This window comes from Catharus ustulatus, chromosome 29 (assembly GCF_009819885.2).
Source record: "Catharus ustulatus isolate bCatUst1 chromosome 29, bCatUst1.pri.v2, whole genome shotgun sequence".
NCBI classification, from domain to species: Eukaryota; Metazoa; Chordata; class Aves; order Passeriformes; family Turdidae; genus Catharus; species Catharus ustulatus.
Window position 1 is genome coordinate 1386809 of NC_046249.1, and position 115466 is coordinate 1502274.

The following is a 115466-nucleotide window of genomic DNA, read 5'->3' on the forward strand; positions in this document are numbered from 1 at the left end:
TAGGAGATTTATGAGCAGTGGGAATAGGCTCCTTTGCAGAAGGTTGGAAGCTGTGCTGCTGAAAGGAGAGCGGAAAAAAGGGGAGACAACACATGAGGAATGGATTTGGTTTGAGCACAAGACAGGTTCCCTGCCAGCCCCACACCTGGGGCATCCACCAGGAACCAGCAGAGGTTGTCACAACATTCAGCACAGCTCCCTGAGTGCCACCAGCCTGAATCTCTCTCCCCATGGCAGCTGCTGCTCCACAGCCTCGTTTTTTGGTTAATTCCAGGCGTGGTAGCCAGACCCTGGGGTTTGACACATCCGACTTTTGTGTGGGAGCCTGTGGAAGGGGCAGGTTCGTTAATACGTGTTTAACTTGGACCTTGAAGGAGCTGAACTTTTCCTGACTTAGCTCTCCCTGTATCTATATCCCACTTTCCTGTAATCAGCCTTTCCCTTTTTCCTGCCTTGGCCTTTCCCAGTGAGTTCGTGGGTATTGGTTTTCTCTGGAGCTGCTGGAGGATGTGGGAGTGACAGCTCGGCCTTCCAAGCTCTGTATTCACCCCACATTTATCCAGCTCCTCGTTCCCCTGGCTCTTCTTCCAACCTCAGCATGACCTGAAGGGGTGGAAAAAACCAAGAGATAAGAGCCAGCACCTCTCCAAACCTAGCAGAGAGTCATGGAATGGTTTGGGTTGGAAGAGAGCTCAAAGCTCACCCATTCCCAGCCCTGAATGGCCAAGGACATCTTCCACTAGAGCAGGCTGCTCCAAGCCCTGTCCAGCCTGGGAAAGGCTTTGTTGGGAAGCTCATCCAAGGCTCAGCCTCGTAAAGCTGCCGAGCCAGAGCCCTGAGCAGGGATTAGATGCTAAAGCCTGACCTCAGCCGGGTGCAGCCAGCCCAAAGCGCTCTGACTTCGGGCTCATTGCCCCACAAAAACAGCAGTGAAATCACTTCATTCATCCCCAGAGCCTCGTTTCCTCCCTTCCTTCCTTCCCCCGGCCAAGCTGAAGCTTAAAATAGTATTTTGCATTCCTCATGCTTCACTCCAGAACTAATTAACACCCAATCAGCCCAAAGCTGTTCCCAGAGCAGCCTGGCCCCATGGTGAAACCTGCCCATCCTTGGCAGCAGCAGCACCCAGCAGGCTCCCAGCTCCTCCCAAATTTTTCTGATGGAGCACCTGGAAAGAACTGAGCTAAAAAAGGAAAATTCAAGCTCTACGTGCACTTTTACCTCCACCCTACGTGCACAAACAACTCTGTAGTGTCCATAAATGATATCAACACTGTGGTAATCCCCCAACACCATGAGCAGCCACCCTTCCAGAGGTTCCAGCAGCTCCTAAATTAGGATAAAACCCATAAATTAAGCTGTTTCCTCGTGGGTACCTCCACAGAGCAGGGCTGACCCCATGCCCAGCCTCATGGATGTTTTAACCCAGCTAAAAAAGCTCCTTGGATTCAGCGCAGGGCGTGGGATGGGAAAGATGGAGCCCAAGCTTCACTTGGATTTCACAGCCTTTTTTTCACCCTCTCAGCACCCCAAGCCAAGCATGAGTCAAGCGGGGCTGTGGAGATGATGGGGCTGGAAAGGAAACGTCATCCAGGAGGGCTCCAAATACGTCACCCACGAGACATCAGCCCCCTCACCACGGAATTATTGCTGCTCTACACGTCAGGCTCGGGATCACGGAGGGGCTGGGGACCGGGACGGGGTGTAAAGGCTGGCACAAGCACAGGGAACTCGTGGCAGCCACAGGGGAGGGAGGAAAGGTCAAACACACCACGCTTGACGTGTTTATTTGGTTTTCAGCCCAAATTTCCACCCACGGATCAAAGGCGAGGGCAGCCTGAACACTCCAGGCAGCTCATGGGCAAGAGCTGGTTCATCCCTTCAGTCCCTGCATTTATTGCTTAAAAACAACCCTAAAATTACCAAAAAACCCCACGTAACAAGTATGCCGTGTCTCTGTAGAGCTCCATCCTCTCAACTGATAGATGTCAGGAGGCAGGGGGGGTAGACATCCCCAAAAACAGGGAACTGTCGGAGTTAAGACAAAGTGGCACTTTGTGTGTCTGGCTGACAAGATGCTGTTCAGTTCTAAGTGGAACTCAGTGATTACAGGAATTCTCCTCTGTCCTTCCAGCCATGCCCACCCTCAGGGCCAGGCCTGGTGCAGCCGCCGTGACCCCCTCACACCCAGGTGTCCCCAAAGGGAAGCCTGAAGGAGCTGCCACAAGGGACGACATCTCTCCCCGCTACAAGGGCAGCACAATTGGCTTCTCTCCCTGCTTGGGCAAGCCTGACACCCATGAGGGGCTGTGGGCAGCCCCACAATCGGCCTCAGGGAGTGTGCGGGCCTGCACACAACACTGCCCACCCGGCCGCGGCTGCCGCCGTTCTGAGGGGCCGCGTCCCCGCCGGGCCTTTTTATACCGCCCGCCGCGCGCGCGCCCGGTCACGTGCCCACGCAACGCCGCTGACGTCATCGCCGCGCGCGGCAGCATGGCGGCGCCCGGCGTGGCGCCGGTTCGAGCCCGGTGAGTGCGGGAGCGGCGCCTCGGTGCTGCCCGGCCCCTCCTGAACCCCCCCCAGAACGGGCTCGGTCCCTTCATAACCTTCTCTGGTGTGTGCCCGGGCCCTTCATAACCCCCCTCGGTATATTAACGACCTCCCCCAGTACCTGCCTGATTCCTCCATGACCCCACTGGAACCTGCTGGGTCCCTTCATAAACCCCCCCAGTACATTAACGACCCCTCCATAACCCTCCCGGTACATTAACGATCCCTCCATGACCCTCCAGTACTTGCCAGGTCCCTTCATAAACCCCCCCAGTACCTTAACGACCCCTCCATAACCCCCCCAGTACCTGCCCGATCCCTCTATACCTCCCCCGTGCATTCCCCATCTCTCCACATCCTCCCCCCAGTACATTCCCAACTCTTCCATGACCCCCCCAGTACATTCCTGATCCCTCCATAACCCCCCAGTACCTGCCTGATCCCTCTATACCTCCCCCAGTACCCGCCCGATCCCTCTATACCTCCCCGTGCATTCCCCATCTCTCCACATCCTCCCCCCAGTGCATTCCCAACTCCTCCATGACCCCCCCAGTACATTCCTGATCCCTCCATGACCCCCCCAGTACATCCCTGACCTCCCCATTCCCCTCCAATCCATGCCCTGCCCCCCATAACCCCCCTCAACCCCCTTTTTCCACTGACACCCCCTTTCCCCGCAGCTTCCTCACCTCCAAGGAGCAGTTCCACGCCTACCTGCGGGCAGGGGGCGAGGAGGAGGAGGAGGAGGAAAAGGAGGAGAAGGAGGAAGAGGAGCAGGTCAGCAGTGCCCAGAGTGAACCCCCAGCCAAGAGGGTGAAGACAGAGCTCAGCCAGGATGGGGAAAGCCAAGGGAATGCTGGAGAGGAGGAGAAGGAGCGGCCGGAGAAGAAGAGAGCCCGAGGGCAGAACAAGAGCCGCCCGTGCATGAAACCAAACAGCTACGAGCAGAGCAGGCTGTGCCCCTCGGTGACACAGGTGTGACACTGGGCCCTGCTCTGGATGGGTTAGGTGGCATTTTGGGGAGGAATTTATCCCTGGGAGGGTGGGCAGGCCTTGGCACAGGGTGCCCAGAGCAGCTGTGGCTGCCCCTGGATCCCTGGAAGTGTCCAAGGCCAGGCTTGGAGCACCTTGGGACAGTGCAAGGTGTCACTGCAGGTGGGACTGGATGGGATTTATGGTGGTTTCTGACCCAAATCAGTTTGGAATTCCATAGAAATGTTAGGTCAAAGTTCTCCTTTTTTGGACCCAGATTTCCCTTTTGCATCCCAAATTCTCCCTTTTAATTCCCAAATTCTCTCTTCCAGGTCCCAAAATCCCTATCTGGGCACCCAAATTTCACATTTTACCCCCAAATTCTCCTTTTTGATCCTAAAGTCTCCCTTCCTGGACCCAAATTCTCCTTTTTTGGATCCAGATTTCCCTTTTGCATCCCAAATTCTCCCTTTTTATTCCCAAATTCTCTCTTCCAGGACCCAAAATCCCTATCTGGACACCCAAATTTCACATTTTAACCCCAAATTCTCCTTTTTGATCCTAAAGTCTCCCTTCCTGGACCCAAATTCTCCTTTTTTGGACCCAAATTTCCCTTTTGCATCCCAAATTCTCCCTTTTTATTCCCAAATTCTCTCTTCCAGGACCCAAAATCCCTACCTGGTCACCCAAATTTCACATTTTAGCCCCAAATTCTCCTTTTTGATCCTAAAGCCTCCCTTCCAGGACCCAAATTCTCCTTTTTTGGACCCAAATTTCCCTTTTGGATCCCAAATTCTCCCTTTTTATTCCCAAATTCTCTCTTCCAGGTCCCAAAATTCCTATCTGGGCACCCAAATTTCACATTTTACCCCCAAATTCTCCTTTTTGATCCTAAAGTCTCCCTTCCAGGACCCAAATTCTCCTTTTTTAGTCCCAAATTTCTCTTTAAAAACCAGCTGGGAGACAGCTGAATGCCACAAGTGAAGCCTCCCCTTCCCTTCAGCATATCCATCCCTCTCACATCACATCCCCAGCAGCATTCCCACCCTTCCCTGGGGATCTCAGGGGCTGTGCTGCTCCATCCCCAGCTCCCCCTGCTCCGTGTTGTGTTGTCCCCAGGGCTGTGGCGGGCGGTGCCACTTCGGGCCGCGCTGTCGCTTCCTCCACGACGTGTCCCAGTACCTGGCGGCCAAACCAGCGGACCTGGGCCAGCGCTGCGTCCTCTTCGACACCTTTGGCCGCTGTCCCTACGGTGTCACCTGTCGTTTTGGCCAGTGCCACCTCGGTGATGGCCACCAGAACCTGGTGAACGCCGCCCTGGCTCAGCAGTGGGAAGGGAAGCTGCTGGTGAGGAACAGCCTCTCCAAGGAGCTCCAGCAGCAGCTGCGCAAGAGGAAGTTCAGCTTCCACAAGGCGGAGGAGTTTCTGCGTGGGCTGCGTGCTGGGAAGGGAGGCAAAGCCACGGGGGGCTCCACGGAGGTGTCCAACTGCACTGCACCCCAGGAGGGCCTGGGGGAACTGCAGGAGCAGGGAGAAGATCACAAACCTGAGGCTCTGTCAAATTCTCGAGGGGATGAGGGTGATCCCAAACCTGAAACCCTGAAGAGCTCCCGAGGGGATGAAGGTGATCCCAAACCTGATGCCCTGCAGAGCTCTCAGGGGGCTCAGAATGATCCCAAACCTGATGCCCTGCAGAGCTCCCAAAGGGCTGAGGGTGATCCCAAAACTGAAGCCCTACAGAGCTCTCATGATCCCAAATCTGATGCCCTGCAGGGCTCCCAAGGAGCTGAGGATGATCCCAAAACTGAGGCCCTGCAGAGCTCACAAGGAGCTGAGGGTGATCCCAAATCTGAAGCCCTGCAGAATTCCCAAAGGGCTCAGGATGATCCCAAACCTGAAGCCCTGCAGAGCTCCCAAAGGGCTCAAAATGATCCCAAACCTGAAGCCCTGCAGAATTCCCAAAGGGCTCAGAATGATCCCAAACCTGAGGCCCTGCAGAGCTCCCAAAGGGCTCAGAATGATCCCAAACCTGAAGCCCTACAGAGCTCCCAAGGGGCTGCGGGTGATCCCAAAACTGAAGCCCTACAGAGCTCTCATGATCCCAAATCTGATGCCCTGCAGAGCTCTAAGGGGGCTGAGGGTGATCCCAAATCTGATGCCCTGCAGAGCTCCCAAAGAGCTCAGAATGATCCCAAACCTGAAGCCCTGCAGAGCTCTCAGGGGGCTGAGGGTGCTCCCTCCATCCCAACCCTGGGCCCGCTGACAGATGAAGACATCACGAAGCTGCGGCCGTGTGAGAAGAAGAAGGTGAGAGTCCCTTGTGTCCTGATCCCATGGTGGAGATTTTGCATGGAAAGATGGAAGAGAAACTCCTTGGAGAGCCTTTAGCTGGGGGAGGGAGGCAGAGCATTGCTTACACATGGCAGGAATTCCTCCCTGTGAGGGTGGGGAGGGGCTGGGGTGGAATTCCCAGAAAAGCTGAGGCTGCCTCATGCCTGGAAGTGTCCAAGGCCAGGCTGGACAAGGCTTGGAGCACCGTGGGAGGTGTCACTGCCCATGCAGGACATGGAATTGGGTCTTTAAGGTCCTTTCCAATCCAAACCATTCTGTGATTCCATAAAACCCTTTGCAGCTCTGCTAACCTGAGCCTCCACCCCTGTTTTCCAGCTGGAAATCCAAGGCAAGCTCTACCTGGCTCCTCTGACCACGGTAGGTGGATCACTCTGTCCTGGTGCCAGAGTTTGCTGTGGACACAGCTGGAACAGGGCAGTGCTGACAGTCCCTGTCCCTGCTGTGCCTGGCAGTGTGGAAACCTCCCTTTCCGAAGGATCTGCAAACGTTTTGGAGCAGATGTGACCTGTGGGGAGATGGCTGTGTGCACCAACCTGCTGCAGGGCCAGTCCTCCGAGTGGGCTCTGCTCAAACGCCACCACACCGAGGACATCTTCGGGGTGCAGGTGAGTGTTATCACCCCAAAAAAAAAATCCCTTCCCAGGGGAAAAGCTGCCTCTGGAGCTCAGGGAAGCTGCTTCCCTTTGGCAGCTGGAGGGAGCCTTCCCAGACACCATGACCAAGTGTGCAGAGCTCCTGAACAGGACAATCAACGTGGATTTTGTTGACATCAACGTTGGGTGTCCCATTGACCTGGTCTACAAGAAGGTGAGAAGTTCTGTGATGTGTTTTCCTTCCATGAATCCTTGTTTTCTCCCTCATCCCCTGCTGCCTGATTGCTCTTTCTGATCAGAGCTCCCAGTCTGACCCAGAGCTCCCAGTTCATTTATGGGCAGTAGATCTCAATGAGAAGGGGAATTTGGGAAGGAAAAGCACTCTGCAGTTTTTTTTTGGTTGAAGCATCCACTTTGTCCTAACTTTGAGATGCTCCAAGCTTAACTTGAGCAGCTCCAAGGACTGTCCAGTGTGAGGAAAGTCCTGAGTGTGCTGTGTTGTGTCCCTCAGGGAGGAGGCTGTGCTCTCATGACTCGCTCCAACAAATTCGAGCAGATCGTCCGCGGGATGAACTCGGTGAGTGGGAGCGCCTGGAGCTGAGCTGATGGAGCCCAGCCCTGCCTGGCCTCACCTTTCCCTCCTGTGCAGGTGCTGGATGTCCCACTGACGGTGAAGATCCGCACTGGGGTGCAGGAGAAGGTGAACGTGGCTCACAAAATCATCCCCAGGATCCGGGAGTGGGGAGCGTCCATGGTCACGGTACGGGGACACACAGGTGGGGTTGGTGGCTGGGGAGTTCTGCTGGAGATCAGCTGGGGGTGACCTTCCCCTGCCTTTTAGTGTCCTCTGCTAAAATAAACTCATAAAAGAGGAAAATTTGGGTGTTTTCCTACCTGCTTCTGAGCCTTGGGTCCATCATCATGAATCCCAGAGTGGTTTGGGAAGGGACCTTAAAGCTGATCCCATCCCACCCTGCCATGGCAGAGACATTTTCCACTATCCCAGGGTGCTCCAAGCCCTGTCTAGCCTGGCCTTGGACCCTTCCAGGGATGGGGGAGCCACAGATTGTTCCTGCAATGCTCTGGAGCAGGAGTTTCCCCCAGTGAGGAGTGGGGAATGTGGGATCAGCTCTTTGTGTGGGGATCAATTCTGGCCCACAGTGCATTCCCTGGGGATACCCAAACAAATTCCCAAACATCCCAGCTCTGCTCAGCCCTTCCCAACCTGCTGTCAGCACCCCTGGCTGTAAATCCAGAGCTAAATCCAGAGGTGGATCCCAAGGGATCCCTCACCCAGCTCTATCAGCACCCCTGGCTGTAAATCCAGAGCTAAATCCAGAGGTGGATCCCAAGGGATCCCTCACCCAGCTCTATCAGCACCCCTGGCTGTAAATCCAGAGCTAAATCCAGAGGTGGATCCCAAGGGATCCCTCACCCAGCTCTATCAGCACGCCTGGCTGTAAATCCAGAGGTGGATCCCAAAGAATCCCTCACCCAGCTCTATCAGCACCCCTGGCTGTAAATCCAGAGCTAAATCCAGAGGTGGATCCCAAGGGATCCCTCACCCCTGGCTGTAAATCCAGAGGTAGATCCCAAGGGATCCCTCACCCAGCTCTGTCAGCACCTCTGGCTGTAAATCCAGAGGTGGATCCCAAGGAATCCCTCACCCAGCTCTGTCAGCACCCCTGGCTGTAAATCCAGAGGTGGATCCCAGGGAATCCCTCACCCAGCTCTGTCAGCACCCCTGGCTGTAAACCCAGAGCTAAATCCAGAGGTGGATCCCAAGGGATCCCTCACCCAGCTCTGTCAGCACCCCTGGCTGTAAATCCAGACTGTAAATCCAGAGGTGGATCCCAAGGGATCCCTCACCCAGCTCTATCAGCACCCCTGGCTGTAAATCCAGAGCTAAATCCAGAGCTAAATCCAGAGGTGCATCCCAAGGGATCCCTCACCCAGCTCTGTCAGCACCCCTGGCTGTAAATCCAGAGCTAAATCCAGAGGTGGATCCCAAGGGATCCCTCACCCAGCTCTGTCAGCACCCCTGACTATAAATCCAGAGGTGGATCCCAAGGGATCCCTCACCCAGCTCTCTCAGCACCCCTGGCTGTAAATCCAGAGCTAAATCCAGAGCTGGATCCCAAGGAATCCCTCACCCAGCTCTGTCAGCACCCCTGGCTGTAAATCCAGAGCTAAATCCAGAGGTGGATCCCAAGGAATCCCTCACCCAGCTCTATCACCACCCGTAGATCCCAAAACCGATCCCGAGCGTGATCCCAAGGCCACTCCCAAGGCTCCTGTCCCCATCCTGCTGTCCCTGCCCCCTGTCCCTCCCTGCCTGCCCAACGAGGGGGCCCTGGGTGTCTCCACAGCTGCACGGGAGGTCCCGGGAGCAGAGGTACACGCGGAGTGCAGACTGGGATTACATCGCCGAGTGCGCGCGCCTCGCCAGCCCCATGCCTCTCTTCGGTACGTGGCGCTTCTTTGGAGCTCCTTTCATTCCAAATTCCTTCAAAAATTAGGGGGAAAAATGTTCCCAAGGGTGCTTAGCATGGGGAAAAGGTTGGAGCATCCCTGGTGCTGCTGATGTGTTGATGGGACACAAATCACTCGGGGTTTAAAGGGGTTTTCTTGCCCCCTGTGGCACAAAATCCTCAAAATTTCAGGGAAACGAGCTGGGAGTGAAGGAGAAGAGAGGAGAAGGCTCCTTTTTTTCCTTGTAAGGGAACATCCATCAGTAACATCCCTGGGAATCCAAACCAGGAGCCTCTTTGGACCATCTGGCTCTTGGACATTGTGTCCATTTTGAATTTTATCCCATGCCTGGATTAGCTCACTTTGACTTGTCCTCACGGATCACTTTGACCTCTGGCTTCTCCCTCCTTTCTGGGCAGGAAACGGGGATATTTTGTCCTATGAAGATGCAAATCGAGCCATGCAGATGGGAGTTTCTGGAATCATGATTGCAAGGCAAGTGTCTGTGTTTCTCTTCACTCCTGAGCTCTGGTGGTTCAAGAGGAAAAAAAAAAAAAGGGATTTTAAAAATCCCTAAACAAACCCAAAGCGTGGAATTTCCTCTCAGTGAAACCACTCTGGAAATTGGTAAAATCAATTTGTATCAGTTGGAATGGAAGAGGAGATTTAAAGCAGAATTGGCTGGGAAATCAGTGCTGGAAAAGTCTCAAATCTTCAGGAGCATCAGTGATGGGAATAACAATCCTTTTTCTTTTTTTGTCTGCAGAGGGGCACTCATCAAACCCTGGCTTTTCACGGAAATCAAGGAGCAGAGACACTGGGATATCTCCTCCAGTGAGAGATTTGACATCCTCAAGGACTTCACCAACTATGGCCTCGAGCATTGGGGCTCAGACACTCAGGGAGTGGAGAAAACCAGGAAATTCCTGCTGGAATGGCTCTCCTTCCTGTGCAGGTAATGCTGCCCAGCCAGGAGGATCTCTCAGCAATAATTAATGAATCCCTGGTGCTCGCTGCTGTTGCATTTCATTTTATTCCAGGTACATCCCAGTTGGATTGTTGGAACATCTACCTCAGAAAATCAACGAGCGGCCGCCCTATTACCTGGGCAGGGACTACCTGGAGACCCTCATGGCCAGCCAGAACGTGGATGATTGGATCAAAATAAGGTAATGAAGCATCAAATTCCATTTAAATTTAAAAAGGGACATGGCAGAGCCACAGGCTCTCTCTTCCCTGGCAGTGTCCAAGGCCAGGCTGGATGGGGGTGGTGGGAGGTGTCCCACAGGGACTGGATGAGCTTTAAGGTCTCTGAGTTAATTCTATAATTAATTCTTTCTCCCAGTGAGCTGCTTCTGGGCCCTGTCCCGCCCAGCTTCACCTTCCTGCCAAAGCACAAGGCCAATTCCTACAGATAGGGCTGGCCAGGCCCTGTCCTGCAGTGTCGGGAGTCGTTTGGATGGGCTGGGGCAGGAGCAGGGCTGTGCTGCTAGCTGCAATAAAGCTGATGTTTTTTAGAAGTTGGTGAGGTTTTTTTTGCTTTTTCGTGCCCCACGTCAATCCTGGCACTCATCAGGGAGGGGGTCTTTGCCTCCAGTTCACAGCCAGAGCTGTCCCAGCTGTCCCATAGGCTGAGAAAGTTCCCACCGGGATGTCCTTGGCAGTGACCAACTGCCCCACATGTCCCCCACAACCAAGGTGACACGGAGTTGATGTTCATGCTCCAAAGAGAAGCTTCTCAAAGAATTCTGAAGGCTCTGGGGACAGCCTGGAGGGTCTCAGCAATGTCCCTGCCACCAGCAGAGTGGGGAGAGCAGTGACCCCAGCGCTGCTGACATCCATCACGGCCATCCCCACAGGGATATCCCAGGCAACAACAACTCCCCAAAACCGAGGTGTCAGGGACAGGGCAGGGCTGGGGGACCGCGGGGATCCCCTGGACCGTCCCCATCTCGCCCCACCACGAGCCCCTGGACGACTTAGTGCCTCGGTAGGGGTCATGGCGGCCTCCTATGCCTCGGTAGCTGTCATGGCGGCCTGCGATGCCTCGGTAGCTGTCATGGAGGCCTCCTATGCCTCGGTAGCTGTCATGGAGGCCTCCTATGCCTCGGTAGCTGTCATGGCGGCCCGCGATGCCTCGGTAGCTGTCATGGCGGCCCGCGGTGCCTCGGTAGCTGTCATGGAGGCCTCCTATGCCTCGGTAGCTGTCATGGCGGGGCAGGAAGCGGAAGTCGCTGCTGTCACGTGGCACTCGCCCAGTTCCGCTTGCGGGTGGCGGTAACGCCCGGTAGTGGCGGGGGGGGCACGGGGAGAACTGGGGGGGACTGGGAGGAACTGGAGGCACCGGGAGCCGGGGTGGTGTCCGGGCAGGGGCTCTGGGGACCCAGCGGGGTAAGTGGAGGGGTACAGAGACAGCGGGGGACACCCAGTGGGTCCATATGGGGGGCACTGGGAGGCACTGGGAGCACTGGGGGGCACTGGGGACACTGGGGCGGTGGCAGAGGGGTCGAGGAGGGGCTGTGGGTGCACAACAGGAGCAATGGGGGGACTGGGAATGGGTAATTGGACAGCTGAGTGAATAACGGGAGAGATAACTGGAGGGCACAGGGGAACTGGGAGCGCACCCAGGCGCTAACTGGGAGGACTGGGCGGCGCGGGGCTGTGCCCGCAGGATGCTGATGCGCTCCTGGAAGTCGCTGTTCACGGGGCGGCTGCTGCTGCTGACCAACACGCTGAGCTGCGGGGGGCTGCAGGCGGCCGGGGATGTCCTGCAGCAGCAATGGCACCGCCGCAAGCACCCCGAGAGCCAGCTCCAACTGGGACGCACTGGTGAGCACTGGGATGGGCTCCTCACATCCCATCCCGCAGGGCAACGGGGAGCTGGAGACCTTCCCACCATCCCAGGCTGCTCCAAGCTCCAGTGTCCAGCCTGGCCTTGGGCATTCTAGGGAGTCTGTGGGAACTTCATCCCTTCCCAAAATCCCACCCAGATTCCCCCTTTTTTCAGTTTAAATCCATTCTCTGTGTCCTGGATTTCCCATCCTTTATCCCAAATGCTTTCCAGCTCTCCTGGAGCCTGGAAACAGCTCCAAGCTTTTTTTGGAGCTTCCCTTCTTCAGCCTGGCCTTGGACATTCCAGGGATCCAGGGGCAGCCACAGCTGCTTTGGGAATTCCAGCCCAACCAGGAATTCCTTCCCAATATCCCACCCAAATTCCCATTTTCTAGTTTGAAAACATTCCCTTGTACTGGAATTCCCATTCCAAATCAATCCCCTGTCCCTCCATCCCTCATCCCAAATCCTCTCCAGCTCTCCTGGAACCCTTTGAGACTCTGGAAACAGCTCCAAGGTTTCTCTGGAGCTTCCCTTCTCAAAGCCTGGACAGTTCCATGGATCCAGGGGCTGCTCTGGGATTTCCATCCCTGCCCTCTGTTGTTTCCAGGCAGGATGTTTGTGGTGGGCTGCAGCCTGGGGCCGTTGATGCATTACTGGTACCTGTGGCTGGACTCAGCCCTGCCTGCCCGGGGCGTGCGGAGCCTCAGGACGGTCCTGAAGAAAGTGCTGATTGACCAGGTGGTGGCATCACCCAGCATGGGAGCCTGGTTCTTCCTGGGTACGTGGGGTCCAGCCCCTGCTCCTGCACACACACCCCAAAATCCCACCCTGGGAATCCCTGGGAGCTCCTGGAGCTCTGGCAGCTCTGGGGCTGTGCCCATTGCCTGGGGGAGTTCAGTGCCAGCACCCTCTGGGGGGAGAGCCTTACCCTGATCTCCATCCCAAATCCCTGAAACTTCCCCTCAAATCCATCCCAAACCCCTGAATGTTACTCTGATCTCCGTCCCAAACCCCTGAACCTTTCCTTGAAATCCATCCCAAATCTTCTGAACCTTTCCTTGAAATCCATCCCAAACCCCTGAATCTTTCCCTCAAATCCATCCCAAATCTTCTGAACCTCTCCCTCAAATCCACCCCAAACCCCCTGAATCTTTCCTTGAAATCCGTCCCAAACCCCTGAACTTTTCCCTGATCTTTATCCCAAACCCCTGAACCTTTCCCTTAAATCCATCCCCAATCCCTGAACCTTTCCTTTCTCCATCCCAAATTCCTGAACCTTTCCCTGATCTCCATCCCAAACCCCTGAACCTTTCCCTTAAATCCATCCCAAATTCCTGAACCTTTCCCTGATCTCCATCCCAAACCCTGAACCTTTCCTTTCTCCATCCCAAATTCCTGAATCGTTCCTTCAAATCCATCCCAAACCCCCTGAACCTTTCCCTGATCTCCATCCCAAACCCCTGAACCTTTCCCTCAAATTCATCCCAAATCTTCTGAACCTTTTCCTCAAATCCATCCCAAAACCCCTGAACCTTTATTTGATCTCTATCCCAAATTCCTGAACCTTTCCTTTCTCCATCCCAAACCCCTGAACCTTTCCCTCAAATCCATCCAAACCCCCTGAATCTTTCCTTGAAATCCATCCCAAATTCCTGAACCTTTCCCTGATCTCTATCCCAAAACCCCCTGAACCTTTTCCTCAAATCCATCCCAAAACCCTGAACCTTTCCCTTAAACCCATCCCAAAACCCCTGAACCTTTATTTGATCTCTATCCCAAACCCCTGAACCTTTCCCTTAAATCCATCCCAAACCCCTGAACCTTTCCCTGATCTCCATCCCAAACCCCTGAACCTTTCCCTGATCTCCATCCCAAAACCCTCTGAACCTTTTCCTCAAATCCATCCCAAATTCCTGAAAACCTTTTCTTCAAATCCATCTCAAACCTCTGAACCTTTCCTTGATCTCCATCCCAAATCTTCTGAAACTTTTCCTCAAATCCATCCCAAGCCCCCTGAATCTTTCCTTGAAATCCATCCCAAATCCCTGAACCTTACCCCAATCTCCATCCCAAACCCCAAACCTTTCCCTGATCTCCATCCCAACCCCTGAACCTTTCCCTGATCTCCATCCCAAAACCCCCTGAACCTTTCCTTGATCTCCATCCCAAAACCCTCTGAACCTTTTCCTCAAATCCATCCCAAAACCCTGAACCTTTCCTTGATCTCCATCCCAAATTCCTGAAAACCTTTCCTTCAAATCCATCTCAAACCCCTGAACCTTTCCCTCAAATTCATCCCAAATCTTCTGAACCTTTCTCTCAAATCCATCCCAAAACCCTGAACCTTTATTTGATCTCTATCCCAAATTCCTGAACCTTTCCTTTCTCCATCCCAAATTCCTGAACCTTTCCCTGATCTCCATCCCGAATTCCTGAACCTTTCCTTGAAATCCATCCCAAACCCCTGAACCTTTCCCTGATCTCCATCCCAAATCCCTGAAAACCTTTCCTTCAAATTCATCCCAAATCCCTGAACCTTTCCCTGATCTCCATCCCCAACCCTTGACCCATCTCCAGCCGTTCCCTCAGGCCCCAGACAGATCAGTGCCTTCCCTTCCCTTTCACTTTTCCTTTCCATATCCTGGAACTCCCCCTGGGAGGGGTTTGGGGCATTTCCCAGCAATTCCCACCCCAATTCCCAGCAATTCCCACCCCAATTCTGACCCCGCCTGTCCCCACAGGCAGCGGCACCTTGGAGGGCCAATCCCTCCAGCAGAGCTGGGACGAGCTGAAGCAGAAATTTTGGGAATTCTACAAGGTACCCCCCACCCCAGGCTGTCCTGTTTGCCCTGCTGGGATGCACAGGGAATCTCCCAGCTGCTCCCTGCTCCTTTCCAGGCTGACTGGTGCGTGTGGCCGGCGGCGCAGATCCTGAATTTCCTCTTTGTGCCGCCCACGTACCGCGTGGTTTATGTCAACGTGGTGACTCTGGGCTGGGACACGTACCTGTCCTACCTCAAACACCGGGTGAGCCCCGCCCCTCAGCCCCTCCCAGCCTTGGGAATGCCCAGCTCATCCCAATATTCCTGTTTTTTTTTCATTTTTTAATTCCAGAATCCAGCACGCAGCGCCGGGGCGTAGAGAGGGGACGAGGCTGTTCCAGAGGCTCCTGCCTGCACCAAATGGGATTTCTGGGCATTGTGGATCACCTCAGAATGGAGGGACAGAGCCACCCCTCCACATGCCTGCTGCTGATTAATTTATCTGCTAATTACAGCCATGGGTTGGGGTTGTAACAATCTCTTGTGCAGGATAAGATTTAAAGTGATTTCTTCTGGGATTTGCCCTGGAGTCAGGGTGAGGAGAAGCTGCTGCAGCCCCTGGGGAAGATCCTGGCTGGATTTGTTCCCTCTCCAGAGCAAAGCAAGCCCTTGCTGCTCCTTCCAGCCACTAAGGGAAGGAATTCATCCCTGCAGCATCATCTGGGGCTGCCTCTGCCTCCCAGAAGGATCCAAAGCACCCTGGGGTGCTGGAAGGCGTCCCTGCCCAGGCAGGGGTGGGCAGGGAAGGGATTTCAGGTCATCCCAACCCAAACCCACTCTGTGATTCACTCCCTGCAGCTCCTCTCTCCTTCCCCTGCTGCTTTTTCTCTTCCAGCTCAAGGATAAATTCACTGCACTCCCCCCCCTCTGCCTCAGCTCCCTGCTCTGGGCGGGGGCTGCAGCCACCTGGATCCTCTATAAATAGGGATGTGATTGCACCCAGCAGCTCTGCAGGCTTGGGAGGGGGAGGGAGCCAAATTTTGGCAGAGTTTTGGCCATCACATCCCTCTGCTCCCAGCTCTGGGCAAGCTGGATGCTCCCTGCACGACCCAAGAACTGAATTATTTCCATTTTCAATGAAATGGGATTATTTTTAATTTTTTCTGATTTTTAAAGCTGTGCCTTAATGCCTTGTCCCTGCTCCTCCCCCAACAGCAGCAGGAGCCATCTGGGGGGATGATAATTTAAAAAAAAAATCAGAATTATTTTGCTCCTCTCTGTCAACTCAGGGACCCCGAGGAACTTCTGATCAGCATTGATTTATTTCTTCACAACATTTCTTTTAATACAGTGATTTTTAGGAAATTGTACTCTTTTTGACACTTTTGACATTTGTACAGTACAGTGTAACTCTTCCATAAGTAAACTTCACAAAAAAGAGGGAGGGAGGGAAAAGGGGAGGGAAGGAGATGGAATCACAGGGAGGGGAAGGAAATAGAGGGAAATCTGTAAAATAAAGACACAGCGCTCCAGGAAAAAAATAAATAAAGGGCAGCTCTGTCATGGCTACGGGAATATTCACTTATTCACAGTCTCCACAGAAGCACAGAACTACAGGAACACGAGATCCCAACTCCCTGGAGCAAACCAGCCCCAATATCCCAGCCCAGCTCACCCCCCAGGGCAGATTCACTCCAGTTGGCTCAGCCTCGTTGATGGATTGAATTAATTTTTTTTTTTCTTTTTAAATCTTATTTAAATAACAAGATTTTGTTGTTGTTTGGTTGGGGAGGGAGGGATTTTTTTTTTTTAAAGTGATATTCACAAGCAAGGTTACCACACTGAGAGAGAGAAAAAAAAAAGGAAAAAAAAATCAGAATATATATATATATATATATATAAATGCACCACCACGGCCACAGCACAGCAGGTCACGCGCACAGCGTCACTTCCTACGCCTATTTACAAGGAATTTCTGTATGTACAAGGAGGAAGACGGCGGGAGCATAAATTAGCATCTATTTATACAAATAAACAAGAGTCAGGAAATATCCATCCAGCTGGAGGGGCAGGAAAGGTGGGCACAGAGAGCCCCCCTCCACCAGGGGGGATTGGAGAGGGGGTCCTGGCACAGCATCCACACGATGGGAGGGGGTCCAAGGTTGGGGGGTACCAGGATAGGGGGTGCCAGAGCAGGAAAAAGAGGAGGGGGTGTCAGGATAGGGGGTACCAGGACAGGGGGTTCCAGAGTAGGAAAAAGAGGAGGGGGTGCCAGGATAAGGGGTCCCAGAGCAGGAAAAAAGGACAGGGGGTCCCAGAGCAGGGGGGTCTTCAGGGTAGAGGGTTCCAGAGCAGGGAGGGGCCCAGAGCAGGAAAAAGAGGAGGGGGTGTCAGGATAGGGGGTCCCAGAGCAGGTAAAAAGGACAGAGGGTGCCAGAGTAGGGGGGACTCCCAGGGCAGGGGGTTCCAGAGTACGAAAAAGAGGAGGGGGTGTCAGGATAAGGGGTCCCAGAGCAGGAAAAAGGGCAGTGGGTACCAGGATAGGGGGGATCCCCAGGACAGGGGGTTCCAGAGCAGGGAGGGGCCCAGGGCAGGGGGTGCTGGGATAAGGGGTCCCAGAGCAGGGGGGGTCTCCAGAGTAGGGGGTCCCAGAGCAGGAAAAAGGGCAGGGGGTACCAGGATGGGGGTCCCAGAGCAGGAAAAAAGGACAGAGGGTCCCAGAGCATGGGGGGTCTCCAGGGTAGGGGGTCCCAGAGTAGGAAAAAGAGGAGAGGGTGCCAAGATATGGGGTCCCAGAGCAGGAAAAAAGGGCAGAGGGTCTCAGAGTAGGGGGGATCCCCAGGACAGGGGGTCCCAGAGCAGGGGGATCCCCAGGACAGGGGGAGCCCAGGGCAGGGGGTCCCAGGATGGGGGTTCCAGAATAGGAAAAAGAGGAGGGAGTGCCAGGATAAGGGGTCCCAGAGCAGGAAAAAAGGACAGAGGGTCCCAGAATAGGGGGGTCTCCAGGGCAGGGGGTTTAAGAGCAGGAAAAAAGACATGGGGTACCAAGGCAGGGGGTTCCAGAGTAGGAAAAAGGGTAGGGGGTGCCAGGATAGGGGGTCTCAGAGCATGGGGGGGGGTCTCCAGGGCAGGGGGTCCCAGAGCAGGAAAAAGGGAAGGGGGTGCTGGGATAAGGGGTCCCAGAGCAGGGGGGTCTCCAGGGCAGGGGGTCCCAGAGTAGGAAAAAAAGACAGGGGGTTCCAGAGTAGGAGGGATCCCCAGGACAGGAGGCCCCAGAGCAGGAAAAAAGGACAGAGGGTCCCAGAATAGGGGGGACTCCCAGGGCAGGGGGTCCCAGAGCAGGAAAAAAGGACAGGGGGTGCCAGAGCACGGAGGGTCTCCAGGACAGGGAGTCCCAGAGTAGGAGAAAGAGGAGGGGGTGCCAGGGGGGTCTCCAGGGCAGGGGGTTTAAGAGCAGGAAAAAAGACACAGGGTACCAGGATGGGGGTTCCAGAGTAGGAGAATGGGCAGGAGGTGCCAGGATAAGGGGTCCCAGAGCAGGAAAAAAGGACAGGGGGTCCCAGAGTAAGGGGGTCTCCAGGGCAGGGGGTTCCAGAATAGGAAAAAAGACACAGGGTACCAGGATGGGGGTCTCAGAGTAGGAAAAAGGGCAGAGGGTGCCAGAGCAGGGGGGTCTCCAGGTGACAGGACAGGGGGTACCAGGACTGGGAGAGTCTCCAGGGCAGGAGGTACCAGGACAGGGGGGTCTCCAGGACAGGGGATACCAGGACAGAGGGGCTCTCCAGGTGCCAGGACAGGGGGTACCAGGACTGGGAGGGTCTCCAGGGCAGGAGGTACCAGGACAGGGGGGTCTCCAGGACGGGGTACAAGGACAGGGGGCTCTCCAGCTGCCAGGACAGGGGGAATCACCAGGGGAGATGAGGCTGGGGGTGATGGTTTCTTGACAGTGATTAAAAGCAGAATGAGGGGGGGGGTGGGGGGATTTTTCTACCAGCCCAGGCTTAAAAATAAATTAAGGGGTGGGGGGGGGCATAGCCTAATGAATTGGGAGTGGGGGGCTCCTAGAGGGGCTGCAGCCCTTTCGGAGGTATCAGCAGCAAAAGCCCCCAAGAGGAGGAGCTCGGGGGGGGGTTGGGGTGCACTGACCGGATTTTGGGGGGGTTTTAGGGGGGGGGCTGGCCCCTAGCAGGCACAGTCCTGGTGAGGGGGAGCCTGCTGGTCCGTGAGCTGGGGGCCCTGCTTGGCCCCGGTGACCGCGGGGTCGGCCGTGTCCAGCGACTCCGACATCTTCTCGCAGATGATGTCCACCAGCCGCTCGAAGGTCTGCTTCACGTTGATGTTGTCCTTGGCGCTGGCCTCGAAAAACTCAAACCCTGAGGTGGTGAGGACAATGTAGAGGAGAGAGGAGGGGACAGAGGGACACAGGGACAAGCACTCACATCAAACTCCGGCCCCACGCAGCTGCTCCTCCTCTCATTCAATATTTAAAGGGTTTCCAGCCCGCCCCCACCACCCACAAAATCCCGTTTTTCCCACCCAAATCCTCCCCCCAGCACCCCTCAGAAAGCTCAAGGTGTGTAATTGTTGTTTTTCTGAAACGACTCCGTGTTTTTTCGCCGGGTGCCAAGTCACCACCGATATCAGAGCGCGGCGATTACGCGGCGGTAATTAATCCCTTAATTAAATTAATTGTGGGCTGGCAGCTGTAGCAGGGGGGTCCCCCCTCCCCAACTCACCCAGGTGCTCGGCGAGCTGGCGCCCCTTCTCCGAGGAGACCACGCGCTCATCCTCCATGTCACACTTGTTCCCCACCAGCAGCACCTGGGCGTTGTCCCAGGAGTAGGTCTTGATCTGGGTGGACCTTGGGGACAGCACAGAGGGGTCAGAGGGGTGGGGAGGGGGCGGCTGGGGGGAGGTTTGGGGTGCCCTGGTGGCGCTCACCAGTCCTGCACGGCGTTGAAGGACTCCTCGTTGGTGATGTCGTACATGAGGATGAAGCCCATGGCCCCGCGGTAGTAGGCGGTGGTGATGGTGCGGTACCGCTCCTGCCCGGCCGTGTCCTGGGCAGGACAGGGGACAGCACGGTGTCACACCCTCCCACCAGGGGACAGCACAGTGTCACCCCCTCCCCAGGGGACAGCACGGTGTCACCTCCTCCCCAGGGGACAGCACAGTGTCACCCCCTCCCCAGGGGACAGCACGGTGTCACCTCCTCCCCAGGGGACAGCACAGTGTCACCACCCCAGGGGACAGCACGGTGTCACCTCCTCCCCAGGGGACAGCACAGTGTCACCACCCCAGGGGACAGTACAGTGTCACCTCCTCAAGGTGCAGGGACAGCACAGTGTCACCTCCCCAGGGTGCAGGGACAGCACAATGTCACCCCCCACAAGGGGTGCAGGGACAGGGGACAGCACAGTGTCACCTCCCCAGGGGACAGCACAGTGTCACCTCCCCCAGGGTGCAGGGACAGGGGACAGCACAGTGTCACCTCCCCAGGGTGCAGGGACAGGGGACAGCACAGTGTCACCCCGCTCAGGGATGCAGGGACACCTCCCAAGGACAGCAGCACGTGGGGACAGTTCCAGCCTCACCCTGGCATCGCCCTGGTGGGGCAGCTCCAAAGCCATAATGGCCCAAAGAAGCATCACCTCAGAGTGACCATCAGCCCAGACTGACCATCACCCCCAGAGTGACAATCACCCTCACAGTGACCATCACCCCCAGAGTGACCATCACCCTCACAGTGACCATCACCCCACAGTGAACATCACCCCCAAAGTGGCCATCAGCCCAGAGTGACCACCACGCCCCAGAGTGACCATCACCCCCAGACCAACAATCCATCACCCCCTCACCATCACCCCACACCCACCATCACCCAACCATCACCCCACAATAACCATCGCCCTAGAGTGACCATCACCCCCAGACCAACAATCCATCATCCCCACACCACCACCTCTCACTGACCATCATCCCAGAGTGACCATCACCCCCAGACCAACAATCCATCACCCTCTCACCATCACCCCACACCCACCATCACCCCACAGTGACCATCACCCCCAGAGCGACCATCACACCCCAGACCAACAATCCATCACCCTCTCACCATCACCCCACAAAAACCATCACCCCACAACCATCGCCCCAGAGTGACCATCACCCCCAGAGTGACCATCACCCCCCAGACCAACAATCCATCACCCTCTCACCATCCATCACCCCTCACTGACCACCACCCCTCACTGACCATCTCCCCACACCAACCCCCACCCCCTCCCCACCACCCCAGCCCACCCCAGCGCTCGGGGCCCCCCGAGGGTCTCCCTCCTCACCCAGATCTGCAGTTTGATGCGTTTGTCGTTCCTGTAGATGGTCTTGACCTTGAAGTCGATGCCGACGGTGCTGACGAAGGCGGGCGTGAAGGAGTCGTCGGCGTACCGGAACAGGAAGGAGGTTTTCCCCACGCTGCTGTTGCCGATGATCAGGATCTTGAACATGTAATCGAAGTTCTGGTCCGAGGATTCCTTCTGCCCATAGCGGGAGTCGGTAGCGGACGCCATCTGCAAGGTGGGGACAGGCCGTGACGGGGCCGGCAGCGCTTTGGAGCCGTTTCCCAGCACGGATCAGGAATGTTTTGGTTCAGGTGTGGCCATCACTGGGTCACTCAGCTCGGAGAAGTCACCTCCTGTCACCCCCAAGAGCGGGGACCCCGCGGTGTGGCCACACCGAATGTGGGGCACGTGGCCCTCAGGGTTTGGTGCGACCCCAGAGATTTGCTGTGGATTCCAGGGCTGGCCGTGGCTCCCAGGAATTGCCACAGCTGCCAGGAACTGCCACAGCTGCCAGGAACTGCCACAGCTGCCAGGATCTGCCGTGGCTCCCAGGATCTGCCAGGATCTGCCGTGGTGGCGTCGGGGCGCCGCAGCCTCTCCTGCATCTTCCCGGTGACAAAATGGCACCGGTGGCGATGGCCCTGCACAGCGCGGCCAGCGCGGTGCCACCGAGCTGGGGGGTGGCACAGGGCACCGTGGGGTGACACAGGGAGACGTGGGGTGTCACAGGGAGCTGTGGGGTGGCACACAGAGCTATGGGGTGGCACAGGGAGCTGTGGGGTGGCACAGGGAGCCATGGGGTGGCACAGGGAGCTGTGGGGTGGCACAGGGAGCTGTGGGGTGGCACAGGGAGCTGTAGAGTGTCACTCAGACCTATGGGGTGTCACAGGGAGCTGTGGGGTGGCACACAGAGCTATGGGGTGGCACAGGGAGCTGTGGGGTGGCACAGGGAGCTGTGGGGTGGCACAGGGAGCTGTAGAGTGTCACTCAGACCTATGGGGTGTCACAGGGAGCTGTGGGGTGGCACACGGAGCTGTGGGGTGACACAGGGAACCGTGGGGTGGCACAGGGAGCTATGGGGAGACACATAGAGCCTGGGGTGGCACTCAGAGCTATAGGGTGTCACAGGGAGCTGTGGGGTGTCACAGGGAGCTGTGGGGTGACACATAGAGCCTGGGGTGGCACACAGAGCTATGGGGTGGCACACAGAGCCACGGGGTGGCACTCAGAGCCTGGGGTGGCACTCAGAGCCGTGGGGTGTCACACAGAGCTATGGGGTGACACAGGGAGCTGTGGGGTGGCACAGGGCCACTGTAGGGTGTCACACAGAGCTATGGGGTGGTACAGGGAGCCATGGGGTGGCACTCAGAGCCAGGGGGTGGCACAGGGAGCCATGAGGTGTCACAGGGAGCTATAGGGTGGCACACAAAGCCATGGGGTGTCGCACAGAGCTATGGAGTGTCACAGGGAGCTGTGGGGTGTCACACAGACCTATGGGGTGGCACTCAGAGCCATGGGGTGACACACAGAGCTATGGGGTGTCACACACAGCCATGGGGAGGGTGATGCCAGGCAGGGGGGGCACAGAGGTGGGCGCTCGCCCAGGCTGGAGGGTGGAGCAGGGGGATGGAGCACAGGGATGCTGGGCAGAGGGGATGCGGGGAGCTCGGGGAGGGGGGTGCAGGGCGCTGCAGGGAGGGGGTGCGGGGTGCTGGGGGGCATTTCGGGGTGCTGATGGAGGGGGGGTTGATGGGGGGGGTGCAGGGGGGTGATGTTTGGGGGGGTGCAGGGTTGAAAGAAAGGGGTTCGGGATGCTGATGGGGGGGCGCAGGGTGCTGATTGCGGGGTGGGGGGTGCAGAGTGCTGCGAGGAGGGGGACAGGGTGGTGATGGGGGGGTCAGGGTGCTGATGGGGGGGTCAGGGTGCTGATTGACAGGTCAGGGTGCTGATTGACAGGTCAGGGTGCTGATCGGGGGTACGCACGGAGCTGATGGGGAGGGGGTCACCCCCTGCTCCTCCCCGCAGGCCCGACCCCACTCGGTCTCCGCCGCACCGAGACCCCCCCCCAGGCCCTGCGCAGCCCCCCCCACGCCGCATCCATCATCATCATCATCATCATCATCATCCCCCCCTCGCCTCCCGCCTCCTCCGCTGCAGCCGCCCCTCCCCTCCCGGTGCCGGGGGGGTTCACAGCGGGGTCTCGGGGGGGGTCCCTGCGGGGGTGTCGCAGTGGGGGGGTCCCGGGGGGGGTCCCGGTGGTGGGGGGGGGGGGGTCTCACCTCTGCCGCGCTCGCGCCGCCGCCTCCTCCCCGCAGCGACTGCAGCAGATGCGGAGCCCGGGTGACGTCGGCAGAGGGGCGGGGCTCGCTATGCAAATGAGCTCCTACGTCACGGGCGCGCCCCTAAAGGCGGCGCTGATTGGCTCGGCGGCGCGCTCTGATGGACAGCGGGCGGACGCGGGGGGAGGAGAGCCCCCCTCCCGGCGCGGTGGTGGGCGCCGCCCCCTCCTCCGGCAACGCGCAGTGGTGCGGTCCGGCCGCGCTCTGCGGGGTGCGGGATGAACCACTCCCTGCGCCAACGGGGGTGCAGGGCGAACCATTCCCGCTCAGAGGGGGGGCGGAATTTGACAGCCTCCCTGTCGCGACATGGCGCGCTATCGCGACGCCTTCACCAGCCCTGCAGTGGCGGGCAGGCTGATCCTACCCGTGACGGGGCGGCTGGCGCTGAGGCGGGGCTGGTGCGCAGGTGGGCGGCCATGTCCTCCCTCGCCCTCAGGCTCCAGCGGGGATTAGGGCCGGCAGCATATGGCGGCCTGAGGGCAGCGGCACCGCCCTGCCCTGCCCTGCCCGTCCTGCCCTGCCCTGCCCCGGGGCCCCGGGAGCCTCCCGGGCCCTGCCCTGTCCTGCCCTGCCCGGGGGGCTCTGTCCCTGTTCGGCTCTTTGCTCCTGCCCAGGCTCATGGCAGAGCCACAGCCCCAGTAGGACCGAGCTGGACACTGAGTGGGCAGTGGGGACAGTGACCACAAACCCCGGTGACAGTGCGGTGGCATGGACAGTCCAGCACAGAATGGATGACCAGGAGGCAGGGATGGACACGGGGTCAGGGATGGACACAGGGCAGGGATGGACACAGGACAGGGATGGACACGGGTCAGGGATGGACACGGGGTCAGGGATGGACACGGGGTCAGGGATGGACACAGGGCAGGAATGGACACAGGACAGGGATGGACATGGGACAGGGACGGACACAGGTCAGGGATGGACAATGGGTCAGGGATGGACATGGGTCGGGGATGGACAGTCATGGGGATGGACACGGGGTCAGAGGTGAATCCAGAATTGGGGACGGATCCAGAATTAGGGATGGATCCAGGCTTAGCGATGGAATCAGCTTTAGGGTGAATCCAGAATTAGGGACGGATCCAGAATTAGGAATGGAATCAGCTACAGGATAGATCCAGAATTAGGGATGGATCCAAGCTTAGCCATGGAACCAGCTGTAGGATGGATACAGAATTAGGCATGGATCCAAGCTTAAGGATGGAACCAGCTTTAGGATGGATCCAGACTCAGAGATGGAACCAGCTTTAGGATGGCTCCAGGATGGTCCTGGCTGCTGTGGGCATTTTCCATCACCTTCCCCAGGCAACAGCCCCACCGCCCTCCTGGTGCTGCAGCCCTCAGCCAGAAACAGGGAAAAAAGGGATTTTTCCCACCAGCTCCTGCCCCTCTCCAGCCTGGCAGAGGATCTGGATTGGAGGAGTTTGAGCGCACAGAGTCTGGAGAGATGGGGACATCCAGCACCCACCAGGGATGGCACAGAGCCACCAGCACCCTGTGCAGGACCCGGCCAAACCCTGGAAAACATCTGGGAAAGAACCATCAGCTCTGCAAGCCCTGCTGCTGCCAGGGGGGCGAGGGCCCCACGTGCCAGGGCAGTGCCACGGGTGGGGACGTGTTTGTGGAGATAAATCACCGTGGGGAGCAATGCGGAAGAGCCGGGAACGGGCTCCGCACCGCGCCAAGCCGGCGATTAAATATTTACCTTAGCAGGTCGTGTTTGCCAGTGATGGATCGGCGTTTCCAGGGAGGAGCTGGCTTTTGTTCCAGCTCAGAGCCAGGCCCTGCCCGGTGCCCGGAGGGAGACGGGGCCACCAACCACGCCGGTCCCTGGGGACATCGGCTGGCGGCTCCCGTGACACAAAGAGGCGCTTGCAAGGGCTCATGTTTAGGGTGGAACAAACCGGGTTTAATCTCTGGAAGGTGAAGGAAGAATCCCAAAGGACCCTGCCCCAGGCAGGACACCGGAGATGGGGGGTGGGGGGATGGTGACAGCACCCGCCAGGGTCCGAAATGTGAAGTACAAATGGTATTTTGGGTGATCACAGAGCAGAAATGCGACTTTCCTCCCCTGAAAAAACGCATCCTTCCGCCCGAAAAAAAGTGTGCGAGCCTCGGAGAGGCTCGTAGTAAAAAGTGAGCTACAAAAGGCTTTAAAAAGTGAACCTTTCCCCAAATAAATAAACCGCTGAGCCGTGCCTGTGCCGTGCGCCGGTGCCTGGGGGTGCCTCGTGCTGGGGGTGTCACCAGCACCCTTTGCCCACCTCATCCCACCGTGGGGCTGCTGTCCTGCGAGGGGACACCCGGAAAGGTGCTGGAACGCTCCTTCCTGCAGCCCTGCGCGGTGCGATGTCCCCAGGGCTGGGCTGGGCCCAGAGCACGCTGTGTCCGAAGGGGACAGGGACCTTTCCCAGCAGCTGGGAGCAGGGACAAGGCCAGCAGCATCCTCGTACCTGTCAGCTCCCAAACGGGGACACAACCTGGGTGCCTCCGAGTCCCTGCAGTGCCAGTGCTGTCCCCAAAACCGCTCAGGGCAGAGCCCCACGTCCCCCAGCAGCGAGGGGACTCGGGGGTCAGTGCTGCTACGTGCCCAGGGACAGGAATGTGACATTGCCCTCTGTGTCCAGGCACAGCCCCTGGCTGCCCTCAGCCCCCGGCACGGAGCACCCGCTGCTGCCACCGTCCTTTGGCAGCGTCCCCTCCAGTGCCCTCCGGTTGTCCACGTCGCTGGGGCGAGGCACGGGCGAGTCCCGGTCCCCGGGGCCGGGGGACAGGCGCTTGGGGTCGGCACACTCCGAGTCATCCGTGCCGGGTGTCTTGGAGCCGCTGTTGTCCTCATCCAGGGGGCTCTCAGCCCCCTCCAGCTCCGTGTCCGACTCACCCTCCTCCTCCTCCTCCAGCGTCAGCTCGAACTGGAACTTGTCGGTGTTGGCGGGGGACACGGCGGGTGCCTGGGGCGGAGGGGAGGGGCTGCGCGGGATCATGCTCTGGTACCACTCCCGGTTGTCCTCCAGCGTGTCCAGCAGCTCCTGAGCATCGGGGTGCACCAGGTCTGCCCACGTCTCCCACAGCGGGTGGGCGATGAAGTCGATGAATCCCACCTGGGGGGGGAGGCAGAGCTGAGCCCCCTGCCCGGCCCTTCATCCCCCCAGCCCTGTCCCCAGGCTGCCACCCCCCACCTGGGATTTCTCCACGGAGGCGGTGTGCTTGTCACACATGGGGCTGATCTCCATGCCCTTCTCCCGCTCCCGGTCCCCTTGGTGGAAGAACTCCACCATGATGCGGTCGGTCCACTGCCGGTACAGCTCCAGCGGCTTCGTGGGGTTGCTGAGGTCAGCACAGTGCACCATGTTCTGCAGCACCTGTGGGCATGGACACCGTGTCCTCTGTCCCCCAGGGCCACCCACGCCGTGCCACAAACTCGCTCGGCTCGCCCCAGTTGGGTTTGGGAGGGTGGTGGCACCAGATGGGACATCCCAGCAGGGCAGAGGCAGGATGGGAAGGATTGCTCAGGTGTGTCCCCACCTGGATCCGATCAGAGTAGTTGTCCAGCAGCAGCACCCCCAGGCTGGTCACCTTCTTGGTCTCCACCATGGTCTTCAGATCCGCCAGCAGGTTCATGTGCTTGGACATGTCCGTGGCCAACACCTGGGCAGGGAGAGGTGGGAAGGGGTCTCAGCCTGATCCCCCAGCCCAGACCCCCCTGGAGTGCTCCAGCCCCCCCGTACCATGTCGATGACCATTTTACGCAGCGTCTGCCTCTGCTTCCTGCTCAGGTTCTGGAAGATGTCGCAGTTCTCCTCCTGCAGGAGCTTGAAGCCCACGGCCAGGTGGTGATTCTCCAGCACCGAGGCGTCGTTGTACATCAGGGCCAGCTCTGAGTCTGTGAGATGCCACTGATCACCCCAGGGTGACTCTTGGGGTCCCCCCAAATATCCCCCAGGTCCTTCCCTGCTCCCCAGCTCACTGGTATTGATGAGGAACTGATTGGAGACCCCGGGATGATCAACATCGTGGATGGCGCTGGCGAAGATGGCAGCCAGGATCTCCAGGTCGGTGAAGACAGCCTGGGAACGGCGGGAAAAGCCGTTGGGGACACGTCACACACACCTGGGTGGCCTCAGGTGAGCGGGAATCACCTCCAGCGCCGGCGTGGAGAGGAGGACGTGCGTGGACTGCGCCACGTCGGCGGCGTGCAGGTTGTTGTGGTAGGCCACGTCGGCGTGGTAGTGATCCTCCAGCGTCAGCATGTACGTGATGAAGGTGTTGACGGGGATGCGGAAAGTCTTCATCAGGTCACGCTCCTGCGGGGAGGCAGGAGGTGGCTCCTGTGTCCCCATCCCAGGACAGGGACAGGGACACCCTGTGGGATGCTCACCTGGAAGATGCTGTACATGATGGCGGTCAGCGGGCGGTTCCCCGAGTACTCGGCGACTTTGAACACGTCCAGCCCCCACTTGTTGGTGTCCTCCAGCTCCTGGGGAGCAGAGGGACAGAGATCCATGGGGGGATGGTGGTGGGGACACCATGGCCGGGTGGGTCACCCCTGCCAGGGCCCACCTTGGCCAGCAGCGCCTCGTGCTCCGTGCGCACCCCGAAGCGCGGGATGCCGGCGGCCGCCAGCCTGGAGCTGTGCTTGAGCTTCCTGACCCCGCTGATCTGGGACATGGGGCGCTTCCTCCTCTCCTTCTCCTTGTCCTTTGTCAGTGCTGAGGGGATCTCCACCTCGTGCTGCTTGTCTGGGGTGACACGGGGAGGCCGTGAGCGGGGCAGGAGCACAAATTTCACTGCCAGCATCCCCCTGCCCCCGGGTCACGCTGAGGACAGGTCACACTGTGATAATTTGGGGGGCTGCAGTGCTTTACCTCCTCCAGGCAGACAAGGATGGCCCCAACAGCCCCAGAGCACCAGTACACACCAGTATGAGCCAGCACTCCCAATGCTGTGACATCTCCAAGCAGCAAATCCCAACTGGGACACCCAGGAAAACCCCCCTGGTCCCCCCATTCCATTCCTCCACAAGAAGCAGGTGGGACCCTCAGCTGGCATCATCTCTCTGGGGACACAAAGCCCACCCTGCTGCCAGCAGGGAGGTGACCCCGGGGTGGGGGTTCCTCACCCAGGAAGGTGCTGGAGATGTACTCGGACACCTGGTTCCCGGAGCGGCTGGTCTCCGAGAGGTGCGACAGCTCCCGGTTCAGCATCCGCTTGAACTGCGGGTGGTTGGCAGGGTCAGCGGTGTGGGGGGCTGCCAGGACATCCTGGGGGGCTCTGGGGTCCCCCACACCCACCAGGGTGACCGTGATAGGGTGCCTTACCTTGTTGGAGGCCATCTCGCTGACCGAGTGCCTGGTCTGCAGCGTCTCCAGCTGGTCCAAGCACCAATCCAGCTCCTCCAGGGTCTCCCTCGACAGCTTCTGGTGGGCATCTTCTGCTGGGGGCACCCGCCAGCTTGGCAAGGGAGCTGCCAGCAGCGCGGCCACCCGGTACCGAGGGTCACAGCACCCCCCGAGAGGGGTGGCGGGGGACACGGGGGGACGCGGGGGTCGGGCATCCCTGGGCAGCGGGGCTCAGCCCCGGCGCGCTGTCCCCATGGCGTGGCAGCCCCGGCACGCGGTGTGCCACGCTGTCCCCGTGGGGTGACAGCCAGCCCCGGGGGCAGCCGGGCTCCCGCGGGGCCCCGCTCACCGCCGGGGTTTTATTAATGGAAGGTTTGACGTCAACCGGAGCTTTTCCACCGCCGCGAAGGGCGGCCAGGCGGGAGGAGCTGCCGAAAACCAGACATGGATCCCGAAGGGCAAAGCCGCAGCTCTGCCTTGGCTTGGTGGGGGGGGTTGCTGCACCCCTCAGGGCACGGCAGGACACACCCTGGGGACACAGGGACAGCCAGCTCGTCCCAAAATCTCCCCACCACCGTCCCCCCAGGCACTCACCGGAGAGGCTGGCCTTGCTCCCCGAGGGCAGGCTGCTGCTCGATCCTCGCCTGTGAAACACGGGGGGCTGAGTAGCTGGGACCCCCGCAGTGATGTCCCCTCCCTTTCCACGGGTTGGGGTCCCCACCCAGGTGACATCCTCGCCCTCCCACCCGCCGCCGACTCACTTGATGGCAGCGCGGTCCTGCAGGTGGGTCAGGTTGCTGCGGACGGTTCGGAGGCTGGCCAGGACCTGGGGGGCGACAGGAGGCTGGGCTGGGACGGACCCCCCCCGGGACACCCACCCCGCTGCTGGCCTCAGGCCGTGTCCCCTCCTGGGCAGGGCACAGCGGTGGCACCTACCTGGGCAAAGGGTGTGACGATCATGTCTTCTCCATGCCTGCGGGAGCACAGGGAGGGTGAGGCTCGGTGAGGGGAGAGGGGTGGCAGGGGATGTGGGTTGGGGGACACTCACAGGTCGCTGGCGATGGAGGAGTTGCGGGACATGGCTTTTGGGGACAGGTCGTAGTCGCTGTCGGAGCGGTAGAGGAAGGACTCGCGGCGCTGGCCGTGTGAGAAGGTGCCCTGCAGGACCAGCCCCGCGCCCGGGCTGGCCTGGGGGTCCAGCACGCCCCGCCCGGGGGGGCCATTCTCCAGGTCAAAGCTGTGAAGGGAGAGGGGACAAGGTTGGCACGGGGCGCACAGCACAGGGACTCGGCCCAGGGGATGCTGCCGCGTTTGTCGGGTTCTCTGTGCCACCATCTCACTGTGCCTTGGTGACCCTGCGGTGACACTGGTGCCCAGTCCTGGCTCCTCCACCTGCTGCTGGAAACGGGCACAGCTCGGTGCACGTGGACCCTCTCAGCTCCCCGCTGGCACAGTGGGGTCTGGGATTTGGGACACAGAGTCCTGTCCCATGTCACCCAAGTGTCACCAGGACCCACTGCCCTGAAGCTCCAAGCTCCAGACACCCCAGGAAGGGCTGGCTCCTGTCACCAGAACCACGGTCCCAAATCCTCCAAAGCCCCAAAGCCTCCATCAGCCCCGTCTCGAGGCGCCGTGTCCCATGGAGGGGACAACATCCCAGCCACGGCACGGAGCCAGGGGACATCGAAGGACAGAAACCGGCGCAGAAGCCAAGCCCTGGCCCCTGGGGACGCGCTGGCGGTAGCCCAGGGGCACCCCAACCGGAGTCACCTGGCAGCCCTGCACATCCAGGGGGGACAGGGGACAGCCGTGGTGACTCTGCAGTGTCCCCAAGCCGGCCGCGGCCGCCTCACCCACCCTGCCGCACTGCCGGCCTCGGGGTCATGGGAAAGGGACACAGCGAGGGCCATCCACCGCCTGTCCCCTCCCGCAGCCGCCACCGCCGTGACGACGGGGACAAGCCACCCCAGAGCGCGGGGGAAAGCACAGATGCCACCGGGGCCACCGTGTCCCCAGCGGGAGCCCAGCACGTACCCGATGCAGGAATGCCTCCGGGACGGGCAGCGGCTGCCCGGCAGCATCGTCCCGCTCCGGCAGCCCCGCTCGCTGTGGCACGGCTGTCCCCGGCAGTGGCAGTGCCAGCCGGCACCGCGTCATGCCATCCCGCAGCCCCTTGTTTTCCTGCCTCGGCTTCCCATCCCCGATGGTACCGGCGACACAAAGCCCCATTGTCCCTCCGACGGCCCCGCGGGGCGATGCCCGCGTCTGTTCCCGGCCCTGTGCCACCACCCCTGACCCCGCTGCCACCGCAGGGGACAGCCCCGGGGGACACGAGCCCCCGCCACGGGGTCGGTGCCCAATTAACCCCCCTCGTTTCGGCGTTGATGACCTCCGAGCGGTGTCCGTGGCGGGGGGGGGCCGGGGGCCGCTATAAATAGATGCTGTCGCCGCTGAGGAGGGATGTGCTGAGCCCCACGGCTCCCCAAATCCAACCCCGCAGAGCTCCGGGTGGGGAGCGCAGGGAGCAGCGGCGGGGGGTGGGTTGGTGACTTCATTTGGAGGGCAAAACCCCTCTCCGTGCCCACCGGGCCACCCCTCCGCGTGTCCCTCCTCCCGGTCATCGCTGCCACGAGCGTGTCCGTGCTCAGCCCCGCTCGTCCGGCGCCTCCCCGTGCCCGGCTCATCCCCTGACCATGCGGGGGGACACCCGCTGTCCCCTCCTCGTCCCCCGCATCCCCGCGGGCGCACAGCCCTGAGGACGTGCCACAACTCTGGGGGGAGCCACTGCCCCCATCCCCGGCAGCACAGCCTGGTGCCACCTCCCCGCGGGGACCCGCCAGCGTCCCCCCCTTACCAGAGGGGATGCGCCACGGTGAAGCGCCGCTGTAGGCGGATGCTCTGGTTCATCAGGAGCTTCCTGAAGAAGACGGGGGAATTTCGGGGGGAACCGCGAGGGGACGTGGCCGGAGAAGCCCCCGGCGAGCGGTGCGTGGTGGGCAGCATGGCCCGGCTCAGGGACCCCCGGGCCGGTGGCGAGGCCCCGCTGGCCCCGGTGCGGAGCAGGAAGCGTGCGGCCGTCCCGGCCCCGGCAGCCCCGCCGGGAAACTTTCCATCCCCCTCCCGCCCTGCGCCTGGGAAATTAAACAACTGTCTGGCTCCGGCAGCCGGCGCAGGGAGCGGGTCCCCCCCCGGTGTGCCTGGCGGCCCGGGCACGTGGCCCCTCGCTGGCCCGGTGCCACCGGCCACCCTGCTGTCCCCGAGGCGGCAGCTGCTCCTCAAAGGGCAGGGGTGCTTTGCCTGGACACACGGAAAAACGGCCCACGAAGCCCCCAGGGATTGAGATGTACGGAGTGGATGTGCCACGGTGACACTGAGGGACACGGCTGAGCACGGAGCATCCTGGACACGCGGTGGGGCTGTGCCATGGTGACAAGGGACACAACCGAGTATGGAGTATCCTAGACACGCGGTGGGACTGTGCCATGGTGACAACAAGGGACACAACTGAGCTTGGAGCATCCTGGACACGCAGTGTGGCTGTGCCATGGTGACACTAGGGGTGACAATTGAGCTTGGAGCATCCTGGACACGCAGTGTGGCTGTGCCACAGTGACACTGGGGGACACAGCTGAGTCTGGAGTACCTCGGACACAAAGTGTTGCTGTGCCACGGTGACAACAAGGGACACAACTGAGTCTGGAGCATCCTGGACACGCAGTGGGGCTGTGCCATGGTGACACCAAGGAACACAGCTGAGTCTGGAGCACCTTGGACACTTGGTGGGACTGTGCCATGGTGACACTGAGGGACACAACTGAGTCTGGAGCACCTTGGACACGCAGTGTGGCTGTGCCACAGTGACACTGAGGGACACAACTGAGTCTGGAGCACCTTGGACACAAAGTGTTGCTGTGCCACGATGCCACAGAGGGACACAATTTAGTCTGGAGTATCCTGGACACGTGGTGGGGCTGTGCCATGGTGACAGCAAGGGACACAGCTGAGTCTGGAGCACCGAGACAGTTGGTGGGGCTGTGCCATGGTGACACTGGGGCACCTGTGAGAGCCAAACCCACCCCACTCCGTGCCCCAACCCCTCCCTGGGGCTGTCCCCTCCTGGAGCCACTCCCGAGCAGAACAGGGAGCAGCAGGGTGAGGTCCAGCTGGTGACAGTGACACTGTGGGGGACCCACTGGCCTGGCCACAGGAGCTGGCACCTGCCCAGTGCCTGATGCAGCAGGATGTGGCTACCTGCTGTTCCTGATGGCCACAAAAATATCCAGCAGCTGGCAGGGAGCCAGGAGGGACAGCAGGGACCCCAAAACCCATCGGATGGGGGTCCTGGAGGGGTCACCTCTGCTTTCAAGGGATTGCAAACACGACAGTGGGGACATCAGGGCAGAGGGATGCTGGCACAGAGGGACATCAGGGGATGTGGGAGAGAGGGAATTGTCCCCCGTGCTGGCTGGCAGCCAGCAGCACCGGGCACCACGGGCTGGGCTGGCCACGGGACAGCCAGTGCTCGTCCCCAGCACAGCCAGTCCTTATCGGAGTGTCACTGTCCCCACGTGTCTGTGCAGGGGTGGAGGACAAGTGACACCAGAGTCATGTCCCTCGGCTGTGCCAGCTCCTTGCTGTCCCCACAAGCCGGGCTGGGAGAGGCACGGGACAGGGGGAAGGGCCCAAAAATAGCCCTGCAGCAGCACAGTTGGGCCCGAGCCACTGCGGGAGGGACCGAGGTCACCTCGGGCAGGGCCAGGCCAGCCCTGCGGTGGCTCTGGCTGGGACACGGCATGGGGACAAGGAGGGGGTGAGGAGGGTGAGGACAGGGATGGGTGGTGGGAAAAAGAGGGGATGGGGGTGACAGGGACGGTGTGGCGGTGGCAGTGGGGGACAGGAGTGTCGGGGGGGTGACAGGGACATCCCGGGGCTGGAACAGAGGGGTTTGTCCCCAACCCACCGGGTGCTCTGCCCCGGTGCCGCTGTCCGGCCGCCGGTGCTGAACCCGGGAGCATCCCCGGCAGCCGTGCCCTGCCCGGTAACCCGTTCCCGGTGCCACCGGGGCATCACCTCCCCGCTCCCCCGTCCTGCCCTTACCGGGGGGGCTCGGACTCATCGCCGCTGCTCGGGCCGCTCTCCTCGATAGTGAACACCACCCGGGCAGCCTCGGGCTCGGGGGCTCGGGCCGCCTCCGCCAACCGGCAGCCCAGCGGCGGCAGCAACGGGGTCCCGGAGAAACGCCGGCGCACGGCGCCCACCGCCGCTCCCGGGCCCGGGCCCGACGGGGCGGCCTCGGCGGGATCGCGGCAGCGCTGCCGGGAAAGGGAACAGCCGTGAGGGGTGAGGGGAGCGGCCCCGGGGGCTCCTGGCTGGTCCCGGTGCGAGGGTCCCGCCCGGGCAGCGCCCCCCGCCCGCCCCCGCCGGTACCGAGCGCCGGTAGCGCGCTGGCGCCCCCTGCCGGACACGGTGCGGCGCTGCAGCCGGGGGGTACCGGGCTGTTACCGGGGGCACGGGGAAAGGCACGGCCGCTGCACCGGGAGCGGCTCCGCCCGCAGCGCACGGAGCCACCGGGACTCCCCCCGTCCTCCTCCTCCTCCTCCTCCCGGCGCCACCGGACAGGAACCCCCTGACTTCCCCCGGGACCCCACCGGAAAAACCCCCGGAGCCGGCGCGCAATTACGCAGAGGTGAATAATAATTAACCGCCCATTAAGGGGATAATTAACTCCCGCTCAGCGCCGCCAGCCCGGTTATTGCTGCCCGGGGGCCCGGCGCTGGGACGTTTATACCGGGGACACCCCTCGCCCCCCGGGACACCCCTCGCCCCCCCCGCGGTAGCCCCCGGTGCCGGTCTCACCTCCGCGCCGAGGAAGGACAGCGCTGTCCGGCTCCGTCTCATCGCCGTCCCTGCGGGGGGAGCTCCGGGAGCCGCGGCCGGGAGGGGCTCGCCGGCGGGGACCCCCCTCCCACGGTTGGGGACACCCCGGGGACACCCCGGGGCCGGGACACGCGGGTTCCCCCCCCCACCCACGGTGAATTTTGGCCACCGGGTCTCAGCCCCTACCTCGGGTTTCGGGGCTCCCCCCGCCCCACTCCTGGTGCTCCCGTGGGTTGGATGGGGACAGGAACGTGAATCTGAGGCCATGGGGGGTGACCCCCGTCCCGCAGCACCCACCGAGCGGCGATCCCACCGGTGTCACGTTCATGCTCCACCGGACACCTGCCACCCACCCTGCCGAGAACCGGGGCGCACCGGGGCGCACGGCTACACCCGCAGAGTCCCCAGCACCGATCCCCCCGGCATTTCCCAGCCCTGGGAGCCGCCTCATCCCAATCCCAGGAACTCCCGATGCCCAGCACGGGGGTCCCCGCCGCCTGTACCCCCCCCGGCCCCGCCCGCAGCCCCTTACCGGTGCCCGGTCCTCGCGGCGAGCGCGGCCTCGGCCGAGTGCAGCGGAGCAGAAGGAAGGCGATGTGCGTGCCTGGCCGCTCGCTCCCTCCCATCCCACCTCGCCGGGGGGGCTGCGCGGCCCCCCCCTACCCCGGGCATCACCGGAGCGCACCCCGCGCCCACCCCGCCGGTCCGGGAACACCCCCGGCGCTCCCAGCCGGAGCCGGGGGACCCCAAAACCGCTGGGGCCTCCCCCGGGAGCGGGGGTTTTCCCCGGGCAGGCTGCAGAGCACATGGCAGACGGGAAACCAGAGGCAGGGCAGCAGTTTCTTTATTCAGTAGTGTGGGGAGCCCGGGGGGCTGCAGCGGGGGGGGCTCAGCTGATGCTGGGGGGGGTCACAGGGGTCCCCTCCATCACTTTGCTCTGGGGAAGAAGAGAAAGAGAGCGGGGTGAGCACTCACACCCTGGTCCTGCTGCCCCCCCTAAACCCCCCCATCAGCACCCCCCCCACGCACCATGGGCACCTCATCCAGGTGCTGGAATCGGGGGGTCCCGTGGCGCCGGGACAGCCGCACCAGCAGCACGGCCACCCCCGCCACCAGCAGGCACACGGCGAGGGAGACGACAATGACCACACCAGGGCTCGGCTCAGTGGGGTGCTGCTCTGTGGGGGTGAGACAGGCACCCTGTTATTCCCCTTGGCACCCCGTTATTCCTCCTGGAACCCCGTTATTCCCCTTGGCACCCTGTTATTCCCCTTGGCACCCTGTTATTCCCCTTGGCACCCTGTTATTTCCCCCCACTGAGATTCATGCCCAGCCTTCAAGCACCACGGAGAAAGGTGGCTCAAGACTGGCTCCAGTCACCCATCTGCTGGCACCCAGCTCCTGTGTTACCTCCACCCGTGGGGGACCAGCCCAGGGCCTTAAACAACCCCCTCAAGGAGGGGAGAGCAGCCAGGGGGGCTCTGGGCTCACCTTGAGACCTGCACCCCTGAGGCCTCCTGTGAGTGCAGCCCCAAGTGGGGGATCTAGGGGGGATCCACACCCAAGTCCCCCATCTGCCCAGTGCCCCCCAGGCTGGCTCTCACCAGAGATACCAGCTGTGCTGCCAGTGGCTGCTGTGGTTCTGGAGTTGGTGGTGACAGTGCCGGTGCTGCTGGGACCTGTTGGTGCTGTGGATCTGGAAACACTCGTGTGGGATGTTGTTGAAGATGGTGCTGAGGTGGTGCTGGGTGGAGATGTTGATCCCAAGGTATTGGATGTAATTGGTGTTGTGGTGGTGTTGGATGGAGATGGAGGTTCTGAAGGTCCCAAGGTATTGGTTGGAGTTAGTGTTGTGGTGGTGTTGGATGAAGATGATGTAGATGTTGGTTCTGAGGTACTGGAATGAGCTGGTGTTGGGGTGGTGCTGGTTGAAGATGATGGAGATGCTGATTTTGAGGTACTGGATGCAGTTGGTGTTGTGGTGGTGCTGGTTGAAGATGGTGGAGACGTTGGTCCCAAGGTACTGGATGCAGTTGGTGTTGTGGTGGTGGATGAAGATGATGCAGATGTTGGTGTTGGTCCTGAGTTACTGGATGTAGCTGATGTTGTGGTGGTGCTGGTTGAAGATGATGGAGATGCTGATTTTGAGGTACTGGATGCAGTTGGTGTTGTGGTGGTGCTGGTTGAAGATGGTGGAGATGCTGATTTTGAGGTACTGGATGCAGTTGGTGTTGCGAGGGTGTTGGATGAAGATGATGGAGCTGTTGGTCCTGAGGCTCTGGATGCAGTTGGTGTTGCGGTGTTGCTGGTTTGAGTCACACTCTGAGTCCCCTCACTGGTGGCTGTGACTGAAGGGAATTGAGATGAGGCTTTCCCTGAGGAGCTCAGAGACACTGTAGTGGGGGGAACAGTGCCACGTCCTGGTTTCGGACCTTGGAAGAGAGAGCTGGTCAGAAAGGACATGGCAGGACCCTGGCAAGGTCCTGGCAGGGCAGCAGCACCTGCCCCACCTCCCAGGGATCATTCCCCAGGTGGTTTTTATCACACAGAAAACTGGGATTTAGCCAGTATCAAACCCCAGAAATCCAGAATCAGAAGAGTTTCCCAAACTGTTCCAGCATGGGCACAGCACTGCTGGGAACAAGCAGAGCAGCGTGGCAGCAGCAGGCAGTGCCACAGCACAGGGGACACGTGCCAACCCAGCCCTTGTGGCACCCACCGGCCACCCTCAGGGCCAGGCGTGGTGGGGACAGTCCCGAGGCCACGTGGAATAAAGCAGGTTTGCCGGGCAGGGCTGGCAGTGCCCCTTATCTGCACAAATTCTGTTTGCACAAGAGGAGGAGCAAGTCCAGGCTGGCCCCAGGAAGACACAGGACAGAAATGCCCCGTGGCAGAGCCAGCACCCAGGGGCACAATGTGGCCGGGGGGGTCCCCACAGCTGCCAGGCTCACCGGGATGGGCTGTCCCCACCCAGCTGCCACCCTTTGCCAGGATGGCGTTGAACCCAAGACCAAGCTACCCAGTGTGCCACGATGGGTGAGCTGAGGCCCCTCGGGGTGCAGGGAGGGTGTGGGGTGCCCAGGCTGGAAACGGGGGGCCCACGGGGTACCCGGGAGCCCTTTGCCCCGGGAGTGCCAAGGCGGTGCCAGGGTACCCGTGCCAGGACCAGCCGGTTTGGCAGCACTGGTGCCACCGTTTGGGAGGGGCAGGGTGCTCCGGTCCAGCCTGGCACTCCCGGGGAGCGGGTGTAGCCCCCCGGTGACCCCCGGAGGGACACGGGACCCCCCCAGTGCCCCACTGGGCCGCCAGTACCGAGTGCCAGGCAACGCGTGGTCACCTCCCCAAACTTCCCCGGTGTCCCGGAGCACCTGAACGTTCCTCCCGATACCCGGAACTGGACGGGGGGAGGCCATAGACCCACCCGCCGGTGGCACCGGGAAGGACCCAGCCCCCCGGTGCTGCAGACCCCAGTGCCCCCGGGACCCCGCGGATCCCCTCCGGTGCCCGGTACCTGTGGCAGCGAGCAGGGCAGCGGCGCAGCAGAGCAGGCGGAGCGCGCCCCGGGCCATCCCGCCCGGTGCCGGTGCCGGTGCTGCCGCCTTTATTTCCCCCGGGGGAGGCGGGGGAGCCCCCGCCCGTGGCGCCGCCTGTCGGTACCGGGCGGCACCGCAGCGTCGGTACCGGGCGGGCACCGGGAGGACCCCCCCCCTCAAAAAAAATTCCCCCAGCTCCGCTCTGTTTCCCCCCGCCCCTCCCACCCCCGGGGCCGTGAGACCCCGCCGGCACCGGGAGCCACCGGCAGCATCCCGGGAGCTCCGGGGACACGTGGGGACAGCGGGAGGCGGGCACAAAGCGATCAGGGAATGCGGGGACATTGAAATGTGTGGACTTGGGGACAAAAGGATCTGTGGAAAGTGGGAACGTCAGGTTATGGGGACTTTGGATCGTGCGAACTTGGGGACAAAGGGACCTGGGGCCACCATGATGCGGGGACAATGGTATCTGGGGACATGAAGATGCGGGGACTTGGGGACACGGGGGATCTGGTGACACACGGACAGTGAGGCCACGGGGCCGGACAGGTGGCTGTCCCGTCCATCTTTGTGGCGGAACGGCACATCCGGGGCGCAGCACGACCGCGCCGGCACGGCGCCGCTTCCGTGCGGCGGGGACGGAGCTTCCTCCGGGAAACCGCAGCCGGCTGGCACCGCGTCCCCGGGGGAGCCACCCACGGCACGGCACGGTGCAGAACGTGGGGTCCCCGGGGAGCCCCTCAGGGAACGGTGCAGAGCGTGGGGTCCCCAGGGATCCACCCACGGAACCGTCCGGTGCAGAACGTGGGGTCCCTCCAGGGCACGGTGCAGAACGTGGGGTGCCCGGGGGGAGGCACCCACGGCCCGGTGCAGAACGTGGGGTGCCCGGGGAGCCCCTCAAGGCACGATGCAGAACGTGGGGTCCCCGGGGATCCACCCACGGAACGGTCCGGTGCAGAGCGTGGGGTCCCTCCAGGGCACGGTGGAGAACGTGGGGTGCCCGGGGGGAGGCACCCACGGCCCGGTACAGAACCTGGGGTCCCCAGAGAGCCCCTCAGGGCCCGGTGCAGATCGTGGGGTCCCCGGGGATCCACCCACGGAACCGTCCGGTGCAGAACATGGGGTCCCTCCAGGGCACGGTGCAGAACGTGGGGTGCCACCCACAGCCCGGTGCCGAACGTGGGGTTCCCGGAGAGCCCCCCCACGGCCCGGTGCAGATCGTGGGGTGCCCGGGGAGCCCCTCAAGGCACGGTGCAGAACGTGGGGTCCCCGGGGATCCACCCACGGCACGGTCCGGTGCAGAGCATGGGGGTCCCGGGGAGCCCCGCATGGCCCGGTGCAGAACGTGGGATCCCCTCCAGGGCACGGTGCAGAGCGTGGGGGTCCCGGGGAGCCCCCCACGGACCCCCACGCTCTCTCGCAGTCGGCTCCCCGCCAGCCCCCGGGCACGGGGCCATCCCGGTGCTGGAGCTGCCACCAGCAGCGTCCCCAAACGCTCCAGGGACACACGGTCGGTCCCTCGGGATGGGGGACACGGAGGAGGAGCCACGGCGATGCCGGGAAGCCCAAGGCTGTTGGTGAAGTGTGGGAGGAGCAGTTGGAGGCCCGGCCTCGCTGGGTGACTCGGGGTGACCCCCGGGGGCCAGGACAGGGGGGTGTTGGTGAAGCCCCCAGCACGGGGAGGGTCTGGCAGGGCAGAGCCACAGCCAGGACCAGCAGCGGGGTCTCCTCGCCCACCTCCTCACACATGGGCACTCCTCAGGCTCAGGGGAGCCCAAATATTCCCCCCAAGAGAGCCCAAATAACCCCACAGCCCCCCCAAACCTTTCACTACCCCTTCCCCACAACATCCTCCACCCTCCCCACCTATCCCTAACTCTCCCCCCCCATAACAACCCCACGGACCCCCTCTCCCTCCCCCCTCCCCAGTGATTCCCACAACCTCTCTGCCAACCCTCCAGCATCCTCACTCCTCTCCCCGATCTCCATCACCCCCTAAAACTCCCCAAAACCCCCCAATCCCCGCTGTCCCCCCCCACCCCAAAATGGCACCCGGCCGCGCCACTTCCTGCCCGCGCCGCCCCTTCCCTTCCCTTCCCGGCCCATCCCGTCCGACCCCGGCGCAGCAAACAGCGAGAGGACAATTCTCCGTGTCGCGGGGTTTTACTGGGACCTGACTGGAATGTGTGGGGCGCGGAGGGGCCCCGGGGGAGGGCGGCCCGGGCCCCCTCTCTCTCAGTCCGTGCGCGGCGGGGAAAGCCCCGGCTGCTCCCTCCCCGCGGTCCGTGCGCGGGGAGCGCTCGGTGCGCACCGTCCGGAGCCGGTCCCGGTTCTCTCCCCTCAGAACCCTCAGTCTGTGTCCGGGGAGATGGAGGAGGGGACGATCATCGCTCTTCTTCCTCCCCTCGGCACGCCTCAATCGGTGCCCAGGGCGGGCAGGGCGCTCCTCCCCGTCCCTACCCGGGACCCCTCGGTCCGTGCCCGGGGCAGAGCGGGCGCTTCCCCCGCTCTCCTCAGTCCGTGCCCGGGATCTCTCGGTCCGTTCCCGGGGCGGGGTGGGGGTTCCCCCCGTTCCCCTCGGTCCATGCCCGGGGCAGAGCGGGCGCTCCCCCCGCGCTTCCCTGGGTCCTTGCCCGGGACCCCTCGGTCCGTGCCCGGGCTCGGGCTCCCCCGGCCCGCCCGGGGTCAGTACGCCGGCACCTGGTGTTGGTGCTGGGGCAGGAGCTGGCAGCCGCTGTTGACGTGGCTGAGCACCTTCTGCTTGAGCTGGGCGACCTGCTCGCGGAGCAGGCTGGCGGTGGAGGCGAGCTCCGTGTTCTGGCTCTTGAGGCTCTTCACCTTCTCCTCCAGCCGGGAGATCCGCTCCAGTTTCCTCTTGCGGCACTTGGAGGCGGCGATGCGGTTCCTCAGCCGCTTCCGTTCCGCCTTGATGCGCTCCTGCGTGTCCATGTCGATGGGGGACAGCGGCGGGCTCTCCCCGAAGCTCGGCACCTCCGGCACGATCTGCGGCTCGTCCTTTAGCGGCGGCGGGGGCGGCGGCGGCAGCCGAGGCGGCGGCGCCGCGAACGGGCCGGGATCGGCGGCGTAGCTGACGGCCGGGTAGGTGCTGAGGTTGGCGTAGACCGGCGGCTCCGGGGCCATCCCGGCGGCGGGCAGCTCGCCCGCGCCGCCGCTTCCTCCCCCGCCGCCGCCGCCCGCGCCGCCGCCGCTCCCCGCCGCGCCGCCGCCCAGCTGGTTCTGCTTGTGCAAGTCCTCCAGCGCCTTCACGAAACCCTCGGCGAACTCCTGCTCCTCGGAGGCGGCCGCTTTAGAGTAGAGGAACTGGCCGCTGGTCGGGGTGGTGGTGACCAGCCCGTTGGACTGGATGATGAGCCGCTCCAGCTCCGGGGACGCCAGCTTGAGCAGCCCCAGATCGGGGGAACCCAACAGCCCCGCCGCCTCGCCGCTGGCCGCGCCGGGGGCTTTCAGCGCCGCCGCCACCTGTTCCGGTAAGGCCATCCCGAGCGCGTCCTTCTTCATCATGCTGCCGCCGGGGAAAGGCAGGAGGAGCCCGCTGCTGCCGGAGGACGGGGCGAAGCCGCTGCCGAGGCCGCTCAACACATCATCATGGTAGAAGGGTGTTTCCATCCTCCTCCCCCGCCCGGCTGCGGGGGAAACGGCGCCGGGGCGGGGGGAGGACCGGGGCGAGCGCGGGGCGGGGAGGGCGGGGGAGGCGCCCGGTGCGCACCGGCCGCGGCCCCGCTCCTGCGCGCGCGCACACGCGTCTGCCGCCGCCGCGCGCCCCGCGCCGCGTTAAATAGGCGGCGCCGTCGCGGTGACCTCACCGCGTCGAGCCCCCATTGGCTGCAGATGACGTCCTCGCGCGCCCTCGTTAGCATACGGGGCGTGGCCGCCGCCCCGCGGAGGCGGTGCCCCGCCCCGTCCCGGCCACGCCCCGTCCCCGTCGCCGCGGCGACCGGCGGGTAAACGGGACAACAGCGCGCGGGGCCCTGGGATGACGTCAGCGCGGGGGAGGGGCGGTCACGTGGCCCCGCGGCGCGCGCCCCGCCGGGGCTGATGGGCACAAAGGGAGGGGCGGGAACCGGGCACGGGACACCGGGAACGGAACCGGGCATGGGAACGGCACGGGGAACCAGGCATGGGGCACCGGCAACCGGGCATGGGGCACCGGGAACCGGGCCCACGGCACCGGGAACCGGGCACGGGAACGGCACCGGGAACCGGGCCCACGGCACCGGGAACCGGGCACGGGAACGGCACCGGGAACCGGGCCCACGGCACCGGGCCCGGGGCACCGTGAACTGGACATGGGAACACCACCGGGAACCGGGCCTGGAAATGGCCCCGGAACCGGGCACAGGGAACCGGGAACTGGGCATGGAAACGGCATCAGAACCGGGCACGGGAACCAGCCATGGGAATGGGAATGGGAACGGGAACGGGAAACGGGCATGGGAATTGGGTACTGAGAATCGGGACTGGGGAACCGGGACCGGGGAATCGGGACCGGGGAACCGGGACCGGGCACAGCTGGCACTGGACTCGGTACCGGCACCGGCACCAGAACTGTCCCTGGTATGGGCAGCACTGGACACTGGTACTCACATGGCCACTGGGCACCCGCACTGGACACTGGCACCCAGCCGGACCAGGGGACGACAAATAAATAAATAAATAAAATAAATAAATAAATAATAAATCACACCGGGCCAGGCACCGCCACCGGGCCTCACGGGGACCTCCGGGGACAGCCAGGCCACCCCCAGCCCGTGTGGGTCAGACCGGGACAGGGCACAGCAGGGTGTGTGCGGTTTATGTGGGTTCTGCTGGGACAGAGCCACCCTCCCCGCTTGTCCCCACACCTCCCGTGTCACCGCCCTGATTGTTGTCACCGGAGTGTCCCGGTGGCACCGGGGGTTTACCCAGGGACCAGGGGAACCCCACGGTTCCCCGGGGGGATGGGGATGGGGTTACCCCATCGCTGCACGGTCACTCCGGGCGGACCCCGGGTCAGCGAGGGGCACCGTGCGCCCGGTGCAGGCGGCACCGGGGAAGGAGTTAACGGCGGTGGCGGTGGCGGTGGCGGTGACAGACGTCACGGCCGGCCAAGCCCGCGGGCGGCTGAGGGGGCGGATCGGCGTCAGCGCTTGACGTCACCGGCGCGGGGGGAGGCAGCACCGGTGGCCGCCGATAACCCCCTCCGCCCCACCGGGCAGGATGCGGCCCCCGCGCCGCCGACACCCGGGGCACACTCGGGACACCGGGGCGGGTGACGCTGAGCCGGTATTAATTGCGGCCAGATGCTTCCCGGCCTGCGCTGAGGAGAGCGATAAATCAGCGCTGGGGGGGAACTCTCCGCTCCCCGGTTCTCCCGGTGCCGGCAGCTCCTGCCCCGGTGTGTCCGTGCGTTCTGCTGGGGACGGCACGGCACGGACCTGGCTTCGGGGGACACGGGTGACAGCCAGGACAGCGCTGCTGGCACTGGGGAAACTGAGGCACGAGGGAACAACTGCGATCTACCCTCCCCCTCCAACAGCTGCTGTTAATTAAAATCCCAAATAAACGCAGTTTATTAAATCTCAGCTAAAGCAGGACGCGGCTCTGTGTCGCCTGCTGTCGCCGGTGTCCCGGGGTTCTGCCGGGGAGCAGCTCCCGGGTGAAGCCGCCGTTCGCGTTTCCGCCCCAAACCCCTCATTTGACGGGCGCGGCCGGACCGGCAGGTTCAGACTTTCCATCCTGACCAAACCCGGCCGGCGAGGGACATGGAGAGGGGTTAAAAACCTCCTCTTCCCCCTGTCCCAAACCTTGGGGACCCCAGGTTGGGGACACACCGCGGGGTGGCCACACCGAAATCGGGGCGAGCAGAAGCGGCGTTGGCTGGCGGAGCTTTCGGAACGAGCCGGCCCGGGGGCGTCCCGGGAAGAGCGGCTGGCTGGTGGCCAGGGATGTGAGCCACGAGCCACGCTCCGGCCACCAGCACCACCCCGCCACCTCGTCCTGCTGTGTCCCCCAACCTGCTGTCAGCCTGTCACCACATCCCGCATGTCCCCAAATCAAGAACCCAATGCCTGCAGCGGGCCAGCAGCTTCATTTTCTTAATGAGCCTTTAATGAGGGGCGTGAATCAGTGGCTCTGGAGGTCCCCGTGCAGGGAGCTGGTGGCAGTGCCACTGTCCCCATGCAGCGCCCAGTGAGTCACAGTGTCCTGCCACCTGCCAGCCGGGCTATATTTACCCCGGAGGATTTGGGATGAGCCCATGGCACTGCCACATCTCGGCGGGGCACGATGAGCCTCGAGCAAAGCCATGGCCACCAGAGCATCCTCGTGGCTCCTGCTGGCCCCACAGTGTCACCAGGACCATTCCCTGTGTGCCACCAGCTCCATAAATCCAGAGGTTTTATGGATCCTGCTTGGCCACGAGCTGAGACAAAGCGCTGGCCACTGAGGGCTGGACACAAGGTGCCCATGGAAAAGGGAACAAGCAGGGTTTGCACCCCAAGATTTGCAAGGCAGGCACTGGGCACGAAGGGGAAGCTGCCTCTTACTCATGGCCACAGGCAGGGAGAGAGGAACCGAGCCGGGAAAACAAGAAGTCACAGCTGCCAGCGCCTGTCCCCAAACCTGCCCCTGTCCCCAAGAAAATCCCAGGGGCCATGGGGGCCTCCAGCAATCAAAAACACGAATTATAAAAAAAAAAAAAAAAAAAAAAAAGGGAAAAAAAACCCAGAAAGAAAGAAAACAGATTTAAAAAGGAAAAAGGAGGAGGAGGAGGGTTTGACGTGTATTTTTAGTTGCTTAGCACAGCCCTGAAATATTTCGGCAGCCACTCCCTCCGCGTCGCTGCTGTGTAACTATTCCTGTGCTGCCTCCTCGGCGAGGCTCAGAAGTTCTGAGTCACCGTGGGGCGGTCACAGAGACACAAACCCGGGGCTGCCACCAGCTCCAGTGCCACCAAAATATCCCAGGAAGGGTTTCCAGGGTGGCCTTTGCTGGGTCTTTCCGTGCGGGACGCGTTGGCCCTGCCAGGCTCTGCACCCACCCACGCCGCCAGCCAGGCTCAGACCTTTTTTTTCCTCCTCTCTGGTTGTTGCTTTAATCTTGCTCCTCCCTGTTTTAATTTTTTTTTTATTATTTTTTTTGCCTTTTTTTTTTTTTTTTCCACGGGGTGCCACCCATTTTTAGGGCAGAAAAACCCAAAGTGACAGCTCTGAGTGCTCTTCCACAGAGCCCCAACTGCCCTTTGGGGAGAGGGACAAAAATATTCCTGCAGAGGTGGAAAAATAAAAAGGGGGAAGCAGGCAGAGAATGCTGCTAAAGCACGGTGTAATTAAACAAATGCACAACTTAATGAGCTCCATCACCTGATCCCAGAGCTTGGCCAGGAGATAAGGAGCACTCAGAGGACTCTACCCTGAGCTGGAGCCAAAGGTCCCATTGTTGCAGGCAGGATTTGTCCTGCCAGAAAAAAAACCTGACATCCCAGCAGGGCTGGAGCTGTTTCCCTTTCCAGCAGGGAAGCCACAGCACAGGGAGCCTGTGTGGCTGCAGGGATCCAGAGGGAGGGAGCAGGTTGGGAAGGGAAAGTCTGACACAGCCTGGGCTTTGTTAAAATGCCACACGAGTTTGCCAGCAGGGAGGACACATCAGCCCATCCCCTGGAATTGGCTCCCTGGGACAAGGCTGGGATGAGCAGGGAGTGCTGGACAAGGAACAGCTCCACGGAGAGAGAACACGTGGCTGGGGCTGGAGAGGGAATGTTCAGGGATTGATTCCTGATTCCATGGCTCAGGGAAGGGATCTGGGGCTGGGAAGGGAATGTTCAGGGATTGATTCCTGACTCCAGGGCTCAGGGAAGGGATCTGGGGCTGGGAAGGGAATGTTCAGGGATTGATTCCTGATTCCAGGGCTCAGGGAAGGGATCTGGGGCTGGGAAGGGAATGTTCAGGGATTTATCCCTGATTCCAGGGCTCAAGGAAGGGATCTGGGGCTGGAAAGGGAATGTTCAGGGATTGATTCCTGATTCCAGGGCTCAGGGAAGGGATCTGGGGCTGGGAAGGGAATGTTCAGGGATTGATTCCTGATTCCAGGGCTCAGGGAAGGGATCTGGGGCTGGGAAGGGAATGTTCAGGGATTGATTCCTGATTCCAGGGCTCAGGGAAGGGATCTGGGGCTGGGAAGGGAATGTTCAGGGATTGATTCCTGATTCCAGGGCTCAGGGAAGGGATCTGGGGCTGGGAAGGGAATGTTCAGGGATTTATCCCTGATTCCAGGGCTCAGGGAAGGGATCTGGGGCTGGGAAGGGAATGTTCAGGGATTTATTCCTGATTCCAGGGCTCAGGGAAGGGATCTGGGGCTGGGAAGGGAATGTTCAGGGATTGATCCCTGATTCCAGGGCTCAGGGAAGGGATCTGGGGCTGGGAAGGGAATGTTCAGGGATTGATTCCTGATTCCAGGGCTCAGGGGAGGGATCTGGGACGGGCAGCATCGCACACACAGAGGCTGGAAGAGGCTGGAGATTTATTCTCACTCACCACTGCGCCCACTGCTACAAACATTAAAAAAATAAGTCTATAAAACCAAGTTCTTCTTTTTTTTCAGTACAGCAGCGATGGCAGAAGCTCCAATGTGAGAACCAGTTGTACAAACCCAAAACCTGCTCAGAACAAGTCAAAATTCCACTTTCCTCCCCAAAATTGAGCTGTTCCATCCATCCAGGGGGGGTTGAGGCACACCCAGAGCTGTTTCTTCCCCCCATGCCCTCAACTGGGAGCAGCCAGGATATTCTGAGGGTGCATTTTGCTCATGGGATGGAAGACTGGAGCAACCTGACCTGGGAATTCCCAGGAGTTTTCTGAACCTGCAGGAGGGACACGTTCACACGCTGGCCTGTGTCCCCAAGGGAAGATAATTGGTGGCTGGGGAAGGAAGTGGCAGGTCCAGCCAGTGAGGTCAATCACCAGGTACTGGAAGAAATTAGGTTGGGAAATATTGTCAGAGTTCAGGGCTCAGTGTCACAGCAGAAAGGAGAGAGTTTTCAAAGCAGGGTGGGAAATAAATCCATGTAAATCAACTCAAGTTGCTTTAAAAAAAAAATAAAAAATTTAAATCCCCCATGAGGAATAAGGGGGCACCAGCCTCATGCAAAAAAAAAAAAAAACCACAGAAAAAAATCCTGTTCCTTTGAAGGAAACTTCTAATCTGAAGTCAAATTAGCAATGAACTAATTGGGAAATGCTCATTTGTCACAAAGCTCTCTTGGGAACAAGCCTTGAAGGCCAATGTTCATCCCCCCTCGAAGCCACTGGAGAATCAGAACTCACTGGCCAGGAGAAAAGCAATAGCTTGAAAATTTGTTGGTTTTTTAAAAAAAACCCAAACCTTTAGGATTATTCATGTACAGACACAACATCCTCAAGTTCAGTGTTTTTAAACCAAAGCACATCTGTTACAAACAAAAGTTTCCCGAGTTTCAAGTATTAAAAAAAACCCAAACAAAAAAAAATCCAAGCAATCCAGAAAGTGTTTGCCTTCATTCTGGTACCTCTGAACAGGAAAAATATTTTAAATTAAACCTGGTGAGCCTGAAAAATTCACTCTCAGAAGAAGGCAGAACCTCAGTCCTTAACCGTGAACAAATTAAAAAAAAAAACATTTCCAATGATTTACTGACTACAAGGAGAGAAAACTCCCCCAGATTAAAGCATGAGGGGCTTCCAAAGGAACATGATTTGGGCTCTGATTCTGATGGAAGAGTGGGAATGGGAACTTTTTTTGGACACGTGGCAACCCTGAGGTGACAAAACCCAAACTGTCCCTGCCTGGGTGCAGACGTTCACTGCTTGGCTGATTGCCTGCCTGGCTTCTTTTCCTGCTGGCCTCTTCCACTGCCTGGAATTCCTCTGCCACGGCCACCAAACACACCTGTGGAGCAGAAAGGAAGAGGTAAAGCATCCCTGGAAGCCAGCAGTGACTTAGAGATTCAGTTTTTCGTGTTCTAGACAAAAATTTGCTTGTTTTTGAGTCTTAGAAGCAGAAATGTGACTTTTGGACTTCTCCTTTTCTAGTCCCCAGACCTTTATTTAGGAGGTGCATAAACTCATCCCCCCTCAGCAGCAAGTCCAGCAGAATCTCCCTGGTGTGAAAATCTCATGATTTGTGTTCAACTGAAGTTTCTTCCAAAAAAAAAAAAGGGAACCAGGGAAGCAAAAAAATTCAAAATCCAGGTTGTAAAAATCTCAGGTGTCCCCTGAGAGCTGTGAGGGCACCCCAAAAACTGGACAGAGCACTCTGGAGAGGGCACTGGGCACAGGACAGCAGGGATTTGGGGGGCTACAGTGAGGTGAGCATCCTCAGACCCAAAACCAGAGGAGCTGCTGTGATTTATCAGCCAGCCCTCAGATTTATCCCCAAAATTCCACCCTAGGGATAAAGGGACGTGGATCCACCCTGCTACACAAAAGGCAGAGCCCAAAAGAAAACTCAATCCAAGCACCTGGCTCCTCTAAAAGGAGGAGACATGCCCAAACCAGAGGCAAAATATAAATTATTCCCAACCCTGCAGTGCTTGGGATGCTCCTCCTGGAGCTAAGGCTGGGGACTTCAGAGTTTGGCAAGCAAGAAGTCAAAGGAGGAGGATTACCAGTGTCAGAAACAATAATCCTTTCAACTGTGAGCACAATTACAGCTTCCCTCCTGCCCCTTGGCCTCCCAACAAAATTGTCCTGCCTTTATTTTTTTTTTTTTTTTTTCCCCTTTCCCTCCTCCCTTCGTGTCTCGGTAATGAGAGCCAAACCTTTGAGCTAATTAGCAAATGCCGAAGCTTCCCTTGAAAATATTCCATCAGCAAATTGAGGCTGCACATGGAAACAGCAGCAGCTCCACCTCAGAGCTCAGCCCTGCTCCCCACAAGGTGGGCATTGCCACAGCAGGGAAAACAATGGGGATTTGGTGTTTATCCCAAAAAAAAAATTTAAAAAAAACCTGCCAAGCGCTCTCTGGACACTGCAAAGGCAAGAAGCACAAAAATAAAGGGAGCCTTGAGATTTGGAAAGGTCACTTCTGCCTGCTGGGAGATTCCAGGAGTGCCTGGAGGGGATTTGGGGAGAAGGAGATGTTGGGAATCATCCAGGATCATCCCACCTGTCCTGCCAGGATTCCTGGCACAAAGTTCCTCTCCAGAGAGGCTTCACACATCCCTGTCCCCATCCCCAGGATTCCTGGCACAAAGTTCCTCTCCAGAGAGGCTTCACACATCCCTGTCCCCATCCCCAGGGCTCCTTCTAAAATTTAAATCAGCATTTTTAAGCTCCCACTGCAGGCAAAGCCCAGGCTGAGAGCACCCCTGGGGTGATGGGGTGACCACAAATCCCAAAAATGTGGCATTAGGGGTGAGCAGGAGAGCAGAGAAACCCTTCCCAGGCCTCCAGCAGGATAATTTGGGGGAAGAAGGAGCAGCATAACCCCCAGCTGAAGTGCCCTGGGATCACCCAGCCCTGTGAAATGGAAGGGTTGTTTTGGTGACCTATTTCTTCTGAAGTGGCCACCTCCCCTTTATCAGAAACATGAATTATTCATGTTTCAGAAAGAACTCAAACCCTCACATAGCTCTGCCTTTTTTTTAAAAATATAAACACATTAACAAATCAGGAAATCCAAAGCCCCATTTTAATGAGGGGAGAAGATGATTTTTTTGATCTATTTTCACAATTTCCACCCAGAACAGCTTTTTGTTTTCCCCCCTGTCCTTTCCAACCTCCAGTTCTGCAGGACCACGCTCCCAAACGAGGCAGGAGGAGCTGAAACAGTCAAGCCCAGACTCTCTCCAGCTCCTGCCCAGCCCCAGGAACGAGGGAGGCCCATCCCTGGCACGAATCCTCCCTGTTCCTTGGCTGCCTCCAGCACTGGCTCGACTGGATCCTGCTCAGGATCAGCCCCAGACACAGCCCAGCCTTTAAAACAGGAGCTGCTCCTTGCACAAGAGGGGAGATTTTAAATGCAGGAGGGGATAAAAAAATAGGATTTTTTTACCTATTCCAGCTGGGGGGGGATAAAAATAGGATTTTTTACCTCTTCCAGCTCCTCCAACCCCACGACCCTTCTGTTGTTTCTGCTGCTGCATCCCACCACGGCCTCTGCCCTTGGACACCACCTCCTCCTTCACCATGTCAATGATTTCGTCGGGGATCCGCAGGTATTTGATGGTGCTGCCGCGGATGTAGCACTCTGGCATCCTCCAGAACTTGTCACCGTCCTGTTGGGGGAGCAACACAAGGAAAATCTGGATTTAAGGTCATTTTTAGGGTCTTTGAGGAGAGGGAGAGAGCTCCAGCTCCATGCTGGGAGGATTAGCTGTAACCAGCTGTGGAAAAGGGGGGGTTAGCTCCCCAAAACACAAACAACTGGAATTTGAATTTGTTCCACAGCTCCCTCAAACACTGGCAGAAAATGTCAGAAGAAGAGGGTGAGGAAATGAGGAAACAAGGCCCTTCTTCCCTTCTCACACAAGAAAGGAATTGAAAGTGGGACAGGAGACACGAGTTAAAACGGTGGTGAACACCCAATTCTGGTAAGAAAAACGCAGATGTGGCTGGGATTCTTCTCCAGCTGGGAGTCACCCCACTTCTCCACTCCTCTGGGGTGTGGAGGGAGCAGTGAGGCAGCTCTGGAGCCAGCTGGCTGTGGGATGTGAGCCTCCAGAGCAGCTGAGGGAAATAAGGAGTTCATATATTATGTATTTATTAAAAATAAATTAAAAAAAAAAATTCAGGTGCCCACTTTTGGAGCAGCCACCTCCCTGCGCTGCTTTCAGGATTTTCCTGGGATACCATGAGCTTCTCTAGGACTCAGCCCAGCAGGGTTTGTGGGAATAAAAACCCAGAGCTGAACAACAACTCCCTGGCCATGATGTAACCGGGAGGAGGGACCGGGACCCGCCTCGTCCCGGCTCCAGCAGGGCCTGGCTGCAGCTGGGATGGCTCCAGCCCAACCATCCTCGTGTGGAAGAGGCGCCTGCTGTGTCCCAGGAGAGGAGGTGAAACCAGCACACCCCGTTCCTGCTCTCCCGGGAGTTATTTGGGGCAGCTCTGCCTGCACGGGCAAGCCCAGGACGAGGCAGAGGAGCAACAATTCCCTTCCAAAAAGACACCCGGCAAACCCCACCCTGCCTTGGATGTGCCTGGCTGCTCCTTGGCTCGGGATGCAGGAAGGGATGGAGCTCCAGACTCTGCTGCTTCCTCGTTCCTCCTCCCCCGGGTAAACAAGCAGCTCCCGGCTCGTTGTCCCGTGCCATCTAGTGGCCACCAGTGCCACCAGATTCCACCTCCACCCCGGATTTGGGGCTTCTCTGCTGGTGGAATTGTGGAATCATGGAGTGGTTCGGGTTGGAAGGGACTAAAAGATTTAAAATTCCACACATTCCAATAGCTCAGGTTGTTCCAAGCTCTGTCCAACCTTGGACACTGCCACAGCTGCTCTGGGAATCTCATCCCAAACCCTCACCACCTTCACAGGGAGGAATTCCCTCCCAAAATTCCCATCTATCCCTGCCCTCTCTGCCATTCCCTGCATCCTGTCACTCCATCCCTTGTCCAAAGTTTCTCTCTGTGGTTTTGTTGGCCCCTTCAGGCACTGGAAGGTCACAGTTAGGTGACCCCAAATGTTCTCCAGGCTGGACAATCCCAATCCTCCCAACTCCATCCCTCTGATGGATTCCATGAATAAAACCTGAGGAATTCCAGGAATAAAACCTGAGCTGCTGCTCTTCCCAGGCAGAGCACTGAGCAAATTTCCAAGGAGAAGGGAATCACCCCCTGTGTCCTGGGCATGGGTAAAGCTTTGCTGTCACCTCCTCTCAGCTCCCCACCTGCTAAATTCAACAGCAGCTCCTTGTCCCACCATGATCCAGCCACAAATTCCAAAATTCCACCCCAAAATTCCTTCCCAAGCCTCACTCAGGGTGTCTCTCCTCTGTCACGCTGATGTGCCCCAGGGACACATGTGCTACAGGGGGTTTGCAGGGAGATTTTTGGAAGAACAAGGATCCCTGCCAGCCTCTCCCATGGAGCTCTGACATTCCAGGGCTGGGAAAGAACAGCAGTTGGATTTCCATCCATCTGTGCTTCCCACAAGGATGAGACCAGACATTTCTGATGGAGGTCAAAGCCCAAAACACAGATCCCAATCTCCTGGAGCAAGGAGCAAAGGTCCCAGACAGCCTCAGTGGGTGAACTCGGGTGTGGAGAGGAGAGACAGGATCCCCAAAAAGATTTTGGTGTTTGAGGCTGCCTGGGACAGACAAAGGCTCTGTTTTTTGGGAAACCTGGATCAGCATCACAGGGAGGCCCAGGGGAATGAGAGAAATTTCTGTGAAATGCAGAAATTCATCTGCACACATACACAAGGCTGCTCCTTCATTATCAATAATTATATGGACATCATTAATAATTAATTCTATTAAATCCACATCTCAGGCAGAGATCACACTTCCATAGGAGCGAGGTGAGCTACAGCAGAGCCAGCCTGGCTGCAGGGACAGAACGAGGGAACATTTGGGGACAGTATTTGGGGTGACAGCGGCCTGTCCAGTCCTGGGTGTCTCCTGTGGACACAATGTGTGGTGACCACTGTCCCATGCCAGGGTGGGTGACCCCTGTCTGGTGTTGGTTTTGGACACTGCCATGGGTGACCCCTGTCCGGTGCCGGTTGTTCCCCGTGGTCACTGCCCTGAATGACCCCTGCCTGGTGCCAGTTGTTGGACACTGCCATGGGTGATCCCTGTGGTCACTGCCCTGAGTGACCCCTGCCCAGTGCCCGTTGTTCCCTGTGGTTACTGCCCTGAGTGACCCCTGCCGGTGCTGGTTGTTGGACACTGCCCTGAGTGACCCCTGCCCGTTGTTCCCTGTGGTCACTGCCATGGGTGACCCCTGCCCGGTGTCGGTTGTTCCCTATGGTCACTGCTCTGAGTGACCCCTGTCCAGTGCCCTGTGGTCACTGCCATGGGTGACCCCTGCCCGGTGCCAGTTGTTCCCTGTGGTCACTGCCCTGAGTGACCCCTGCCCGGTGCCGGTTGCTGGTCACTGCCATGGGTGACCCCTTTCTGTTATTCCCTGTGGTCACTGCCCTGAGCGACCCCTGCCCAGTGCCCATTGTTGGACGCTGCCATGAGTGACCCCTGTCCGTTGTTCCCCGTGGTCACTGCCCTGAACGACCACTGTACGGTGCCCGTTGTTCCCAGTGGTCACTTCCCTGAGTGACCCCTGTCCAGTGCCGGTTGTTGGACACTACCATGGGTGATCCCTGTGGTCACTGCCCTGAGTGACCCCTGCCCGGTACCAGTTGTTGGACACTTCCCTGAGTGAGCCCTGTCCGGTGCCAGTTGTTGGACACTGCCATGGGTGACCCCTGCCCATTGCCCGTTGTTCCCTGTGGTCACCGCCATGGGTGACCCCAGCATGGTGCCGGTTGTTCCCTGTGGTCACTGCCCTGAGTGACCCCTGTCTGGTGCCCGTTGTTGGACACTGCCATGGGTGACCCCTGTGGTCACTGCCATGAGTGACCCCTGCCCGGTGCCGGTTGTTGGACACTGCCATGGGTGACCCCTTTCCATTATTCCCTGTGATCACTGCCTTGAGTGACCCCTGCCCGGTGCCCGTTGTTCCCTGTGGTCACTTCCCTGAGTGACCCCTGCCCAGTGCCAGTTGTTCCCTGTGGTTACTGCCCTGAGTGACCCCTGCCCGGTGCCGGTTGTTGGACACTGCCATGGGTGACCCCTGCCCATTGTTCCCAGTGGTCACTTCCCTGAGTGACCCCTGCCCAGTGCCAGTTGTTCCCTGTGGTCACTGCCCTGAGTGACCCCTGCCCAGTGCCAGTTGTTCCCTATGGTCACTGCCCTGAGTGACCCCTGCCCAGTGCCCATTGTTCCCTGTGGTCACTGCCCTGAGTGACCCCTGCCCAGTGCCAGTTGTTCCCTGTGGTCACTGCCATGGGTGACCCCTGCCCGTTGTTCCCTGTGGTCACTGCCCTGAGTGACCCCTGTCTGGTGCCAGTCATTGGACACTGCCATGAGTGACCCCTGCCTGGTGCCGGTTGTTCCCTGTGGTCACTGCCATGGGTGACCCTTTCCGTTATTCCCTGTGGTCACTGCCATGAGTGACCCCTGCCCGGTGCCAGTTGCTGGACACTGCTCCGAGTGACCCCTGCCCGGTGCCGGTTGTTCCCTATGGTCACTGCCCTGAGTGACCCCTGCCCAGTGCCGGTTGTTGGACACTGCCATGAGTGACCCCTGCCTGGTGCCAGTTGCTGGACACTGCTCCGAGTGACCCCTGCCCGGTGCCGGTTGTTCCCTATGGTCACCGCCATGGGTGACCCCAGCCCGGTGCCAGTTGTTGGACACTGCCATGGGGGACCCCTCTCCGTTATTCCCCGTGGTCACTGCCCTGAGTGACCCCTGCCCGGTTGCTCCCTATGGTCACTGCCATGAGTGACCCCTGTCCAGTGCTGGTTGTTCCCTGTGGTCACTGCTCCGAGTGACCCCTGCCTGGTGCCGGTTTTTGGACACTGCCATGGGTGACCCCTGTCCGGTGCTGGTTGTTGAACGCTGCTGTGAGTGACCCCTGCCCGGTGCCGGTTTTTGGACACTGCCATGGGTGATCCCTGCCCGTTTTTCCCTGTGTCACTGCCATGGGTGACCCCCGTGGTCACTGCCCTGAGTGACCCCTGCCCGTTGCTCCCTATGGTCACTACCCCGAGTGACCCCTGCCCGGTGCCCGGTGCTCCTTACCCGCGATGTGCAGATCACCTCCCGCAGGTTGATGTTCATCCAGTTGTCGCAGCTCACCAGGTGCCCGTTGTACGTCTCGCCGTTCTTCAGCTCCACCAGCTGCGAGACAACAGCGGTCACGGGCGCCGGCCCAGCGCCGCTACCGGGACGTGCCCGGTGCCACCCGCACGGTACCGGTGAGGGGAACGGGACAGGGCCGCACGGTCGGTACTCACCATGGGGTGGTTCTGCGCCGTCTTCAGCAAAGACAGGGGCAGCTGCGAGGGGAAGAGAGGAGAAAGGCCTCAGGCACCGACCGACAACGGGACACCGGGCGGGGCACCGACCCGAGCACCGAGCGGGGCACCGGGCACGCCATCATTGGAGGAGGGGAAGAGATGAGCCAGGCCCTCCGCTCCAGCCTCCTCCCGAGCCCGGTTCCCCGTTCCCCGGCCCCGCCACCGCCGCTCACCATCGTGCCGGACCCGGGAGCCGCCGCCGCGCCGGGCGCTGCCGCTCAAACCGCCCCCGACTCCGCGCGGGGCCAATCAGAGCGCAGCGCGGTCCCGCCGTAGCCAATCAGAGCGCGGCGCGGTCCCGCCGTAGCCAATCAGAGCGCGGATCGCGGCCCGGCCGCGCCGCGCCGCTCGGTCCGCGCTTTTGCGGCGGCACCGCCCGGGACGGGACGCGCCGGGACGGGACGAGATGCGCTCCGGAGCTCCCGGTACCGCGGGCACGCTTCGTGCTCCCCCACAGCCCAGCAGGGAACCCCCAGGAGGCTCAAGGTGAGCGTTTTATTTAACCAACCCCCCCCCCAAATCCCGCGCTGAGGCGGGCGAGCGGGATCCCCTCAGGCTGCGCGGCGCACGGAAACTCCCGGTGATCGGTAAGGGGTGAAAGGCTCCAGGCCGTCCCGCTGCGGGACTTCCGCCGCGGCGGCGGAAGCGGCGGGTCCGGGCGGCGCGGGGCGGGGCGGGCGCTGCGGGGCGGGGCCGCGCTCAGTGCGGGGCGGCGGCGGCGGCGAGACGGGACGGGACGGGACGGACGGGACAGGACGGGACAGGACGGGACAGGACGGGACGGAGGGGACGGAGCCGCGATGGAGAAGCCGCGGCGGGCGGTGGTGGTGACGGGTACGGCGCGGGTTTGGGGGGCGGTGAGGGGGGAAATGGGTGGGGGGCGGTTTGAGGGACCCCTTCTCTGAGGGGAGATTTTGGGGGACCCTTCCCTGAGGGGAGATTTTGGAGGAGGACTCTTTGAGTGACCCTTTTCTGAGGGGATATTGGGGGTGAGGTTTGAGGGACCCTTTCCTTGAGGGTAGATTTTGGGGTGAGGTTTGAGGGACCCCTTCCTTGAGGGGAAATTCGGGATGAGGTTTGAGGGACCCTTCCCTGAGGGTAGATTTTGGGGTGAGGTTTGAGGGACCCTTTCCTGAGGGGAAATTCGGGATGAGGTTTGAGGGACCCCTTCCCTGCAGGGAGATTTCGGGGTGAGGTTTGAAGGAGCCCTGAGGTGAAGGCAAGCTTTGAGGGAAGGGGAAATCTGGGGGTGCAGATGGGGCACCCCTGCTCTGTCGTGGGTTTGGACACCTTTTCCTGATGGAAAAGGGTCAGGGTGGGTGTAAGACCCCTCCTCGAGGGAGCCCCTTCTCTGTGATGAGGAATCTGGGGGAGAGGGGTGATTTTGGGGACTGCTTTCACCACAGGGCTTGGATGGGGAAGTGGGGGATTCCTTCCCTGAGATTTGGGGGGATTAGTGGGGGATTCCTTCCCTAAGATTTGGGGGGATGAGTGGGGGATCCCATCCCTGAGATTTGGGGGATAAGTGGGTGATCCCTTCCCTGAGATTTGGGGGGATTAGTGGGGGATCCCTTCCCTGAGATTTGGGTGGATGAGTGGGTGATCCCTTCCCTGAGATTTGGGGGGATAAGTGGGGAATCCCTTCCCTGAGGAGAGAGGGGGCTCTGCTGTCCCATCAGAGGGAATGGGGAGCAGGGCTGTCCCCTCAGGGGGCTGTTTTGGGGGGCTGTCCCCTGTGTGGGATGATAAATGGGGTGAAAGGCAGAATTTGGGGAATTTTGGGGCTCCATTCTGTGGGTCAGGCATGTCAGAGCTGGGGCCATACAGCAATGAGGAGCTTCCCTATCACTTATCCACCCAGTGTCCCTTTGGATCCCCTTTTTCCATCCATGACCCCATCCCCAAGCTTTGCTGTTGGCTGAAAGAAACCCCCCAAAGCGCAGAAAAACCAATTTGGGGTGCAGGGAGGGGGGGAATTCCCTGCTGACCACCCCACCCTGAAGCACCAAGGTGTGGGAGCTGCTCCCCAGAGCAGCCCCAGGAGCTCCTGGGGGAAGAATGAGCGCAGGCAGCGAGAGGCCCCGGCGTTGTCAGGCTCTTCCCGGGGTACAAAGGCAGCTCGGGGTGATTTGTGGGTGAGACCGTCCTGTGACAAATGGGGAACTCGCCCAAACTATTCAGATATTCCCCCCCTAGCAGCTGAAGTTGAGGCTGTTTGAATAGCAAGGGCTGTAATCACAGGCAAAAGTGCCTTTTCCAGGGAACATTTGTGGGGAGCCAAGGAGCAGGTGGCAAATCCTGCCTTTCCCAACCCCAAATCCAGCGTGGAGCGGCGGTGACTAAACAGAAAACTTGCGTCAGGAAACGTTCTGCTGCTCACAAGGCTCCTCCACGCTCTTTTTTTTCCCTTTTTTTTTTTCTTTTTCGGGGAAGTCTGGTTGCAAAATGCAGCGGTTGCCTTGTCAGCTCTGCCCCTGTTTGATAATGTCACCGATGTCACGCTGAATTCCGTTTAAAACTGGCCATGGTGTCGCGTTCCCCGTGGGTTCTGAGCTCGTGCTGGATCAGGATAAGCGTTATTTGTGCACAATTTCTTTTTTAGAACTCGTTAAGGAGATAATCCCATCACCATCCCTGCAGCTGGTTTACTGCTAATGAGCCTTGGTGGATGGATGTGCCGGAGCTCCGTGGGGTCGGGTGCTGCCCACAAAGTTCCTAATGCTCCCAGGAAGGGATAACAGCAGGGATCTGGGCAGGAGATGAGTCAGAGCAGCCACAACCCCAGCTGTGTTTGTGCCAGTTTGGGATTTGGAGTGAGGGAATCCAGCCCTGTGCTTGGGCACCTGTAGGATTTCAGCCTTGCCGTGGCTGAGCGGTTAAAATATGGATTTCATTTCTTTGATAGGATTATCACGCTTTATTTAGGAATTCAGCTTAGCAGGTCTCAGTGTTTGCTTCCTGAGAGTTGTTAATTCGCCTCCTTCCCCCGTCAGAGTTTGTCTCACACCCCTGCAGCTCTGCTCACACCCCCAACATTTTGGATTTTGTGACAATATTTATTTTGGCCGAGCTGGCAACGCCGGGTTGAGATCCACGGGCGTGGACGAGCCCACGCTTGGGAAATTCCTCCTGTGCAGCATCACCTCAGCCTGGCTGGGGAAGGGCAAATCCAACATTTCCATTAAGGTGTCATCTGATATTTGTGATCCCTTGCAGGATTTATGCCTCCTAATTGCACCAGGCTCGGAGGGGCAACGCTGACATTTTAAATTAAAGCATATCGACGTTACGCCCAGATAAATTGCCCAACCTTTGTGTGCTTGCTCAGGGGAAAGGAAAAAAAAAAAAAAAAAAAAAAAAAAAGATGTTATGGATTACCAGTTAACTCCAAAGTTATTCATTAGGAATTTAGAGGTGCTGAAGGAAGTATTTTTGATAACGCCTTGGTAGCCTTTGCTGTGCTGTGGGTGGGTTGTCAACAGCTCTGTTTATTTCCTTGTGAGGTGGAATTAATGCTAAGGAAGATCTTGGAGGAGACCCTGAGCGGAGAAGGAACATTTGAGGCAGGCTTGTGGAAGCATCTGCTGTGGGCTGAAGCAATCAGGAATAGAAAATCCAATCATGATTCTAATTCCGTGACATCGGGCGAGTTAGCTGGTAATGACAAGTTTTTCTAACCTGGGCAGGAAGGAAAGAAAAAAAAAAACAAATTTATTTTCAAGCAAGTTATTGTTTTCCTTCACTGTATGAACTGTAGCTGAAATATTTTAGTGCAGGTGTCTTGTTTGATGCTCAGGTGTAAAGAAATGAGGATTGAGTGGTAGAAGTGGTTTGAGAACTAAACCAGGAGAACCTAAATCTCTTTTCAACTTCAAGTTGAGTCAAATCTGTGAATTTTTCTTCTCTTGCAGGGTTTGGGCCGTTTGGGGAGCACGCTGTGAACGCCAGCTGGATTGCAGTGCAGGTAAAAACCCTGAATTTTCCTCTTGGGAAGTCAAAACTGAGGACAGATCCCTACAAATTTGGGGTTTCAGCTCTTTTTATCACTTCCAGCTTCTTCCCAGTTTGTTAAGGGAGCTCAGTGCAGATATCCAGATGGTCAGCTGGATAATGTTTGATTCCCTGCTCAGAAAACAATCCCTGAGCTGGTGGAGTTTAATGAGATTGAGTTAATGTAGCTGAGGCAAGTAAGGAATTCCCAGCTTTGGATGATTTTAAATGGGGCAGGGAGCTTGGAAATCTTCCTGTGCCCTGGAGAATTCCAAATAAACAAACCAACTGACCAGCCCAGGGGAATCTGGATGTTTTTCTCTCAGTTCTTGACTTGAAGCTGAGCCAGTTGGTTCACCTTTAAACCAAGCCTTATCTCTGGGAGGAGAATTCCAGCTGGAGGTTTTGTGGAGTTGTTTGAGTGTCAGGAACCTGATTCTCCCCCTGGATCTCCCCTTCTCTGCTTGGCTTGGAAATGCTTTTCCCTGTTCAGACAAATCAAGTTTGTGCCACTTGTAGCTCTGTGTCTTCCTGGGCACATTCCTGAAATCCTGGAATATCCTAGAAGGGAATCATCCAGTCCAGGACACCCCAAAAACCCCACAGGATTCATCTGTGTGAGGCTGACACCCCCCAAATGGGGCAGGGAGAAGGAATTCAGCTCTTTTCCATGCAATTGAGATTTTTTTTTGCTATAAACCCACTTTTTACAAGGATGATGCTGCCACATTTTCTTTTTTTGTCACTCCTGGATGGGGTTTGTGGCAAAGCTGCTGGGAATTCCATGGTACCTTTTAGTACAGTTGCCCAGGGAATTAAATCTATTTTTCTCCCCACCACGTCTCTCTCCCCTTCAGAGCTCTGAGATTAATATCTTCTTTCAAAAGCTTTTAAATTAAATCACAAACTCTAATCAATTACAGCCAACTAATGTCCAGCTGCCTAATGTGTTGGCTGGTAGGAAAAGACAAAACCTTTGCCATTTTTTTGGGAATGAATATATTTAAGTTTGGGTTCAGTTTGGAGGAATATTCAGGGGAAAAAAAATTCCTAAAAAATCAAAAGTGAGGCTCACTGATTCGGTTTGTTCTTGCTGCTGTAGTGTCAGCTGTTGTAAATAGCTGCTTTTATTTTAGAGGAGCCAGACAAAAGGGTGTTTTTGGAGCAGGAGGAGGAGTGGTGGGTGTTGTGCTGTTGCTTAAAAATAAAAAACAAACCTAAGAGAAGCAGCTCGAGGCGCTGGTGGCTGCTCAGCTGTGTGGCTGATGGGTGAAAAAATAATTTTTTAGAGGCTTGGGGGATGTTTGAGTGGGTGAAATTCAGAGTTTTTGGGGTGTTTTGAGTGGATAAAATTCAGATTTTGGGATGTTTGAGTGGATAAAACTCAAGAGTTTGAGGTGTTTTGAGTGGATAAAATTCAGAGTTGGGGATGTTTTGAGTGAAAAAAACACAGAATTGGGATGTTTTGAGTGGATAAAACTCAGAGTTGGGGATGTTTGGGCAAAGCTCAGAGTTTTTGGGATGTTTTGAGTGGATAAAAATCAGAGTTTGGGATGTTTGAGTGGATAAAAATCAGAGTTTGGGGTGTTTGAGTGGATAAAACTCAAGAGTTTGAGGTGTTTTGAGGTGAAGAAGCTCAGAGTTGGGGATGTTTTGAGTGGATAAAATTCAGAATTTGGGATGTTTGAGTGGATAAAAATCAGAGTTTGGGGATGCTTGGAGTGGGTAAAGCTCAGATTTTGGGGACATTTTGTGTGGATAAAAGTCAGATCTTGGGGATGTTTTGAGGGGATAAAACCCAAATTTTGGGGATGTTTGGAATGTATAAAACCTGGATTTTGGGACATTTTCAGTGGATAAAACTCAGATTTTGGGAATGCTTTGAGTGAATTAAACCCAGAATTTGGGGACGTTTTGAGTGAATAAAGCTCAGATTTTGGGGATGTTTTGAGTGGGTCAAGCTCAGAATTTGGGGATGTTTGGAGTCCATAAAACTGAGAATTTGGAGATGTTTGGAGTGACTAAAACCCAGATTTTGGGGACATTTTGCATGGATAAAACTCAGATTTTGGGGACATTTTGAGTGACTAAACCCAGATTTTGGGGACATTTTGCATGGATAATACCCAGATTTTGAGGATGTTTTGAGTGACTAAACCCCAGAATTTGAGGACGTTTTCAGTGACTAAAACCCAGAATTTGAGAATGTTTTTAGTGGATTAAACCCAGAATTTGGAGATGTTTTAAGTGAATAAAACCCAAATTTTGGGGATGCTTTTAGTGACTAAACCCCACATTTTGAGACCATTTCCAATGACTAAACCCCACATTTTGAGACCATTTCCAGTGACTAAACCCCACATTTTGAGGCCATTTCCAATGACTAAACCCCACATTTTGAGGCCGTTTCCAATGACCAAACCCCACATTTTGTTGCTGTTGCAAACCCAACGCTGGAAGCTCCGCGCCCGTCGCCGCCGGATTATCGCGACCGCAAACATCAGCTGGGAGGCAGCGGGGAGGATTTGCCTTCCCTTCCCCTGTCTCAGCCCCCAGAGGCCCAGACAAAAAAAGGAACAGCATGTCTTTGAGGCTGCCCGAGGTGGGCATTGTGCAACTTTCAGACGGGGACTTCACGGAGCGGAGTGGACACAAAGGCGTGTCTGAGTTCCCGAATCCCAGACGGTGTGATCTGCATTTTAATAGAACCAAAAAAAAAAAAAAAAAAAAAAATCAATTAAACAATCTTTGTAAATCCTTCCTAGCTCTAAAGTTCAGCTAGTTCTGGTTTTATTGTGCTGCATCAGGATAAAATTTGCTTTTTTAAATTTTTTTCCGTTTGGTTTCTCCCACAGAGCACGGTGTGAGTTTTTCCTGGGAGTGCAGTGATTTTTCTTGGCTGGTTTTGCAAGCTGACTGATTTTTACACATGGGTACCTTAAATAGTGGCAGCAGCCATCTAAGAATGGTGCTGAAATGAAAAGTTTCAAAATCCCACTCAGAAAAAAGAAAAAAAAAGAGATATTTGGGTTTTTTGCTCATGAGGGAGAGCTTTCCTATAAAATCAGCAGGAAATAAAACTCCTTTCTGCAGCAAAAACACTCTGTGATAATTTGGTTTTTTTTGCTGTTTTGAGTTTTCAGCATTTTAGTGTTTCAGTTCAGGATTTTTTAAATTTTTTTTTTACGGGCGCAACTTTTGCTGAGGAGGGACTTCCAAGGAGAAGTCACTAAAATGAGAGAAGGAATCACTAAAATGAAGGAAAAATCACTAAAATGAGAGAAGAATCACTAAAATGAAAGAAAAAAATCACTAAAATGAGAGAAGAAATCACACAAAAACATTCTGTGTTAATTTTGGTTTGCTGTTTGAGTATTCATCATTTTAGTGTTTCAGTTCAGGATTTTTTTTTAAAAGTTTTGCTTGGGAGGGATTTACAAGAAGAAATCACTAAAATGAGAGAAGAAATCACTAAAATTAAAGAAAAAAATCAATAAAATGAAGGAAGAATCACTAAAATGAGAGAACTCATTAAAATGAAAGAAGAATCATTAAAATGAAAGAAAAAAATCACTAAAATGAGAGAAGAAATCACTAAAATGAGAGAAGAACTCATGAAAATGAGAGTAGGAATCACTAAAATTAAAGAACTCATTGAAATGAAAGAAGAATCATTAAAATGAAAGAAAAAAATCACTAAAATGAGAGAAGAAATCACTAAAATCAAAGAACTCATTAAAATGAAGGCAGAATCATTAAAATGAAAGAAGAATCACTACCATGAAGGAAGAAATCACTAAAATGAGAGAATAAATCAGTAAAACTAAAGAAATCATTAAAATTAAGGAAGAACTCACTAAAATAAAGGAAGGAATCACTAAAATTAAAAAAATCACTAAAATGAAAGAACAAATAATTAAAATGAAAAAAGAAATCACTAAAATGAAAGAACTCACTAAAATGAAAGAAGAATCACTAAAATTAAAAGAAAAAATATCACTAAAATGAAAGAACAAATCATTAAAATGTGAGAAGAAATCACTAAAATGAAAGAAGAACTCACTAAAATGAAAGAAGAATCACTAAAATTAAAAGAAAAAATATCACTAAAATGAAAGAACAAATCATTAAAATGTGAGAAGAAATCACTAAAATGAAAGAAGGACTCATTAAAATGAAGGCAGAATCATTAAAATGAAGGAAGAAATCCCTAAAATAAAGGAAAAAACCATTAAAATGAGAGAAGAAATCACTAAAATTAAAGAAAAAATCATTAAAATAAAGGAAAAAATCACTAAACTGAGCTCTTGTGCCCTCCCTGCCATCCCTAGGTGTGCACACAGGTGTGACCTGTGCACTGTGAAGCTGCTGAGCTCCTTCATCCCCCCCAGAATCCTTCCTGAGGAGGAGGAGGAGGAGAGGGTCAGAGTGCACGGTGACATTAGGAAGGACAATTGCTGTCAGGGTGTCTAGACAGACCTGATAAGGATATTAGAGGCTGACAAAGAGCAGCATTGTGCAGGGGTCAGGGAATCGGTCACACATCTTCTGGGGGCTCTGTTTGTCAGGTGGGCACGCCTGGGGGGGAGAAGTTCTTCAGGGAGAGGTGGGGGGAGGTTACAAACATCTTCATTATGGTTCAAACCAAAGTTTGGGGTTGGTGAAGTTCAGGTTTAAGCAGCTGGAGGAGGGTTTGTTTTATTTTTATTTCTAATCCTTCATCTCCAGGAGCATCACTCCTCATTAGTGTTAACACTCCTAAAAGTGTTTATTCTCTCCCTAAAGAGGCTGGCTGGTGTTTGAACAGCCTCATTTATAAACTCCTGTCCCTGATTGAGGCTGCAGGTAAAGCAGGGCAGGTTTTGGAGGCAGAGCTGTGCAGAGGATGAACCATCCCTTCCATCCATCTCTGGTAATGAATGTCTGAGTGTGCCAGACACTAATCAATACAGCAAGGCTTTAATATCAGCCTTGCCCTGGGAGCCAGAGCTGGTGATTTATCATCATTGCTCATATCTGCTGCTCTGTGCAAGTGTCACTTTGGCCTTTCTGGGTGTTTTAGTTATTCCTAAATCTTGTTACAAGTGTGAAAGGTTTTTTATTTTTTTTTTTCCTCAGTAGAAAACCACTCATACTGATAAAAAACACAGAAAAACGATAGCAAGACACTGCTCATGTTTAAATGGGGGTGGCCTCAAACCTCAACTTGTCTTCTCCTTTCAAGTGGCTTTAATTTTTAATTTTTAACCTGGGGGAATCCGAGGTTGGAGAGTAAAAACAGCTGAGCTGCACTCCTTGGCCTGAAGCTTGCAAGGAGGAAAATAAAACCTGAGAATTGCTTTCCCAGTCCAAACCTGGAACAGAGAGAAATTCAGGAATATTTTGAAATGTCCTTTGATAGTTTGATGGCTTTTACCTGTTCCCACCTCAGATCCATAAGAATGTTTTGGACATTTGGTGACCAGAGGAAAGCTTGGTCCAGGTTAGATGCTGCAGGAATTCCTTAAACATGATGGCCAAATTCTCTTCTCCCACTGGAAAAATGATTCCTGGCTCCAAAGTTTAGATGGATTTGTTTAAGAACCCTTTTTTTCCAGAGGCTTCAGACCATGAATTCTGGAAATTTTGGGGTGCACCCAGAACCTGTGTAGGGGGAATTCCCAATTTTGGGATCAGAGCTTTCCACTCAGAAATACTGTGAAGAAAAAAAAAAAAACAACAACCCTTTCCTCTGATTTTAAAAGTCTTTGCAAGGTATTTAACTGACACTTTGTGTTTTAAAAGGTTGGGAGGAAATTGGCTCTGTTCATTGCCAGGATATTTGGGATGTTTTCATGTTAGAGAGGGAGAAATAATTTACTGAGTGAGTTGAATCACCACTGCTGTGATGAAAAAAAAAAAGTGAAATGACTCTCCAGGCCTGGATGATGGAGAAAATCCTTCCAGCCTCACCTTCCCTGCATTGTCACTCCTTGAAAGAAGTGGGGATTGTGACTCCCTCTATAAATAACAGAGCCAAGATTCCCTGGGAGCGTGGGTGCTGCTGCTAACTGTTGTCAGTTAAATGTTGATTTCTTTGTTACACACACATCAGAGCCAGACAAACGGTTCTGTGGGTGAAACCTTCACACAGGTGGGGAGATGCCTTTGTTGGGTTTGGTTTTGGTTTTGTTTTACAGAGGTTGCTGTAAACTCTCTGCAGGTGCTGTTTATGGGGTTATAAACTGGTATTAGTCCCTCACTCTGCCATGAAACCTTGCAGGAGTAAATCCCCTGCTCACCTCGTGCCTGACCATCTTGGTTTTGCTTTGCTGCTGTTTTTTAGGAGCTGGAGAAGCTGGGGCTGGGGGATGATGTGGATCTGCACGTCTATGAGGTCCCTGTTGAGTACCAGACCGTGCAGAGACTCATCCCTGCCTTGTGGAAGAAGCACAGTCCCCAAGTGAGTGAGTAAAGGGAGGAGAAAAAAACCACCCAGCAGAGGGTTGGGATCTGCAGTGAGCACCATGTGAAGTCTCCTTTTAATGTATTCCTTCATCCTGGCTGGATCTTTGTGGTGAGAACATGTGAGTTTGTAGGATTTTACAAGTGCTGCAGTTCCCAGGAGCAGTGGGTGTGAAGGGGCCACTGCTGAGGGCTGTCTAGACAGCTCGTGGTTTGTCTGTGCCACCTGGGCTCCTGCAGCAGCTCTGGAGGTGCCAAGGCTCCTTTTCACCCTGCTGAAATCACAATTTAGCTCAGAAACCAGAATTGTGCTGTACTGAACCCATGATAAAAATGTTCCTCACAGAGGAATCCCTGCAGCCCTCCTGTGGTTCACAGGGAATCCCTGAGTGGTGTGGGGTGGGGAGGACCCCGAAATCAGAGCACAGAATCACTCAGGGTGGAGAATGGTCAAAGATTATTGAGTCCAGCTTTGGATTGAACACCAGTGTGTGTCACATCCAGAACCCAGATCCCCAGGATTCTGTGATTTTATAAACAGTGACAAGTTGATAACCACAGACTTCCAGTCCCTAAAGAGAGCAGAATTTTGGGACACAAACCCAGAGGATTCTGTGATTTCATAAACACAATGACAAATTGGTGACCACAGGTTTCCAGTCCTTAAAGAGCAGAATTTTGGGACACAGGGAGTGCCACATCCAGAACCCAAACCCACAGGATTCTGTCATTTCATACACACAGGGACAAGTTGATCACCACAGGCTTCCAGTCCCTAAAGTGGCTCCAAGAGAGCAGAATTTTGGGATTTTGGGACAAGAGAAGGGAGTGCCACAACGAGAACCCAAACCCAGAGGATTCTGTGATTTTATAAACACAGTGGCAAGGTGGTCACCACAGGTTTCCAGTCCCTAAAGAGGGCAGAATTTTGGGACACCAAACCAACAAGATTCTGTGATTTTATAATCACAGTGACAAGGTGGTGCTAAGCTGTCACCACAGGCTTCCAGTCCCTGAAGAGAGCAGAATTTTGGGACAAGGGAAGGAAGTGCCACATCCAGAACCCAAACCCAGAGGATTCTGTCATTTCATAAACAAAGTGACAAATTGGCACCACAGGCCTCCAGTCTTTAATGAGAGCAGATACAAGGGAAGGAAGTGCCACATCCAGAGCCCAAACCCCCAGGATTCTGATTTTTATAAACACAATGACAAGTTGGTCACCACAAGCTTCCAGTCCCTAAAGAGATCAGAATTTTGGGACACCAAACCCACAGGGTTCTGTGATTTTATACACACAGTGACAAGGTGGTCCTAGACACCAAACCCAGAGGATTCTGTGATTTTATACACACAGTGACAAGTTGGTCACCACAGGTTTCCAGTCCCTAAAGAGAGCAGATTTTTGGGACACAGGGAGTGCCACATCCAGAACCCAAACCCAGAGGATTCTGTGATATTATAATCACAGTGACAAGGTGTTGCTAAGATGTCATCACAGGTTTCCAGTCCCTAAAGAGAGCTGAATTTTGGGACAGCAAACCCTCAGGATTCTGTGATTCCATAAACACAGTGACAGGTTGGTCACCACAGGTTTCCAGTCCCTGAAGTGGCTCCAAGAGCAGAATTTTGGGATTTTGGGACAAGGGAAGGGAGTGACAGAGCAGCACAGATCCAAGATACCCCAAACTGCCATGACCCCACTCTGTGCATTTCCCACAACCCATCCCTTCTCCCTGGCAGCTGGTGGTTCACGTGGGAGTGTCAGGCATGGCCACCACTGTCACCCTGGAGAAGTGTGGCCACAACGTGGGCTACAAGGGGCTGGACAACTGTCGCTTCTGCCCCGGCTCGCAGTGCTGCGTGGAGGGAGGCCCCGAGTGCATCGACTCCATCATCGACATGGATGCTGTGTGCAGGAGGGTCTCAGCCCTGGGGCTGGATGTCACTGTCACCATCTCCAAGGATGCTGGCAGGTATGGGGGGAGCTCTGGGGGGGTGGGTTCAGGGAGTGCTGCAGGGGTTTGGGTTGGGGGGTGAAGGGTTTTCTGGTTTTGGGTGTTGCCAGGGATTCAGGGGATCTGGGGGAATTCCATCCTGGTTCATCCTCACCCTCCCAACCAGGAATTCCTTCCCAGTATCCCACCTAGATTACCCTTTCTCAGTTTGGAGCCATTCCCTGTGTCCTGTCCCTCCATCCTTTATCCCAAATCCGAAGTGATTTGAGCTAAAATCACAAACTTCACTGTCCCAGCTGGTTCCAGCCTGGCCTTGGGCATTCCAGGGATCCAGGGGCAGCCACAGCTGCTCTGGGAATTCCTTCCCAGTATCCCACCTAGATTGCCCTTTCTCAGTTTGGAGCCATTCCCTGTGTCCTGGAATTCCATCCCTCATCCCAAATCCCTCCCCAGCTCTCCTGGAGCCCCTCAGGCTCTGGAAGTGGCTCCAAGGTTTCCCTGGGGCTTCTCTTTCCTCCCAGGGAACAATTCCCAATTCCCAAATCCCAGCCCCAGTGGCAGTGGGAGCCATTCCCTGTGTCCTGCAATTCCATCCTTTATCCCAAACCCCTCCCCAGCTCTCCTGGAATCCTGGTTAACACCATCCTGTCACCCTGTCCATGGAATCAGAGAATCCCTGAGTGCTTTGGGTTGGAAGGACCTTAAATCCCAATCCCAAATCCCATCCCAAATCCAATCCCAAATCCCATCCCAATCCCAAATCCCATCCCAATCCCATCCCAATCCCATCCTGGGGCTGGGACCTCCCCCTGTCCCAAACCCCATCCAGGCTGTCCTTGGGCACTTCCAGCCTCCCACACCTTTCACTTCTCAGGGCTGCCAAAACCACCTGGTTTCCAGTGGAAAAAAAGCTTTTTCAGGGGGGAAAAAAAAAGAAATATATTCACATTTTTCATCTCAAATTTAATTAAAACCACCCCAGACTCAATTCCTGCCTCACATTCCACATTAACTCCCCTAAATCCCAGTAACCACCACAACACTGAACCTACAACTCATTTTATCTTATTTTTTTTGTTATTAATCTCTGGTTTTGTGTTGCAGGTACCTGTGTGACTTCACCTACTACACCTCCTTGTACCAGAGCCGTGGGAGATCAGCATTTGTCCATGTGCCTCCTCTGGGGAAACCTTACACTGCAGAACAGCTGGGCAGGGCCCTGCAGGCCATCATAGAGGAAATGCTGGATGTTTTGGAGCATTCTGAAGACAAAATCAATTGTCAACATGAACACTGAACTGCCCAGGAGCTCTCCTAGTATTGCACTTCCACAATTTTTTTTTTTTTTTCCCTGCTGATGAAGTATTGAGGGGAAAAAAAAATAACAAAAATCAAAAAAAATGGTTCTGGACACAGAATTGGAGACTTCAAAAAACAAACAAAAAAAAAAGGAAAATTCCACAAAAATTCCACAAATTCTGCTTCTAGAAATTAATTTTTTGTTGTTGTTGAATCTGTGAGTCTCAGCCTGAGCAACAAAGGATTGAAAATCTCTTCTCTACAACACCTGCAGGGAATGGATCCTCATGTGCCAGATCCACCCTGGGACTTTCCTCACCTGGACTCTGCCTTCAGGTGCTGGGACTTGCTCAGCCAATCCTCTCCTGGCTAATTCTTGAGTTGGAAGGTTTGATTTCAGTTGGTTTGGGGTTTGTTTCCCTCCCTTCTCTTGTCTCAAATTCAAGGTGGTGATATGGAGGGACAGCTGGAGTTGGGATGGGGTGGGATTGTCTTGGAGAGCAGAGTTTGGTGGGTGTGAGGAGCCTGAAATTGCTTTGCTGGGATGGAAAATGATTTTAGACACTCACTCCACATCTCCAAACACCCATGGGGTTCCTTTAGGGACCCAAATCCAGCTGAATTTTTTATTATTTTATTTTTAATTTTGCAGCCTGACTCCTAAATCTTTCCAAATCTCTTTTTCCTGCCTCTCTCTCGGGCCACCTCCCTCCCTCCAGTCAACCTCCTGCAGCAAACACCTCTGTCCAAGTGTGTCTAAAACCAATTTTTAGTGGCTGAAGAGCTTTGCTGAGGGCCACTTTCCCCACTGCAGATCTTTATCCTGTGCTCAATGCTGTTTTTGAGGTGAAAGTTGAATAATTTAGAACTCCCTGAGCTGCAAATTTTCCCTCTTGTCCCAGGTTGGGAGAGTGAGATCCCAATTCCACCTTGATTGAGTGGAGGCAAAAAAAAGAAAAAAAAAAAAAAAGAAGGTGGAAAGACGTCCTTGAAAAATCAAATATCAGATTTTTCAACTCAATCCCACTGCCTGCAAACCAGAAATTAAGGAATTTGAATTTAAAATTAAGTGCTTACAGGGAGGATTTGGGGCTTTTCCTTGGTGTCCCCTCCCAATGGGAGGGTGCAGAATTGGTGCTGCTGCTCCTGGGAGCTTTCCCAGAAGTGATTTTGGGGAAGGGCAGGATCTCAGCTGGGGGGTGATGCTGCTCTGGGGTGGAGATTTCGCTGCCAAATTCTGAGATTCCAGCAGCAAACCCCAGCTGAAGGAGCAAACCCCAAACTGGGAGTGAGGCTTCATGGAGAGGCCATTCCAAGGAAGAAGTTGATTGGAATGAATCCTTTTACAAACAGATATAAATATCTATTTAACAGCATTTTAAAGGATTTAAAACCCCATGATTTGAGTTTCTCTGGTGCTGACTCCTCTGCTATTGTAACTCTCAGTGAGAGCTGAGCTTGCCAGGAGAATTCTGGTGTCAGGACAAAACCACTCCTTGGAACCCTTGGGACTCTGCTGAGGGCACCTGAGCAGGAATTTATTTTGGATAAACCCAAGGAAATTCCTTCTCTCCTCTCTATCCAACCCTTCCTGCTCAGAGGAATGAAATATTGTTGAACCTGAGGTAGCACTTGTCAGATTTCCTGATTAGTAATTTATTCTATTTAATATTTTGTTGAAATCTTCGTGCTTTGACACAGCTTTTTTTGTTTGTTTGTTTGTTTGATTTTTTTTTGTGATTAGTTGAGTTCCTTATCCCCCATAGGATTCTTCCTTTGTTGGTGAGAAGTTTTTTATTTTGTTTTTTTTTTTTTTTTCCTGGGTGTTTTGTAGCTGCTAAACTCGGGGAAGAGGAATCTCCCACAGGGTTTGGTGATAAAATAAATCCCAGAAAAGCTGCTTAACCCACCTGGGTGAAATAAAAATGAAAAAAAATCAACAGATGGGTGAGGCCACACCAAAATTCCAGCGTGGAATCTCAGCAGGATCAAGGTGGGACCCACAGAGGGCTCAGAGCAGGAGCTGGGTGAGCTCAGTGAGGAATCAATCAACATCTCCAGGGCAGAGATCCCTGAATCTGCCCCCTCTGGAGGCTCAGAGCTGCCCTGGATGGGGCTGGAAATGCCCCTGGATGGGGCTGGAAATGCCCCTGGATGGAGCTGGAAATGCCCCTGGATGAATTTGGAGGCTCAGGATCCATCAGCAGGGAGCACAGACAGCAGCAGTTCCGTGGGCAGAGCTCTTCCCACACAGATTCCTTCAGCCCAGGGAGTTCTGTCCTAAAAATATCCTAAAAAAAATCTTCATTTTCCTGGCTGCTCTGCTGCTCCAGGGGAAAAATCCAGATCCAATTCTGTGCCTGGTGGAGTGCTTGGCCTTGGGTGTGTCAGCATGAAAAATCCCATTTTTTGGGAATTCTTTGAGCTGTGCTTTCCCTCCCAATCTGTTTTTGGGAAGCTCCACATGATCAGTTCTTTAGAAAACATAATTTATTTTATATTCTTTTTTTTTTTTTTTTTTTTTTGGGGTGGGGGTTTGAGAAATTAGCTTGAGGTTGTGTTTATAAAAGGTGTCTTGGTGGTAGAGAAATTTCTTGTAGAAAAATGGCATTAAACTAATTTTATTTAATATGACCTAAATTAAATACTTTGGGGTTGGGTTTATTTTTTTTTTTTTAAGTTTTTTTAAATTCAATTCACACAGCTTTTCCTACAGATCCCTATTTTCTTTGGGAATAGGACATCAAACTGATGCAGAGCTGATGTTTTGCTAAATCCTATTTGCTTTCCACATCATCAATTAACAAAATTTGCTAATTTGCACTGAGACCTGTCACCAACCCCCAAAACTTTGTGAGAAAAAGTTCAGGTGGAATGTTCATTCTGATGAATGCTAAAAAAAAAAGTGAAAAATGAGAAAAATATTAAAAACCAGGTGAGATTTTAGGGTGCTGTGAGTGCAGAATTGTCTCTGGGGATAAAGGTTTGGGGTGGAAAAAGGGACTGAGGATTTTTTGGTGTGGAAGAGATGATTGGGGAGGTTCTGCTGCCTTGGGTTTGGTGTCTCTGATCTGCCTGGGGAGGGTTTGGGATGCCAATTTAAATTGTCCCAGCCCTAAAGAGCTGCAGAGGATTTTGAGGAGCTCCAGGGACTCCTAAATATCTGAATTTGGTGATGCTGCTGTCAGGGAGGTGAATTCAACTTTTGGGAATCTGCTTTATAACCCCAGAAAAAAAAAAAAAAAGGAATTTTTATTATATTTTTTTTTCCTTTTCTTCAGGAAAATGAATATTCCAATATTGGATTCCTGTGGGATTTGATGATCCTTAGAGATTCCCTCCCATCCTGAGGGGTTCTCTGGGGTTTGGGAAATTTTTTTTTGGGAGAAAACAGAGTTTTGTCAGCTCCTCCAGAGCAGATCACCTTACCTGGAGCATCCCCCAACCTCCCAAAAATTGTGGGACAGGTGGGAAAGGATGGAAAGTTCAGGAAAGAAGGTTTGAGGTGTGGGGTGTGATTGTGACATGGCTTTGAGACATCACCCAAAAAATCACCAAAAAAAACCCTAAAAACTTGCTCTGCTTTGGGATAAATTTGGAATCAACACTGTGTGAATTGTCACCTCCATGTGGAAAATCCCCCAGGATTTTGTGGTTTGTGTCTGAACTCACCCGGGGCCAGGTGTAGATGTAGCATCCAACCCCTCCCTGTGTCCCAGCCTGGCAATATTGAATTTCCCAGCTGGAATTCTGCATTAAAAACCAGGGGATTATTCTGGAATAAAAACCCAGGAGATTCCAGGCCTGCTCAGACAGCACAGCCTCCTGGTGGTGTTGGTTTTGGTAAGGAAAGGTCTAAAAAAATTAAAAATCCACTGCAGGTTCCAATAATCCTGAGCTGGGTTGGAACTGGGTGATCTTAAAGTCTAAAAAATTAAAAATCCACTGAAGATTCTTCTGATGCTCCAAAAATCCTGAGTTGAGTTGGAACTGGGTGATCTTAAAGGTCTAAAAAATTTAAAATTCACTGAAGTTTCTCCTGGTGATCTTAAAGGTCTAAAAAATTAAAAATCCACTGAAATTTCTCCTGGTGATCTTTAAGGTCTAAAAAATTAAAAATCCACTGCAGGTTCTTCTGATGCTCCAATAATCCTGAGCTGAGTTAGAACTGGGTGATCTTTAAAGTTTAAAAAATTAAAAATCCACTGAAATTTCTCCTGGTGATCTTAAAGGTCTAAAAAATTAAAAATCCACTGAAGTTTCTCCTGGTGATCTTTAAGGTCTAAAAAATTAAAATTCCACTGAAATTTCTCCTGATGCACCAATAATCCTGAGCTGGAACTGAGTGATCTTTAAGGTCTAAAAAATTAAAAATCCACTGAATTTTCTCCTGATCCTCCAATAATCCTGAGTGATCTTTAAGGTCCCTTCCAACCCAAACCATCCTGGGCTTCTCTGGCTCTTTTCCCTGGTGGGTGGAATTTTTTTAAGGATATTTTTTTTTTTAAGGAATTGCAGGAAGAGGAACTTCTTCAAACCAAAAATGGGAATTTGGTGAATCCCTGCTCCCCCAGGAGCTGCAGCAGCTATGATGGTCTGGCCATGGGGGTTGTGATTTTTAATTCCTTGTGACTCCTGAATATTTTTAATTTCTGGATTTCTTCACTCCAGCCAAGGCTCAGACACGGAGCTGCTGCAGGAGGGAGTGCTGGTATCCAAAATCTGACTGAAAATCAGAATCTTTAGACAAAAAAAAAAAGATTTTCTTCATTCTGATTTCCAGATGAAAATATCAGCAATGAATTTGTACAGATCCTTTCCCAAAGTAACTTCCTCCCTCTTGTCTCCTTTTACTTTTAATACTTTATCCAATAATATTTTAATGATTTAATTTTATTTTAACTATAGGAATTTCAGAGTTGCAAAGGCTCTTTCTTGGAGTAAAAAAAACAAAACCCTTGTTGATACCATAAATACTCATCTTGATCTAGATGGATTTGTTATTTTTGCACCAGAATCCCTTTTTTTTTTTTTTTTTCAGTATAAAGTGCACTTTTTCATAAAAAAAAAAACTTGTATTCCTGTCTGATGAGTGTCTGATGTGCTGAAAGGAATATTCTGCCAAACTCCAGAGCTGAGGGCGTTGTTAATTCCTCGAGGTATTCATTGAAACTTCTGCTCCATTTTAAACCAAGCAGGGAAGGAAATCCCTCCCCACAAACAGGAATTGAAGATGGGAAACGAAACCATCACTGCCCTTAGAGAAAAACTCAAAAACCTCCCAAAATCCACCTTCAGATTTTCCATTGCACCAGCCTCGAATCACAAATGTTTACCTTGCTGATCAGGGAGTGCCTTGTCCTGTGCTGGGGGTGGCTTTGCTGGAAAAATTTGGATTTGTGGGAATCCCAATTATTATCCACGGGTGCTCCTCAAATTCTGAGTTTTTGCTGTCACACAGGGACCTGCCCAAACCACAATTTTGCTGTTCCGTCCTCACTTCTGCTCGGGCTGCCCCGATTCCGGAGGGATTTGCTGGCTCCTCTGTTTGTCCAGACCCTTTTTTGTGTCCCCTTGTGTCTGTGTGGACATCTCAGGTGTCACCTCGTGCTCGTCAGGACTCTCGGAGCCCCGATCCCGACCCGTCCGTGCGTTCTTGCAGTGCCTTGTAAATCCCAAGGGTCCCAAAGCCCCGCGGGGGCTGCGGGCTCGGGGAGCTCCCGGCTTGTACTGCCAGACTGGACTTTGTAACTGAGGATTAAAACCCCTGGTTCAAAGGAAATAAAGAGTTTAACTCTGATTCTGAGTGTCACCCTTGTTGGTTTGCCATCGTGTCCCCAAGTGTCACATCCACACCTTTATTCCGCTCCAGGGATGGAAAATCTCTGCTGGAAGCTTTAAGGTTTTTCTCTCCCTGCTCCTGCTGTCGCTACTGGTCCAAACTGGGCTGACTGGGAGGGCTGGTGCCAGCAGATGGTGCTCGTTGTGCTCGGTGTCACCCCTGGGGACAGCCGAGGGTGCCACCCCTGCACAGTCCGGGTCGATCCGGGAAATGGGGAGGGTGTGACCCCTCCGCAGACCCGGAGTGATCCGGGACAGCCTCAGGGAGCAGCTCTGGGTAATTCCAGCTTCATCCAGGGCTCCTGCAGGCTACAAACCCTCCTCAGCTCCTGGTCCTGGGGGCTTCTCCTGGTCCCCAATTCCCTGGGGTGACACAGGACAGGGAATGTCACCTGGGAAGGGACAGCAGCGCAGCCCTGAGCTGGGATCCAGGCGGAGCAGGATGGAGTTGGATTCATTACCCGAGGTAATTAAAACCCAGCGAGGTCACACCGTGCTCCATTCCCCTGCTCCGGGTGCTTTTTATCCAGAACAAGGATCAAACTCGCTGTTCCTCTGGAATCTCTGCTTTTTCTCTGTCTTTTTTATGCCCTAATTCTAGGATTTTTTTTTAAATTTATTTCCTGAGCTGCCATGGTGATCCTGCTGAGCTCTCCAGCCTTTTCTTGGAGATGGAGCTTTTATTCCACCCACCAGCACCCAGCACGCTCCAGGCACCGGGAGCTTTGGGATGTCCCTCGCAGGTGAGCCGGGATTCGAGCTCCTCGGAGCCGAGCCCTGATGATTTCACTCCCCTTTCAATTCCCTTTACAAGGTGAGAAGCTTTTCCTGCGGTGTTCCCGGGGTGATGTCATGCCTCGGCTAAGTCATGTGCCCATGAGGTCATTTTACAAACAGAACCCTCCGGAGGGACAGATCCAAGTTTTAAGGTTTTGTCCGTGTTGAGGAAGCCCCTCCTGGATTGGATTCCTTGGTGGAGATGCAGAAATCCATGGAGAAAATCCCTTTGGTGGACTGGCTCCTCAAAGATTTTAATTCCTCCTTCTTCTCCACTGCCATTCTTTCCTCCTCCCCAGCTCCTCCCGCCTTCCAAGCCCTTCCTAAACGAGGTGGGATTTTTGGGCAGCGTCCATCTGGCAGGCTGCTCCCTCTCCCTGTTTTCCCAGCTTGCAAATCAAAGCCAAGGTGCTGCGGGAGGGCTCCCCAGAGCTTCCACCCAAAACCTCGCAGCTGCGGCTCTGGGGCAGGGGAATGGCTGGAATTTCCTGCCCGGGCTGCCTTGGGTGAGGCGTGTGTGGGCATGTCCCAGGGCACGTCCCAGGGCACGTCCCAGGGCACATCCCAGGGCAGGATCCGTGTGTGGGCATGTCCCAGAGCATGTCCCAGGGTAGGATCTGTCCCAGGGCATGTCCCAGGACGGGATCTGTCCCAGGGCACGTCCCAGGGCATGTCCCAGGGCAGGATCCATGTGTGGGCATGTGCCAGGACATGTCCCAGGGCAAGATCTGTCCCAGGGCACATCCCAGAGCAATGTCCCAGGGCAGGACCCATGTGTGGGCATGTCCCAGGGCACATCCCAGGGCATGTCCCAGAGCTGGATCCATATGTGGGCACATCCCAGGGCACATCCCACAGCAAGATCTGTGTGTGGGCATGTCCCAGGGCAGGATCCATCCCAGGGCACATCCCAGGGCATGTCCCAGGGCAGGATCTGTGTGTGGGCACATCTCAGAGCACATCCCAGGGAAGGATCCCTGAGTGAGCACATCCCAGAGCACATCCTGGAGCAGGATCCATGTGTGGGCATGTGCCAGGATAGGATCTGTCCCAGGGCACATCCCAGAGCACATCCCAGGGCAGGATCTGTGTGTGGGCACATCCCAGGCCAGGATCCATACGTGGGCACATCCCAGTGCACATCCCAGAGCAGGATCAGTGTCTGGGCACATCCCAGGGCACATCCCATAGCAGAATCCATATGTGAGGATGTCCCAGTGCACATCCCAGGCCAGGATCCATGTGTGGGCACATCCCAGGGCACATCCCAGGGCACATCCCAGAGCAGGATCCATATGTGGACATGTCCCAGGGCACATCCCAGGGCACGTCCCAGAGCTGGATCCATGTGTGAGCACATCCCAGGCCAGGATCCATAAGTGGGCACGTCCCAGTGCACATCCCAGGGCAGGACCTGTCCCAGGGCACATCCCAGAGCTGGATCCATATGTGGGCACGTCCCAGAGCAGGATCAGTGTCTGGGCACATCCTAGGGCAGGATCCATCCCAGTGCACATCCCAGAGCAGAATCCATATGTTGTGGGCATGTCCCAGGGCAGGACCTGTCCCAGGGCACGTCCCACAGCAAGATCTGTGTGTGGACACATCCCAGGGCATATCCCAGAGCAGGATCCATCCCAGGGCACATCCCAGGCCAGTATCCATATGTGGGGATGTCCCAGGGCACATCCCAGAGCTGGATCCATATGTGGGCACATTCCAGTGCACATCCCAGAGCAGGACCTGTGTGTGGGGATGTCCCAGGGCAGGATCCATCCCAGGGCACATCCCAGGGCAGGATCCATGTGTGGGCACATCCCAGGGCACGTCCCAGAGCTGGATCCACATGTGAGCACATCCCAGGACAGGACCTGTCCCTGGGCACGTCCCACAGCAACATCTTGTGTGTGGGCACATCCCAGGGCACATCCCAAAGAAGGATCTGTCCCAGTGCACATCCCAGGCCAGGTTCCATGTGTGGGCACATCCCAGGGCACATCTCAGAGCAGAATCCATATGTGGGGATGTCCCAGGGCACATCCCAGGGCAGGATCCCTGCGTGGGCACACCCCAGGGCAGGATCCTCCACCTCTCACCCCCTGCAATGGGTACCTGGGGCTGGACACGCTCCCAGCAGATCCCAGAACTCCCCGATGAGCTCCCCATGGCAGGGACGATGCTCTGGCTCAGCAATTCCCCATCCCAAGGCTCCTCACCGTGCCTTCCCCTCCCTGCCGGGATCCAGGAGGTGCAGATGGAAATTCTCCGCTGCGGGATGGGATTTTCTTGGCCAGTTCCCAGCCGGCACCACGGCTCCAGCCTGAGGGCAAATCGGGAAATCTCTCCGCGCTGCTTCTCTGCAGCTGCTCCGCGCTGCTGCCGGGGATGCTCGGTGCGGGAGCGCCGTGCCCTGTGTACACAAACCCTTTCCCGAGTCACGCTCCGGTGACTAATTCCCTCCTGATGGGCACGTGGAGCCTTACCCGTGTCCGGGTTCACAAATAAATACATTTATTTATCCCGGAGGTCAGCCTGACAGCGACTTCCCCGAATTCTCCAGCAGCTTCCATCCTCGTCCTGAGTCCAAAACTGTGTTTTGTGCTTTAAAAATCGTGCAGGCTCTTAAAATGCTGTGGTTTTGAGGAGGTTTTGGGGTTGTCTTTCTCTTGTAGCATCTTTCTTGATAAAAGGGATGCTGTTCTGGGATGTGCACAGGTTGGGTTTGGTTTCCTTGATGTGTTTTTCCCATCGTTTAAAGCATCCACACTTAAAATCCTACAGTTTTCAGGAACTTTCTAGGTTGTCCTTCCTTTTATTGTGTCCTAAGGGTTTCCTTGGTAAGAGATGCTGCTCTGGGATGATCCCAGGTTGGGTTTGGTTCCTTGCATCAATTTTTTTCCCCTGCTCAGTGTTGGAAAGCTTTTTGGATGAAGGATTTAGAGCTGATGTGGCTCCCTTGGAGCCTTGAGCTTCATTCCTGGGCTCAGCACAACCATCCCAAGGGATCCCAGTGCTCCCAAAAGTCTTGGTCTGGAATTACCTCCTGGATCTACACCAAAAATGGAGGCAGAGAGCTGTTCTGGCACTTTGGAAGGGTGGGATTGAACAGGAAGATGCTCCCACCATGGAAAAGCTGCTTTTAAAAACTGCTTCTCAATAACCATCACATCAATCCTTGAGCTTGTTCCCTGAATATCCTGAGCTGGAAGGAACCCACAAAGATCAGCAAGTCCAACCCCATGGTGCTCTCAAAGGGATTCTATTTAATTCTGTAAACTGAAAATCATCCTCAGGGGAGCACAGACCCTCCCTGGAAATCCCTGCCCGGGGAGCCCACCCAGGAGAGATGCTCTTGGGAAGCATCCTGGTGGAAAAACATCTCGGAGAGGAAGGTGATTGTGGCGTGAGTGAGGATTTCCCAAGCCAGATTTCCATTTTTGGTGGTGGGACCAGAGGCATTTCCTGCACTTCCCGGGCTGAGGGGGCTGGGAATCCGAGTTAATCTTTGACCGTGGGTGCAGCCGAGCCAGGAATGTCTTTGTCCAAGTGGAGCAGAAGTCTCATTTTTGGGAGATGCCGTAAAGGGAGAAAAAATGTGATTCCTGCTGTGACAGGGCAAAAACTGCTTTTTGCTTGCCTGACCCATCCTGGTTGTCTTTAATTTAGAAACATCCAAAGGTCAGGGCAGCGTCCACGCCGCCGATTCATCGTGACAGCGCCAGCGCTGGGAAAACATGGAATGAGGCTTCCCAAACATCCCACGCTGGCAGCACAGGGGCAGCTCTGCCTCCCATCCCTCCCTGCCCCTTTCCAGACCTCAAATGAGATGGGATGGAGCAAATCCCACCCGGGGTTCTGCCTCACTGAAGGATTTCTGAATAATTCTTGGAGCTTGGTGTGGTGGCAGCAGCCAGGCTGCTCTTCCCTTCTTATCTTTGGTGGAAAAAACGCCATGGGAAAACATGAATTCCCTTTTTTCCAGGGAATATCCTCCCTGCAGCACCCAACTTGCTCGCCCTGAGTGGTTTTGGGCAGCACTGAGGTCCTGGAGGAAGAACCTGATCCCGTTCTGTCGGTCCCAGGGTGATGCCACCAATTCCCAGGGGTCACTTTTTGAGGAACTTCTGCTCAACAACTGTGAGGAACTGATAACCCTAAAATCTGGAAGGCAGCACTTCCCCTCATGCCACTTGTGATAAGGAACTCTGCAAAAAAACCCCAAAGTTTCTGCCAGCTCGGGCAGCTGCAGGGAATTTCCTGAGTTTTGAGGAATTGAAGCCCTCTGGAGCCCCCTGCTCTGTGTCCTTACCATGCTCCCCACTGACCACCAGCATCTGGAGAAGGGAAAAATATTATTTATTTGGAATCATGGAATGGTTTTGTTGGTCCCTGCCATGGGCAGGGACTCCTTCCCCTGCTCCAGGGTGCTCTGAACCCCATCCAAGCTGGCCTTGGACACTTCCACACCTTTCCAGGCTCAGCAGAGCACGCTCTGAGCTTTTCCTGGACTTCCCTCCTCACCCTCAGCCCATCCCAGCTGCTCCTTCCCTGGGAACAGCAATCCCCCGAGTATCCAAATCCCAGGACAGCTGTGCCCAGATGAGGGACCCACATGGGATGAATTAATTGGAGAGGAACCTTCATCCTGCTGGGAAAAGGCGCTGCATGAACCCGACCTTGCAGCACTGAACGTGTGCAGGGAGGGCTGAGGAAACGTGGGATGCAGAGGCTGCGCAATCCCCGGTTGCAGGCTGGTGAGGACACGCTGGGACATTTCATCATCGCTCACTCAGGATCAAACCTCTGCTCCCAAAATCCCTCTTTTATGGCCGTTGCTGGGCTGTAAATCTCTGACTTCCACTGCTGGCGCCTTTGGGGGAAAACATCCGGCTCCAGCAAACTTTGATGCTCCTGGAATGCGTCACTCCAGGATACAGGGCTCGCACCCACGGGCTGAAAATCCATTGCAAAAGCAGAACTTTGGGATTTCGGGGTTTCTGCCCGGTCTTGCTCAATGTCACCAGAGAGGTCGGGGCCTCTTCCTGCACTCAGGGGTGCCAAGGGCTCCGTTTTACCTCTGGATCAGCACATTTGGCACCCTGGGTGTGGTGGCTGGGCTGGGAGCTGATGTGGGCACGGAGATGTCCGGAGGGAAGGAATGGTGTGATGATTCTCACCCTGGGGTGATGCTCCCTCTCCTTTCTTCCCTGGATTTGAGGGGCTGGGGGGTTGCAATCACCCCAGTGGATAAAATCCCTGGGAGAGGGATCACAGCAGGCTGGGGGCTCTGGGAATTCCCTGTGGGAAGGGGCTCCAGGAGGGGAGTTCACCCCTGCCCAGCTGCTGGAGGGATGGGAAATGTCCTCACATGGTGCCCAAATCCACAGGGGATGAAGCTGGACACAAACTGAGTTTCCCTCTGAGCCACACATGGGATTTCCTTCCAAGGTGGATGCACTGGGGAGGGAAAAGCAGTGAAATGGGGTCTGGGGGCACTCCTGCTCCTCCTCACCCATCCTGCTGCAAGGACGGATCCAGAGCAGGGCAGCAGAGCCAGGGCCGGGACAAACCCTCCACACGTCCCTGATCATCCTGCCAAACTTCTGCGCTTTAGGGTGAAACACTCGGTGTCAGCTTTGCCTCAGGCAACCCCTCGAGAAACTGGGTGAGAAAAGCCGGGACAAGGCTGGAGCCGAGTCCCGAGGAGGAGCAGGGATAAACCAGCCGTAAATCTCGGGATTACTGCACGTTCTTCCCTGGCGGGGACACAGCCGAGCACCCGGCGCTCGCATCTTCAGGACACTCGGGAATGGCCTCGCCTGCCCCGGGGGGACCTCAAGCGACCGGGAGCTCCTCATCCCTCCTCTCACGTTTTATTTTTTAATCCAATCATCCCTGAGGAGAAGCCGGGAGAGGGGCAGTGCTGTGCTGACCCTCGGGGCTCGTTGCCACCCTGGATTTCCTCTGCCCAGCCCCGCTCTGGCACGGTGCTGCCGGGCACACGTGGCTCCGCTGGATCTTTGCCACCCGGCGTGCCCGGCTCCATCCCGGCTGCCTCCGTTTGGGATGACGAAACCCCGGCCACGGTTGCCTCAGAAGGCTCGGGATGAGCGCATCCCTTCGGCCGCACCTGTCCTTGGTGGGACAAGGTCCAGGACAGATCCTTGTCCTGTTCCGGCCACTCGCCCGGCACGAGCTGTCGCCTCCTCCCCGCCCCGTCCCTGCTCCGCTGGGATTTTTGGGCAGGGGAGGATCAGCCCCGTGCGATAAGAGCCACCCGACCCGCGAGGTGACGGGCAGGGGAGCTGGCTGAGGATGCCAGGATGAGAAATCCGTGCTTGGAATGGTGCCCGCAGCGCTCCTGCCTCGCACGCCATCCCCTCTCCATCACCCGGCTGCAGGAGGAGAGGGGGATTCCCCGAGCCGTGCGATCCGCAGGGAAAAAAACACCGGGCAGAAAGGAAATATTTGTGTCTGAAAAGGAGTATTCCATATTTTTTATCTCTTAATCTGCAAACTGATTTATACATCGCACGACACCAGGATGGCAGAGCTCCTGTCGGAAATCCCAGGAGAGGAGAGATTTCCTACTGGGAGTTCTCTCCGGCGTCACCCTCCGGGGAGGGGGGACGGAGGGCGGGCAAAGTTCGGCTTCTATAAAGTCAGGTCTGGTCCTCTTCATTCATTCCTCTGGCAGCACCGCCTTCAGCAGCGCGTCCAGCCTTTGCACGGGAATTGGGAACAAATCGTGCCCTGAAGCCGCCGCTTTCCTGCGGGATGCTGAGGAGAGCGATGCCCGACGTGGGGACCGCCCTCACCTGCCTGCAGCTCCTGCTGCTCCTCTCCGCCGTGGATTCCCGGCCCCACACGTGGGACCAGGAGAGATTCCAGCTAGAAAACATCAAAAAGGGGATCCTGGAGCGGCTGGGAATGCCGGCTCCCCCCGTCATCCGGCGGCAGCTGGACCAGGAGAGCATCCAGAGAGCGCAGCGGATCTACGAGCAGAAAGTGGCGGAGCTGCGGGGGAACCGGAGCCGGGAGGAGGAGGAGGAGGAGGAAGCCGTGTCCAGGACCCGGCGGCTGCACCGCCTGACCCCCACCTGTAAGTGGCCGTGGCTCGGTGTCACCCCCCCGATCCTCACCCCCCCCAGGGGACACACGGGTGTCCCAGCGCGTCCCGAATGTCCCCGCAGCCTGGGGACATGACCGGGCATGCAGCACGGTGGCCGCGCTCATCCTTATCCTGCGCCTTCCTTCGCGCTGGAAGTGAGGGGGAGGCACCGCTGGAGGCGTTTTGTTTAAAATCACAAAAAATTTGGGGGGAGTGGGATGAAATCTTTGATCAGCGGCAGCTCGGGGGGGTCGGAATGGGGCTGGAGAGGAAGGAGGATGGGAGATGCCATCCCTCCATCTCCAGTTTGGGGGTTTATCTGCCTCTGGAGGGGGTTTAGGGAAATAATTCCCCTCCTGCTGCTTGGGCTGGCAGGGAACAGTCGGGATGTGGGTGGGCGTGCTCCGAGGGGTCCTGGGACTCCTTTTCTGGCTCCGGGAAAACTGAGACCCTCCAGACCCACCATGGGGGTCCCTGGGGGTGGTGGCTCTGAGGACGAGCAGAGCAAAGAATTTCCAGCATCCCTCAGGATGAGAGCGATTCCCGGCTTGGCTGCCGGGCGGGAGCTGATCCCAAGCTTGGGCTGATGGAGAATTCCTGATTCTTACATCAGCTGTCCCTTCTGTCCCCACAGTGTCACGCTTGCTGGACATCCCCGAGGGACATCAGGACTCTCAAGGACACCGGGACACCCAAGGACACCGGGAACCCCCCGGTCCCCACCGCTACCACCTCCTGCTGTCCCGCACCGCGGATTTTCACCGCCAGCTCCGGGTGGTGCATGCGGAGCTCAAACTCTTCAAGCACTCGCTGTCCCTGCCCGGCGCCTCGGTGCCACCTCGGGTCACCATCTACACCCTGCAGGGGGCTGAGGGGACCCCCCAGCTCCTGCGGAGCCAAGAGCTGGACCGGGATTCTCAAAGCCTGGACCTGACAGAAGCCGTCCAGCCCTGGGTGGCCGGGCCCGAGGCCACGCTGCGCCTGGAGCTGGACTTCAACACCAACATCTCGGCCGCCCTGGCCACCTCCTGGGGGGAAACGCTGGTGCTGGAGGTGGAAACTCAGGAAAAGCCGGCTCGGGCAGCCAGGAGAGCTCGGGGGCTGGATGAGGAATGCGGGAAGAGCGATGGGAAGTGCTGCCTGAAGTCGCTGAAGGTTTCCTTCGAGGACATCGGCTGGTCGGACTGGGTGATCGCCCCCAGCAGTTACTACATGAGGTTCTGCGAGGGTTCCTGCCCCCACAACTACAAACCGGCCAGCATGCACGCCCAGATCAAATCCCGAGTGCATTCCCTGTCCAAGGCCGCCCCTCCTCCCTGCTGTGTCCCTGCTGACTACGACCCCATGGTGCTGATGCACCTGGACAGCGAGGGCAGGCTGGTGTCCAGCCTCTTCGAGGACATGCTGGTCACCAGCTGCCACTGTGCCTGATGCCAGCTCCAGCCTGGATGTGTCACCATCCAGCTGGGGGCAAAGCCATCCCCACTCCTGGCAACTCCAGAATCTTAAAATCCAGATCCTGTGGCACCAAGTGACTCCATCCCAGCCCTGGATTCACCACTGAGCTCAGCCATGGGGTGTCCACCTTCAGCACCCCAAAATCCAGATGCTGTGGCACCAAATGACTTCATGCCAGACCTGGATTCACCACTGAGCTCAGCCATGGGGCCTCCAGCATCAGCACCCCAAAATCCAGATCCTGTGTCACTGAGTGACTCCATCCCAGCCTGGATTCACCACTGAGCTCAGTCATGGAGTCTCCAGCATCAGCACCCCAAAATCCAGATCCTGTGGCACCAAGGGACTCCATCCCAGTCTGGATTCACCACTGAGCTCAGCCATGGGGTGTTCAGCATCAGCACCCCAAAATCCAGATCCTGTGGCACCAAGGGACTCCATCCCAGCCTGGATTCACCACTGAGCTCAGCCACAGGGTCTCCAGCATCAACACCCCAAAATCCTGTGGCACCAAGGGACTCCATCCCAGCCCTGGATTCATCACTGAGCTCAGCCATGGGGTCTCCACCATCAGCACCCCAAAATTCAGATCCTGTAGCACTGAGTGACTCCATCCCAGCCCTGGATTCACCACTGAGCTCAGCCATGGGGTGTCCACCTTCAGCACCCCAAAATCCAGATCCTGTGGCACCAAGGGATTCCATCCCAGCCTGGATTCACCACTGAGCTCAGCCATGGGGTGTTCAGCATCAACACCCCAAAATCCTGTGGCACCAAGTGACTTCAGACCTGGCTCTGCTGCTCAGTTCAGCCCTGGAATCTCCAGCTCAGCCCCAGCTGTGACCTGTCCCCCACAATAACTTATTCCCCTGTCTCTTCTCTTATTTAAATCCATATTTTAGGATTCTTAGCAGGTGGATCCTTCCCACCCAAGGGACCCCCAAGGGGCCAGGGTGGGTCCGTGCCCAGGTGTCCTTATCCCACTCCAAACTTTCTTCTCTGCTCAGTGATTTATTTATGCAACCCAGTTATTTATTTCTAACTTATTGTATTTTATAGCAAAATATCATTTTTTGGGGAAAAAGAGGGAGGGCTTTTAAAATGTTTTTCTATTTTATATATTTCTATAAAACCAGAATGATGTAATAATGATGAATAAAGTGATTGTAACAGGGATTCTGCTGCTCCTCTCACACATTTTGGGGGTGGTCTCGGACTGGACCCCTGCTCCTGGGACCCTCAGCTGCCCTGGGATGACTCCATGTGGATTTGCTGGTAAATCCTCACAGTTTTCCAGTGCCAGCATGTGAGTAATGCCTGGGCACTGCTCCCAGAGACCTTTGAGTTGTTTGTGTCCTTGGGAAGGGCTCTGGGCACAGCTCTGACCCCTGGAGGGGACATCCAGCTGGGGGGTGACCAATGCCCCAATTCCAGGTGCCCCCAGCCCTGGGACCCCATGGGCACCAAAGGAATGGGGGAACCCCCCCCTCGGAGGTTGGTGGCACACATTGTGTCCCCAAGAGAGTCCCCATGGCTCGATGGGTTGGCTCTGATGGTCACAGCTCCTTTCTGTCCCCTCTTCCAGTGTGATTCCAGTGGGCTTGGTGGGGCTGGGATATGGGATCTCTGCTCTGGGATGGGGGATCTGGGCACTGAGGGATGCAAGCTGTGGGGACAGGGACTGGAGGGACCTGGCTCTTGGTCCCTTAGGACCCCAAAATTGGGGACATGAGCTCTGGGGATTTGTTCCTGAGGGTCCTGGTCCCTTAAGACCCCCTGCTTTGGGGACATGAGCTCTAGAGACTGTCCCTGAGGGTCCCCTGCTTTGGGGACTTGTCCTTGAGGACCTTGGGACCCCTGCCCTGGGGACAAAGGCTTTGGGGACACATCCTTGAGGGTCTCTTGGGGGGATTTTGGGGACACAAGCTCTGGGAGCTCCCGGGACTACCCCAGAGAAAACCCCACAGACCACGAGGTAATTAAAGATAATTAAACCATTTAATGGGACACAGTGAAGCCTCTCAGGGGCTGGGGGGACATCCAGACAAGCCATGGGGTCCCTGTGCCCCCACGGCACCCACCAGCTCGGGCTCTCACCCAGAAGGATTTTGAAAAGGAACTTTTTCTTTGTTCCCCAAAGTGGCGCATTCAGCAGAAAAAGAGAGCGCAGGTGGCACCGGATGTCCCCAACCACCAGCACGAGCACACCCAGCGCTCTCCATCCTCCAAAAGGGGAAGAAGAGAAAGGCAAGGCCGTGATCAGCCCCAGCCCCGGCTCCTCCAGCCGGCCCCAGGGACCCTGCGCGTGTCCCGGCCCCCGGCTCCGGCGGATGCGACACTCGAGGCGTCCCCGCGGTCGGTGGCCGCAGCCCCGGGAGGAAATGTCAGCTCAGCCCTCACCCCCGGGGTGAGAACTGGGGCGAAGGAGGGGACTGGGGCTGTTAAAAACAAAAAAATCCCCTTGCAAAAGGCGTTCCCACAGGATGTGCGTGTGACCGCAGGGCTGTGGGGAATGTCCCTGTCCCCTCTGCGCTGGGGGACAGGCGGGGAAAGGGCATCAGTGGGGGACAGGGAGTGTCCCCCCAGTCCTCCCAGTGTCCCCCCAGCCCCTCACTGGTCAGGAATGATGTAGACATCCTCGGCGAGGCCCACGGTGTTGGCGTAGATGGGCTGGTCCCCGGGATCGGTCGCGCTCTCCAGGAAATAATTCTCATCTGCCAGGACCTGCGGGCTGGGGGACAGGGGGGGCTCAGTGAGGAGGGAATGTCAGGGATGGGATGGGATCAGTGGGATGGGATGGGATCAATGGGATGGGATGGGGTGGGATGGGGTGGGATGGGATGGGATCAGTGGGATGGGATGGGATCAATGGGACGGGATTGATGGGATGGGATGGGATCGATGGGATGGGATGGGATGGGATGGGATGGGATCAATGGGATGGGATCAATGGGATGGGATTGATGGGATGGGATGGAATCAATGGGATGGGATGGGATGGGATGGGATGGGATCAATGGGATGGGATGGGATTGATGGGATGGGATGGAATCAATGGGATGGGATGGGATGGGATGGGATGGGATTGATGGGATGGGATGGGATGGGATGGGATCAATGGGATGGAACGGGATGGGACCAATGGGATGGGATTGATGGGATGGGATGGGATGGGATGGGATTGATGGGATGGGATGGAATCAATGGGATGGGATGGGATCAATGGGATGGGATGGGATCAATGGGATGGAACAGGATGGGATCAATGGGATGGGATGGGATGGGATGGGATGGGATCAATGGGATGGGATGAATGGGATGGGATGTTCAGCACAAGATGAAGCGGGATGAGGCAGGACAACACATGAGGGCACAGCCCAGCAGGGAGGGGATGGAACATCCCCGAAATGCCCATTCCCCGTGCCGCAGCCTCACCTGTAGCGCTGCTCCTGCCACCCCGGTGCCCATCTCTGCGCGGCAGCCGGGGCCGCGCCAGCGCTCACGAAGATGTTCTCGTAGTCGGGGCCATCGGCGACACCGGCGGTGCCGATCCCGGTGCTGTCCCGGCTGATGTAATGGGGCTGCCGGAGGTTCCCAGCGGGATCCTGCTTCCCCCTTCCCCCGGCGGCCACCGCAGCTCCCGCTCTCCTCCGCCGGTACCAAACCCCGGCAGCGCCCACGGCCACCAGCCCGACCCCGGCAGCGGCCCCGGCCAGCCCGGCCACCAAACCCACGGGGGGCCCGCATTCCCGGCCGTGGAATTCCGTGACATTGAAGGAATTCTGCTGGGATGTGAGACACAGACAGCTGATCCCAGCGCGGGTGCAGGGCTCCAGGACGGTGCCCAGCAGGTCACAGCGGCAGGACACGGACAGGGAGCTCAGCGTGGGCTGGAAGGCGGCGGGGGGCACGGCGGGGAGGGGGTTCCCCTCCAGCCGCAGGGTCCGCAGGGCCGTGGCGTTGGTAAAGAATCCTTGGGGCAGCTCCCGCAGCCGGTTCTCCGCCAGGTCCAGCTCCTCCGTGCTGGGGCCCAGGCGGGCCGAGGGGCTCAGGGACTCGATGCCGTTGTGCCTCAGCAGCACCCGGCGCCGCCGGTGGAACGGGCTCCAGTCCAGCTCGGCGCATCCACGGCTCCTGTTGGTCAGGTCCAGCTCCTCGGAAGTGTCCAGCAGCAAGGCCGAGCAGGGGGACACGGTGGACACGGTGGACACGGTGGACATGGGGGTGACGGGGTTCAGCAGCAGCAGCAGCAGCAGGAGTGGGGCCGCAGGGAGCCCCATGGTCACCCCACTGCAGCGAGAAAACGAGAATCAGAACCCCCCCATTCCCACTGGATCCCCCCTCCCAGTGCAAACCAGTGCAGCCCAGTCCAGCCCCCACCCCGCTGCCGCTGTTCCAGGGCTGGGCAGCTCCTGGGGGTCCCAGCGGGGCATTTCCTGCCCCCCTTCCCTCTCGCAGCCCGACTCGCCTGCGCTCCGGCCGCTGCTGCCTGGTGTGGGGAAGAGGAACAGGCGGGTCCGGCTGTCCCGTGTCACCCTGGCAGGGCGTAGCCGGCCCCGGGGGGTGCAGGGGGGCAGCACCCCCAAATCAGCACCCCCTGACCCCTGTCAGACCCATCCCCGGTGCTTTTTTTGGGTGCTGAGCATCCCCCTGGCACTGGCTGAGCGTCCCGGTGACCCCCTGAGGGTGGGGGACACACGAATGGGGACACAGGGACAGCCACACCGTGTGCTCACTGACCCCCCCCGGCAGCACAGGGACTCCCCCGAGTGTCGGTGTCCCCTGGCAGGATGGGTGTCGCCATCCCGGTGTCCCCTCTCCGTGTCTGAAACTCAATGTCCTGCGAGCCCCGAGAGCACCATGCTCGTGTCCACGTCCCCCTGGTGTCCATGTCCGTCCACAATGTCCACCCCCCTGTGTCCCCTCGTGTCCCCCCGTGTCACACCGTGTCCATGTCCGCCCCCTGGTGTCCGAGTCCCTTCGCCACTACCTGCTCCCGTTCCGGTGTCCCCCATCGTGTCCGTGTGTCCCCCCCGTGTCCATGTCCACCTGTCCCACCCGTGTCCCTCCGTGCCCCGTGTCTGTGGTCACCCCCTCGCGTGCCCCTCCGTGTCCATCCTCTCAAACCCGTGTCCCTCCATGTCCATCCTGTCCCCATCCCCTCCTGTCACTGCCCCTTTAAGTCCACCCCATCGCGTCCGTGTCCACCCTGTCACATCCGTGTCCCTCTGTGTCCCCCGTGTCCCCCCGTGTCCCCCCTCCCATATCCACCCCTTCATGGCCGTGTCCATCCCTTCATGGCCGTGCCCACCCTTTCGTGTCCGTGTCCCTCCGTGCCCACCCCCTCGCGTCCGTGTCCACCCTGCCACTTGTCCACCCCGTGTCCGTGTCCACCCCTCGTGTCCCTCCGTGACCACCGTGGCCGTGTCCCCTCGTGTCACTGCCCTTTTAACTCCATGATCCCCCGTGTGTCCCCATCCCTGGACGCCCACCCTCCTCGTGTCCTCGCCCCTCCGTGCCCACCCCCTCGCGTGCGTCCCCCGTGTCCGTGTCCCCTCCTCCCCTCCGTGACCCCGTGTCCCCACATCCCCCTCGGCTTCGCACCCACCCTGTCACATCCTCATCCCTCTGTGCCCCCGTCCTGCCCGTGACCCCCCTCGTAGTGCCCGTGACCCCCCTCGCATCCCCCGTGCCCTCATCCCCCTCCCCACGACCCCCCCTCTCCTTCCCCTCCCTCCCTCCCCATTGCGGTCCCCACCGCCCCCCCCCAACTCCGCCATCGCCCCTTTAAGCGCGGCGCGCTGCGCGGGGGGGGTGGTGGCGGCGCTGCCGGAACAGCCGCGCGGGGGGGGCGCGGCGGTTTCAAGCTCCCCCTCGGGCGCGCGGCCGCAGCCGGCGGGGCCGGGCCGGGCCGGGCCGGGATGGCGGCGGGGGCGGCGGGGGCGGCGGGGGCCGCGCGGGGCCGGGCCCGGGGCCGCTGACAGCCGCCGCCGCGCCATGTACGCCAAGGGCAAGGGCTCCGGCGTGCCCTCGGACGGCCAGGCCCGCGAGAAGTGAGTGCGGCGCCGGGCGGCGGCGGGGGATGGCCGGGGCGCGGAAGTTTTTGCCGGGGCGGGCGCCGGGGGAGCGGGGACGGAACGGGAAGGAAGGTGGCGGGGGGGGGGAGATCGGGAAAAGAGGGGGGAGATCGGGGGGGGGGGGCGGGCGGACCCCCCGGCCCCGCCCCGCCGGGGAGCACCGGCAGCCGCGGGGCAGCGGGAGCTGGCGGGGTCAGCCGGGCACCGGAGCCGGGGTGAGCCCCCCGCTCTGCGGCATCCCCCGGGGCACCGGGAGCCGGGGTGAACCCCCCGATCCGTGGCATCCCCCGCGGCGCCGGGAGTCGGGGTGATCCCCCTGGTCCGTGCTATCCCCCGGGAGCTGCGGGGGCATCGGGAGCCGGATGATTCCCCGCGATCTGTGCCATCCCCCGGGGTACCGGGAACCGGCGTGATCCCCCCCGGTCCGTCAATTCCCGGGGTACCAGGACCTGGGATGATCCCCCTCGGTCCGTGGCATCCCCCAGGGCACCGGGAGCTGCGATGTGCCGGGGTCCGTGGCATCCCCCGGGGGCACCGGGAGCCGCGATCACGCCGGGGCTAACGGGAGCCGGGATGTGCCCCCCGGGTATTGCCACATCTTGGGGCACCGGGAGCTGCGGGAGCACCGCGACCCGGGATGATCCCCCCGGTGTGCGGCATCCCGGGATGCCGGGAGCCGGGATGTCCCTTCCCGACCGTGCCATCCCCCGGGGCACTGAACCCGGGATGATCCCCCCGGTCCGTGCCATCCCCCGGGGCACCGGGAGCCGCGAGCGCACCGTGACTGCCGGGCACCGGGCTGTGCCCCCGGTCCGTGCCATTCCCCGGGGCACCGGGAGCCGGGCTGATCCCCCCGGGCATTGCCATCCCCCGGGGCACCGTGACCCGCGGTGGCACCGGGGCCACCGGGAGCCGGGATGTGCCCGGTCTGCCGCATCCCTCAGGGCACCGGGAGCTCTCCCCGGCCGTGCCATCCCCCGGGGGCAGCGGGGACCGGAATGACACCGGAGCTGTGGATGCTCCGCGGTCCCCAGGAGCGTGACCCGCTGTCCCCGTCCTGCTGTGTCCCGGTGCCCGAGGCCACCGCGGTCCCCCCGGAGCTGGACCCTCCGCAGGTCCCGTTCGTGCTCCCGGGAGGGGATGGAGCACCGCGGGTTGGGTTCCGTGAGTGTCGCCTGCCTGGGGACACCCGTGGTGGCACTCCGCCCCTGGGCCACATCCTGTGTGGGATGTGTCACCTGTCCTGGAGCCACCCCAGCGGTGGGGACCGGTTGCCGTGGAGGGCGTGCGGTGTCACGGGTGGGAGTGACTCGGTGTCACCCGTGGGGTCCCTCGCAGGGAGGTGACATCGAACCCTCTTCATTAATTCTGCACTAATTGAGTGGGGGGGCTCCATCCTGCCTGTTCCCCCGTGTCCCTCAGGGTGCACTGGGTGGGGATGTCACCATGGGGGTGGCAGGTCCCTGACACTGTCCCTGTCCCCATCCTGTCCCCCACCTAGGCTGGCACTTTACGTCTACGAGTACCTGCTGCACGTGGGGGCCCAGAAATCCGCCCAGACCTTCTTGTCGGAGGTAAGGGGGGGTGGGCAGCACCCCCAGACCCCCCCATCCCACCCAGGGGGGTCCTGGAGCCCCATCCCTGGTGGGGGCTGCTGAACCCCCCCGTTCCTCTCCGCAGATCCGATGGGAGAAGAACATCACGCTGGGGGAGCCCCCCGGCTTCCTGCACTCCTGGTGGTGGTGAGTTGGGGTCTGGGGGGGTTGGAAAGGGGGGAACCCCCTCCATTCCTGTGGCAGAGGGGCTGGGAGGGGGTCTAGGAGCTGACCCCCCCCCAATTCTGCCTCCACATCACCTCTTACCCCATCAATCCATCCCTCTGCTTTTCCCATCAGCGATTTGGGGGCTCCCCCCCTTTCCCTCCCATCCCGGCCCCCCCTCCTGGCTCCTCCAGATGGATCCAATTTGGCACCAGGAGCGGAGCTGGGGGGGCTCCCAGCCCTGGGGTTGGACCCCCCCCACACTTTGGGGGGCCCGAGGGGGGTGGGGGGGATGTGGGGGGCACCCCACAGGTGGACATCACTTGTTGGGGGGCTCCGGGGGGGGCAGTGAATGATGAGTTGATAATTTGGGGGGCACACACACACAGAATGGGGGGGGGTTAAACTGGCACCCAGCCAGCACCCCCCAAATTTGGGGTGTGATACCCCCATGAACAGACCCGCACCCAGGGCGGGGGGCGCGGGCAGGGGACCCCATCCCCTCCCCAATCCCTTCCCGGGATGCTGCAGCCTGATGTAAAGTCCCAGGAATTTGGGCTCCGGCCGTAGCGACCGTTTCCAGGGAAAACAGGCGGCAGCTCCGGAGCCGGGAGGCCCCCGCCGAGGGGGGGACACGGCCACAGCCCCCCCGCCCCACGGGTGACACCAGTGTGGGGCTCAGGGGAGGGGGGACAGCGGTGTAAATTGGGGAGGGGGGTGTTCCTCACCTCCTTCCCCCCCTTCCCCGGTTTTTTTCCCAGCGTTTTTTGGGATCTGTACTGCGCTGCTCCGGACCGCCGGGAGACCTGCGAGCATTCCAGCGAGGCCAAAGCCTTCCATGACTACGTGAGTGCTTTAGGGTGGGGGGGTCCGTGTCCCTCTGTCCCCCTCGTGTCCCCTCCCTCTGTCCCTCCATCCCACCCCCCCCAGGTTTCCCACGCTGCCAGCCCCGGATCTGTGGGTGACCTATTTCCAGTTAATCCCTGGGGGCCTGGCTCAGTGCCCCCCCCTCCCCACCCCTGCTGGGGTGTCCTGGTGTGCCCATCCCCCGCTGTCACCCCCCTCTAGGGGACAGGGACCCCCCCATCCCCCCCAGTCCCACACTGTGGGTACAGCAGGGGGTGTCCCCCCCTCCCCGTGCAGTGTCCTGGGGGGGTCATTGCAGGACTGGAGGGGTCAGTGGGGACCCCCCACACTGAGGGGACCCCCCACACTGAGGGGACCCCTCCCCCAGAACAGCTCTGCTCCTTCCCAGGGCCAGCTCTGGAGGTTGAATCGTTGGCACAGAGTCAAGAGCCCCCGGTGCTCCCTGGGCCTGCTCCTGCCAGGGCTGCAGGACTGGGGGGGACGTGGGGAGGGGACACTGCCCTGGGATGGGGAGGGGACACTGCCCTGGGATGGGGAGTGGTCCCTGGAGTGCTGCAGGGTTCTGAGTGCTGTGGGATGTAGGATGATGCAGGATCCAAACCCATGGGATGTAGGGTGATGCAGGATCCATGCCCCACAGGATGCTGTAGGATACTGTGGGATGCTGTGGGGTGCTGTAGGATGCTGTAGGATGCTGTGGGATGCTGTGGGATGATGTAGGATACTCTGGGGTGCTGTAGGATGCTATAGGATGCTGTGGGATGCTGTGGAATGCTGCAGGATGCTGTGGGATGCTGTGGGATGCTATAGGATGCTGTGGGGTGCTGTGGGATTCTCTGGGATGCTGTAGGATACTGTGGGATGCTGTGGGATGCAGGGTCCAGAGCCCCACAGGGTGCAGGATTCTGTGGGACCCACAGTGCTGTGGGGTGTGGGATGCTGTGGAGCCCATGGTGCTCTGAAGATGCAGGACGCCACAGGATGCAGGAGGCTGTGGGATGATGCAGGATGCTCTGGGATGATGCAGGAGGCCGTGGGATGATGCAGGAGGCCGTGGGATGATGCAGGAGGTTGTGGGATGATGCAGGAGATTGTGGGATGATGCAGGAGATTGTGGGAAGTGCAGGATGCTGTGGGATGATGCAGGAATGCTCTGAGATTATGCAGGAGGCCGTGGGATGATGCAGGAATGCTCTGGGATGTGCAGGAGGCTGTGGGAAGTGCAGGAGGCTGTGGGATGATGTAGGTGGCCGTGGGCTGGTGCAGGAATGCTCTGGGCTGATGCAGGAGGCTGTGGGATGATGCAGGAGGCCATGCAGTGATGCAGGATATTTGTGGGAAGTGCAGGATGCTGTGGGATGATGTAGGAGGCTGTGGGATGATGCAGGATGTTTGGGATGTGCAGGATATTTGGGATGATGCAGGATGCTGTGGGATGTGCAGGAGACTGGGATGATACAGGGTGTTTGGGATGATGCAGAATCTTTGGGATGTGCAGGATCTTTGGGATGTGCAGGAGGCTGCAGGCTCCAGCAGTCCCACAGGATCTTTGGGATGCTGTGACGTGCAGGATGCCACGGTGGGATGCAGGAAACCAGGGGCTGCAGGGAGCTGTGAGACCCCCGATGACACAGAGGGGGACACACCGTGGGCTGCAGGATGCCAGGGGATGCAGGACAATCCATAAATTGTGGATTCAGGACCCTGCAGGGCAGGACCCCCCTCACCCCCGTGGGGTCCCGTCGGGTCCCTTGAGGCCACGCTGGCGCCGCGGGGGCTGCAGCAGGACCCCCCCCGAGCACCCCCCAGCCCCCGGCGCTGCGCTGAGCTGATTTCCATGCTGGAATTAATGAGGCTGCCGGTGCGGTGCCGGTGACGCCGGGGACACGGCGCGGGTCAGGCCACGTTGCCATGGCACTGCTGCCTGGCAGAGCTGGGGAGAGCTGGGGGGGAGCCCCACAATCCCCCCCCCCTGCACCCACTGGGGTGCCCCACGCAGCTGTGGCCCCATCCCAGTGCCCAGCTGGGCTGAACTGGGGGGGTCCCAGCATGGAACTGGGGGGTCCCTCATGTTCCTGTGGGTGCTGCTCCACCGGACCCCCCCCTCAAGGCACATCAGGACCCCCCCAGAGCATCCTGGTGACCCCATAAAATTGAGGGGGGGTCCAATGCACAGCAGTATTGTCAGCAGCTGCCCCACAGCGGGGTCTGGGGTCCCCCCTTGGTGTGAGCTGCCCCCCCCCACGTGTCCCCCCCCTCTCCAATTTTCTCCCTCCTGACCTTGAGCCCGCAGGAGGAGCCGCAGCTCCCCAACCTGTTGCCATGGCAACTCTGCTTTGCATCACCGAGGGATGGGGGGGACGGGGGGGGGGTCCCCATTTGGGTCCTGCTTTGGGGGGGCAGTGCTGTCACCCCCGTGGGGCTGCAGCTGGGGGAGCAGCACTGAGAGCTGGGGACAGGAGTGGGGGTTCCCCAAGAGGGGACATGGCCTGTGCCCACCCCTGGGATCCCCCCCAGGATCCCCACGGGGGGGTGACAAACCCCATCTGGCTGTCCCTGGGTGTCACCCGTGTCCCAGCCATGACCCCTGTGACACCACAGGGTGTCACCATCCCCATCCCTGTCCCCAAAGCTCCGGTCCCCCCTCCCCTCCAAGCTCAGTGGGACCCCAATCCCTGCAGGGCTGGGTGAGGGGGCTCAGGGCCCCCCGGCTGGAGGGGGCAGCGCGGGGTCCCCCCCTTCTCCTCCTCCTCCTCCTCCTCCTCCTCCTCCTCTCCTCCAAATTGAAACCAGTTGTGGCGCAGGGGCCGAGCCGGAAAAGCGGCGCATTCCTTCCCTTAACTGCTCCCCTCGGACGGGGCCGGCGGGCGAGCGGGGCCGGGGCCCCCTGCCCGAGCCCCCCCCGGGCCCAGCGGGTCCCCCCACGGCTGTGGGGAGAGGGGAATGTGGGGAGAGGGGAATGTGGGGAGAGGGGAGCCCCGAGCTCGGTGCTGAGGGTGGGGGGACAGAGGGAGGATGGATGGATGGATGGATGGATGGATGGATGGATGGATGGATGGATGGATGGATGGATGGAATCCCCCAGCCCCTCTCTGAGCTGTCTCTCCCCACAGATCTCAGTGCTGGGGGTGTTTTGGGTGATGGATGGATGATGGATGGAGGGATGGATGGATGGATGGATGGATGATAATGGATGGGACCCCCAGCCCCTCTCTGAGCTGTGTCTCCCTGCAGAGCTCGGTGTTGGGGGGAATCTGGAGGGATTCTGGGGGTGTTTGGGGATGGTGAATGGGTGGATGGATGGATGGATGGGACTCTCCAGCCCCTCTCTGAGCTTTGGATGGATGGATGGATGGATGGATGGATGGATGGATGGATGAATGGATGGGACCCCCAACCCCTCTCTCTGAGCTGTGTCTTCCCGCAGAGCTCAGTACTGGGAGGATTTGGGGGGAATGGATGGATGGATGGATGGATGGATGGATGGATGGATGATGGATAGATGGGACCCCCCAGCCCCTCTCTGAGCTGTCTCTCCCCGCAGAGCTCAGTGCTGGGGGGATTTGGGGGGGTCTGAGGGTGATGGATGGATGGATGGATGGATGGATGGATGGATGGATGATGGATAGATGGGACCCCCCAGCCCCTCTCTGAGCTCTCTCTCCCCGCAGAGCGCGGCGGCAGCGCCCAGCCCGGTGATGGGGAACCTGCCCCCCGGGGATGCCATGTCCGGGGGTCCCGTGCCCCCCGCCTTCTTCCAGGTACCGTCCCTGCGTGTCCCTGCCGTGTGCACACACCTGAGCCCCGTGGTTGTGGGGTTTTTTTGGGGGGGGAGCTACACCCCCACCATGGCACAACCTCCCCCCATGTTCCCACAGCCCCCCACCCTCTCCCATGGGTCACAGCCCCACCTGTTGTGTTTCTCCCCTGTGGGTGCCCCCCCATCCACCCCCCACCCCTGGGGTGTCCCACCCCCGACTGACCCCCAACCCCCCCTCTCTTGCAGCCCTTCATGTCCCCCCGCTACCCCGGTGGCCCCCGGCCCCCGCTCCGGATGCCCAACCAGGTGAGGCGGTCGCTGCTGGGATCCCCCTCCCCAAAAAAAGGGGTACAGGACCTCCTCCCCAAAAAAAGGGGTGCAGGACCCCCCTCCCCAGCCCCCTGACCTCCTGTTCCCCCCTCTCTGCAGCCCCCCGTGGGTGTTCCTGGCTCCCAGCCGCTGCTGCCCAACGCCATGGACCCGGCTGCGCGGTCGCAGGGTGAGTCGGGGGTCCCTGTCCCCCCCTCCCCCAGACCCCAGAGGGGGTTTTTGGGGGGGCTGTGGGGGTCTCACAGCTCCCCCTCCCCGATTTGTGCAGGGCATCCTGGGATGGGGGGCCCGATGCAGCGCATGAACCCCCCCCGAGGCATGGCCGGGATGGGGCCGCAGGTACGGGGTGCTGGGGTACTGGGAATACTGGGATACTGGGATAGTGGGGACTGGGATAGTGGGATAGTGGGGACTGGGATAATGGGATACTGGGGACTGGGATAGTGGGGTACTGGGATACTGGGATAGTGGGGACTGGGATACTGGGATAGTGGGGATTGGGATAATGGGGACTGGGGTACTGGGATAGTGGGGACTGGGGTGCTGGCATACTGGGATAGTGGGGATTGGGATACTGGGATAATGGGGTACTGGGATAGTGGGGACTGGGATAGTGGGATGATGGGATAATGGGGTCCTGGGATACTGGAATAATGGGTACTGGGATAGTGGGATAATGGGATACTGGGATAATGGTTTACTGGGATAGTGGGGCCTGGGATACTGGGGTACTGGGATACTGGGGTACTGGGATAGTGGGATAGTGGGGTACTGGGAATACTGGGATACTGCGATAGTGGGGACTGGGATAGTGGGATAATGGGTTCTGAGGTACTGGGATAGTGGGGTACTGGGATAATGGGGTACTGGGATAATGGGTACTGGGATAGTGGGATAATGGGGTACTGGGATAGTGGGGTACTGGGATACTGGGATAGTGGGGACTGGGATACTGGGGTGCTGGGATAGTGGGATACTGGGATAATGGGATATTGGGGTAGTGGGATATTGGGATATTGGGGTACTGAAGTACTGGGATAATGGGTACTGGGATATTGGGGTACTGGAGTACTAGGATACTGGGTACTGGGATACTGGGATAATGGGGTACTGGGATACTGGGGTACTGGGATAGTGGGGATTGGGATACTGGGATAATGGGGAGTAGGGTACTGGGATAGTGGGGTACTGGGATAGTGGGGTACTGGGATACTGGGATAATGGATAGTGGGATATTGGGGACTGGAGTACTGGGATAGTGGGATAATGGGTTACTGGGGTACTGGGGTACTGGGATAATGGCATACTGGGATACTGGGATAATGGGTACTAGGATATTGGGGTACTGGGATAGTGGAATAATAAGATAACGGGGTACTGGGATCATGGGGTGCTGGGATGATGGGGTACTGGGATACTGGGGGACTGGGATAGTGGGGATTGGGATACTGGGATAATGGGGACTAGGGTACTGGGATAGAGGGGTACTGGGATAATGGGGTACTGACATAATGGGTACTGGGATACTGGGATAGTGGGATACTGGGATAATGGGGTAGTAGGGTACTGGGATAATGGGGTAGTGGGGTACTAGGATAATGGGATCATGGGGTACTGGGATACTGGGATAATGGGATACTGGGATACTGGGATAGTGGGATACTGGGATAATGGGATACTGGGGTAATGGGATAATGGGGTACTGGGATACTGAGATAGCAGAATACTGGGGTACTGGGGTACTGAGATACTGGGATACTGGGTATTCGGATAATGAGGTACTGGGGTACTGGGATAATGGCATACTGGGATAGTGGAGTACTGGGATACTGGGGTACAGAGATATGGGGATGAGGACAGGGGTACAGAAATGGGGACAGGGTATGGGGTGGTGACAGGGTGCAGGGTGGGGACAGGGATATGGGGATGGGAACGGGGGTACGGGATGGTGACAGGGGTGGAGGGTGGGGACAGGAGTACAGGGTGGTGACAGTGCCAGGGGTGTCCCAGCCCCGCTGACCCCCCCTCTCCCTGCAGAGCTATGGCAGCGGGATGCGCCCCCCCCCCAGCTCGCTGGCCGGCCCTGGGATGCCCGCCATGAACATGTAAGACCCCCGTGCCCCTCCCCCCCCTCCCCAAAATGATCCCCCCAGGCTGGGGGGACCCTCAGGACCATGGGGACCCCCCCTCACTGTCCCCATTGCCTCCCCAGGGGTCCTGGTGGCCGCGGGCCCTGGCCCAACCCCAACGCCAACTCCGTAAGTTTTGGGATTTGGGGGGTGTGGGAGGGGGGATTCCTTCTGGGGGTGTCCCCACGTGTCCCCCCCGTGCTGACCCCCCCTTTGTCCCCCCCAGATCGCCTACTCCTCCTCATCCCCTGGCAATTACGTGGTGAGTATTGGGGTGCACGATTTGGGTTTGGGGGGGCTGCAGTGACCCTGTGAGCACCCCCCAAACCCAAACTCCCCTTTTTCCTTTTTCCTTTTCCCTTCCAGGGCCCTCCTGGGGGCGGTGGCCCCCCCGGCACCCCCATCCTGCCCAGCCCCGGAGGTGAGTGAGGGGATGGGGTGGGAGTGGGATTTAAGGATGGTGTGAATGGGATTTGGGGAGGTGAGTGGGATTTGGGGTGGTATGAATGGAATTTAGGGGGGTATGAATGGTATTTGGGAGTGTGAATGGGATTTGGGGGTGTGAGTGGGATTTTGGGGGTGTGAGTGGGATTTAAGGATGGTGTGAATGGGGTTTGGGGGGTGTGAGTGGGATTTGAGAGTGTGAGTGGGATTTGAGAGTGTGAGTGGGGTTTGGGGAGCTGTGAGTGGGATTTGGGGTGGTATGAATGGAATTTAGGGGGGTGTGAGTGGGATTTGTAGGTGTGTGAGTGGGATTTTGGGGGTGTGAGTGGGATTTGTGTGGGTGTGAATGGGATTTGGGGGGGGTGTGAGTGGGATTTGGGGTGTGTGAGTGGGATTTTGGGGGTGTGAGTGGGATTTGTGTGGGTGTGAATGGGATTTGGGGGGGGTGTGAGTGGGATTTGTGTGGGTGTGAATGGGATTTGGGGGGGGTGTGAGTGGGATTTGGGGTGTGAGTGGGATTTTTAGGTGTGTGAGTGGGATTTGAGAGTGAGTGGGGTTTGGGGAACTGTGAGTGGGATATGGGGTGGTATGAATGGGATTTAGGAGGTTGTGAATGGGGTTTGGGGGATGTGAATGGGATGTGGGGTGCATGAATGGAATTTGAGGGGTGTGAGTGGGATCTGGGGTGCATGAATAGTACTTGGGGGTGTGAGTGGAATTTGAGGGGTGTCAGTGGGATCTGGGAGTGTGAGTGGGATTTGGGGAGTTGTGAGTGGGATATGGGGTGGTATGAATGGGATGTGGGAGTGTGAATGGGGTTTGGGGGTGTGAGTGAGATTGGGGGGTGTCAGTGGGATCTGGGGGTGTGAATGGGATTTGAGGGGTGTCAGTGAGATCTGGGGGTGCCACACTCACCCCCCCACGTGTTCTGTCCCCCCCAGACTCCACCAACTCCAGTGAGAACATGTACACCATGATGAACCCCATCGGACCCGCAGGGAACCGGCCCAACGTGAGCCAGGGGACTGGGGACAGGGATTGGGAACAGGGACAGGGACAGGGCTGGGGACAGGGATTGGGACAGGGATTGGGGACAGGGGGGATCCCCCCACCATTCCTCACCCCCTCCTTTCCCCTGCAGTTCCCGATGGGGCCCGGACCCGAGGGGCCCATGGGCGGGATGAGCGCGATGGAGCCGCACCACATGAACGGATCCTTAGGTGGGTGACACCCCCTGGGGACAGCAGGGGTCCTCTGTCCCCACCAGCACCCCCAGAATCCCAAATCCTGTGGGATTGGAGCTCCGTCTGCAGCTGGGTGGGGTCGTGCAGCAGGAGGGGGGAGTGGATTGAGGGGACACTCACAGGGATTTGGGGACACACACAGGGATTTGGGGACACGGGGATTTGGGGACACACAGATTGAGGGGACACTCACAGGGATTTGGGGATACTCAGGGATTTGGGGACACACACGCAGATTTGGGGACATGCGGATTTGGGGACACTCACACGGATTTGGGGACACTTAGATTGAGGGGTCACTCACAGGGATTTGGGGACACACAGATTGAGGGGACATTCACAGGGATCTGGGGACACTCACAGGGATTTGGGGACACACAGATTGAGAGGACACACACAGGGATTTTGGGGACACACACACAGGGATTTGGGGACATGCAGGAATCTGGGGACACACGCGGAGATTTGGGGACATACAGAGGTTTTGGGACACACATAATGGTTGGGGGCACGCAGGGATTTGGGGACACAAACAAGGATTTGGGGACATGCAAGGATTTGGGGACACACATGGATTTGGGGACATAGATTGAGATGACACGGTTGGACTGGGGGGACACACCGGGATTCGGGGACACACAGGAATCTGGGGACATGCAGAGATTTGGGGACACACACGGATTTGGGGACACACACACGGATTTGGGGACATGCAGGGATTTGGGGACACACTGAGGGGACACAGATGGACTGGGGGACACCCACAGTTTGGGAAGGACACGTGGATTATAGAGGACACAGTTTAGGGGACACACTTTGGGGGACACACATGGCTTAGGGTCACACAGAGTCTGGGGACACACTGCCGTGGGGGGTCACTAATGCCCCGCTGTCATCCTGGCAGGCTCCGGGGACATGGATGGGCTGCCAAAGGTGAGTGGGAGCCCCCATGTCCTGGGATCCCATTTACTGGACCCCATTTATTGCCCCCCACCATTTACTGGGACCCCATTTATTGGAACCCCATTTATTCCCTCCCCATGTGCTGGGACCCCCCCCATTTATTTAGATTCCATTTATTTGGGTTCCCCCATGTCCTGGGACCCCCTCATCTATTGGAACCCCATTTATTGCCCCCTCCCCATTTACTAGGGCCCCATTTATTCCCTCCCCATGTCCTGGCACCACCCCATTTATTGGGATTTCATTTATTTGGCTTCCTCCATTTACTGAAACCCCTCCATTTATTGGGATCCCATTTATTTGGGTTCCCCCATGTCCTGGGACCACCCTATTTGTTTTGACCCCATTTATTGGGTTTCCCCATTTACTGAAACCCCCCCCATTTATTGGGATCCCATTTATTTGGGTTCCCCCATTTACTGGGACCACCCCATTTATTGGAATTTAATTTATTTGGGCTCTCCCATGTCCTGGGATCCCATTTATTGCCCCCCACCATTTACTAGGACCCCATTTATTCCCTCCCCATGTCCTGGGACCACCCCATTTATTGGGATTTCATTTATTTCGATTCCCCCATTTATTGGAATCCCATTTATTTGGATTCCCCCATTTACTGAAACCCCCCCAATTTATTGGGATCCCATTTATTTGGGTTCCTCCATTTACTGGGACCCCCTCATTTATTTGAACCCCATTTATTGCCCCCCACCATTTACTAGAATCCCATTTATTGGGTTCCCCCATGTCCTGGGACCCCCCCATTTACTGTAACCCCATTTATTCCCCCTCCCACATACTGGGACCACCCCATTTATTGGGATTTCATTTATTTCGATTCCCCCATTTATTGGAATCCCAGTTATTGCCCCCCCACCATTTACTGGGACCCATTTATTTGGGTTCCCCCATTTACTGGAACCCCATTTATTGTCCCCCACCATTTACTAGGACCCCATTTATTCCCTCCCCATATCCTGGGACCACCCCATTTATTGGGATTTCATTTATTTGGGTTCCCCCATGTCCTGGGACCCCCCCATTTGCTGGAACCCCATTTATTGGAACCCCATTTATTCCCTCCCCATGTCCTGGGACCCCCATTTACTGTAACCCCATTTTTTTGGGTTCCCCCATTTACTGCAACCCCATTTACCCCCTCCCATACACCACCACCCCCCCACCCCAACACCCTAAGAACCCCCCATTTCCCCCCCCATTTCCCACCCTCCTAACCCTTTCCTCTCCCCTTTTTTTTCCCCTCCAGAGCTCCCCCAGTAATTTGGGGGCCCTGAGCAACCCCCCCGGGACCCCTCGCGACGACGCCGAGCTGAGCAGCAATTTCCTAAATCCCTTCCAAAGCGACAGCGTAAGGGACCCGGCGGGGACCCCCGCGGACCCCCGGGGGGGCAGGAGGAGAGGGCGGGGGGCCCGGGGGGGCCGGGGACGGGGGGGTTCCGCGACCAAATCCCACTGGCGACCCCCCGAAATCGTGTCACCGTCACCAGCAGCAGCGACAGCGGCGACAGCGCTGGGGTCGCCTTGGCCGAGCTCGGTGTGAGGAGGAGGAGGAGGAGGAAGGAAGGAGGAAGGAGGAGGGCGCTGGGGGGGCTGCGGTGTGTGTGCCCCCCCCCCCACCACCCCAGAATGTCCCCCCACCAACCCGGGCTAACGCTCTGGTGTCTCCGCTCTCTCTATAGTACTCGCCCAGCATGACAATGAGCGTGTGAGCCCCGCGCCGAGGCCGCCGAACAGCCAGACGCCCTCTCACCCACCACCGAAAAAAAAAAAAAAATTACAAAAAAAAAAAAAAAAATTTAATTACACCCAAAAAAACAAAAAAAAATTTCATAATTTTAATGATCAGCCCACCCTCCCCACCCTCGTCTCACCCAAATCCTGCCAAACAAACAAAAAAAATATTCATAATTTTAATGATCAGCCCACCCTCCCCACCCTTGTCTCACCCCACCTTCTCAGCACCCCTGGTTTACCCCTCCTCTTTTTATTCTTTATTTTTAATTTTTTTTTTTTCCGAACGAACACTAAAACGAAAAGCGCGGGTGATTAAAAAAAAAAAAAAAGGAAAAAAAAAAAAAAAAAGAAATAATAATGATGTTTAGAAATAAGTCACGTGACTTATTTGCTGTCCCCCCTCCTCACCTCCTTCTTCCAGAAAAGGGACCCCCCCCAAAATCCCAGCACTGGGACCACCCCCAGTTTTCCAGCACTGGGAGCCTCCTTTTCCAGTCCTTCCCACTCCCCCAAACTGGGAATGCTCTGAGCACTGGGATTGACCCCCCCCAAAAAATGCTGGGACCCCATTTAGTGCCCCCCTCCCCCAGCACTGGGGACCCCCCCTCTGTACTGGGACCCCTCCCCCAGCACTGGGGACCCCCCCTCTGTACTGGGACCCCTCGGGGTCGGTGCTGGGAGGGGGGTCTGGCACTGGGGGGGCATTTTTGGGGTGGCACCAAGCCTGGGGAGGGCGATTTTTTTTGGGGAGGGGTCTCACGGCATTGTGCCCTCCCCTCCCCTCCATAGCAGGTGGTGCCAATCCCTTCCCCCCTCCCCAATTTTGGGGGGCTTCACTGAGCTGTGACCCCCTCCCAGTTCTCCCAGTGCCCCCCCAAAAATCCTGGAAAGGGGAAGGGGGGGCAGAACCAGCACAGCCCCCCCAATGTGGGTGCAGACCCCTCCCCAAAATCCAGGCAGTGCTGGGGGAAGGGGGAAGGAATGGAGGGGGTGGGGGGGCACAAACCCCCCCCCCATTGACCCCCCCCCCACCCCCCCAGTGCTGTTTAGGGCCGGTCCCAGTGCAGAGCAGCCCCCCCCAGCCCCGGGGGGGGTCCCAGCGCCCCCAGCCCCGTCTGTGTGCTCAGCCAGCACTGTGATCCCCGGCCCCCCCCCCCGAGCGCCAGACCGGGGCCCCCCCGACCCCCCCAGGGACCACTTTCATATGAAGGAATTTTTTTTTTTTATTATTTTTTTGGTGTGGTTTTGATTTTTTTTTTTCCCCGTTTTTTTTTTTTTTTTTTTTTTTTGCCGCTTTTTTTCCTCTTTTGTAACAGAAAGGACCTCAAAGCCCCCTCCTCACCCCCCCCTCAAGAGACCCCACCCCCCAAAAATGCCGCTGCACACCCAGACCCCCCCTCCCCTGTACAGCCCCGCACCCCTCGTGTGTCCCCCCCCAATTTGGGGGTCACCCCCCTCCCCAAAATAGGCGTAGTCGTTCTGTGTAGGGACCCCCCCTCATTTCTAAGCCTCTAAATCCCTCCCCCCCATTGCTTATCAAAAAAAAAAAAAAAAGTGGGGGAACACCCTCCGCCCATAAAAAAAAAAGGACAAAAAAAAAAAAAAGAAAAAATACAAAAAGAGAAAAAAAATCAAACAAAACTAAAATGACAAAAAAAAAAAAAACAACCACTCCACGACCCCCCCAACACCCCCCTCCCCCCCGCATCAATAAATGTAATTTGATTTTTTTTCAGAAGGCGGCGATATTTGGGTCTCAGTGGGGGTGGGGGGGACCCCAAAAACAAGTGAGGGGACCCCAAAACCAAGTGAAGAAACTCAGAGAACCAAGAGAAGGAACCCCAGAACCAGGTGAGGTTCCCAGGAACCACCTGAGGGACCTTAAAGACCCCAAAACCAAGTGAGGGGACCCCAAAACCAGGTGAGATTCCCAAGAACCACCTGGGGGACCCCATGAGACCCCAAGAACCAAGAGAAGGGACCCCAAAACCACTTTAGATTCCCAGGAACCACCTGGGGGACCCCAAAGACCCCATGAGACCCCAAAAACCAACAGAAGGGACCCCAAAACCAGATGAAAGAACTCACAGAACTAACTGAGGGGACCCCAAAGACCCCAAGAACCAAGAGAAGAGACCCCAAAACCACTTTAGATACCCAGGAACCACCTGGGGGACCCAAAAGACCCCATGAGACCCCAAGAACCAAGCAAGGGGACCCCAAAACCACTTTAGATATCCAGGAACCACCTGGGTAACCCCAAAGACCCCACAAGATCCCAAGAACCAAGCAAGGGAACCCCAAAACCAAGTGAAGGAACTCACAGAAACAAGAGAAAGAACCCCAAAACCAGGTGAGATTCCCAGGAACCACCTGAGGGACCCCATGAGACCCCAAGAACCAAGAGAAGGGACCCCAAAACCAGGTGAAAGAACTCACAGAACTAAGTGAGGGGACCCCAGAGACCCCAACAACCAAGAGAAGGGACCCCAAAACCACTTTAGATACCCAGAAACCACTTAGGGGACCCCATGAGACCCCAAGAACCCAATGAGGGGACCCCAAAACCAAGTGAAGGAACTCACAGAACCAAGAGAAAGGACCCCAAAACCACTTTAGATTCCCAGAAGCCACCTGGAGGACCCTAAAGACCTCAAGAACCAAGTGAGGGGATCCCAAAACCCAAGTGAAGGAACTCAGAGAACTAAGAGAAGGGACCCCAAAACCACTTTAGATTCCCAGGAGCCACCTGGGCGACCCCAAAAACCAAGAGAAGGGACCCCAAAACCAGGTGAGATTCCCAGGAACCACCTGAGGGACCCCAAAGACCCCATGAGACCTCAAGAACCAAGTGAGGGGACCCCAAAGACCCCAAGAACCAAGTGAGGGGACCCCACAAGACCCCATGAGACCCCAAGAACCAAAAGAAGGGATCCCAAAACCAGGTGAGATTCCCAAGAACCACCTGGGTAACCCCAAAGACCCCACAAGATCCCAAGAACCAAGCAAAGGAACCCCAAAACCAAGTGAGATTCCCCCTGGGGGACCCCATGAGACCCCAAGAACCAAGAGAAGAGACCCCAAAACCACTTTAGATTCCCAAGAACCACCTGGGCGACCCCAAAAACCCCAAGAACCAAGTGAGGGGATCCCAAAACCAAGTGAAGAAACTCACAGAACCAAGAGAAGGGACCCCAAAACCACTTCAGATTCCCAGGAACCACCTGGGGGATCCTAAAGACCCCATGAGACCCCAAGAACCAAGAGAAGGGACCCCAAAACCAAGTGAAGAAACTCACAGAACCAAGAGAAGAGACCCCCAAACCACTTTAGATTCCCAGGAACCACCTGGGGGACCCCAAAGACCCCAAGAACCAAAAGAAGGGACCCCAAAACCAGGTGAGATTCCCAAGAACCACCTGGGGGACCCCATGAGACCCCAAAACCAAGTGAAGAAACTCACAGAACCAAGAGAAGGGACCCCAAAACCACTTCAGATTTCCAGTAACCACCTGGGCAACGCCAAAAATCCCATGAGACCCCAAAAACCAAGAGAAGAGACCCCAAAACCACTTTAGATTCCCAAGAACCACCTGGGGGACTCCAAAGACCCCAAGAACCAAGTGGGGGACCCCAAAGACCCTCTGAGACCCCAAAAACCAAGCCAACCACCCCAAAACCCAATCGAAGAAACCCCAAAAACCAGGGGAAGAAGGGCAGGGGAGGGGATCACGCTGTGCTCCGGGTTTATTGGTGGATACAAAGCTTCACAGTTTCACCCCATCAATAATTGGGGTGGGGGGGAACACCCCCCCCTGCCCCCCACCCCCCTAAAAAGCCGCTCCGGGCTGTCAGTCGGCCCCATCGATGTGCAGGGGGGCTCGGGGGGGCCGGGGGGCACAGGGGTGCCCGTTGAGCTGGGTGGGGGGTGCTGGGCTCTTCTTGGGGAGCAGGGGACAGGCGGCCCCCCCGGGACAGGCGCGTTTGGGGCTCGGCGCCGGCCGCTGCATCTTGTGCTCCAGCAGCATGTGGTTCTGGGGGGGCAGCCCCAGGCAGGCCCTGGGGGCACACACGGGGTCAGGGGGTGGTTTTTGGGGGTCAGGGGGTGGTTTTTTGGTGGGGTCAGGCTCTGAGGGGTCAGATTGGGCACCCCCCAGGGCTGGGGAGGTGGCACTGGGCACTCATGGGATGGGGGACACTGGGGGGAATGGGGTGGGATGAGCTTTGGGAAATGTGGGGGACACTGGAGTTGGGGACCCCAGGTAGTGGGAACCCCAAACTTTGTGACCCTCTGGCACTGGGAACCCCAAGCTTTGGTTACTGGGAGCCACTGGTGCAGGGAACCCCAAGCATTGGTTACTGGGAGCCACTGGGAACCCCAAGCTTTTGTTACTGGGAGCCACTGGGAACCCCAAGCTTTGGTTACTGGGAGCTACTGGTGCTGGGAACCCCAAGCTTTGGTTACTGGGACCCACTGGCACTGGGCACCCCAAGCTTTGGTTACTGGGAGCTACTGGGAACTCCAAGCTTTGGTTACTGGGACCCACTGGTAACCCCAAGCTTTGGTTACTGGGAGCTACTGGGAACCCCAAGCTTTGGTTACTGGGAGCCACTGGGAACCCCAAATTTTGGTTACTGGGAGCCACTGGGAACCCCAAGCTTTGGTTACTGGGAGCCACTGGTGCAGAGCCCCCTCGCACTGGGTACCAGGGTCTGTGTGCTGGGACACCCCAAGATTTGGACCTTGCTCCCCTTGGGCACCCACAACTGGGAAACGGGGACATACTGGAACCCACTGGTGACACTGGGACCCACCCACCAGCACTGGGCACGCCAGGCCTTGACCTCCAGGACCCCCTGGATTTGGACACCCCACGGTGGGCACTGGGACCCCCTGTGACCCTTTGGGTGGTGGCACTTGGTGGCCCTCAGGTACCTCAGGATGTTCTCGATGCAGCTGCGCTGGCGGAAGAGCGCGTTGACCACGGGGGTGCCCTCGGGCACCAGTGGGGCCTTGCAGAGGAAGGAGAGGATGGACAGGACGCTGTGGAAGCCCTGGAACTCTGGGTCAGCCTCGGTGCAGAAGGTGATGCGCTGGCACAGCTCCGTCAGGATGGCCAGGTCCAGGATGATGGGGCTGGCCAGCAGCGAGTCCTGCGGGCGGCGAGGGGGTCAGGAGCCACCCTGGGGACACCCTGGGGACAGCCTGGTGGCCCTGCACTCACCTCGCAGGTGTTGTGGATGACGATGGTGTTGGTGCCGCCCATCATGATCTCGGACGTGTACTCATCCAGCGCCCGCTTGCTGTCCCCCACGTAGGGCACGTATTTGATCACCACCTGCCAAAGCCACATCCCTGTCACCCCCGCTGTCACCTCCACGTGTGTGCCACCCCCTCGGAGCCCCCCAACTCACGCAGTGGTCAGGCTTGTCCTGGGGGCCGTAGAGGACGGGGTTGGCCTGGACCGTGTCGTCCACCACGTTGCTCTTGGAGATCTCCTTGGAGCGGAATTGCTGCGGCGCCGAGAGGTTCTTCCCGTCGTTGTTCCCCAGGTGGTTGTAGCTCACGATGGACTTGGTCTGGGGGAGTGGGGATGAGCAGCTCACCCCCTGTCCCCTGCTTGGGGGGACACCCTTCCCTTGAGCCCCCCACGTACCTTAAGCCCGGCTCCCACCAGGAAATCCACCAGCACCGACTTGAGCTTGGTCTGCCCAGACTTGAAGTCGTCGCCGCCGATGAAGACGCGGCGCTGGGCGGCCAATTCCACCGCCCCCGGCACGAAGGTGTTCTGGGGGGACCCGTTGATGTAGGCACAGCCCTCCAGGATGCTGGCCACGGCGAAGAGCGTGGACGGGGACACCTCCAGGCCTCGCTGCGGGGACACGGGGACAGCTCAGCGCCACCGTGGCCGCGGTGTCACCCTCCCGCCGCCCTCGGCCGCCCCCTGACCTCGATGGCCCTCAGCAGGTTGTCAGCGGTGTCGTTGAGCCCCGGCACGATGTCACAGAATCTCTCCGTGTTGGCCGTCCACAGGACGATGACTTTGTCCACCCCGCTGCTCTCCTTGAAGTCTCGGATGTCCCTGCGGATCTGCTCCACCTGAGAGGGGGAGGCACACGCGTCAGCTCGGTGGCTGTCCCCTCCCTCGTCCCCTCCCTTGTCCCCTCCCCTGCCCTGTCCTGCCAGGACCTGCTCGGCCATGGAGCCGCGCAGGACGTTGTCCGCCCGCTCCTCCTGGTTGGCGGCGATGAATTCGGGGATGTAGATGGAAGGTCGGGGCTTCATCTTCTCCATGTGGGGCCAGAGCTGCTCCTGCAGCGGCCACTCCAGCACCTCCGCCCTCTTCATGGCCTCCGCCAGGTTCAGCGAGGAGATGTCCCAGCCTGGGGGACACGGGGTGACCCAAGAGCTCGGGGCGCCCCCCGCGCTGCCGCGGGGTCCCCCCCGTGTCCCACCTACCATCGAAGACGATGTCGTTGGGGTGCACCATGGGCAGCAGGTCCCGGAAGGGAACGTAGACATCACCCGAGGGGCCGGAGCCCAGGCACACGGTGGAGGCTTGGAGCAGGGAGCCGTAGTAGTTGGCTTTCTGGGATGGGACAGGGGAGGATGAGGAGGGGTCCCAGCACCCCCAAAGTGAAGGGTTGGGGCTGCAGGGCCCCTCTGCAAGGGCAGGGAGGGGATCGGGGTGCAGGGCACCAGTGCAGATGAGCTTGGTGTCCTCATGGATGACCCCAGGTCACAGGACCTCACTTGGGGTCCTTTTGGGGACACCCACCTTGCTGGGGTCACTCTGGGGACACCCCAGGGACATGGCCCTTGCTGGGGTCACTCTGGGGACACCCACCTGGCTGAGGTCACTCTGGGGACATCCACCCCACTGAGGTCACTCTGGGGACACCCACCTTGCTGGGGTCACTCTGGGGACACTCCAGGGACATGGCCCTTGCAGGGGTCACTCTGGGGACACCCACCCCACTGAGGTCACTCTGGGGACACCCTCTCCATTGGGGTCACTATAGGGACACACTTCGTGCAGGGACCCTGCTGGGGACACTGACCTCGCTGGCATCAGACTGGGGACATCCCCCTGGGGTATCTCTGGGGACATCCACCCTGCTGGGGTGACACTGGGGACACCTCTCCCAGCGAGGTCACACTGGGGACACCCACCTCACTGGGATCTCTCTGGGGACACGCATCTTGTAGGGGTCACACTGGGGACACCCACCTTGCTGGGGTGACACTGGGGGGAACCCCCTCCTCACTGAGGTCACACTGGGGACACCCACCTTGCTGGGGTGACACTGGGGACACTTCTCTCACTGGGGTGACACTGGGGACACTTCTCTCACTGAGGTCACACTGGGGACACCCACCTTGCTGGGGACACCTCTCTCACTGAGGTCACACTGGGCACATCCACCTTGCTGGGGTGACACTGGGGATACTTCTCTCCCTGAGGTCACACTGGGGACACCCACCTTGCTGGGGACACCTCTCTCACTGAGGTCACACTGGGGACACCCACCTTGCTGGGGTGACACTGGGGACACCCCTCTCACTGAGGTCACACTGGGGACACCCACCTTGCTGGGGTGACACTGGGGACACTTCTCTCACTGAGGTCACACTGGGGACACCCACCTTGCTGGGGTGACATTGGGGACACTTCTCTCACTGAGGTCACACTGGGGACACCCACCTTGCGGCCAGTCTTGGTCATCCAGGACAGCCCCAGCTTGTTGGCCAGCACGGCCGCTGTCACCGTGGTGCCGTTGTTGCCCCCCCAGCCCACCAGCATCACCCCCAGGCGCGGCACCTGCCGGCCCGTGCGGAAGGTGAAGCGGGTGGAGCACGGCCGCACCTGGGGACAGAGAGAGGGGACAGCTGTGGGGACAGCGGGGACGAGCAGAGCCCCCTCCCCAAGCCCCCCGGGAGCCCCTGCCCACCTTGGTGACGCCGTTCTCCTTGCAGACGTGCACGGTGCTGTACGTGTACTTGGCCTCGATGAAGTCCTTGCTGTAGGTGACGTTGGGGCTCTCCACGAGGAACGGCTCTGCCATTGTTCCTGGAGCTGGAATGGGAGGAAATGGGTGTCAGCGCCGCTGGCCTGGCACGCCGGGCCACCCCCCCGGCCCTCCCCGGGCCCTCCGCCCTGCTGGGACGTGGCTGTGCCGCCCGTGGGGACCTTGGCTGCCTGCCCTCCCCAGCGTGGTGGTGGCACTGGGACGGTCACTGCAGCTCCTTCCCACCCGTGTCGCGGGGCAGGGGAGGGGTTTTTTGGGGGACAAACTCACCCCAGCAGCTCACAGAGGGTCCAGAGAGCTCAGGGCAGGCAGGGACTGTCCCTGGTGTCCCCGCCCCGGGGGTGGCACAGGAAGGCGTGGGGGACGAGGGATGCTCCCAGGGGACCTGGGAACCGTGTCTTCCCTCCAACCAGGTGACATGGGGACAACCCTGCACCCTGGGGTGGCGCACAGGGGACACGGGGACCAGGCTTGTCCTGCTCCTGAGGGTGGCAGAGCGTGCAGGGGACATGGGGACAAGGGCTGTCCCAGCTCCCAGGCATGCAGAGAATTTGGTGACAGGGGCGGTCCCTACACCCTGGGGTGACAGATGGGGCAGGGGACATGGGGAGTAGGGCTGTTCCCACTCTTAGAGTTGTCCCAGGGGACATCGCGACCAAGGCTGTCCAGCTCGCAGGGGTGGCAGGGGGGACACGGGGACAGCGGCTGTCCCAGCACCCCGGGTGGCACAGGGGACGTGGGAACGAGGGCTGTCCCTCTCCAGGGGAAAGGGGATTTGGGGACAGTGGCTGTCCCAGCGCCCCGGGGTGGCACGGAGGGGACACCGGGACGAGAGCTGACCCTGCAGAGGGCACGGGGGGGACACGGACCCGCAAACCCGAACTCTCCGGGGGTCAGCCCGCCCTGCGGGCACTCACCGGGCCGGGCCGCGCCGGGCGCGCAGGAGCCGGAGCCGGTGTCTGTGTCCGTATCGGTGCCGGTGCCCGGTGCCAGTGGTTGTGCCCGGTGCCCGCTGTCCGGTGGCGATCCCCTGTGCTCAGCGTTCAGTGCCCAGTGCCGACAGTCCGGTGCTCAGTGCCCGCTGTCCGGTGCCCGCTGTCGGTGCCCGGTGTTCCGTGCCCGGTGCTCCGTGCCCGGTGTCCGGTGCTGCCCCGCGGGGACGATGCGATCGCGCTGCGGCCGCCGCCGCTCCCGCCGCTTAATCGGCTCCGCGGCCCCGCCCCGGCCCCGCCCCCGCCCGGCCCCGCCCCCCCGCACGTGCCCACCGGCACCGGCAGCCCCGGACCCCCCCGGACCCCCCCGAGCCCCCGACCCCCGGTCCGGGGCACGTGCGGGGCTCCCCGGAGCACGCCGGCCGCTCGGACCGGGGGGGCAGGCGGGAGGTGACGGGCGGGAGGGGGAAGCGGCCGCTGACCCGGGAAGGGGAAGTGTCGCCGGGGCCGGTCCCGGGCCGGGACCGGGGGTCCCGCCGCCGCCTTCCGGCCATTGAGAGCCCCGGGCCGGCGGCTTCCTGCGCCCGGGACCCGCGGGCGCCTTCCCACGGCGCCGCTCCCACGGGGCTGCCAGCCCGGCACCGGCACCGGCACCGGCACCACCCCAGAGCCCCTCTTATCCTGCTGCTGCCCCCGGCGTGGGCACCCCAAAATTCACGGCACCCTGGAGCCGCCCTCACGGACACCCCGAAGGTCACGGCACCCCAGAGCCCCCGGCGTGGGCACCCCAAAATCGCTGGAACCCCCGGAACGGAGCCCCGGCACCCCGGAGTCCACCCCGCCCCGGTGTCCCCTCCGCCCGCAGCGCCCACCCCGGGTCCCCGCGGGCTCTGCCGGGGGGCACCGGCCCCTGTGTGAGGCCGCACCCCCCGCGTGGGCCCGGGGAGCTCGGGGAGTGCCCGGGGCCGGCACAGAAAAGGGGTCGTGGCCGCCCCCCCCGCTGGCGGCCCCCGGGGTCCCGCTGCCTTTCAATGGCCCGCCCCGCTTCAAAGGGGCCCCCGGAGCCGGAGCAACGCCCCGGCCCCTTCCCCACCCTCGCTCCCCGCAGACACGGCGAGGACAGCTCTGCCCTCCTCCGCCACCCACCCCGCTCCTCGGGGCTCGTTGCCATCGCCACCCAGCCTCCGGCACGCAGCGGGACGGGACCCACCGGGACCGACCCCGGAGGGCACCTGCGGCCGGGCGGCCGCGGGGAGAGGCGGCGGTGGAGGGCACGGCGGTGCCGGGGGGCCGCGTCCGGCCCCTTGGCCATGGAGGAACAATGATCCCTTGGTGCCGGGCTGGAGGACAAAACGAGCCCCGCGCTGGAATGCCAGTGCCTCAGCAAATTATTGAAACAAAAATAACATTTCTTTGTACAATAATCCTGGGGCGGGGAGGGTCCGGGCAGCGCTGCCAGGGGCCCAGAACTGGTATTTTTCCACTGCTTTCCTCTTTTTTTTTTTTCCCCCTTATTTTTTTCCTTTTTTTTTTTTCCTCGCCCCCCCCATATAACTCCCACCATTGTTCGTTCCCCCTACTCCCTTCCCACTCCTCCCACGCTCGGCACCGCATGAGCGGGGCTCCCTTGTTCCCGCTCGCCCAACGCGTCCATGGGCCGGGAGCCCGGGCCGGCCGCCCAGTGCCTTCGCTCCCCAGCTGCCGGGGGCTGGCCAGGGGCCAGCGGAGCCACAGCGGAGCCATAGCGACCGGCCCCGCTCCCCCAGCAATGGTGCCCACCCCCCCTTCCAGCGGACCCCCCGCTCCAGCCCCGGATTTGGGGATCCAGGCCACGCAGCCCCCGCTCCGGGGGCTCCCGAATTCGCAGCGCTTCATTCTAAGCAGGTTCAGGGGCTGCTCGGGAGATGCTGCGAGTGCTGGAAGGGCTCGGTTGGGGGGTCCTGGCTCTGTTCTCCCCCTACAATAGGTCGGGGCCGACCCCGCCAGTCCCACATTTGTGCCTTGCGACAGCCTCAGCGTTCCCTTGCCACGTTTTCCTTCCTCCGCAGTTGGGTTTTTTCCCCTCGTGTAACACAATCCCAGGCCCTGGCCCTTCATTATCCCTGCTGGCAGCTCCTCATCCTCCTCCCTCTCCCTGTGCCATCGCCCTCCCGGCGCTGCGTGCCCAAGGTCGGACCCAGCCCGCAAGGGGAGGGGGCTGGGGGTGGTTTTGGGGGTCGTGCCCGGCGCTGGAGGTGCAGCAGCTGCTCTGGGAGAGGGACCAGAACCATCGGACCGTGGCGAGGACAAATTATTCTAATGAGCTTCCTCCTGTAAACGAGCCGCGAGCAGCGAAAGGTACCCAGGGAAAAATCCACAGGGGGAAAAATCCACAGGGGAAAAAACCCATGGGGGAAAAACACCCACAGAGGAAAAAAAAAAAAATAAAAAAACCATGGGGGGAGGAAAACCCCCAGCGCTGCCACCGTGTTTCCAGCATTCCTAAAACCTGGCCAGGCCCTTCCCACGCCAGCGTGACCCCGAATTAGGGGCAGTTTGTGCAAGACGCGGTGCAAAGCGACTTTTCCCAAGCGTGACCTGAGTTATCAGTGAATTATCAGAGCTCCTCCTGAGGCTGCAGCCGGCTCGGGGAGGACACGGAGCGCGGGGATGCTCCCGGACCCGGCTCCCGATAAGGAGGCGGCGGCGGCAGGAGCCCGCCTGGCTCTGGCACAGCGAACTCAGCCAGTAAATTTCCACTGGGGCAGCTCCGAGTTAATGAGCTCAATGCGTGACCCCGGGCAGCGCCGGAGCTGCCAGCGGTTGGGAGGAATTCCCCAGGAAAGCTGGGAGGGGATGGGGACCCTTCCTGTGAAGGGAGCCTGGGGTGCAGAGTTTGGCTCTGAAACCACGTCTGAAATGAAAACTGGAGGATTTGGGGGTTTGCAAAGCCTGGGCTCAGCTCTTGCTCCGTGGCCGAGTCCCACTGGTGTCTCCTCCGGGTGCTGGCGCTGTCGTGGCGGCTGCAAGGACAAGGACACCTTTTAAAAAAATAAACCAAGACTCTGTAAAGCGTTATTATTGTCACCTTCTCCATAGTTTGCTGTTTTGGAAGGATAATCCCGAATTATTCTTCACCCCAGTGAACACGTTATGGACACAGGGAGGGCAGTGCCAGCACCTGTGGCTCCTGCCCCGAGTTTGTCACCCTCTGCCCCAGGAGGGAGCAGCAGGACCATGGAGCCACTCCAAGCCCATCACACTCCTGAGTATTATCCTGGATTTTATTTTGCT

At 58.0% G+C, this 115466-nt stretch overlaps 11 protein-coding genes and 1 long non-coding RNA gene across 18 annotated transcripts; 6 read left to right on the top strand and 6 right to left on the bottom strand.

Moving 5' to 3' along the window:
- The first annotated feature begins 2478 nt into the window (after positions 1-2478).
- Positions 2479-10459, top strand: DUS3L (dihydrouridine synthase 3 like). Of its 3 annotated transcripts, none has more exons than XM_033082502.1 (14): positions 2479-2528; positions 3231-3525; positions 4642-5574; positions 5743-5829; positions 6190-6231; positions 6327-6479; positions 6565-6681; positions 6979-7044; positions 7117-7227; positions 8837-8933; positions 9359-9434; positions 9706-9894; positions 9980-10108; positions 10285-10459. In XM_033082502.1, the coding sequence occupies exons 1-14, from the start codon at positions 2494-2496 to the stop codon at positions 10355-10357; spliced, it is 2403 nt and encodes an 800-aa protein (XP_032938393.1). In that variant the 5' UTR covers positions 2479-2493; the 3' UTR covers positions 10358-10459. The 3 variants fall into 3 exon arrangements, with proteins under 3 accessions (XP_032938393.1, XP_032938395.1, XP_032938394.1); XM_033082504.1 differs by having other exon boundaries at positions 4642-5236; positions 5702-5829; XM_033082503.1 differs by lacking the exon at positions 2479-2528 and adding an exon at positions 2546-2614.
- Positions 10460-11165: 706 nt separating this feature from the next.
- Positions 11166-15092, top strand: MPV17L2 (MPV17 mitochondrial inner membrane protein like 2). 2 transcript variants are annotated; one of them, XM_033082460.1, is made up of 6 exons: positions 11166-11226; positions 11597-11768; positions 12382-12552; positions 14516-14592; positions 14673-14801; positions 14889-15092. In XM_033082460.1, exons 2-6 carry the CDS (start codon positions 11612-11614, stop codon positions 14913-14915), a joined length of 561 nt encoding a protein of 186 aa, XP_032938351.1. In that variant the 5' UTR covers positions 11166-11226; positions 11597-11611; the 3' UTR covers positions 14916-15092. The 2 variants fall into 2 exon arrangements, with proteins under 2 accessions (XP_032938351.1, XP_032938350.1); XM_033082459.1 differs by lacking the exon at positions 11166-11226 and adding an exon at positions 11255-11330.
- A 3600-nt stretch (positions 15093-18692) lies between these two features.
- On the bottom strand, positions 18693-23260 carry RAB3A (RAB3A, member RAS oncogene family). Its single transcript, XM_033082519.1, has 5 exons — positions 23157-23260; positions 20878-21105; positions 19478-19596; positions 19273-19397; positions 18693-18909 (listed from the first exon to the last, which is right to left on the bottom strand). Exons 2-5 carry the CDS (start codon positions 21103-21105, stop codon positions 18719-18721), a joined length of 663 nt encoding a protein of 220 aa, XP_032938410.1. The 5' UTR covers positions 23157-23260; the 3' UTR covers positions 18693-18718.
- A 1846-nt stretch (positions 23261-25106) lies between these two features.
- On the bottom strand, positions 25107-31649 carry PDE4C (phosphodiesterase 4C). 3 transcript variants are annotated; one of them, XM_033082275.1, is made up of 15 exons: positions 31413-31649; positions 29607-29795; positions 29495-29531; positions 29320-29384; positions 29153-29202; positions 28538-28653; positions 28339-28432; positions 27780-27958; positions 27598-27696; positions 27359-27523; positions 27187-27286; positions 26948-27102; positions 26745-26867; positions 26399-26581; positions 25107-26320 (listed from the first exon to the last, which is right to left on the bottom strand). In XM_033082275.1, the coding sequence occupies exons 1-15, from the start codon at positions 31559-31561 to the stop codon at positions 25802-25804; spliced, it is 2223 nt and encodes a 740-aa protein (XP_032938166.1). In that variant the 5' UTR covers positions 31562-31649; the 3' UTR covers positions 25107-25801. The 3 variants fall into 3 exon arrangements, with proteins under 3 accessions (XP_032938166.1, XP_032938167.1, XP_032938168.1); XM_033082276.2 differs by having other exon boundaries at positions 28538-28650; positions 31413-31617; XM_033082277.2 differs by lacking the exon at positions 31413-31649 and adding an exon at positions 30593-30734.
- An 8463-nt stretch (positions 31650-40112) lies between these two features.
- JUND (JunD proto-oncogene, AP-1 transcription factor subunit) lies at positions 40113-41671 on the bottom strand. Its single transcript, XM_033082278.1, has one exon. It carries the CDS (start codon positions 41593-41595, stop codon positions 40654-40656), a length of 942 nt encoding a protein of 313 aa, XP_032938169.1. The 5' UTR covers positions 41596-41671; the 3' UTR covers positions 40113-40653.
- A 4797-nt stretch (positions 41672-46468) lies between these two features.
- LSM4 (LSM4 homolog, U6 small nuclear RNA and mRNA degradation associated) lies at positions 46469-55256 on the bottom strand. Its single transcript, XM_033082480.1, has 5 exons — positions 55197-55256; positions 54961-55002; positions 54746-54844; positions 50035-50218; positions 46469-47889 (listed from the first exon to the last, which is right to left on the bottom strand). Exons 1-5 carry the CDS (start codon positions 55197-55199, stop codon positions 47801-47803), a joined length of 417 nt encoding a protein of 138 aa, XP_032938371.1. The 5' UTR covers positions 55200-55256; the 3' UTR covers positions 46469-47800.
- Positions 55257-55382: 126 nt separating this feature from the next.
- Positions 55383-69783, top strand: PGPEP1 (pyroglutamyl-peptidase I). 2 transcript variants are annotated; one of them, XM_033082325.2, is made up of 5 exons: positions 55383-55509; positions 58935-58987; positions 65339-65455; positions 67201-67433; positions 68520-69783. In XM_033082325.2, the coding sequence occupies exons 4-5, from the start codon at positions 67228-67230 to the stop codon at positions 68710-68712; spliced, it is 399 nt and encodes a 132-aa protein (XP_032938216.1). In that variant the 5' UTR covers positions 55383-55509; positions 58935-58987; positions 65339-65455; positions 67201-67227; the 3' UTR covers positions 68713-69783. The 2 variants fall into 2 exon arrangements, with proteins under 2 accessions (XP_032938216.1, XP_032938215.1); XM_033082324.2 differs by lacking the exon at positions 55383-55509 and adding an exon at positions 55759-55857.
- Positions 69784-71078: 1295 nt separating this feature from the next.
- LOC122149464 lies at positions 71079-74514 on the top strand. The gene is made up of 2 exons (XR_006163126.1): positions 71079-72720; positions 72995-74514. It is a non-coding gene; the product is annotated as an uncharacterized LOC122149464 (long non-coding RNA).
- Positions 74515-81375: 6861 nt separating this feature from the next.
- GDF15 (growth differentiation factor 15) lies at positions 81376-83953 on the top strand. Its single transcript, XM_033082326.2, has 2 exons — positions 81376-82434; positions 83078-83953. Exons 1-2 carry the CDS (start codon positions 82110-82112, stop codon positions 83872-83874), a joined length of 1122 nt encoding a protein of 373 aa, XP_032938217.2. The 5' UTR covers positions 81376-82109; the 3' UTR covers positions 83875-83953.
- Positions 83954-85907: 1954 nt separating this feature from the next.
- On the bottom strand, positions 85908-89389 carry LOC117008404 (leucine-rich repeat-containing protein 25-like). Its single transcript, XM_033082227.1, has 3 exons — positions 88370-89389; positions 87337-88191; positions 85908-86632 (listed from the first exon to the last, which is right to left on the bottom strand). The coding sequence occupies exons 2-3, from the start codon at positions 88179-88181 to the stop codon at positions 86512-86514; spliced, it is 966 nt and encodes a 321-aa protein (XP_032938118.1). The 5' UTR covers positions 88182-88191; positions 88370-89389; the 3' UTR covers positions 85908-86511.
- Positions 89390-89859: 470 nt separating this feature from the next.
- Positions 89860-103520, top strand: SSBP4 (single stranded DNA binding protein 4). Its single transcript, XM_033082533.2, has 17 exons — positions 89860-89954; positions 91480-91552; positions 91659-91720; positions 92500-92584; positions 96277-96366; positions 96612-96671; positions 96795-96864; positions 96964-97034; positions 98733-98800; positions 98908-98953; positions 99051-99086; positions 99191-99245; positions 100210-100280; positions 100410-100488; positions 101417-101445; positions 102743-102844; positions 103176-103520. The coding sequence occupies exons 1-17, from the start codon at positions 89899-89901 to the stop codon at positions 103203-103205; spliced, it is 1083 nt and encodes a 360-aa protein (XP_032938424.1). The 5' UTR covers positions 89860-89898; the 3' UTR covers positions 103206-103520.
- A 3439-nt stretch (positions 103521-106959) lies between these two features.
- Positions 106960-112450, bottom strand: ISYNA1 (inositol-3-phosphate synthase 1). The gene is made up of 11 exons (XM_033081920.2): positions 112179-112450; positions 111184-111308; positions 110937-111098; positions 109691-109820; positions 109421-109614; positions 109181-109330; positions 108888-109103; positions 108646-108810; positions 108456-108569; positions 108167-108384; positions 106960-107289 (listed from the first exon to the last, which is right to left on the bottom strand). The coding sequence occupies exons 2-11, from the start codon at positions 111295-111297 to the stop codon at positions 107082-107084; spliced, it is 1671 nt and encodes a 556-aa protein (XP_032937811.2). The 5' UTR covers positions 111298-111308; positions 112179-112450; the 3' UTR covers positions 106960-107081.
- Positions 112451-115466: the final 3016 nt, after the last annotated feature.

Coding starts and splice junctions, on each gene's coding strand:
- DUS3L (XM_033082502.1), top strand. CDS start 2,494: ATGGCGGCGCCCGGCGTGGCGCCGGTTCGAGCCCG. Junction 5,830..6,189: donor GGCCGTGTGAGAAGAAGAAG/GTGAGAGTCCCT, acceptor CCTGTTTTCCAG/CTGGAAATCCAAGGCAAGCT. Junction 10,109..10,284: donor GATGATTGGATCAAAATAAG/GTAATGAAGCAT, acceptor TCTTTCTCCCAG/TGAGCTGCTTCTGGGCCCTG.
- MPV17L2 (XM_033082460.1), top strand. CDS start 11,612: ATGCTGATGCGCTCCTGGAAGTCGCTGTTCACGGGGCGGCTGCTGCTG. Junction 12,553..14,515: donor GGGAGCCTGGTTCTTCCTGG/GTACGTGGGGTC, acceptor CTGTCCCCACAG/GCAGCGGCACCTTGGAGGGC. Junction 14,802..14,888: donor TGTCCTACCTCAAACACCGG/GTGAGCCCCGCC, acceptor TTTTAATTCCAG/AATCCAGCACGCAGCGCCGG.
- RAB3A (XM_033082519.1), bottom strand. CDS start 21,105: ATGGCGTCCGCTACCGACTCCCGCTATGGGCAGAAGGAATCCTCGGAC. Junction 19,597..20,877: donor GCATCAAACTGCAGATCTGG/GTGAGGAGGGAG, acceptor TGTCCTGCCCAG/GACACGGCCGGGCAGGAGCG. Junction 19,398..19,477: donor TTCAACGCCGTGCAGGACTG/GTGAGCGCCACC, acceptor GCTGTCCCCAAG/GTCCACCCAGATCAAGACCT.
- PDE4C (XM_033082275.1), bottom strand. CDS start 31,561: ATGCTGCCCACCACGCACCGCTCGCCGGGGGCTTCTCCGGCCACGTCC. Junction 29,385..29,494: donor TCGTCACACCCTTTGCCCAG/GTAGGTGCCACC, acceptor GTCGCCCCCCAG/GTCCTGGCCAGCCTCCGAAC. Junction 27,287..27,358: donor TCTCCACGCCGGCGCTGGAG/GTGATTCCCGCT, acceptor CGCCGTTCCCAG/GCTGTCTTCACCGACCTGGA.
- JUND (XM_033082278.1), bottom strand. CDS start 41,595: ATGGAAACACCCTTCTACCATGATGATGTGTTGAGCGGCCTCGGCAGC.
- LSM4 (XM_033082480.1), bottom strand. Junction 54,845..54,960: donor CGGCGCAGAACCACCCCATG/GTGAGTACCGAC, acceptor GTTGTCTCGCAG/CTGGTGGAGCTGAAGAACGG. Junction 50,219..54,745: donor AGGTGATCTGCACATCGCGG/GTAAGGAGCACC, acceptor CTCCCCCAACAG/GACGGTGACAAGTTCTGGAG.
- PGPEP1 (XM_033082324.2), top strand. CDS start 55,824: ATGGAGAAGCCGCGGCGGGCGGTGGTGGTGACGG. Junction 65,456..67,200: donor GGAAGAAGCACAGTCCCCAA/GTGAGTGAGTAA, acceptor TCTCCCTGGCAG/CTGGTGGTTCACGTGGGAGT. Junction 67,434..68,519: donor ATCTCCAAGGATGCTGGCAG/GTATGGGGGGAG, acceptor TTTGTGTTGCAG/GTACCTGTGTGACTTCACCT.
- GDF15 (XM_033082326.2), top strand. CDS start 82,110: ATGCTGAGGAGAGCGATGCCCGACGTGGGGACCGCCCTCACCTGCCTG. Junction 82,435..83,077: donor GCACCGCCTGACCCCCACCT/GTAAGTGGCCGT, acceptor CTGTCCCCACAG/TGTCACGCTTGCTGGACATC.
- LOC117008404 (XM_033082227.1), bottom strand. CDS start 88,181: ATGGGGCTCCCTGCGGCCCCACTCCTGCTGCTGCTGCTGCTGCTGAAC. Junction 86,633..87,336: donor TGGCAGGAGCAGCGCTACAG/GTGAGGCTGCGG, acceptor CCTGTCCCCCAG/CCCGCAGGTCCTGGCAGATG.
- SSBP4 (XM_033082533.2), top strand. CDS start 89,899: ATGTACGCCAAGGGCAAGGGCTCCGGCGTGCCCTCGGACGGCCAGGCC. Junction 91,553..91,658: donor CCCAGACCTTCTTGTCGGAG/GTAAGGGGGGGT, acceptor TCCTCTCCGCAG/ATCCGATGGGAGAAGAACAT. Junction 101,446..102,742: donor ACATGGATGGGCTGCCAAAG/GTGAGTGGGAGC, acceptor TTTCCCCTCCAG/AGCTCCCCCAGTAATTTGGG.
- ISYNA1 (XM_033081920.2), bottom strand. CDS start 111,297: ATGGCAGAGCCGTTCCTCGTGGAGAGCCCCAACGTCACCTACAGCAAG. Junction 109,331..109,420: donor GCGGCTCCATGGCCGAGCAG/GTCCTGGCAGGA, acceptor TCCCCCTCTCAG/GTGGAGCAGATCCGCAGGGA. Junction 108,385..108,455: donor TCATCCACAACACCTGCGAG/GTGAGTGCAGGG, acceptor CGCCGCCCGCAG/GACTCGCTGCTGGCCAGCCC.